The sequence below is a fragment of the Gossypium hirsutum genome, chromosome A03, assembly GCF_007990345.1.
Source record: "Gossypium hirsutum isolate 1008001.06 chromosome A03, Gossypium_hirsutum_v2.1, whole genome shotgun sequence".
In the NCBI taxonomy this organism is placed as follows: domain Eukaryota; kingdom Viridiplantae; phylum Streptophyta; class Magnoliopsida; order Malvales; family Malvaceae; genus Gossypium; species Gossypium hirsutum.
Genome location: NC_053426.1, coordinates 105,650,789 through 105,763,999, shown reverse-complemented (window position 1 = coordinate 105,763,999; position 113,211 = coordinate 105,650,789). Strand labels below are relative to the sequence as shown.

The window sequence follows — 113,211 nt, the reverse complement described above, 5'->3', positions numbered from 1 at the left end:
ATATATATATATATGATATAACTCAAACCTAAAATATCAAACTCATTAAGTCCTTTATTTTAACCATTTCAATGAACGTCTTATTATTATATTATATATATTTTAAATTTTTATTTTTTACTAACACTGAATAAGCAATAATATAATGATTGATAAAGATATTTTTTTTCACTTTTCAAGTACTACCTACTGTCACAGGTAGTAGATTAAAGTTTATGGCTAATGCACAAAGAGCGGATTATAGGTGGATCAAATCTGATCCGATCCAATTTTTCATTTCAAAATATAATCTCAAAATATTTTTAAAGAAAATTAGAAACATACTAATTATGAAACTGATTGATACATTACCCATATAATATAAAAGTATATATGAAAACTTGATGTAGCTGAATGGTTGAATATACCTCAAAAAAAAAACGTTGAAGCTCCTTACCAATTTAAAATTTACTCATTATATTCAATATCAATGATCAAAATCAATGTTGAGATAGAATCTTTTCACCATCCTTAAAAAAAAATAGAAATAAAATAAGTTAATCAAATAAATCATAATTAATCATGAATTAAAATTAATGTAGATAGAAAATAATCTAAAAAAATTTCCTACAAATCCCTGCACTTAGCATCTTGCATCTTTAAGATCTCAAAAAATAGACCTAATCTACAATTCTCAAATGAATAAATCTAATCAGATATAAATAGTGTTTTATAAAATCTTTATGTATAAGGCATCAAGAGTTGAAGTAGTCATGTGGTATAAGGCTTTATAAATAAGGGTTTTAGTTGGATAATATTTATAAAAGAAATCAAAATGAAAGAATGTGTTGGTAAACTTTTTTAAAATGGTAAAATTTCAGTTAAGTTGTTATGCGATTAATTTATGACATAATTTTTAAATAAATATTTTATAATATAGTTGGATAAAGAAAAAATCAAAAATTCATCTGATTGTGGTGTTTTGAACTGTTCTTTTTGTTATAAGTTAAAGAAATTGTGGTTATCTAAATTAAATTTAATTATATCTTTTATTTAAATTATAAATATTCAATATTTTATGATGAAGAAAATAAATATTTTGTGTTTGAATTAGAAAGAGCGACCTAAAAGTACTATATATTATTTAGAAACATTATATAAAGTTATTAATTATTTTTACTTAAAAATTAATTAATTATAAAGAAAATAGTTTGGAAACCAAGTTTATTTTATCCCAATAAAATCTAAAATCTAAAATTAGGATAAAAAATGAAAACTATCGAAATCAAATTATGTTTAGAATAGAGAATAAAAGCTTTTTCTTTTGCATTTGAAAAACGTGGAAGGGCAATTTCGTAATAGAAATTACATAAGGTAAATTTTGGCGGCACGTGGTCGTTGATTTTTTGGCGATAGGTAGATGAATTCAAAGTAAAACTCAATGATTGGAAGGCACGTGTATGGTCCAAATCAGACCATGCCATCAACACGTTATTTCCATGGGAAAAGTTCTCCAATATGTTGACATTCGAAAGTTATGGTTAGATGTGTTCAACGGTTAATTGAATAGTTAATTGGATTGAATTAATATTTATTAAGTTAATCGAATTTTTATTTTTTTAATTGTTAATTGAATTAATTTTTTTAAAAATTAACTGAATCGAAATATTTCAGTTAATTTACTTGGTTAACTGAATTAATTAAAATTTATATGTTTTTATTTTTGTTAAAACAAGTATAAAACATATAAAAAATAAATTGATAATTTTTATTTGACTAAATTAACCAAATTAAAATTACATATAATTTGTATTATTAATTATTAAGTTTGGTTAATTACCTAATTTTGAATTTAATTAACTGATAACTAAACTTCTAAAAAATCATCAACTGACTTCCGACCGAATTAGATCGATTAACCTACCGATTAATCGAATTAAATTAGTTCAATCAATTACTTCAATTTTAATCAAAATTGAACACCCATATTTTCTCCACAGTTACCTACAAATATCCTTATTTTTATTTCTCGATGTCGAAACCATTTTAATGAAAAACGGGGTCGACTTTATTTGGACATGAAAAAAAAAAGTCACCACCAATCCTTCTTGAGTAGGTGTGATCGGATCACCTCGTAAAAGTGGTTGTTTTTAATAAAAATTTTGATTTATTTAAACAACGATTTTGGTCCGCGAAATTCAAAAAAATGGGTTCGGGAGTCAGTTACGTACGACGAAGGATTAGCACCCTCGATACGCCTAAAATTGGTACCTAATTGATTAATTAGTGTCTTAGTGTCGAAGATTTGAAAACTTGAAAGAATTTAAAATACGATCTCTTTTTATATTAATGCTAATTTAAAACTGATCGAATAAATTGAAACGGATATTAAAGACCTTCTCATCTCGAAGTAATAAAATGTCACACCCAGTAAGTTAGGACACGACATCTCGAGCCTTCAAGAATGAGCTTGCCTTTTATTTAAAATTCATGTATTTTAACCTCATTTTTAAAAGGATATTCGGTTACTTAGGGTAAACGAGAAAAATCGAAACCCAGTAAGTTAGGGCACGATATCTCGAACTTCCAAATACCAGATATTGCCTTTGTTTACCAAAATCTTATCTCGAGGTAATAAGCTGTCATACCTAGTAAGTTGGGGCACAACACTTCATATCTCCGAGAGTAAACCTTTTTATTCAAAAACCCGTAGGTTTGGCGTGGCTCTACCTAAGGTGGGCTCCTAGGTCTCTCTACATGTGGTCCGATTCTAAGGAAGGGTACCTGAACTAGCAGATTCCTCCTCAATCTTCACCCATTATAGGTTCCTATAGACTGAGTTCGATTCAGGGGAATACATTTCCCTATGGCTATGCAGAGATGAAAATCTCACGAAGACATAGGTACAGATGTATCCCGGAAGCAGTCTACTAGCTTATGTGGAGGTGAAAACCTCACGAAGGCATAGCTTCTCACTCCCACTTAAAATGGTAAGATCGACCGATCATGCAATGCAATATACAGAAAAATGCCTAAACTCAAACTAACATAACGATTATAAACCGCAATGATAAGGATCGTAACAATGACAAATAAAAATGCAACGAAAGGATCTCTTACAATAGAAATAAAATGTGATCAAAGCAAAATCCAACGCATCAACACAAAATGAAAACAGAATAGAGCACCTATCCGGGTGACAACTAGGATTTGGCGTGCCTCTACTTAGGGTGAGCTTCTAGGGCTCTCTATATGCGGCTCGGTTCTAAAGCAAAAGGTACCCGAACCTGCAGATTCCTCGATCCTCACCCATCATAAGCTCATATAGACCGAGTTCAGTTCAGGGGAATTGTAACGGCCTAATTTTCAGTGGTGTCGGAAATGGTGATTTGAGATCACTAAATTCGACAAATAAGATTGAACAAGATAGTAATTTAATATTTATGAGTCAAGTAAGAATTTAGAAGAATTTGTGAAATGGTGAAATTAGTGAATTAAAAGAATTTATTAGGTCAAACGGGTCAAAAATGAGGTATCGAGACCTCAAAGTTGAAAATCGAGCTATAAATATTTTTATAAATATTTATGGAGTGTCATTGAGTTAGTAGTAAAGTTTCGTTAGAAAATTTTAACGTTTGGATGGCTAATTAATTAAAAAGGACTAAATTGAAAATAGCGCAAAATTTATTAAATTGTGAGTAAATAGCTTAAGTATTTAAAAAGATGGATTTAAAGAGCAATTAGACCCAAAGGTTAATGGCTGGACGGTTTGGGTATGAAATAAGCAAGAAAACAATGTGAACAAGGGGCAAAATTGGAAATAGCATAAAAGTTAATAGTTAAATAATGATGTAATTGAAAAATCTAGACATTTCTTCATATTTTCTCAGCAAAAACGCCATAGAAGGTCTGGAGAAATCTGGTTTTTCATATTTTTACATCATGTGAGTTTAATTCTTACTTTTCTTGATAATTTTTATGTTTTTATGACTTTTACAATTAGGTCCACTTGTAGAATTCATTAGTTTTTGATTTTATGGGTGAAATTGGAAGTTAACCTGGATGGATAAGGGAATTTTATGATTAATTATCATGAAATTTAAGTTCTAATTTCATATTAAGGTGGTTTTATTAAGTGATTTTGATAGGAAATGATATTTAGGACCTAATTGTGAAAAAGTTGTGAATTGAAGGTTTCTGTTGAAATTAAGAATATAAAAGGTTTTTAAATAGTTTATAATGATAAAATAAAGTGTTAATTGAGAAAAATTAGTTCAATTGATGGGTGAATTGAGTAGGGACTAAATTGTGAAAACTATAAATTTTGGGGTAAAAGTGCAATTTCGAAATTTGAACAGCATAAATTGTGAAGTGAAATAGAATTGAAATGGATGCTAATGAAGGAATGATTTTATAATTATAGATCAAGAAAACGAACTGAATCGTGGAAAGGAGAAAATTCAAGAATAGTCCCTGAATTTCTACGACTTTTGCAAATTAGTCCAGGTAAGTTCATATGGCAAAGTTCAATGTTTTGATATGAAAATCTTATGATTGTTAAAGTATTTTATTGTTGATGAATACTATCAATTTGCATTAACTAATGAATAATGTGTAACTAAAAGTACAAATTAGTAGGAACAATGGATTTGAGTGCTTCTATTCTGTGACCCTGATGAATTGACGAAAAATATGTGATAAGTGTGCCCGTTTAAGACCATAGCTGGGCTATGGCATCGGTGCAATGTGATAATGTGACTCCGTATAAGACCATAGCTGGGCTATGGCATCGGTATAATGTGATAATGTGATTCCGTATAAGACCATGTCTGGGATATGGCTTCGGTATGATATGTGAACCGTGTAAGACCATGGCAAGGCTATGGCTTCGGTGTGTGATGCGTAACAATGTGAAAGTCCATAGTTTACTATGGCAATGTGATAATGAAGCACTCAATTCCCTTATTGTTCCCTAATTTGACAATGAAGTAAATGAGAAATGGGCCTAAGGGAGTTAAATTGTGAGTAGCCATATGGAAATTATTCCAATGAGTTATTAATGAAATTGTGATTTGGAGGATGAAATAGTTAAACTAATAGATATATGATTGTGTACGATATTTGATATGATTCGTGTTTATATGCCTATGAGCTTACTAAGCTTCAATAAGGTTACTTGTGTGTGTTTAATATTTTTATGTAGATTGGCTTGAAGTGGAGTGGGTAGATCGGATCAACACAACAGGGCACACTATTCAGATCAATTCTGGTAGTTTTTGTTTTATGTTTAAAGATTTATATGGCATGTATAGAGTTTGAATGAATTGAAGTAAAGATGTTATGAACTAGTTAACAATATTTGTACTAAAACAGTTTTTGGTAAGTAGCAGTAGTTTGACTTTGAAAATTCACCATAAATTGTGGAAATTGAGTTAAGGGCTGGAAAAAAAAATGAGATTAAAGCCTAATGAGTCTAGTTTCATATAGAGGAAACGGTGCATGCAATTGGATTTATGTTATGAGATATTTAAATTGTGGTGAGACAGAGTCTGAATGACTTCGAGTTCCCCTGTTCTGATTTTAAAAAATCATTAAAAATTTCACAAAAATAATTATGAGTCATACTGTATATGCATGGATTCCAAATACTGGATATTACCTTTGTTTACCAAAATCTTATCTCGAGGTAATAAGCTGTCATACCTGGTAAGTTGGGGCACAACACTTCATACCTCTGAGAGTAAACCTTTTTATTCAAAAACCCGTATTGCGGTTTAAAAGAATATTCCGTTATTTAGGCTAAACGAGAAAAATCGAAACCCAGTAAGTTAGGGCACGATTTTCTCAAATTTCTAAATACGAAATATCACCTTTATGAAAGAATTAATATTGGGTTGGATAAAATATAAATTCGTAATGAAACGAGATAATAAAGAATGCATAAACAAATACAAATTTCGGTATTGACAGATATGACAGAATGAATATAAACGTGAATGTGAACGATAGCGATAAAAGTAAAAATATAATAAGACGGACGAGCTAAAAGAAATAAGAGAGAAATAATAAATAAGTTAAAAGTATTTGAAAATAAAAAAACTGGTAGTAAATAAATAAATATTATGTAAAACTATTTAAAAAATGATAGTAATACTAGTGATAATAATAATAGTATGAAAAATATAGCAATAGTAAAATAATGATATTAATACATAAATATAAATAGAGATATAATACCTAAAATATAACAATATCAAAGATACAAGTAGGCAAGAAAAATAAATAGATAAATGAAAACTAAATAATAAGAAAACAAATATAGGTGAAAGTATAATAATAGGAATAGTACAATAGTAATAACAATAATAAACAGGATAATAATAATATATTAAATAATAAAAGAAATAATAGTAACAGTAATTAAAAATAATAATAATAATAATAATAGAAAATAAGGAATAATAATAATAACAACCATATTATAAATAATAAATAAAAAACAATAATCATAATAATAAAATATAAGTAATAGTAATGATAATGGTAACAACGATAATAAATAATAGTAGTAGATAATGAAAATAACAATAGTAATAATAATAATGAAAATAGTGAAAATAATAATAGTAATATAATAGTAATAATAGTAATGATAATACATATAAGTAACAGTAAAATAATAATAATAATAATAAGAAATAATAATATATTAAATTAATTAATTTAATTACAATATTGAAAATAACAACAAAAAGGGATTAAATTGAACTTAAAGTGGAAGTTCAGGGTCAATTTGAAAATAAATGAAGAAGGAAAGGACCAAATCGAACACGCAAACAACAAGGAGGGACCAAAGCGGGCAATAAACCCTCCCTCTAAAACACGCAGCACCACGAAGGACCCAATTGAAATCCAAGCGCAAGTTCGGGGCAAAATTAAAAACAAAAAAGAACTTGATTGCAAAGTAATAAAAAAGCGGAAGGGCTAAAATTACAATTAGCCCTTCCGTTAAAAAACTCGCGGATCCTGAGGCGGGTCGGATCGGATCGGGTCGGACCAAGGGATAAAACGACGTCGTTTTGGGTGTTTAAGGCCAATCCCAAAATAACGTCGTTTTGAGGGCCTATAAAAGACAGATTTTCTTTTAAAAAATCATTTTCACTTGTTTAAAAAAAAACTTCATTTTTCCCTTTTTTCTTCTCTACAATTATTCTTGGTCCGGTTAGATCTCCGGGGAACTGTCGCCATCCTCCGCCGCCGGCCACCGCGCACGGTGGCTGGAATTTTCAAAAAAAGGTATTTTGTTTTTTATTTTTATTTTTATATTCTACTGGTTTTTTAAGGAAAAACGGAGAAAATATTGATATGTGTTTATGAATAGCTTGGGAAAGAAAAAGGAAAATAAAATGAAAAGAAAAAAAAGAAGCAACGTTTTCCCTTGTAGATCTTGCTTTTTCTCCGAATCTGTTTTGGAGATTTCAGTTTGATATTTGAATCTCTACTTTTTCTTTGTATTCAATGCTTACTATAATTTTTTGTATTTCAAAAAAATCCTCCCTTTCGTTTACAAGAGATCGGCTTTTATAGCCGATTTACAGTACATTTTCTTTTTCTTTTCTATTCTGCACTGGTACTGTCCTCTTGTTGCTGTTGTTTGCAGGTAACGGTAAGGGTGATGGGACTGTGGCTTGCTGCAGGCGTGGCCAGTGGAGCAGGTGGTTAGAAGGCCCTAAGTGCGGCACACCTAAGGTTTGAGAAATCTGATTTTTTTCTTTGTTGTTTTTTTTTGTTTGGGCTACATTGTTTTGGGCTAGAGTTTTAATGGGCCCGGGCAAAAATAGGCTTGTACAGCTGCCCTTCTTTACTCGTTTTCGTGTAACGAGAACAGAGCAAAGACTTTTAAGAAAGACCAATTTTGCCCGGTCTCGCGGAGTCTTAACTTCTTTGGTGCTCCTCTTCTTTATGTCGCCTCATTCCAGTCCACTACATCTTGTTGCTTCGATCCAATCCATTGCAATAAGACTTGTAACTTCGAACTGCCCCACTGTAACTTCAGAGGGATAAGGTTTGCTAAGATCTGCTCTACTGCAACTTCAGAGAGATAAGATCTATTTATTTGTAGCTTCAATCTGTTCCACTGTAACTTTAGGGAAATAAGATTTGCTATCTTCAGCCTGCTCCACTGCAACTTCAGAGAGATAAGACTTGTGACTTCAATCTACTCCGCTCAAACTTTAAAGAGATCTGCTATGGCTTTGAGCCTCTCCAATGCCATTTCAAGGGGAAGAGATTTGTAGCTTCAGCTTGCTACCATAATGTTTAGGTAAATTCAGCCTGTTACCCTACTGCTTAGGGGTTTAAGGCCTATCGCTTTCGACCGTTTCCCTACTGCTTAGGGTGATAAGATCTGTAAATTCAGTCTGTTACCCTACTACTTAGGGGTTTAAGGCCTATCGCCTTCGATCTGTTTCCTTGCTGCTTAGGGTGATAAGATCTGTAAATTCAGCCTGTTACCCTACTACTTAGGGGTTTAAGGCCCATCGCCTTCGATCTGTTTCCCTACTGCTTAGGGTGATAAGATCTGTAAATTCAGCCTGTTACCCTACTACTTAGGGTGATAAGATCTGTAAATTCAGCCTGTTACCCTACTGTTTAGGGGTTTAAGGCCTATCGCGTTCGATCTGTGTCCCTTCTGCTTAGGGTGATAAAATCTATAAATTCAGCCTGTTACCCTACTGCTTAGGGGTTTAAGGCCCATCGCCTTCGATCTGTTTCCCTACTGCTTAGGGTGATAAGATCTGTAAATTCAGCCTGTTACTCTACGGCTTAGGGGTTTAAGGCCCATCGCCTTCAATCTGTTTCCCTACTGCTTAGGGTGATAAGATCTGTAAATTCAGCCTGTTACCCTACTGCTTAGGGGTTTAAGGCCCATCGCCTTCGATCTGTTTCCCTACTGCTTAGGGTGATAAGATCTGTAAATTCAGCCTGTTACCCTACTACTTAAGGGTTTAAGGCCCATCGCCTTCGATCTGTTACCCTACTGCTTAGGGGTTTAAGGCCCATCGCCTTCAATCTGTTTCCCTACTACTAAGGGTGATAAGATCTGTAAATTCAGCCTGTTACCCTATTGCTTAGAGGTTTAAGGCCTATCGCCTTCGATCTGTTTCCCTACTCTTAGGGTGATAAGATTTGTAAATTCATCCTGTTAGGGTTTAAGGCCCATCACCTTCGATCTGTTCCCCTACTGTTTAGGGTGATAAGATCTGTAAATTCAGCCTGTTAACCCTACTGCTTAGGGGTTTAAGGCCCATCGCCTTCGATCCGTTTCCTTATTGCTTAGGGTGATAAGATCTGTAAATTCAGCCTATTAACCTACTGCTTAGAGGTTTAAGGCCTATCGCCTTCGATCTGTTTCCCTACTGCTTAGGGTGATAAGATCTGTAAATTCATCCTGTTAGGGTTTAATGCCCATCACCTTCGATCTGTTCCTCTACTGTTTAGGGTGATAAGATCTGTAAATTCAGCCTGTTAACCCTACTGCTTAGGAGTTTAAGGCCCATCGCCTTCGATCTGTTTCCTTACTGCTTAGGGTGATAAGATCTGTAAATTCAGACGTTGCTACACCATCCTCTAGGGGTATGATATGTAGAATCGGTTTCAAGTACCTATGCTTATGCCAAATGATTAGGATGCTATGATCGAAATGAATTAAATGCTCCTAACTAGATGTGTTATAAATGAATGCAAAAATGAGAATAATCCCTTTCAAAATGTTTAAGGTATCATCACTCGTTGTTCATCAGGGCATTATCACTGATATATTACGCTGCCATCTTGTTCGGCTGGTATTCTTGACAGAAAAGTCAAAGAAACAATCACATTTTGCTCAGCAAGCCTGCCCCGCTGTAATTTTAAAGTCCCTTCCGCTGTACCTTCTGGAACATAAAGTTTGTACCTCCCACCGCAACTTCAGGGGAGTAACATTTGGTTTCTTTCATCCATCCAACTGCAACTTAAAGGTATAGGATTTGTATCATCTTCAATCGATTTAATCTGTTACACCATTCCCTAGTGTAACGACCAGATGTATATGCCTGATATTTGCATGAATGTAGAGTATTATTTTTCTTTTCCCGAGAGTGACCCTTTTTTACACTTGGGTTGACATTGCTCGTTATTCATCGAGGTTGCGTCACTGGCGCGGTATTTTATTTTTTCGTGCAACTGATATCTTTTAATAAAAAATCTAGAGAGATAGCCACAATTTTAAACTCGTCTCTCTTAAATATTTCTAACCCTTAGACTTGGTGAGTTCTAAATTATGGTCATGTTTCAGGTTCCTATATTATTTAGAAGCTTCCAGAGTAATATGCAAAACTTCTTTTGTGAAAGTGTTATTGGTCCACTAATCTTTATTTTGAATGCAAAATGCTTGAAAAAGATCATAACAATGGACCAGCAGGAAATTAATTAAGAGCATAGCTCGAAGCAAGTGAGTTAATCAAGGATAGCAAATGCAATTAAGAAGAAAATTTATTGGGACGTATCTTGAAAAGAATAAGTTAATCAAAGATAAAAAAATTCAAAATTGGTAAAATGGAAGATTAGGTGCCCCAGATATCGCAGCTTGAGTTTCTCTGTACCAACTTCTTGAGGAACTTTCTTAGCTCAATATGTATTTAAGGGATCCGGAGTACTTTGTCAATACCCCAACACGTAGCATACATCTTTATTGTTAATTCAGGCATAGCAAGACTGCTGTATGCCCCACTTTGATCCAAATTTGAGCCGCCCTTTTCGGGTTTTCAACTCGAGTCCTCTTTGGTCCTAAGGCGCCCTTTGTGAGTTTTCACCATTGGCCCCTCCTTTTTCTTTTTCTCTATTTTTTCTTTAGGATTTTTTTGGATTTTTTAATTTTTGTTTTTGTTTTCAACGTACCCTTTGTGGGTTTTCACATTGGCCTCTCCCCTTTTAGGTAGAATACCCATTGACTGGATTTGCCATCCGTCCTGGTCAATATCAATGCTTTTCCAGAACAGGCCTTCTTTACTACATAAGGTCCCTCCTAGTTTGACGTCCACTTCCTTCTGAAGTCCTTTTATATAAAAGGATTTTTTTCATCATCAAGTTTCCCTCGTGGAATTCTCTAGTACGAACCTCTTTATCGTAAGCTTGCATCATTCGTTTTTGGTACGTTTGACCATGACGGGTAACTTTCAACCTCTTTTCTTAAGTTCATTGGATCCATTCTGCTTCATCCAATTTTAGCTTTGACAAGACTCGAAGAAAAGTAATCTCATCTTCAATGGGCGAAAGCGCTTCTATTCCATAAACCAATGAGCAATATGTTGCCCCGGCTAAGGTTCTGGCCGACGTTCGATAAACATAGTGGATAAATAGTGACTTCTTATGCCAATCTTTACAAGTCTCGGTCATCTTCCCCATGATCCTTAGTTTTTTTTTGCTGCTTTTGCTGCATTACAATATGGCACCTAATCTTTGAACAAACTGCAAACTTGTGACATTGTGCAGTTGTGTTAGCCATAATCTTTTCTGGCATTCTTTGTTGACGCCTCTTTTTCTTTTCTTTTCTTTTTTTTTTTAGTTTGATGGCTATCGACTTAGTAACATTAGCATTTGAAGCAACTTTTACTCTCTTGGCGAAGCAATTAATGCTTGCTAGAAGCTTTCAGCGAGATCCGTCCACAACCTCTATACCCCTCATAGAGAAAGTCTATGAATAAATGAAGGGGCACATGAATCTTGTCTCCATGAATTTGGCATTTACGGCATAACTAATGCAATTCCCTTCTACGTTGGACCAGTAGAATCCGAATCTCATGATTAGCCTGGCCACTAGTATGTGTCCTTCTGACACGCTTAGGGACCTCTTTTAATAGCATCCACAGGTCCTAGTAGCCTAGGCGTATCTTGATTCAATCATGCGAAAACATCTTTGAATTGGGAATAACTCAATGATGTCTCGCTTGTCTTTATGGTGAGCTAGGCTTTGATTTTCACTTCTTTCCAAGGCTCGCAATGCCACTAACCCTTTGTAGAGTAGGACCTGTTTTTCATCTTGTTCTACCATCCTTGAAAAATCAGGAGATCGGCTACAATCTCTATCATCTTCAAGGTTCTGAGATCCCTCTAGACACAATCTTGCTCAAAAAGAGACTCAAAGTCAGTGACAGCGTCGCTCACGTCATTAATATCTGGAGACCTGTTGTAGGTAGAAAGGCAGATTCCAAAGAATAAATGATTCTGAGGATAATTATTTGTATGATATGATCATGAATAAAGAATAAACGAATTTCTAAGAACAATTATTTGTACAGTATGAAATGAAATAAAAGAATATTTGCTCAAAAAAGATACATTTTATTGAAATAAAGACTTAGCACACAAGCCTATTTCACAAAAAACAACAAGCGTGTTTTGAATATTACTTTAGATTAGCTCTAAAAATAAATGGATCTCTTCCATAGTCCATTGTTCAAAACACTTCCAAGTATGTAATTGCAGATGCTCAAAAAATTCCATTCCCATGTTCGCTCTTCTGACACATCGTTAATATTCAGATTCCACAATATCAGGTCTTGCATTAGAGTCCTGAGCTCGATATACCCTTAGATCTCATGCCCCTATCCATCATGGAACTCATAATGTTTACCCATTTAACAGAAAGGTTGGGTAATAGATTTTCTACACCAGAGGGATCATCGAATTTCACGATGCCCCATTTGGTAAATCTTTTGATTAACTTTTTAAAAGAGGTACAGTTCTCGATGGAATGCCCCGTGATTTCCGCATGACATTCACATTGGCCGCTTGTATCGTACCATGTAAGGTATGGAGGCTGTATTGGTTCTATGTAAAAAAGGGATACAACATGTGCGTCAAACAAAATTTGGTATAACTCCTTATACATGATTAGGATAGGTGCAAACCGGGGCTTTTCTGAATTCGATCTTGGATTGGGTTTTTGTCTTGGGGAAACCTGATGGCTGGTAGTTACCGTCCTTGGCTGGTTTACGGTAATCAGCTTCGAATGGCCCTTGTTATACATACTCGTGCTATTCGTTTCCTTTTCCTTCTTTTTTGGGGTCTTTAGAGTCCATTCTCCCATTTTCTTTGTTTCTGCCAGAACAACTAATTTGGCTCGATCATCTTTCGGGTTAAAACCTGAACCCATCGGGAAGTTCAATAATACCGAGGTGTCTGGTTGGGGTAGAACTTGGGGAATAGACGATGTCCTCATTATCATCTTCACTATTGACCACTGGGCCACTCATTTTTTCAAATTCTCCGGGTAGTAACTAGGTTAACTGGCCCATCATATTTCTTTGGAGTTCTATCATTTGTTCCCGCGTATCTTGTTGAATTTTTATCAATTGCTCTTGCATCTGTATCTGCATTTGCTCTATTCTCTCCAACCTTTGGTCCATATCCTTTGTTGGTTCTGAAATAATTTTACCTAATTAGGTCCTTTTGGGAAAATCTAATGTATATACTAAAAATGCAATGCAAATGCATGAAATGCATGCAAAAAGAAAGAGAGGCGTTGATTTTGAATTCAATTCCATTAGAACAACTTTTCTAGAAAATAAATTCCTTTACATAAAACGTATTATATATACGACCTTTCTCTCATATTCTAAGCAAAGACACCTATCTTCCTCTTCATTTTCGGATGTTATGGTCGAGTCTAGCGATTTTTTTAAAAGATGTCCCCATTAACTCATTTTTGCTTGATCCAGGCTGTGACTCATTGCTCACTTATCCCCACGATACTCGTTAGCTTCTTTAAGACATGACGACTCTCGAATAATCTTTATTGGCTTGAATCCTCAGGCGATGAAGCAAAATCGTGTATTCCTTCATGAACTATCAGCCTTCTCTTGTTGTTTACTTGGACCATATTCAGACAACCGTATTATAATCCACTTTATCAAAAAAAAATCCATTTTGTCATGACAAGCATTTCTATTTAGCAATCGAATATGAATCAACACCTCCTTTCTATGATGATGTAATGCAATGAAATCACAGAGAAAACAAAACAAAATATATCAGTGCAGAAAAAATAAACAATAAAAAATAGAACACCTATCGGGGTGATCACTAGTGTAACGCCCCTAACCTGTATCCGCTGCCAGAATAGGGTTTCAGAGCATTACTACCACTTGCAAATCACTAAAAAAAATTCACTTAAATACTTATCAATTCAATGCATCAATAAATATATTACCATTCAATCAATGGCTTGGCACTTGCCTAAGCATCAACAACAACACTTGTTAGTGTACTTACACATATTTCATATAAATTATTATTTTCTCAATATGTCATATTTGAATTTAATATTCGTCTTAACTTACATATTTTCCTTATGTTAACATAAAAAAAAATCTCATATGTACATGTCATGATACATATCATTCTCTTACCGTTTCTTTAATAACATATATCATTCATTTCATTATATCAACATTTCATGCACCATCATTTCCTTATATCTTAGGTATATTTATTTCGGTAATGGTTCGTATTAAACTTAACATAATTTAAATTCCATGTACCTATACTTATTTCATTTATCTATCTTATAAATTATTTCATACAACTATTTTGTACATTTATTTCCATATGACCAATTCCTGTAAATATTTCACATTACCATTTTGTATAACCAATTCATTTAACCATTTGTTATATTACCTGAATATTAGTTGTTCAACAGATATCTTGGCGTTTCTCTTCCACGATCTTATTTATCTTCGACATGATGTCATAGTGTCTTTCAACTATGGTCTTACTCATTTTCTGTCATGTTGCCATGGTATCATTCAACCATGGTCTTATTCATTTCCCCGTCACGTTGCCATGGTATCTTTCAACCATGGTCTTACACATTTCATGTCACGTTGTCATGGTATCTTTCAACCATGGTCTTACACATTTCATATCAGGTTGCCATGGTATCTTTCAACCATGGTCTTACACATTTTCTATCATAGAGCACACTCCCGCGAACCTCATTCTTACAGTGGGATTACCAGTCCAGGCTAAATCCCCTGTAATATAAACTCATAGAGTATTGTCGGGATTACCAGTCCAGGCTAAATCCCCTGCAACGACAATTACTCTAATGAGCTTGGATCTGAATTACCAGTCCAGGCTAAATTCAGACCCTAATTCGGATTACCCGTCCGAGCTAAATCCATTTTACACATATTCTTCGGGAGGGCTATATCAGGTTAGGATCACCCGTCCGGGCTAGATCCTTTTTACCGTCAATTCCTTTTCAGAGATCCATCGAATTTTCCTTTCATTCAACCGGGATTTCTTCCCATTTTATCAAATATATCAATGTTTCATCAATTTTCATATAATGAACATTCAAATCATATTCATATCAAAAACATGCATTTCAAGCATTTAAGAATATAATTCAAGTTACACGAACTTACCTCATTGATTGTTCGTGTTTATGATTTCATTATTCTGATATATTTTCTTTTCCATGATCAAGTCTCGTATTTGTGTCGTCTGGATCTTTATAAATAAATTTGATCATCATTTTCATTTATTTCATATTCTAATGTATTTAATTAATGCTCCAGGCAAAAATTACCATTTTGCCCCTAAACTTTTAATTAATGACGATTTCATCCTTAGGTTCAAGAAAATAAAATTCTCGCAATTTAATCCTTATTTCCAGCTATTATTATCATACATATCAATAACAGTCCATGAATTCTATAAAATATCAAATTTTTTCACAATTTCAACACTTTTCAATTTAATCCCTAAAACATGTTTTCCCCCGATCTTGAACTGAATTGATAATTTCATTAAATTTTGTAATTTAAATAATAAAATAATCTATTTCATGCAATTTGGTCATTTCTGACATGTTTACAAAATTACCCATAAAGTTTTACTTTTATTCAATTTAGTCCCTGAGCCTAAAATATGCAAATTAGCCATGCTAGATGAATATTTATACATATTTTCCTCCTCCTCCTCTCCATTCCACATCCTTAATTTATATAACATGCAACAAGTAACATTATCAATAATTTCACTATTTACTTATATGTACATTCAAAACTGTCCATTTGCGTCATAGTCACTAAATTATTTATATATTAAGCTACAGAACTTGAAATTAAGATCCGTTAATTTTTCCTGAAACTAGACTCACGTGTCTTCTTACCATAAAATTTTCAGAATTTTTGGTTTAGCCAATTAGTACAGTTTATTCATTAAAGTCTCCCCTATTTTGCTATTTGGCAGTTCTGACCACTCTTCACTAAAGTTTAATTATCTCTTTAAACAGAATTCAAATGATGTTATAATTTGTTTCTTATAAAAATAGACTCATTAAGGAATTTAAAAATATAAAGTATGTAACAAAATTATTTTTTTATAATTTTTAGTGATTTTTCCAAGTCAGAACAAGGGATCTTGAAATCATTCTGAACCAGTCTCACAAAAATATAAATATCTTAGAATACAGAATTACTTTACTCTCTCTATTTATTTTATATAAAAATAGACTCAATAAGCTTTAATTCCATATCACCCTTAGCTTATAATTCAATTTCTATCATTTTTGGTGATTTTTCAAAGTTAGCCTATTACTACTGTCTAAAACTACTTTAGTGCAACATATTGATTACCAAGTTTATAACACTCCTATTTCCATTTTCTACCATATTTCCCATTATTTTCTCTCATTTCCCTTCACTAATATATCAAAAACATGGAACCATATAAAAGAAAACTCTACATTAACATCAATTCCATGCTTTTCAACAATATTAGACTTAAAAATATATTGAAATCTTAATGTTCTTACCTTTTCTTATTAACTTCAATCTTTAACTTGATTTTTCTCTCTCCTCCAGCTTCTATTTCTTGAATCCAACTTGATATTCTTGCTCCCCATCACCTCCTTGCTATCTTTCTCTCTTGATGGCTATGGAAATTCTTTCAATTTTTAGGTGAGAATAATGAATTTTTGGTGAAAGGGCTAAATTGTAAAGAAAGAAAACTTCTTTTCTTCTTACTCTTTCTCACGTTGGTTTGCATGGAAAGGAAAGATGATGAAAATTCTTCATCTTTCTTTCCTTATATACTAAATAAATAATATTAAAATAATATTAAATATCTCATAAAATATTAATAAAATAATATTTATCTAATTAATTAATTTAAAATATCAACATAATCATTACATTCTAGAATTCTCTCTCTTACTAATTGACCATTTTGCCCTTCATGATCTTTTAGAATTCCATCCTTGAGTCATCATTTAATTTGGTAAAATTGCAATTTAGTCCCTCATAGTTCTTCACTTATTCAATTTGGTCCTAATTTATCCATTTTCCTTAGTTTCTAGATCATTCTACCCTTAAAATATTTACACTATTGGTCCTTCAACTTTTCATATTTACACTTTAACCCCTTAAGTCTTGAGTATTTACTCTTAGGCAACAAAACTTTTCTAACTTTTACAATTTAGTCCTTTCCTGAATCAAAATATCATAATTTACTTCCCAATGTTGCCATAACTCAAAACTTCCCTTTTTATCACTTTATTTTCTTATTTTATTATATCAAGGATAATATATTACTGTAAAGATTTTCGGGGTATTACAACTAGAGTTTGGCGTGGCTCTACCTAAGGTGGGCTCCTAGGTCTCTCTACATGTGGTTTGATTCTAAGGAAGGGTACCTGAACCAACAGATTCCTCAATCTTCACCCATTATAGGCTCTTATAGACTGAGTTCGATTCAGGGGAATACACTTCCCTATGGCTATGCGGAGATGAAAATCTCACGAAGACATAGGTACGAATGCATCTCAGAAGCAGTCTATTAGCTTATGCGGAGATGAAAACCTTACGAAGGCATAGCTTCTCACTCCCACTTAAAAGGGTAAGATCAACCGATCATGCAATGCAATATACAGAAAGACGCCTAAACTCAAACTAACACAACGATTATAAACCTCAATGATAAGAATCGTAACAATGACAAATAAAAATGCAACGAAAGGATCTCTTACGATGGAAATGCAATGTGATCAAAGCAAAATCCAATGCATCAACATAAAATGAAAACAGAATAGAGCACCAATCGGGGTGACAACTAGGATTTTGCGTGCCTCTACTTAGGGTGAGCTTTTAGGGCTCTCTATATACGGCTCGATTCTAAAGCAAAAGGTACCCGAACCAGTAGATTCCTCGATCCTCACCCATCATAGGCTCATATAGACCGAGTTCAGTTCAGGGGAATACATTTTCCTATGGCTGCACGGAGATGAAAATCTCACGAAGACATAGGTATAGATGTATCCCGAAAGCGATCCACTATCTTACACGGAGGTGAAGACCTCATGAAGGAATAGTTTCTCACTCCCACTTAAAAGGGTGTAACCGCGCGGTCATACAATGCGATGTGCAGGGATATACAAAAAGCTCGAAGCAAATAAAGACAATATGAATAAAATGATGAAGATCGTAACACCAACGGATGAAAACAGATGAAATGTAATTAAAGGATCGTATATCAAAACCAAATTTTCAATTTTCGACAAAAAGACAAAAGTTAATCAACTTGTGGCTTGACTCTCTTATTTGGGTCCCTAACGGAGTCGCCAAACTGTCGAAACCATTTTACTGAAAAACGGGGTCGACTTTATTTGGACATGAAAAAAAAAACAGGGGTCGCCACCAATCCTTTTTGAGAAGGTGTGATCGGATCACCTCGTAAAAGTGGTTATTTTTAATAAATATTTTGATTTATTTAAACAACGATTTTGGTCCGCGAAATTCAAAAAAATGGGTTCGGGAGTCGGTTACGCACGAGGAAGGATTAGCACCCTTGATACGCCCAAAATTGGTACCTAGTTGATTAATTAGTGTCTTAGTGTCGAAGATTTGAAAACTTGAAAGAATTTAAAATACGATCCCTTTTTGTATTAATGCTAATTTAAAAATGATCAAATAAATTGAAACGAATGTTAAAGACCTTCTCATCTCGAAGTAATAAAATGTCACACCCAGTAAGTTAGGACACAACATCTCGAGCCTTCAAGAATGAGCTTGCCTTTTATTTAAAATTCATGTATTTTAACCCATTTTTAAAAGGATATTCAGTTATTTAGGGTAAACGAGAAAAATCGAAACCCAGTAAGTTAGGGCACGATATCTCAAACTTCCAAATACCGGATATTGCCTTTGTTTACCAAAATCTTATCTCGAGGTAATAAGCTGTCATACCCGGTAAGTTGGGGCACAACACTTCATACCTCCGAGAGTAAACCTTTTTATTCAAAAACCCGTATTGCGGTTTAAAAGAATATTCCGTTATTTAGGCTAAACGAGAAAAATCGAAACCCAGTAAGTTAGGGCACGATTTTCTCGAATTTCTAAATACGAAATATCACCTTTATGAAAGAATTAATATTGGGTTGGATAAAATATAAATTCGTAATGAAACGAGATAATAAAGAATGCATAAACAAATACAAATTTCAGTATTGACAGATATGACAGAATGAATATAAACGCGAATGTGAACGATAGCGATAAAAGCAAAAATATAATAAGACGGACGAGATAAAGGAAATAAGAGAGAAATAATAAATAAGTTAAAAGTATTTGAAAATAAAGAAACTGGTAGTAAATAAATAAATATTATGTAAAACTATTTAAAAAATGATAGTAATACTAGTGACAATAATAATAGTATGAAAAATATAGCAATAGTAAAATAATGATATTAATACATAAATATAAATAGAGATATAATACCTAAAATATAACAATATCAAAGATACAAGTAGGCAAGAAAAATAAATAGATAAATGAAAACTAAATAATAAGAAAACAAATATAGGTGAAAGTATAAAAATAGTAATAGTACAATAGTAATAACAATAATAAACAGGATAATAATAATATATTAAATAATAAAAGAAATAATAGTAACAGTAATTAAAAATAATAATAATAATAACAACCATATTATAAATAATAAATAAAAAACAATAATCATAATAATAAAATATAAGTAATAGTAATGATAATGGTAATAACGATAATAATAATGAAAATAATAATAGTAATAATAATAATGAAGATAGTGAAAATAATAATAGTAAAATAATAGTAATAATAGTAATGATAATAAATATAAGTAACAGTAAAATAATAAGAAGAAGAAGAAATAATAATAATAATATATTAAATTAATTAATTTAATTACAATATTGAAAACAACAACAAAAAGGGACTAAATTGAACTTAAAGTGGAAGTTCAGGGTCAATTTGAAAATAAATGAAGAAGGAAAGGACCAAATTGAACACGCAAACAACAAGGAGGGACCAAAGCAGGCAATAAACCCTCCCTCTAAAACACGCAGCACCACGAAGGACCCAATTGAAATCCAAGCGCAAGTTCGGGGCAAAATTAAAAACAAAAAAAACTTGATTGCGAAGTAATAAAAAAGCGGAAGGGCTAAAACTGCAATTAGCCCTTCCGTTAAAAAACTCACAGATCCTGAGGCGGGTCGGGTCGGACCAAGGGATAAAACGACGTCGTTTTGGGTGTTTAAGGCCAATCCAAAAACGACATCGTTTTGAGAGCTTATAAAAGACAGATTTTCTTTTTAAAAAATCATGTTCACTTGTTTAAAAAAAAACTTCCTTTTTCCCTTTTTTCTTTTCTGCAGGTGTTCTTGGTTCGGTTAAATCCTCCCTTTCGTTTACAAGAGATCGACTTTTATAGCCGATTTGCAATACATTTTCTTTTTCTTTTCTATTCTGCACTGGTACGGTCGTCTTGTTGCTATTGTTTGCAGGTAGTGGTAAGGGTGATGGGACGGTAGCTTGCTGCAGGCGTGGCCAGTGGAGCAGGTGGTCAGAAGGCCCTAGGTGTGGCACACCTAGGGTTTGAGAAATCTGATTTTTTTCTTTGTTGTTTTTTTTTTGTGTGGGCTACATTGTTTTGGGCTAGGGTTTTAATGGGCCCGGGCAAAAATAGACTTGTACACTCGAACACAAAAAAAAAACAATTTAAAATATGTATATATATACACATTAATAAACTATCTATTATTTTTTAAAGAAAAAAAAATTAAAACGTATTGCCAGGGGTGAATTTCTAGTGATCAAATTCTGCGGTTAGGTTTGCATTTTATATAAATTCTAAAATGCTAACATTTTAAAAATCTCAAAAAAATTAAACTTCTCCATCTAAACATATTCTAAAACTGTGATTAGATAAGGGATATGAAGGAAGAAATTTATTTTTATGAAGGTTTTTAAAATAAAAAAAATCTGAAAAATGAATTACTTTTTTTAAAAAAATTATATTATTACTTTAAATTCAGAAATAAAAGTGACTAAAAATACCCCTTTCGTGACATTTTTTGTTTACAAAATAGACAAGCTTTTCCTGAACCTTCTCTGACATTTTTTGCTTTTTATAACTTGTACATTGTCATAAAAAAATCACTTTTTCTAACATTTTCAATATCTCATAAAAACATTTAATTACGATTCATGTGTGACGTTTTTCTATATTTCACCAAAAAAAAACCACGAAACTGTGTGAGAGAGAAAAAGAAGGGTTTTAATTTAAGTTAATGTATATTAAGGGTAAAATAGTAATTTAATACGAAATATATATTTTAAATAAAAAATCTATTAGACTCGCAAACTGCTCAAATCACTTATCAAGGTACTCAAACTTTTCTTGATTAATAGCTCAAGCTCTTGAGCTTTACATAACAATAACCATATCAAATTCAATTTTTTTTTTCGAATTAAACTCGAGTAGCTTACAAATATAAATGTCTCATTTACGCCCATAATTGTAATGTGACGGAAGAGGCTTGGACTGACAATGATGAAGATACAAAATGTGTCAAATATTTGTAGCCAAGTATCTCTAAAACTTATAGTATGACCATGTTCTCACTACCAGCCTACCACCATAGATGAAGAAAAGGAAGAAGAGAACATTGAGACAGGAAAAAAAGGGAAAATAAAGAAAGAAAAATAAAATGAAGTATTAAAAGAAAATAAAAAGATTTTATTTGAAAAATATATAAGGATTAGTTGTACAGTCTAACCTAAACCCTAAAACCATATAAGTGAAGCTAACCTTCCACATCATATTGTTGTCACACTATTAATCATATTAATCGCTCCATAATTATAACTTAAGAAATAGATCTTGTTAACTAGCGAGGTGAAAAAAAAGAAGTAGATAAATGTTTGGTGAAAAATGAAGGAACGAAGGTTGGGAGAAAGTCCCAATTCTCTTTGGAGAGAAGGAGATTTGGTAGGTTATCTACTTGAGCTTGTGATCTATTTGCATTGCACTTTTATAGTAGAGGATAATTTTGGCCACGTGATTTAAAATTGTTGACGTAGAAATCTGATTGATACCTTTGGTAGTGACATGATGTGATGTATTAGGATGGAACATGTTAGGGTATTAAGGTATAAAAGTGTGGTTTAGCTAAAATTGTATAAATGTGATGCTCAGTCCTCTTAAATTATTAGAGCTTATGAAATAAAATAAGTAGATTCTTTCCTCCTTTTCTCTGTTTTTTTTTTGTTTTCTGTGTGCATTCAAACATAAGGCGACTAACAATTAATTACTTTGAGTTTCCTCGTGACCTTCATATAGTTTTAGCGTTAATAGAAATATATAATTCGTCAAATTGAGGTTTGCAAACTAAATTATTGATAAACTGTAAGGTCTATTATACAGACATAACAAATATAATCACCCCATTAGTAACTATACAATAATTTTTAAAACTTCAATAACTAAATATAATTTTTTAACAGATCTAAGGCACTAAACTTATAATTTACCTAAATTATAACTGTCATCGTTGGGGGTTGAAATGAGCAATAATGAAAGCAAAGAAATCGTGAGAATTGAAGCCGACAGAGAAAAACAAAATCATGCCGACAAACTGGGTCGGGACGAAGACAACTAAAAAAACACAAGTAGCTGTGATGTTGGGATTTACTCGTTCTCTGCTGTATGCATTATGTAATTTTTGTGGACAATAATTTAAGCTGCGGTTTAATCATCATCATCATCATTCATGGATGGATTGAATGTTTTGGTGTGATTTTATTATTGACGAATAAAAACTAACCGTTTCAATCATGATTTTAGTCTTCATCCTCATCTGTTAAAAACTTCTTTTTTTTTTCTTTCCATTTGTTGAAAATCTATATCAATTATTTTTGGTTGGCATAGCTTGTAGTATTTGCATTGCCAGAATCATTGTACTATAAAATTAATGATGTGCTTTCTTTTCCTTACATTATTACATACAGCAGCATGTGAGGGTGGAGGCTTGTTGGGTATCGCCAAAGCAACCAGTAATGTTGCTTTTCCTTATTTTACTCCATAGTTTTCTCCAAATGGAAATTGATTTTTATACACTACAGGTGAGTGAATTAAAATATTTTATATTAAAAATATTTTAATAAATAATTATTACTGAAGTAGCGAGAGTTTTTTTTAATAAAAAAATTGTTAATCTTGTATTGAAGTTTTAAATAATATTTTTTTCAATTGTTTTATTTGAAGATTATATAAAGTAAGAGTATTTTAGTAATTTCATAATTAAATTTATGTTGAGTTGAGCCATAAGTTAGTGTCTAATTGACTTGTGATTCATGTTCAATCAAATGCTTAATATACACTATGGTAAGATAAATGAAATACAATAATTAAGATTTAATATTTTTCTTTATTTAGTCAGAAAGAATGAATTATTTTTTGAGAATTTGATGGACAATTATAACATAGAATCAAACTATTACAAAACATACATCGCAATTATAAATAATAAGATTCGAACATTATTATTCAAGAACCTATAATCTTCGCTTTAACCAACAATACTAATATATCATTAACGGAAAAGAACAATTTATTATTTGAAAGGAAAATTTTTAATTAAATTTAATATCATACTTAATTATATTTATATTAATAATTTATAACCTACAAAAGTTGATAAATATTGTTTTTGCTTCTTTTGATATTCTATCATGTTATGTGGGGTGATGAGTAGAGGAAAGGTGGAGATTGTATTTGAGTGGGAAGCTGAAGCAAAATTATTGTCTGGTTTGTACATCAGATGCCACTAGTAAGAAGAGGGAGTAAAACCACGTACACCAACATAGCTTTCAAGTCAGAATATATTGGGTGTGATGTGAGAAACATTATCGAATATAAATACCCTTTCTTATGACCTAATTAACCTCAACACTACCATTTACTTTTGCAAATGAAAAATGCATGGCGTCACTTAGCTTCCTTTCCCCATTGTGGATGAATGAATGGTTTGTGGAATACTACTTGCCCATATGTTTATAATATTCACAAACCCTTCAACTTTATAAACATCATTTCAACCTTTCATTTAATTTTTTTAATTTTTAGAATTATATTATTTATTAAATAATTCTAAAATAAATAAAAATATTATTGACTACTCACTGTGCTGATACGATAATAATTAATTTTTAAAACTTTTTAAATTCAAAAAAGTTATAAAAATTATTTAAAATTTAAAATTTACTAAATTATTTAACAATTATAAAAATATTTAAAAATATTTTTAAAATTTAAAAAATAATTAATTATTAACATAATATATATGTGGACTGTTATGTGAATACTACATAATCAAAGTCAATGGATGTAAAAAAAATTTATTGATTTTAAATAATTTAACAAATAATACAATATATTCGTTTAATATCTGAAAAAAAAAAGTATTATATATTTTATTATATATTTAGTATTTGGAAACTTACGCCACCACATTCTTGAACATCAAAAGACGTGAAATCTTGAAAACAAATAAATTATAATCATGCCAGATACAAAATTATAATCGTGGGATAAAGACAAGTTTTACCTCTGCTTTTTGATAAAATTATCAATGTGGTATTTATAGTTTTAATTTATTATTTTAGTTCCAGTACTTATATTTTGTACCCTACCCTGATGGTATTAAAGTTTGATTTTGACACGTGGCACTCTAGATGAGCAAAACATGGCATTGCTATTTAGAGAACAGATGAAATTGAGCCGAATATAATAAAGGTGAATAAAATTTGATTTGATTCGAAAAATTCGATAAAAAATTAAATTTTAAATTAAATAGTTTGAGTTATTTGAGTTAATCAAGTTATTCGGATCAACTTTAATAAAAAGTTAAATTTTTCGGTATAATTCGAATATGAATTACACAATTTGGGTTATCTGAAAATCAGAATAAGAAAATGCAAAACTATTTCGTTTTGATAAATGTTTACTTTTCTAACGTTAAAAGTCAAAGTCATTAAGTTAAAAGGTAAAATTATATTATTTTGATAAATGCTCACTCATTAAGTTAAAAAAGCAAAATTATTATATAACTTATGTAGTTAAATAATCTTGTATTTCGTCTACAAATTAAATAATCGGTCCATGTAAACGCAATATTGAGTACAAATAATAAGATTCGTTAACTCGACTCGACTTGACTCAATTCAATTCAGAAAAAAAATCAAATTGAGTTCTATTGCTAAAATAAGATTTATCAACTCGACTAACTAAAAAAATTTTTTACTCAATTCAACTTGACTCAATCGAATAGTTATTCCCAGGAACTGACTTGTGAAAAATTTTCCCATTCATATTTCTAGGGTTCAAAAAAAAAAAAGTTAAAAATTATTTTGCCTTCCTTTCTATTCGCAGATCATTTTTCCATCTCTCTATCACTGCTTTGACCTCCATGCTTCCATACCTCAACAGAACAAGAAATTAGTGCTTTGACATCATTGCCTTGTAGTAAATCTGATTCATCCAAAGCCAAATAAATAAATAAATAAAAGAAAGGCAAGACAAAAGAAGAAGAAACCGATCTTGGCCTTGTCTGGTTCTGTTGCTTGAACTTTAATACCAAAAAAACAGTGATGTACTTTTCTTTTAAAAACACCACTGATTTTTCACCTCCAAACTCTAACTTGAGAATTAACATGAAACCCAACCATTGAAAAAAGAGCAGAAGACAAAAGAGGAAGAGGAAGAGAAAGAAGAAAGAAAAAGACGGATCCAGGCCATGCAAGATTCACCCAAATATAAGTAACACAGTTAGCAAATATACTTTGTTTGGGTGCTTACAACATTCTTCTGTCAATCATTTGTTTAGTTTCGGCTACGACAGCTGATATGGGGTTGCGCGCGGACCAAGATCGAGTTGCCAAGTCACGAGAAACTCCTACGAAAACCCTAAACAATTAGATCTGAAACGAAACAGAAAATTAAAAGATTAGATTTTTGAATTTTCAGATCTGAAATAAAATCCCCAAATCAGTAAAGAATCAAATTGAGAATAGAAATAAGTGTTAGGGTTCTTGAAACCCTCAAGGAGATTGTGATTCTGCCCAATTGAACACCAAGATAGTTTTCCCCAAATTTCGACAATCTAATTTCACCCAAAAAGAGCATGGAAAAACCCTAGAAATTGGGGATTTTTGAGCTGATTCCTTAAGATAGAAAAAGGCTGAAAACACAATAAGAACAGAAAATAGATTAGATAATGATTCAGCACAAGTAGAAATAAAGAAAGAATTGACAGAATTGACAGTAAGAAATTAAAAGATAAGTCCTAAGAAGCCTTGAAATCTCGAAAGATCTCACAACTCCCTTCAAACGGCTCTAATCTCCCCTCCAAAGAATATCAATGGCAAGAAGAAGGTTGAAGATGGCCCCCACAATCAAAAAGTTTGTTAAAACAACTTCTAAAGAAAACTCAAGAGAAAATCCTTGAAGAACTCAAAGAGAATTTTCACTCAAATCAAATTTGAAATTTTCAATGTAATTGTAATGTAATGTAGGGTGGCTGGCCAAGCCATATAAATAGGCCTTTCAAATGTTTTCCTAATTTAATTAGAACACTAAAACTAAAACTAAAAAAAACTCCTAATTATTTTAATATGGAAATTCGGCCAAGGGTCTTTTATTTGGGACTCTTGGACTGAATATAAAAATTTAAACTAAGTAAAATAAATAAATAAATAAATAAAAATAAAACTTTACAACTTGGGCCACTTTGACAATTTGGCCTGATTTTCAACTAAGTATGGATGGATTTCTTGATTGGGCTGGGAATTTGCTTATTGGGCCTCGCCTTCAAGAATTTGGGCTTTTGTGACTCGTATCATTCCCCCCTTCCTCAAAAAGATTCGTCCTCGAATCTGAAAAATCAAATGAACTCGACTTTCCTCTATCGAACGGGACTAATGGCAATTGAGTCCACTGAGAAGAATAGCCATGAGATAGTAAATAGCAACGGAAATAAGCTTGTAGTCCAATCATAAGCATAATAGAACAGGTATAACGCATGTGAATGGACAGATTCAGATTACCATGCAAACAATCTAACTTACTCACCACTGCCTCGTCAAATATTTGAAACAAAGATGGACATGTTTTAAGGCATTTAGTCGTCTCACATTGTTCCCACAAACCATGAATAAATTGCGAGTAATAAATCAAATGGTAAACATAATCGTCACAAGTAGGTATTTGAAAAGATTCACATGGTTCACAGAGTTGCATAATCATACCATGCATTAATCGACGGTCTATAGATTACTCACACATGCATTATCAAAAACAAGAATCTTTTTATCAACCATCAAAACAGATAGATCATCAATAAATAAAATAGGACAGTCAAGCACGTTTCGATCTAAGTGTTCATCAACACAATCTTTATCACTATCCGAGGAGTACTAAAGTGTTTCAAAGGTTTCAAGCATCTTACCTCGATAAGCAGAAGAATAAGGGTCGATTTTACCTTTTCATTTAAAACAAACCTTCGCTCATCGGGGGCATAGTGTAGTCGAATCTCCGTTGTTTAGTTAACCTTTGTCAAATGGAACTCAAACTTCATGTACAACCACATAAACTGTTTAAGGCATGAATATAAATTGAAAACAAATTTGGAAAATTTCGTTACCTTATTCTCCAAAACAGATTTGGACAAATTCGAGGATTTTACACAAGGTAAATCAAGAGAATAACAAATCACGCTTCTTTTCGTAATGACTTTATCAACCACAATCGAAGAGTAACAATTAATCGGATCAAAATGAGGGGATCTTTTAAGAACTAAGTCACCAAAAGTTTTATCAATAATTTTCAAATCTGCAATGGACTCGGTTTCTAAAATTTCCTTACCTCGCTTACCTTCGGGATCATGTAGTGTGATTTCATCTTTGCCTAAGTTGATCGTATGAAAGCGTCTTTCATTTGAGAGGTATTGAAGTTGAAAGTTATCTTTCGATCTTTCAGGAACCTGAAAAGTAGCAACACAAGAAAAATTCATATCTTGGTTAGTGGAAACATTCCTCACTAGCCTTTCCTCGTCTTTTTCTTTTGTTTCTTTTTCTAACTCATTTTCTCTTCTTTCTTCAACTTCTTTTTCAAATTTCTTTTCTGTTTCACATTCCTTTTCACTCGCAATCTCTTTTTGCTCTTTTTCATTCTCTTTTTCTTTTTCCTCACTTGTTTTAACAGAATTTCTCAGTTTGATTTGGTTCTCATGGACTTGTTCCGGAGTGAGCGGCACTAAGGTAAGTTTCTTTCCTTGATGCTTGAAAGAATACCTATTGGTACGACCATCGTGAGTGACTTTTCGATCCAGTTGCCATGGTTCTCCTAGCAATAAATGGCAGGCTTGAATAGGTACTACGTCGCACACGACTTCGTCTTGATATTTACCGATAGAAAAGGCGATGCGCACTTGTTGAGTGACCTTAAATTGGCTTTCGTTGCTAAGCCCTTGTAGTTGATAAGGTCGTGGATGCTTGGTAGTGGTTAAGCAAAGCTTTTCCACCATCGTCGTGCTGGCTACGTTCGAGCAACTTTCACCATCAATAATAACTCTACAAAGCTTACCTTGTACATGGCAGCGAGTATGAAAGAGATGTTCTCGTTGCTGCTCGCTCTTTGGTTTTGCCAAAGAGGGTTGTCCACGATCATGAAGATCATAATCAGTTCTAGGGACACGCCGAGGAGCGCGCCTATGAGCAGGAGGCTGGTTATCCACATCGTCTTTAATTTGATCTCGATATTGAGGCTCTTGATTCAACCGCACCTCATTGATAGTAGCAGTCAACGCTCGAAGTGCAGCAGCCTGTTCGTCCAACTGTTGTTGGAATTTTTTAAATATGTCACTAGTATTATCACCTGTAGACATTTTTTTTTAAAACCTGCAAAACACTCAACACTCAAAAATAAAAGTTATCAAACCTCACCGTTAATCACTCAAAAGAAAAAATCAAATTCTCAATGAGGTCGAATTCAATCTTGTGAGTTCTTTATCAGAGTTTATATCAACCAATTAGAGAGTGTGAACCAAACTACCAAAGAATCCTAATTTGCACTAGGATGCCAAAAACTGACGAGACACCAAGTGATTCGTGTTGCACCGAGGAAGGATTGTGCACACGTTTAAATCCTACTAACACAAGAAACAAGAAGGTGTTAGATATTTTAAAAGGATAATAAAAAGCAAACAAATGAAAACCTACAGCTAAGAATCAATAAAAATTACTGAAAACAGAAAACCCGAAAAACTGTGGAGTAACTTGACAACTTCGTTCGAGGTGTTCCTGATCTCAAAAAATCACAAAATTAAATCTCGAATGTCCTTAAATATTTAATTTTTGATCTGGAAAGTTTGGGCACCAAACTCAACCCGCTGAATTTTTTTTAAATTTTTATTGGATTTCGTATTTTTTTCGATTTTTTTGACTTTTTGACTGATTTTTTTGCGGGAATAATTTTTTATATTCAATCACAGTGCCAAACACATGTATGTAAAATTTCAGATCAATCGGACAACGTTTACCCACTCAAATGAATTTTTTTGAACAATTTTTCTGGGTAAAACTGCTGTTTATGCTTTAAAAAATAGAGATCAGTTAGAAATCAACCAAGAACACCCAAAACGCCCAAAATCTGATACCAAATGATACGGGGTTGCGCGCGGACCAAGATCGAGTTGCCAAATCACGGGAAACTCCTACGAAAACCCTAAACAATTAGATCTGAAACGAAACAGAAAATTAAAAGATTAGATTTTTGAATTTTCAGATCTGAAATAAAATCCCCAAATCAGCAAAGAATCAAATTGAGAATAGAAATAAGTGTTAGGGTTCTTGAAACCCTCAAGGAGATTGTGATTCTGCCCAATTGAACACCAAGATAGTTTTCCCCAAATTTCGACAATCTAATTTCACCCAAAAAGAGCATGGAAAAACCCTAGAAATTGGGGATTTTTGGGCTGATTCCTTAAGATAGAAAAAGGCTGAAAACACAATAAGAACAGAAAATAGATTAGATAATGATTCAGCACAAGTAGAAATAAAGAAAGAATTGACAGTAAGAAATTAAAAGATAAGTCCTAAGAAGCCTTGAAATCTCGAAAGATCTCACAACTCCCTTCAAACGGCTCTAATCTCCCCTCCAAAGAATATCAATGGCAAGAAGAAGGTTGAAGATGGCTCCCACAATCACAAGATTGTTAAAACAACTTCTAAAGAAAACTCAAGAGAAAAATCTTGGAGAAAACTCAAAGAAAATTCTGCTCTCAACAAATCTGAAATTTTAATAATAATGATAAGTGTTTAACAAGGTGGACAGCCATGCCTTTAAATAGGCCTTATAACTAGTCCTAATCTAATTAGAAAACTAAAATAAAAAAAACTCCTAATTATTTTAATATGGAAATTCGGCCAAGGGTCTTTTATTTGGAACTCTTGGACTGAATATAAAAATTTAAACTAAGTAAAATAAATAAATAAAAATAAAACTTTACAACTTGGGCCACTTTGACAATTTGGCCTGATTTTCAATTAAGTATGGATGGATTTCTTGATTGGGCTGGGAATTTGCTTATTGGGCCTCGCCTTCAAGAATTTGGGCTTTTGTGACTCGTATCAACAGCCCATTCAACTCAACACTAGTTTATGCATTTCTGACTTACGACTTAATATGAAATTTTGTGAAGGCAACCATTATCATCAAGGTGGATTTCCCAGTTCCATAATGTATAGTGATTATGTGTGGATTTTAATTAGTCCAATTTAATTAGTTTAGTTTATTGATTTTTAGTCTCCATTATATTTAGCTTTTAGTATATTATATTTGTAATTATTTGATTCTATTTTATGATTATTCTAAAATAGTTTATGTTTTAATAATTTAATACTTATGGTGACTTGAACATGTACTTATAATATTTTTATAAAAAAATATAAGGATAATTGTTAACCCAAGCCCTGTTAAATATTGACCCAGTCATCCAATAAATAGAAGTTTTGGTAACCCCTACAAGCCCAAACCGGAACCGACCACACATCCTTTAACACAATTTGGGCATTCCAAACATAGAAGTGAAATCCTTTTAAGTTTTAACCTAGATTAGTTTGTTTCTCTAAGTCACTTTACTTTTTTTTTTTCAGAAATTTATTTTTCAGATTTAAAAATATAAATTCAATTATTAATATTGTTAAAATTTTTTCTATTAAATTCATATTATCACATCATCTTATTGTTACATGGCTATCAAGAGAATTTTTTTATTTAAAAATGACAATTGGATCTAAATTTTAAGATTCAAATAGTAGAGGGATTAAATTTATAAAAATAAAATAGAGACTAATTCTAAATACAAACAAAAATAAGGGTTTGAATAATATTTTAACTTTTTTTTTATACAAAGTGGGTATAAACTAATTTGTTGAAATTAAATATTTCGCAGTTCTGGGCACAGCAATTTGAAAGTTCTTATTACACACAACTTGAGACTTTCCAAAATTTTAGTGCCTTTTTATTGTTATTATTAATATTTGGAGGACCTTGGTAAGAGAATAAACAGGGGGCTGTGAATTTCTTGATTGACTTGAGAATTTTTCTTTTAACTCATAATTGTTTTAATTAGTATATTATTATAATGATATTTTATTTTATTATTAGAAAAATAATATAATTACTTCTACTTATAACATTTTTCTAATTTTTTAAGCATGCACAAACACACCTACTCTTGATTGCTGGAATTACAACGATGTATAATATTTAATTGGTAAAAAATATTTTATTAAAATCGAAATTAAATTTTATATCAATATTAAATTGTAATTTCAAAATGATTTAATTTATTTACTTATGAGTTACATATTTCTGAAATTAGAATAATGTTTTTTTACTATAAAATTTTGAATATTAAGAAAACTAATTTTATTAAAACTAATACATTTTTTTGTATTTATGTTAAATTAAAATTTTAAATTAATTTAAATTATTTGATTTACTTGTTGAAGACAGTATAATTACTTTTTGACAAAGTAAAGTTCATCATAATGATCAATTATTTGTGAGAGATTTTTTTAATATAAAATTCAAATATTCTGATTTGCTTTTTGACAAAGAACACATGATTTGTCAACATTCTACTTTAAATGACATCAAGAACATTGCTTTAAAAGTTTAAATAGTTTTTTTTTCCTCCAACTTAAAAAAATTTATTTCAGCTTCTCATTTTATTTTTTTAATTTTTAAATTAATTTTTTTTATCATATCACCTTAAAATAAATAAAAAGATTAATATTTATTAATTTTACTAGCGTGTTATGTGCGTAGATTGTGATATAAATAATATATTAACATTTAATTAATTTTTTAAAATTTTAAAAATATATATCTTTTAAAATTTTTAATAATTTTAGCCATTCTTAATTTTTAAAAATTAGGTTTTACAATTTTTATTGAAATTTTTAAAATTTTAAATATTAATTAAAGATTGATGTGCCATTCACTTGTATGTAATAAAGTTAAAAAAGCATTAATTTTTTCATTCATTTTAGGGTGATTTGACAAATATCGCAAGTTTAAAGGCTAAAAATAATATAAAAATAGAGGTTAATATGACTCTTTTTTTTTGTAAAGTTAGAGACTCAGATAAATCATTATGCCTTTAAACTACTATGATTTTCGATCCAAGTTGGCATCGGGTTAATTGTTATTTAGAGCTTAATTATAAGCTAAATTTAAAAACTAAAATATGTTCTTTATCTGCTTAATATATTGGAATTTAGTTCATTTACTTTTTTGAAATTAAAAATTTAGGTCTAGTTGTTACCGCTATTAAAATTCTTCTATTAAATTCACCTGTGCGATATTTTGAAATTAATTTTTTTTAATTTAGTAGTGAAAAAATAACATTAAAAATGTTGATATGGATTTTTTTTCCTTAAAAAACATTCATCATGATAACATAATTTTTTGTTAGAATAATACTCTTGAGAAAAATTAATATCAACATTTTAATTGAAATAATTAAAAATATTAATTATTTAGACTAAAAAATTATATTATAAAAGTATATAAGATTACATTAGAAAGTAAAGAATATAGATTAAATATCAAGTTTTAATAAATTGTAAGGACCAGAACTAAAATTTAGCTATTATCTTATAATGCAAAAAATAAGACAAACCTAAAAGAATTAAAAAACCATATATCAAATCTCTAATATCTAAACTATTTAAATTATTTCTAACTACTTAATATTTTAATAAAAAATTATTAATTATTTAAATTAACTAATAACATTATAAACATATAAAAATTAAATTACATTATAAATTAAATATAAAAATTAAACCATAGATAAAAATAAAATTTCAATATTTATTTATAATGTTAAAGAAAAATACCAAATGTATTGGTGCACCCACGGGTCGATGGAGACAGGCCCTGTTGCATTTCTATGATCACGTTAGAGTTTAGACATTGTAAAAAAATATCAATAATTTGTAAGATAAAGTGATGTTCAAAATTCACTCACTAAATCATCTTGTGTATGATTGGAGGGATGGGAAGAAAATTAACAAAACAGAAACAAAAATAAATTAAAATAAAGTGACATAAATGAAAAATACAAAAAATTAATGTAAAAAATGAGAATAGGAACAAAATAGAGGACTAAATGTGAAATAAATAAGAAAATGAAAGTCAGGGAAAGGATCATACTCATCCTTATCTAATTGCAACAAACAATAAACGTTTCTCCACTCTCTCTGTCTACCTATAAATTAAAAAAAAAAAACTTTCAAAAGAAAATTCCTTGCCTTGCAGACAAGCTCATTAAAGCGAAAACCATAATCTCTCTTCCATTTATTTAAAAATTTGTTTTTGTTTTTTTGTTATCTCTTCCAGAAATAGAAATAGAGAGAGAAAAGTAATTCTACTGTTCGGATCTGTGTTTTTGGAGGAAATGGCATCTGGATCATCGGGTCGGGGAAACACGGGTAATTCCAAAGGGTTTGATTTTGGGTCCGATGATATTCTTTGCTCCTATGAGGATTACGGCAACCAGGAATCGTCCAATGGCAACCACACCGAACCCAACAGCTCCAATAAGGTATAACTGCAATTTCATTTCTAGGGTTTTCTTTTTTTTCTTTTTTTGTTGTTGTTGGGGGTAGAATATTTCATATGATTTGGGTTTAATCGAGCATTGTTTTGTGATGAATTTTGGATTTCTTTTCCCTTTAATTCTATCAACATGATAGACTGTTTGACCTTAAATTAGTAAAGATTAGCACTTTTCTTGTTCTTTTTTTTTTAATTGTAAATATTTGTAATGAATTTCGACATTCTAGGTTCTTTTTTCCCCTTTTATTGCTTTTTTTTTCTTTTTTGGAATGATTGTTGGGCTTTTCGTTTGTTTTTAGAAACGTAAAATATATATTTGAGAATTTTCTCGCTTTGATTACGAATCTCATATTAGTGGCTGAAGTCCATGGCAAGTTATCTTTGGTAGAACATATTGCAAGTTATGTCACAACTTTTGGTTTGGTAGAACATATTTTGATCCAATATAGAGTTATCTTTCATCTTTCGATGAAATAAGTCCTCGCATCTTAAGAACACACTAGGGTTATTGAATAATCAGCTACAGATGTGTGGTTTGACATCTGTCGTTGGAGAGGGAGGTCAAGGTCCACTGTTTTTTAGGTTTTTTTTTACTCATATTTGTGTGTGTGTGTATTTATTAGAGCATTCAATTCTTGATCCTAAGCCTTTTTCTTTGTTGTTTCATATGTAAAGGGTGACCAAGAACAGGTAACATGCAGTTCCATCAAAGTTCCACAAACTGTAATTTAGGCCTCGAAAGTTGTCATACTTCATGCTATTCAGTTTATTCAATCCTCGCATGATATTGGATTGAGCCTATGATGAATTCCTTTGTGATATTATAGAATCGAGACATATTGTCTTTAGGGGTGCATTGTATTTCAATCTATTATGGGGAAAAATCATCCACACTTTCCTTTTTCCATTCTGCCCATTGTGTTTCTGAGCTAGTGGCATAGTGGCCCTTTTGCTTAAGAGTAAATAATTAATCTTGTCGTCGTACCAACTCTGCAGGAGTTTCACAAAGGAAGAGTAGCACGTTCAATGTTTCCACCTAGTGGATACAGTCAGCCGGAAGACTCTTTCTCCTCAGATGTGGCTGCTACTGTTGAAAAAACCATGAAAAGATACACAGATAATCTCATGCGCTTTCTTGAAGGAATAAGTTCTCGATTATCACAGTTGGAGCTATATTGCTACAATCTTGATAGATCAATTGGAGATATGCGAGCTGATTTAGTTCATGGGAATGGAGATGCAGATTCAAAGCTTAAATCTATTGAGAAACATCTACAAGAGGTGAGTTCCCTAGAACATCCTATATTTTCGGATAAGGTGGCTTAATCTATTAATTGGCTATAAGATGCGCCACATCTATACACTCAACCCTGATAATCAATCGGGTGTGCTTTCTCTCCCTTTGTAGCAGTGAGATGGTTATATGATCCTTATTTTTCTTTAAAGCAAACATGTATTTGTCTTTGCTCACAAAGGTACCGATCTATCGACTAAATTGGAGCTAGCATAAAGGAGAAGTTTTGATAATATGATTGGAAAAAGAACTATATTTTATATTGAGTCCCAGCTATTATTATAATTTTAAATTTCAGTTTCTTCAATTGTTGACATTATATTATTCTTCATAAAAATGTTTTTCGGGACAATGATTAATTTAGGCTCAGGTTAGGTTCATTCTACATAGATCTGCGTGGAGAGAAGATACTCATAGTACGATATCATGCATGTGTTGAGTTCCATTTCACTCAAGCTATTTACTCCTCAAGTATCAATGCACATTGTAGGTCCACAGGTCTGTGCAGATCCTAAGAGATAAGCAGGAGCTTGCGGAGACTCAGAAGGAGTTGGCTAAGCTACAACTTGCACAGAAGGAATCTTCTTCCAGCCATTCACAATCGACTGAGGAGAGAGTATCACCACCTGCCTCTGATCCTAAAAAGACTGACCACACATCTGAGATGCAAAACCAACAATTAGCTCTTTCCCTACCTCATCAAGTAGCATCACAACAACAGCCTGTGGTGGCACACTCTCAAGCCCCACCTCAAAATTTGACCCAACAATCCTACTACATGCCTTCAAATCAATTATCCAACCCTCAAGCTCCAGCTGCAGCTCCTTCTCCAGCCCCCGCCCCTAACCCTCCCCCTGCCCCAGCACAAAATCAGCACCCCCAGAGTCAATATGTGACTTCTGATCCTCAATACCGACCGCCTCAGATACAAGACATCTCTAGGATGCCAACACAGCCTACACAATCCCAAGGTAATCAGGTCCAATCATTCCCTCAGTATCAGCAGCAATGGCCTCAACAATTATCACAGCAAGTGCAACCGCAGCAGCAGTCCTCTATGCAACCACAGATGAGGGCCCCATCAACACCGGCTTACTCTCCCTACCCTCCAACTCAATCAACAAATCAATCTCAACCAGAGGCGTTGCCCAACAGCATGGCCATGCAGGTCTCATATTCTGGACTTCCTCAACCCGTGTCTAGCCGTGCTGATACCATTACTTATGGGTACGGAGTACCCGGCAGAACAGCTCCCCAACAACCTCCTCAACAAATCAAAGGCACTTTTGGAGCACAACCGACTGATAGGTACACAGGACCTGTCTCCAATCCCCCCTTTCCTCCAGGAAGTGCTTACATGGTATATGATAGTGAAGGGGGTAGAACACATCACCCGTCCCAGCAGCCTAACTTCTCACAGGGTGGATATCCCCCAGCAGCAAATGTCTCTCTTCAGACTCAACCAGGTACTGGCCCTAATGTTATGGTTAGAAACACCAACCATCCGCAGTTTGTTCGCAATCATCCCTACAGTGAGCTGATTGAAAAGTTGGTGAGCATGGGTTTCAGAGGTGATCATGTTGCCAGTGTGATTCAGAGGATGGAAGAGAGCGGGCAGCCTCCGGATTTCAATGCTGTGCTTGATAGATTAAATGCACATTCCTCTGGTGGTTCTCAAAGAGGAGGATGGTAAAGGGCAATCGCATACCTGAGTTGGGCTTTGGATATTATTCGAATAAAGGGTGGTAGAGTTCTCGTTTATATGTTGGGAGGGATATGAATATTTGTATGTTACCTCCTAATTAAAACTTCTACTGGGAAATGTTTTCTTTTATTTGGGTTAATTTCAGTTTTATTATCTAATGCAATAACCCCCCCTGCTGCTTATCTTAAGTGCCTGCTGTGATGGTGTGTTGGGTTTGGTTATTTAATAATTGAATACAAGTGGTAACAATTTCAGTGTAAATTTTGGAAGATTGTTCTTCAAACTTGAGTGACAATCAAATCCTGAAACGAATATATAAAAACATACAATCAAACCTTGAATCAAAGATATGAAATGCTATTAGTCTTTATACGAATTTAGTCTTTGTATATTAATTTGATCATTTTTAATATATGTATTTTTTAAATTTTTAAATTTTAATTTTCACCAAACAATATCTATTAAATTCATTAAGTTATATTATTTTCAAATATTAATGGGACAAACGAGTTATCATATGTTCAATATCATGTTAGCTTATTATTTCCAGATATTACTCACTAAGAATCATGTTAATAGGTTAACTATTATTATTTGTGTCAAGATTGAAATTTTAAAATTCAAAAAGTATAGAGATTTAAAATGATTCAATTGGAGAATATGAACTAAATGTCCAATTATACGCATAGTACAGGACTAGTAATTGAACTTAATCAGATGGATTTAACTGATACTGCTTGGATCAAGACTAAAATTTCAAAATTCTAAAAGTATAGGGACTAAAATCAACCAATTTTCAAAAAAGTACAGGGACAAATGCTCGTCCATCTCTCAATGCCCAAAGTTCCACTTTTACACTAGTTGGATTAATGATGTGATAGAAAGAACCAATCAACCAGTGCCCTAGTGATTACGAATAATTGCGCGCACTTGCTTTACTCGGATTCCAAAAAGATGATCCATCATAAATTAATTTGAAAGATCCCATTGGAGGAGTTTCCATGGCACTAGAACAAATTCTAGAAAGTTAAGATTCTTCACAGGGGAATGAGCAGAAAATTCCCCCGCACCAAGGATTATTCGTTGCACAAAACCTCGTAGAAGTTTAAATTTTGAAAAAAACTAATGCATTACAACTCAAGCAAATTTTCCATTGGGCAAAAACAAAGACAATGAACCAATGAATTGATGGATGATAGACCCACTCTTTTGAGGTGACATTACCTTGAATCCATTCCTCCCAATTTCTTTGTTGAAGAGGCCCAAATAGTGAGAATAAACAAAATTCCATAGCTACTAGACAACATGACATTCTCGAAATAGATGGATAATGGGTTCTTGTTCACTTGAGTAACAATGGCAAAGATCTACTATATTCATTCCTCGGCGAAGCATAAAAGATCGGGTTGGGAGAGCTATCCATCCATATTTCCAAAGGAACAACTTAGCTTTGGAGGGAGACGAGCTTTCTAGATTAAATTCCAAAGAGTTATATTGCAATCAGAAGAGGTGACATGGGAATGGGCACTATATGCCTGGATGAAAGATTATGTACTTGCAAGAGTAAAAGATCCAAATTTCGAAAGACCCCAACAAACATATCCAAGCCTAACTCATGAGGTGAAATAGGGGTGCTTGTGCTCATTAAGATCCCAGTTATTGCGGACTTGTTTGAAAGACCAAGTCTCCTCAAAAGAAGTTAGAAGTTCTTGTACTAGATGATGGAGGGGGCCTTTCCTCGACCAATTATCACTCCAAAATTTCACAAATCTACTCCTTAATAACCCATCTTATCCCTGATTCAAGAAAGTGGCTAATCTTTCTCAAGAAAGACCAGATCGGAGATGTTGTCCTTAATAGGTGCGGATTTCTAAGGTTAATGAGATATTTTTATATAAGGATTTTGTCCTAAATGCTATCTTTTTCCTGAATGAGCCTCCTATCAAGTTTAACTAACAAAGCCTGATTTTTTTTCTTTTGGGATACCCAAACCTCTATAAGCTTCAGATTGTGAGATTAAGTCCTATTTGATAAGGTTGTCATGATTCGTTAGAGCATCGCTTCTCCAAAGCAAATTTTTTGTTGATTTGATCCAGGTGACTATGAATACTATTAGGGAGCATGCAACATTGCATGTAATAATTCGAAACAAAAACCAATATCGAATGGATGGGAATCAACTGTTGGCTTTCTAAGCATTAAGTTTATTCCGAACTTTATCAACAATAAATTCGTAGTTGAAGTTTAGAAGCTCTCTTCATGTGCATAGGAAATCCAAGATGTAATACTTTAATACATGTAATATTTTTCAAAATTCACTATTCATCCATAATTTACTAATAATCCTTATCATGTACTTCTTATACCACTTTTATATATTTTGTAATTTAGTCATCAGCACAATATTTCATGTAGCAATATAATTTACTTTTAATAATACACATAACATTCATCATCGACATGTATTTATTCATACTTTTATGAATTCTGATTCATTCTAATCAAATATGTACTCATATACCTGAGTATCGTTTTTAGCATTATCAGAATTATCTTGGGTTAGAAAGCATCTCATTTTATAAGTAAAACAAATCTCATCAGAGTCGGGAGATATCATACTATCACATATTATAATGACATGTGTTTGTAGACTTCACATATACTACGTTTAGTCTTAGAACCGACTAAACCGTAGCTCTGATACCACTAAATGTAACACCCCTAACCCGTATCGGCTGCTAGAACAGGGTTTTGGAGCATTACTACCATTTGTAGATCACTTAAAAAAATTAAAATACTTACCGATTCAATGCATCATATAAAATAAATATACTACCATTCAATCAACAGTTTGGCACTTGTATAAGCATCAAACAACAACATTGTTAGTATACTTGCACATATCTCATATAAATTCAACATTGATATATCTATTTTCTCGACATGTCGCACTTGAGTTTAATAATAGTCTCAATTACATAATTTCCTTGTATCAACATATCAAAGATAATCATATATGTACATGTCATGAAACATATCATGCTCTTACCGTTTCTTCACAAGCATATATCATTCATTTCATTATATCAATATTTTATGCTTCATCATTTCCATATATTTTATGTATATTTATTCTGGTAATAGCTTATATCAAACTTAACATAAATTATATTCCATGTACTTATACTTATTTCGTTTATCCATTTTCATAATTATTTCATACAACGCTTTTGTACATATATTTTCATATGACCAGTTCTTGTAAACATTTCACACAACCATTTCATATAACCATTCGTCATCTAATACATTTTACCTGAATATCAATTATTCAACAGATGTTATAGCGTCTCCCATCCACGGTCTTATTTATCTTTGACGTGATGCCATAGTGTCTTTCAACTATGGTCTTACTCATTTTCTGTCATGTTGCCATGGTATCTTTCAACCATGGTCTTATTCTTTTCATGTCACGTTGTCATGGTATCTTTCAACCATGGTCTTACACATTTCATATCAGGTTGCCATGGTATCTTTCAACCATGGTCTTACACACATGTTGCCATGGTATCTTTCAACCATGGTCTTACACATTTCATATCAGGTTGCCATGGTATATTTCAACCATGGTCTTACACACAGGTTGCCATGGTATCTTTCAACCATGGTCTTACACACAGGTTGCCATGGTATCTTTCAACCATGGTCTTACACACAGGTTGCCATGGTATCTTTCAACCATGGTCTTACACATTTCATATCAGAGAGCACACTTCCGCGAACCTCATCCTTACAGTGGGATTACCAATCCAGGCTAAATCCCCTGTAATATAAACTCATAGAGTATTGTCTAAATTACTCTAATGAGAGAGCACACTCCCTGCAACGACAATTACTCTAATGAGCTTGGATCTGAATTACCAGTCCAGGCTAAATTCACACCCTAATTTAGACTACCCGTCCGGGCTAAATCCGTTTTACACATATTCTTCGGGAGGGCTATATCAGGATAGGATCACTCGTCCGGGCTAGATCCTTTTTATCGTCAATTCCTTTTCAGAGATCCATCGAATTTTCCTTTCATTCAACCGGGATTTCTTCTCCTTTTATCAAATTTATCAATGTTTCATAAATTTTCATACAATGAACATTCAAATCATATTCACATAAATAACATACAATCTCAAGCATTTAAGAATATAATTCAAGTTACACGAACTTACCTCATTGCTTGTTTGTGTTTATAATTTCATTAATCTGATATCTTTTCTTTTCCACGATCAAGTCTCATATTTGAGTCGTCCGGATCTTTATAAATAAATTTGATCATCATTTTCATTCATTTCATATTCTAATGCATTTAATTAATGCTCTAAGAAAATTTACCATTTTGCCCCTAAACTTTTAATTAATGACGATTTCATCCTTAGAGTCAGGAAAATAAAATTCTTGCAATTTAATCCTTATTTCCAGCTATTATTCTCATATATATTGATAACAATCCATGAATTCTATAAAATATCAGAATTTTTCATAATTTCAACATTTTTCAATTTAATCCCTAAAACATGTTTTCCCTCGATCTTGAACTAAATTAATAATTTCATTCAATTTTGTAATTTAAATAATAAAATAATCCATTTCATGCAATTTGGTCATTTCTGACATGTTTACGAAATTGCCCATAAAGTTTTACTTTTATTCAATTTAGTCCCTGAGCCTAAAATATGCAAATTAGCCATGCTAGATGAATATTCATACATATTTTTCCTCCTCCTCTCCATTCCACATCCTTAATGTAGATAACACACTTGTAAGTAACATTATCCATAATTTTTATTATTTACTTTTATGAATATTCAAGCTGTCTATCTGCATCATAGTCACTAAATTATTTATATCTGGATCTATAGAACTCCAAATTAATATCTGATAATTTTCCCTAAATCTAGACTCATATATATTCTTACCATAAAAATTTTAGAATTTTTGGTTTAGCCAATAAGTACAGTTTATTCTTTAAAGTTGCCCCTGTTCTGCTGTCTGACAGTTCTGACCCATCTTCACCAAAAATTAATTATCTCCTCATACAGGATTCAAATGATGTTCTTGTTTGTTTCTCTTAAAAATAGACTCATTCAGGATTTTAGAAATATAAATTTAAGCCCCTAATTATTTTTATTCAATTTTTTATGATTTTTCAAAGTCAGAACAGGGGAATCGGAATTCATTCTGACCTTGTCTCACAAAATTCATTATATCTCAAAATTTACAAATCCATTGCTTACACTATTTCTTCTATGAGAAACTATACTCAATAAGTTTTAATTACATATTTTTTTCATCTTCTAATTCGATTTCTACAACTTATGGTGATTTTTCAAAGTTAGTCTACTGCTGCTGTCCAAACTGTTTTTGTGCAAGCTATTAATTACCATGTTATAACACCTTTATTTTCTTTTTCTACACCATTTCTCATCACTTTCTCTTATTTTCTCTTTACTAACATATCAAAAACATAGGACCTTATGTAAGAAAACTCTACTATAACATTATTTCCATGCTTTGTCAATAATAACAAACTTAAAAACATATTGAAATCTTGATATACTTACCTTGTTCTATTGATACTAATCTTTAACTTGATTTTCTCTCTCCTCCAGCTTCTATTTCTTGAATCCAACTTGATATTCTAACTCCCCATGCTCTCCTTAACATTTTTGTCTCTTGGTAGCTATAGAAATTCATTTGATTTTTGGGTGAAAATGGTGAATTTTTGGTAAAAGGACCAAATTGTAAAGAAAGCAAAACTTTCTTTCTTCCTCTCTTTCTCTCACGTTAGTGCATGGGAAAATATGGATGAGAATTTCTCATCTTTCTTTCTTTATATACTAATAAAATAATAATAAAATATCTTATTAAAGTATTAATAAAATAATATTTATCTAATTAAATAATTATAAAATATCAAAATATCTCTAGCATCATTATTACTTTCTAGATTTCTCTCTCTTCCAATTGACCATTTTGCCCTTCATTATCTTTTAAAATTCCATCCTTGAGTCATCATTTAATTTGGTAAAATTGCAATTTAGTCCCTCATAGTTCTTCATCTGTTCAATTTGGTCCTAATTCATCCATTTTCCTTAGTTTCTAGATCATTCCACTCTTAAATTATTTACACTATTGGTCCTTCAACTTTTTCATATTTACACTTTAACCCCTCAAATTATGAATATTTACTCTTGTGCAACAAAACTTTTCTCACTTTTACAATTTAGTCCTTTCTTGAATTACTATATCATAATATACTTCTCAATATTGACATAACTCAAAATTTCCCTTTTTGTCACTTTATTTCCTTATTTTACTATATCAAGGATAATATCTTACTGTAAAAATTTTCAGGGTATTACACAAGATATTTCCCCAAATCCAGAGTTTCTCCTATACCTAAAGCAATCGATATACTTTCCTTTCTAGAGTTGGCGTACTTGGGAGAAAAAAGTACAGTGATTTTTCAAAATTAATGGTTTTGTAGCGGCCTAATTTTAGTGAAATCGGAATAGTGGTTTCGTAACCAAAAATCCGAGCTAAAAAGAAATTTTTTTTTCATATTATGGCATGATATATATTATGATAGGAATGCTGCATGAAAATTTTGATAAGAAAATTTTATTGATTATATGGTTAATTGATTAAAAATGACTAAATTAAAAAAAATGCATTCTCGAGACTCCGTTCCGGTAAATCGGATTCATAAATATTTTTAATAAATATTTAAGAAGTTATTTGTGTAGTTAATTAGATTTTAGTTAAGTGAATTTCTTTGAATTAAAAATAATTAGGTAAAGGGATTAAATTGCAACAGAGGTAAAAGTTTAATTATAGATTAAAGAAAGTTAAAAGGACCAGATAGGGAAATATTCCATTGTTATAATTTGAGGTGGTTTAACATTGAAATATTTGAGATATTTTAGTTGAAATATATATTATATATATATTTACTTAATAAATAAGTATTATATTAATTATTATATTGTTTTATATTATATATATAACGTAAAATAAATAAAAGAAAGGAAATAAAAGAAACAAAGCCAAACGAAACAGAGAAGAACATGGGGCGAAAGAAAGAGAAAGAAAAAGAAAAAAGAAAATTAGGGTTTTTAGGGTTCCAAGCTCGATTGGTAAGTCAATTTAGTCTATTTTCTTGTAATTTTCAAGTTTTTATGATCCTAGAATAAAATATTACTTAGTATATGTTGAAAATTTGAAAGTTAGTAGATTTTTGGACATGATGTATGTTGAATTAATTGATGAATTAGGGGTTGAATTGATAGAAGTTCAAGTTAGAATTGGGTAAAGGATTAAATTGAAGAATTAGTTAAAAGTTTTGTGTAATACAGACTAAATTGTAAACTTGTGAAATTCAAAGAAATTTTAAATTTTGTGAAACATAGGTGCTATAAATGATATATGGAAATTTCGACTAGGCTCGGAACGAGGATTAGATTGCATGAATTTTATTTTTTGAACCTAGGGACGAAATTGGAATTAATAAAAGTTTAGGGGCAAAATGGAAATTTTACCCAATGTGTAGATTGAACACAATAGAATATAAATTGAATGAAATTGATAATTAAATTCATTTATATAGATCCGGACGACTCAAATACGAGGTTAGATCAAGGCAAGGAAAAATTCTCAGATTAGTAGACTTTATTAACAAATGAACATCGAGGTAAGTTTGTGTAACTTAACATTGAATCTTAAAATGCTTGAAATGCATGTTATATGATATGAATGTTAATTGTATGTTCAATGTATGGAATATGATAAAATGTTTGATATTACTGATGAAAAGGAAAAATAATCTCGGTTGAATAAAAGGAATTCGATGGATGGCTGAAAAAGGATGTTACATGGGAAAGTAAAAGGATTTAGTCAGGACGGGTAATCCTAATATAGCCATCCCAAAATATATGTATCATTGAATGGATTTAGTCATGACGGGTAATCCAAATCGAACTTATAGAGTATTTGTCACTAGAAGGATTTAGCCTGGACTAGTAATCCTGATAAATACTCTTTGAGCATATGTTACGGGGATTTAGCCTGGACTGGTAATCCCACTGTGTGAAATGAGACTCAGGAGTATGCTCTCTGAAAAGAATAAATATGAATTGATGGACTTGAAATTGTACGCTATAAGTGTATACTGGAAATCCATCAAAATTCTGAGAAATTCAACGGGATAAATATAGAAAATGGCAAGTACATGGAATCATAGAACTAATGAGCTCATCATTCATCTATGTATTGAAATTATATGATGTTATCTGACTAATTCATGGGATGAGTTTGTATGTGATAGGCAAATGTTCTATTGTTATGGATATGTGCATGTTTGATTTAAATTTTCATGAAAATATATGGTAAGTTAGATTCTCGTTACATGAACTTACCAAGCACTAAGTGCTTACCCCGTTTCATTTTTCCCTGTTTTATAGTGTTCGAAAGCTCGAGAGGTCGGAGATAAGTCAGAGCCACATCACATTATCAACCACCACATTTTGGTAAATAAAAATGTTTCATTTTGAGTTAATGGCATGTATAGGCTACTAATACCAACGTTAATGATGAATTGGATGAATGTAATCTAGCCATTAATAACTTGATTTTGATACGCCTATAAAGTAAATTATGATTATATATGTATGCTTAATACATTTTGGGTTAATTAGATTTAAAAATGTATTTTATGGAAAGGTAAGGTATGAGTTAAGGTTGTAAGCATACATATCATGTTAAATGTTTGAAATTGGCTTGAAAATCATGCTTGAATTGGTTGGTTGGTATTGGGAAAGTTTTATGCAGGTTTTGTATGAAATAGGTGAAAATAGGGCTTGGAAAATAGCCTTATTTTTCACATGGGTGTGTGACTCCTACAAGTGAGAAAAATTTTAGAAGTTTGTGAAAAATTCCTCGAAATCTCGATTTAATCCTGAATTGATTCTAATGCATGTTTTGGGCCTCGAGGGTCCATTTGAGGGATACTATAATTAAATTAGAAAGTGAATAGTATTTGACCTGGTTTATTTGAAAATGTTATATAGAACTCCGGTAATGCCTTGTTTCAGTGACGGATTCGGATTAAGGTGTTACAGGTTTGGCTAGATTCAGCCATGAATTACTGAAGAATCTGTCAAATAAAGGATATCATATTGTCATCAGTTTTTTCTACTAATATGACATCATCTGCAAATGATAGATGAGAAAGCCAGGGTACACTTCTAGAGGCTCGAATGGGAGACCAATCTTAAAGACCCATTGCTCTTAGGATCATCAAGCTAAGGAACTCATACAATGGATAAATAAGTAGAGGGATAGAGACCACCCTGACAAATTCCTCTATAGACTATTTGAAACTATTAAATTTTGACTCGTTTGAAAGCATCAAAGTGTATGTCGTCAAAATACAGTTCATCATTAACTTTACCCAACTGGGTGAGAACCTAAAGTAAGTAAGGACCTTTTGAATAAAGCTCCATTCAAGTTTGTTATAGTCTTTTTCTAAATCAACTTAATAATCATCATTCCTTTCTACCCCTTACATTGTGGAAGAGAAAGGAAAAATTCGTGCACTATCATTGCATTATTCAAAGACTGGCGCCTGGGGAGAAAACTGCCTTAAAATGGAGATACAATTTTATTAAGCATAGGTCGGAGACGCATAACAAGAATCTTCTTAATAATCTTATAAGAAGTATTGCATAAACTAATAAGTCTAAACTGAGAGATCGATGCAACATCTCTAGATTTAGGAATAATCGCAAATTGAAGTCTCATTTAGCTTGTCAAGGATTAAAGAGGTTTGAAACACCTCCAAAACTAATTTAATCATTTTATATCGAACCGTTTGCCAACAACATTGATAAAAGGATGGGTGTAAATCATCTAGTCTAAGAGCTTTAATAAGCTTAAATGACCAAACCGCCTTAACTATCTCAACCTCAGAAACCTCCTCACATAAATGCAGTTTATGTAACACCCCTAACCCGAATCTGTCACTAAAACAGGGTTACAGAGCATTATTGAAATTTATAGATTAAATAAACAGATATTTCAAATAGTCAAAAAATGCAAACATTTCATATTATATAGCATTCATGTCAAAAACCAATCAAAATCATACATATTGTCCCTTATATGAGCCCTCTAGGCCCAAAATACACATTAGAAACAAGTCAGGACTAAATCGGATACAGAAAGAATTTTTCAAAAATATTAAAAATTTTCAAAGCTACAGAGGTTACACGGCCGTGTGGTCAGGCCGCGTGACTCACACGGCCAAGAGACACGCTCGTGTCCTAGGCCATGTGGACATTCAAAATAGGGATACACAGTCGTGTCCCAGCCCGCGTCCGTGCCTGTGTAACTTCCTGACTTAGGTCACACGGCCAAGCCACATGCCTATGTGCTAGGCCATGTGAGCATACTGACTTGCACCCTTAAGAAGATATAGGGGACACACGGCTATGTCACATGGCTGTGTGTCACACACGCCCGTACCTCTGCCTGTGTGGACGAAAATAGGTCATTTTTCAAGCTACATTTCTCACATAATTCGATACCAACCTAAACACAACAATTTGCATTTAACCAAGCCATAAATAGACATTCAAAACAAGTCAAAATCAAGTCTTAAACATGAAATATCACCACATACAACCTATATGCCCTTAGGCACCTCAAATTACAACTTAAAAACATATCAACCAACTATCCAAACTTACCTAAATGACCAAATACATATATGCATATTCAAACCACATTTTACTCTTTTTCATTCTACCGTATCAACACACATCAAATATGATAAGGCCATACATATATATACATCAAAATATACCAAACACAAGTCATATAAGTGGTTAGCCTCAATAAAACATTTATATGCCAACAATGACCAAATTAACCTATACATGTCATTATAACTGGAATTAATTAACCAAAAGTACCAAAAGAGCCGATTGATAGTGTGAAATAGCTCCGACAAGCTTCCAACCCGAACGAGCTTCTGAATTACTATAAAACATGAAAAATAACACAGGGTAAGCATTTAAGCTTAGTAAGTTCATATAACAAAGAAATTAACTTACCATTCAATCACATTTAAGGTAAGCATACAAAACATATTCAAACCAATTTGGCCAAAAGCCTAAACACATATCCTCAACATGTTAGCCTTATAAAACACATATAATAGCCAATAAACATGGATGAACATAATCACTAAGCAAGTTTCATATACATGTATCATCCATTTCATGTTTCAATATATCATGTAATATCATTTCCATGTATTTCATGTATTTACCTGTAATAATTCGTATCAAACTCATATTGTCTTAAAATAGAACATCGCCCGTTGAACCATTTGGAATATCCTTGGATACTCGAGTAGCACACACGAGGTGTACTGAACTGAAATGTATCAATTCATGTACATGTATGCTTATAAGAGCTATGACAAGCTGTGAATCGGTAAGCTCATACGAGCTGAGAATCGGTAAGCTCTCATGAGCTGCAAATCGGTAAGCTTATACGAGGTGTGGTGTGTCCACAACTCATGCAAGACCTCAACCAAATCGGTAACTCTAATGACATGTCATTTGTATCCTATGAATTCCTAAGGTTCAATCGGGACTCGGTAATCATTTGATATGCGGTCGGTATTTATACATGGCAATTATACAAATTACATACATATAATTCAATTTAAAACATATAAATATATATAATTTAATTACACGAACTTATCTCTATAAGTGTACGTAGATACAGAGGCAACTAATACGATATTTTCTCTTTGCCTCAACCTAACTCTGCACGAGGTCTGACAGGATCTATACGAATGAATTTAACTCATTTCAATATAATTTCCATTCAATTTAATCCAGTATGGAATTTTGACAAAATTATCATTTTGCCCTATACTTTTAATTCCTTTGTACTTTAGTCCCTAGGCTAACAAATTAAATTTCATGCAATTTAATCCTTACTCAAGCCTAGCCAATTTTTGTACATATTAATAGCAGCCCATATGTTTCAAAAACTTCACAAATTTTACCATAAATTTATCACATTTTCAATTTAGCCACTAGTTGATGTTTTCATCAAAATTCTCTTTATAAAAGTTGTTTATCTAACAACAACCATTCATTTTCTATCATTAAACTTCAGAACTCAAGTATGTTCATCAATAGAAAAACCCTAATACTTTAACAGTTTTGCAAATTAATCCTCGGGCTAGCTAGATTAAGCTACAACGATACCGGAAACATATAAATCATCAAAAACGGGATAAAAATCATACCTAATTGAGCAAAATAAGCTTGCCTAAATTTCAAGCTTCCATGGCTAGGTTTTTTTTTTTATTTTGATGGAAGATGATAATAATAGGTTATTTTATTTTATTTATTATAACTTTAATCACTAATTTCTAAAATTAACCTTAATAATGCATTCAATTTCCAATGATGACTACTCATGCTTATCCACTAACAACTTTATGGCTAACTACTATCTAAGGACCTCCAATTTAAAATTCTATAGCTATTTAATACCTTTAGCTATTAGAACACAACATTTGTACTTTATGTAATTTAGTCATTTTTTCAAATTAAGCATGTAAACTGTAAAATTTCTTAATGAAATTTTTATAAGGTATTTCTATCATACTGTAGGCCATAAAATAATAATAAAATAAATTTTCTGACTTTGGATTTGTGGTCCCGAAATCACTATTCTGATTTCACTGTAAATAGGTTGTTACAGTTTATCTGAGTTAGGGATTTGCGACTAAACAATATCTTCGCTACTGATTTGACTGGAAGAAGCAATGTTAGAGGTAGTGAACAGCTTAGAGTAGTTCATGACAAGAGATTCCAACCTAGGCCTATCAGTAACCTATCTACGAATGGAGTCATTCAATCCTACAATTTTATTAGAATTCCTTTAAACTAAAATAAATAGATGGAAAAATCTAGTATTTTGTTCCCCATCAATAATCCAATTGACTCAGGATTTCAAAGCCCAAAGGAATTCTTTTTCTTTAAGAACATAACCCAATTCCTCAAGCAGAGAATTATGGAGATCTATAAGAAAATTTGAGGGGGCTTTAGCTAAAGCTTTCTTAGCCCCTAATAAGTCGGCCAAGAGTAGGCTCTTCTTCCTAAAAACGTTACCAAACATAGATCTATTTCACTAAGCTAAATAATTCATGAAAGGGGAAATAGTGTCTAATGGAGAACAATCTGAGTTAGACAAAAAACCATCAAGAGTGTGGCTAAATTTAGGATGATCAAACCACATTAATTAGAAACGGAAAGGCCGATTTCATTTTTTCCAAGTATGATTGTTAAGACAAATAAGCAAAGGACAATGATCTGAGCGAACCTAAGGGAGATGCGTAACCTCTAGTTAGGATTCACAAAAGCGTATAATCGATTCTTTCTTGGATAAGATCAGAAAGATTACGGAGATTTGACCAAATGAATCTCAGGCCTTCATAATACTAACTTCCTCAATAATGTGTTCAACAATTTGGGGTGTATTGGCATCAACTTCCTCATCCATTTCTTTCAAACTATCCGAAAGGAATTGTTGATAATCACCAAACTCACTCCCAATGAGTGTTTGTTTATAAGAAACGATACGGCAAGGATTTGAGATCCCATGGTCTAGAACCTCAACTTTCTTGGTGCTTTAGAAGAGTTACTCCTTTTCCTCAGTTGATAAATCAGCAGCAGGTGCAATGGAAGAATGAACGGCCGTCATGTTATCTTATCTTACTACCAAACTATTAACTGCGCCTGAATTAACTTCTTACTAATTTTAAATCCTAACAAAAGACACTGCTGCATGTTTGTGTGTGTGAAGTAGATAGGCTCATAATTAGGGGTGAGCAAAATTCGATTCGACTCGAAAAAATAAAAAAAAACCTCGAATTTCGAGTTAAACGAATCGAGTTATTCGAGTCAACTCGAATTTTTTTCGAATTTCGAGTTCGAATCGAGTTGAGTTTTTGAATTCGAATAACTCGAATAATTCGAATAATTCGAATATCAAACTATAATATTTTACATTTTTACCCTAAACTCTCAAACCTTTTGACTTTTCTCTCAAAACTTTTACTCATTCCCACTTTCCCCCCAAAATTTTTACTCCCCTTCTATCCCAACCCCCCAATCTACCCAAAATTCATTTCTCACCAAAATTTTACTCTCCCATTTACTTTTTCTCAAAATTTTACTCCCAAAAACTTTTTGTTTTTCCCCAAAATTTTTACTCCCTCCCACTTTCCCCCTAAAACTTTTAATCCCTTCCCATCCCACCTCCCATCTACCCCAAACCCATCACCCCGCCAAATTTTTTTAATATTTTTTCTCCAAAATTTTACCCCCCATTTACTTTCCCTCAAACTTTTATTCCCCAAAACTTTTTATTTTTCTCCTAGACTTTTACTTCTCACTCTTTACTCTCAAATAAAAAATCAAAATTATCCAAAAAATATCACTAAACATAAATAGTAATCATTTTATTTATATATACTATTTATATTATTAAATTAAATTTCACATTTTAAATTATTTATATTGTTGACTTGTTTAGTCATATTGAATATTTATATTAAAATTGGATTATTAATTATGCCATAAAATATTCGTGCTAAAATTTTATATTGTTATCAATTTCACATTTTAATTTAAAATAACTTTTATTAAAAAATCACATTTTTACATTTAATATATTTTTTAATTCTAAAATACATAGTGACAAGAATCTGAAGATAATTGAAACAATTAAGCAAGCAAAGAAGCTAACCCGTATATAAAAAATTAATAAATAAATTATGAGGTGATGAAAGTTAAAAAATTTGATTAAGGTGGACAAATTTTATTATGATAGGTGACAGTGGTTACAAGGAGCCAAAATTATTTTTTAAAATTTAACTCGAACAAATATATTCGATTCGATTCGATTCGTTTCGAATTCCATCTCATTTGAATCGATTCGAGAAAATTTCAAATCAAATTAGGATGATAAAATATGATTTATCAACTCAATTAACTCGAAATTTTTTCATTCGATTCGATTCGATCGAACGCTCACCCCTACTCATAATACAATTATCCCCAATAGGTAACACCTAACCTTCTTCAACTTTAGGTAATTGGTGGCATGTATTAATAGGATTTTAATTAACTAATTATTGTGGCATTAGGTTGGTAACCCTTGACCCTGTATGGGTTTTCAAATTTCAATATAGTCAAACCCATCCTACCTACCCACCCATTTCATACAATCATCATGAAGAAGTGAATAACAAAGAAAATGGAAAAAATTAAAGTCGTTAGATGACACGATACCATACCCCTTCTCTTTTCCCTCAGCCTTTGTCAAAATTTTATACAAAAATGTGATCCCATCCCATCCCATCCCATGATAATAATTTAATCAAAATTGGCCAACCCACCCCCATGGATCTAATTGAATGCGGCATGGAATGGAACTTCACGTGCTAATCCTGCCTGGACCTCTTTCTCAACACATGCTCATGCTGCTTCTTTCTTCTCAATTCATAATGCTGTCGAATTTTATGCTGTTGAAGGAGAAATCTAAGGAAGGGTCCTGTTTATTTTCTTTAAAAATAAACTAGTTTCTAGAAACAATTTTTTTAATTTAATAATATTTGTATATTAATACAAGTTTTTGAAAAAAAAATTATCAAATAATATCTTAAAATTAAAAATTATAAACATTTTCGATGTTTTGCTTTTTAAAAAAATTGTATTTACACAAAAAATAATTTTGCTTTGAATTCTGCTCTTAAAGATCAATTCCAGATATGAATATATTATGTTCAACTTGTAAACAAATGGGATTGCTGGGTTCTTCTTAAACTTGGGATCTGAGATTGATTTAGGGATATTTTCACTTCTTGTCTTCTATTTCTATGCCTTGTGTTCTCATTCCCTATTTTTTCCTCCATGAGCTAACTAATCACATTTTACCAAAAAAAAAAAAATTCAGTGTATGCACTTTTGTGCTTTGATTTAATGCAATACATTTTTTAAAAATTTACAAATACAAATATAATGTAATTTTTAATATAAATATATGTTGAAACATTTATAAAATAAAATTATATCATTATATCGCATAAATTTTTTTTTACCTTTAACAATGATATCAATGCCTACAATTGTATATATAAAATGAAGTTTTACCCGAGATATTTTAAAAAGGAACATCAAAATTTAGGGAAAAAAACTTAGCAAAAATAAAATCATTTAAAATTATATATGTTTTTAAAATTAATTTTTTTCTAAAAAACTCTTATATTAAAATTAAAATATAATGGCTTTTTTTTTTAGTAATCACATCCCATCAAATTGAACAACGAACATATATTATGAATGGAAATTTGGATACTGAAATAGTCTAAATTACATGAAGCACCTTAAAATAATTCATAGATTTGAGAGGCTACTACCCCCAAAATAAAGCCATCCTTTTAACACCTTGGAACTTCGATTCTGTCTCTATATGAAAGACATGTGAGCCCCAATTTCCATTCATTTTCTCTTTTTTAGGGGTTTAACCACAACTATTATACAGGATTCCTAAATATTGCTTCAAAGTTTAAAGCATATAATCAGAGGCAAAATAAAAAAAAAATTTTGAGGGAGATAATAAAAATATAATTTTATTATTTTAATAATTTATATTTTTATAATTTTTAAAATATTAAATTAAAATTTTATCACACTTTGAAAAAACTTAAATATAATTTTATTATTACAAATTTAAAAATATAATAATCTTAAAGGAGAAATTTTTATTTTAAGGAGCTAAACCGTTGCCGACCCCTTAATTCATCATTGCATATAATCACATAATGAGATGAGTGTATTATAAATGAAAACAAATAAAATCAAATTTAAAAAATTAAAATTAAATATAAAATGATTATCTAATACATAAATATTTCTCCATATTACAAAAAAAAAGAAAGAAAGTTAAAAAGCATTTGTTCTGTGTGTCTCCCATTCATTTCTTTTTATCAATTTAAAATTTCTATAAATAATATATCTTCTCAATCAATAAATTGTAGTGTCGAATCAAGAGAGTGCAAATCCTCCCTTTTTGACCTTATGAAAGCGGAATCTCTAAACAATATTCTTTCTAGAACTAAAGTTTTATGGGCGATAAACCATATATGTTTTTAACCTAATTTTCAAAAGAAGTTTTTTATACCTTATTTTTAATCCTTTATTTCTATATACTATAAGACAACTCTTATGCAAATGTGATCTAGATAATATTTTTTTAATAATATAAAAAAAGTAGTGGATCTTTCTAAGTTTTCTTTGTACCCATCAGTGAAAAGAAAATTATATTTAATATTTCACTTTAATTCCTTCTTAAATCCTTGTACTTTTTAGACTTTTAAAATTTAATCCCTCTATTCTTAAATTTAAGAATTTAGTCACTTTATTTATTTAATTTTTATCAATTGATAACATTATTAACGGGTTCTACTTAAATTTAGTTATGCTTCATTTTAATTATGTTGTTTAAATTAAATCGACTCAGAGATAGATAAAAAAATCGATTTACTAATGAATCAATATGAACCAATTGAATTAAATTAAAAATTTATATTATATATTTTGAAAAAATTTGATATAAAAACTATAGACATAAATAGATTTTTTTTTCTTTTTAAAGTGTATGATTTACATTTTTGGAATCGTGGTTGCTTATAAATGAATTCAGCGCGTAAAATTGATGTGCGATATGGAAACTACTTTGGAGTAGAAGAGAGCAAATCGTCAAATTTTGTTTGTTATCTTTTGAAAATGTCCTCGTAATTCGTACACTTGTGGCTTCTGCATTAAGAATGGGCAGGCAGGCGGACAAAGTCTTGGGGGAATTTCGAAAAGCTCTGCCCCAAGAAAAATGTATTTACTGTTTGGTATACAATTTCAGATAATCATAAATTTGAATTTGTAAGAAAAAGAAGAAGTTCAAATGTACTTTTATAATTCAACTAAACAATTAACAGGAAAATTCTGTGCCATTTAACGGGAAAGATATACGTGCAACAAATTTTAACTATATGTTTATTAATACAATTTCTATTCTTAATTTTAAAATGTGTATTATATTGAATCTCATGTGATGGCCTATGGTTAGGGGTGTTCATTGTCTTAGATATAGTCTGGGTTTGAGTCGACGTTAGTTATTCAGATTTTCTTTATTATTGTAATTCACCAAAAAATAAATTGTATATTGTACTCTGTAATTTTTCAACAGAATTCTCTAATTTTTCACTTACAATTTCACGTATTTTAAGAATAAATATTTTAATTATATAGATAAAAAAATATTTATATTTAAATTTTCAAGTTGATATTTTTTTGATAAATAAAAAGTAAGTGGACAAATTGGATTAAAAACATATTGTAGCTTTAATTGAATTATTGTGAAGTCATCTTCAAATCTACCTATTCACCTATTCCTTTTAACTAATTTAAAACACAATTTAAATAATAAGAGTATTAAAAATAATTTTAAACATAGATTAATTGCATCAAATATCTTTAAATTATGGTCTAAATTTTAAAATATTATAATTATATCATTAAAGGATTAATATTACATTTAATGTCAACTTAAATCTAGTGTGAGCTTATTACTTAAATTACTTCGATTTGACGTATTAAAAAAATACTCTTTTAACTTTTAATAATACATTTTGCTTTTTTAACATTTCAATCTAATCATATAATAGGTATATACATATTTACAATTTAAATTAAATTTTTTTGAAAATGTTAAATTTAAATTTTAAAATTTAAACTGATGTGTAATGCCTAAACAAATGGTTAGACTAATGAAAGATACTTACTCAAATTATTTTAAAAATTGGATGATAGCTTAAGGTGGTGGGGGCAGTTCAAACTTGTGTGCTTAAACCCCAAAAGCGCTCCGCTCAATCTCCCAACCTTCGATGAGATAAGTTGCCCTGTTAAAAGAAGGTGTTTGACCTCAGTCACTATTTGCTCTTTTTTGTTTAATAAAAACTGCATAGTAAATGAATGCATGATTTTTTTGGGTAACTTTATTGAATTTTCCAAAGCATGGTGTTTATTTAAACAAAGAAAAACAATCCCGATTAAATTTATAAAACTTGTAGTGTACATAACATTAAAGAAGATTTTGAAAGCAATATAAATACTAGAAAACGATATATAGGTGTAAACATGAGATTATTAATACCCCATTATTACTCGTTTTGTGGTTACTCATTTTGGAGTCTAATTAGGTGAGTTTCTAATCTAATATTGGTCGAATTTAGTAATATATCAATCCATTTTTTTTCAAAAATACTAATATAATAAATCCATCTTATAAGCTTAATTTTTTTTTATTTAGGATAAGAATGGGTTATAATTTGATAGTGAACAAAAATAACTTTTCATTTTAATAAGCTTTTAAGTCATTTTTTTTGGAAAAATATTAGTAGTTTGATTTTTATATAAAAATAAATTTAAATAATACTAAATATTATTATATTAATAAAATATATTTTTAAGTTTTAAAAATATTAAATATTAAAATCAAACATTATAATTTTTAATATTATTAAAGATATACATTAATTACTATTAAATATATATTTTTAATAAAAAAAGTATTAATCGTATAATAAATTAATATTTTATAGTATAAAATATTGAATATTCATGTTAATATTTTAATAATAAACGTATATATTCATATTAAACATTTTTATAATATAAAATATTAATATTTTAATAATATAAATATAAATATTTGTTTAAATCATATTTATTTTCATTTATCTATTTTAATTTTAATGTTTCATTATCTATTCTCATATATGAATATATAAATTAAAATTAAAATTTAATTATATATTAATTATTATTAAATTTATATAACATACTATTTATTATAAAATATTATCTTATTATCAAATAAATTTTCGTTCCCAATATTTTTTTAGAAAATATCATCTTATTCTAATTTCCCAATATTTCTAAAACTATTAGACTCTGGAAATATAGGAAAACGCCAAAAGAACAAAAAAAGAAGATATCGGTTAAAGCTTCAAAATGTTCACTTTACCAAAAATAAAATAATAAAACATTAAAAAAAGTTAAACGCGTAATAAACCCGCCCAATCCCGCTTTCTCGGTTTATTTCCGCTTTCTCTTTTCAAAGAAAAAAAAAAACTCTAACCGGCTACAACATCTTTCAAAGTTCAAACTCCCTTATTCTTTTTTTTTTTAATGCAATGACTCTCCGTTACCGTCCCGGCAACCAGTCGGGCCCAACACGAACGGCGCGTGAAGATGAACCTTACAACATAATCCCCGTCCACAACCTACTTGCCGACCACCCTTCCCTCCGTTTCCCAGAAGTACGCGCCGCTGCCGCCGCTCTACGCGCCGTTGGAGATCTGCGCAGGCCTCCTTATGCTCAATGGCAACCTTCCATGGACCTCCTGGATTGGCTTGCTCTCTTCTTCGGTTTCCAACACGACAACGTCAGGAACCAGAGGGAACACCTTGTGCTCCACTTGGCTAACGCTCAGATGCGCCTGACTCCTCCGCCGGACAACATCGACACCCTCGACCCTAGCGTCCTCCGTAGGTTTCGCCGTAAGCTTCTAAAAAACTATACTAGCTGGTGCTCTTATTTAGGCAAAAAGTCCAACATATGGATCTCTGACAGCAGCCGCTCTAACTCTGACCACCGGCGGGAGTTACTGTACGTGGGGCTATATTTGTTGATTTGGGGCGAATCTGCTAATCTTCGTTTCATGCCTGAATGCATCTGCTACATCTTCCACCACATGGCCATGGAGTTAAACAAGATTCTCGAAGATTACATCGACGAAAATACTGGTCAGCCTGTTATGCCGTCGATATCCGGAGAAAACGCGTTTCTGAACTGTGTGGTGAAACCCATATACGAGACTGTAAAGGCTGAAGTGGAGAGCAGCAAGAACGGAACAGCTCCGCATACTGCTTGGAGGAATTATGATGATTTGAATGAGTATTTTTGGAGTAAGAGGTGTTTTCAGAAACTCAAGTGGCCGATTGATGTGGGCAGTAATTTTTTCGTTACTTCCAGTAAGAGTAAACATATCGGGAAAACTGGGTTCGTTGAGCAAAGGTCGTTTTGGAATCTTTACAGGAGTTTTGATAGGCTTTGGGTGATGCTGTTTTTGTTTCTTCAGGCGGCTATTATTGTGGCTTGGGAAGAGAAGGAGTATCCGTGGCAAGCATTATCAATTAGAAATTGTCGGGTTAAGATTTTGACATTGTTTATTACTTGGAGTGGGATGAGGTTTTTGCAGGCTTTATTAGATGCAGGGATGCAGTATAGCCGTGTGACGAGAGAAACCTTCGGTCTCGGCATTAGGATGGTGTTAAAGGTGGTGATTGCTGCTGCATGGATAGTGATTTTTGCAGTTTGTTATGGAAGGATCTGGCAGAATAACCATGGTAGAAATTGGACAGCTGAGGCTGATAGGAGGGTGCGCCTCTTTTTACAAATAGCCTTTGCTTATGTGTTACCTGAGTTATTGGCATTGGCTTTGTTTGTGATTCCTTGGATTAGGAACTTTATTGAGCAGACAAATTGGAAGATCTTTTACCTGTTGTCTTGGTGGTTTCAGAGTAAGAGCTTTGTTGGTCGGGGATTGAGGGAAGGGCTAGTTGATAATGTTAAATATACTCTGTTCTGGGCACTGGTTTTGGCTACAAAATTTGCATTTAGTTATTTCTTACAGATCAAACCAATGATTAGACCTACGAAACTAATGTTGGATCTTAAGGATGTGCCCTATGAATGGCATGAGATTTTCGGTGGAAGTAACAGATTTGCTGTCGGTTTGTTGTGGCTGCCTGTGGTGTTCATTTACTTGATGGATATTCAGATTTGGTATTCAATCTATTCTGCCTTTGTGGGAGCAGGAGTGGGGTTATTCCTGCACTTGGGAGAGATTAGGAACATTCAACAGTTGAAGCTGAGGTTTCAGTTCTTTGCCAGTGCAATTCAATTCAATCTGATGCCTGAAGAGCAGTTATTGAATGCCAGAGGAACATTTAGGAGCAAGTTTAATGATGCTATTCACCGGTTGAAGCTGAGATATGGGCTTGGGCGTCCTTTTAGGAAGCTTGAATCAAACCAGGTTGAGGCTCACAAGTTTGCTCTGATATGGAATGAGATAATTACCATTTTCAGGGAAGAAGATATCATCTCTGATCGAGAAGTTGAGCTGCTAGAGTTGCCCCAGAATTCTTGGAATGTGAGGGTTATTCGCTGGCCATGTTTGTTGCTATGTAATGAGCTGTTGCTTGCTCTCAGCCAGGCAAAAGAGTTGGTTGATGCTCCTGATAAGTGGCTTTGGTATAAAATATGCAAGAGTGAGTATAGACGTTGTGCCGTGATTGAAGCATATGACAGTATCAAGCACATGATGCTTGAAATTCTCAATGTCCAGTCTGAAGAGCATTCCATTCTCACTGTTCTGTTTCAAGAAATTGATCATTCTATCGAGATCGAGAGATTCACCAAGACATTCAGAATGACTGCACTACCCCAGCTTCATATGAAGTTGATAAAACTTGTTGATATTTTGACTAAGCCCAAGAAGGATGTGAATCAGGTGGTTAATACTTTGCAGGCCCTTTATGAGATTGCTGTCCGTGATTTTTTCAAAGACAAAAGGAACATTGAACAGCTGAGGGAGGATGGACTGGCTCCTCGTGACCCTGCTGCCATGGCTGGATTGCTGTTTGAAAATGCTGTTAAGTTGCCTGACCCCAGTGATGAGAAGTTCTATAGGCAAGTTAGGCGCTTGCATACAATTCTTACCTCCAGGGATTCTATGCAGAATATTCCTGTTAATCTTGAGGCTAGACGAAGAATTGCATTCTTTAGCAACTCGCTCTTTATGAATATGCCTCATGCACCCCAAGTTGAGAAGATGATGGCTTTTAGTGTCCTTACACCTTACTACAACGAAGAAGTGCTCTATAGCAGAGAACAACTCCGAACTGAGAATGAAGATGGGATTTCGATCCTATATTACTTGCAGACCATATATGATGATGAGTGGAAAAATTTCATGCAAAGAATGCGACGAGAGGGAATGGTAAAGGATGATGAGATATGGACAACCAAGATGAGAGATTTGAGGCTCTGGGCATCATACAGAGGCCAGACACTTTCACGCACTGTCAGAGGAATGATGTACTATTATAGAGCTCTGAAGATGCTGGCTTTCCTTGATTCTGCATCAGAGATGGATATTAGAGAAGGGGCACGAGAACTTGGTTCTATGCGGAGAGATGGTGGTTTGGACAGTTTCAACTCTGAAAGGTCGCCTTCTTCCAGAAGTTTAGACAGAGCAAATAGTTCTCTGGGTCTGCTATTCAAAGGCCACGAGCAAGGCACGTGTATGATGAAATACACATATGTGGTTGCTTGCCAGATTTATGGGGCTCAGAAGGCCAAAAAGGATCCGCATGCTGAGGAAATCCTGTATCTGATGAAACAGCATGAAGCTCTTCGAGTAGCCTATGTTGATGAGGTTTCAACTGGGAGGGATGAGAAGGAGTATTACTCTGTTCTTGTGAAGTATGATCAGCAATTACAGAAGGAGGTGGAGATCTATCGTGTCAAATTGCCTGGTCCGTTGAAGCTTGGAGAGGGCAAGCCAGAAAATCAAAATCATGCTCTTATCTTCACCCGTGGTGATGCTGTTCAAACTATTGACATGAACCAAGACAACTATTTTGAAGAGGCATTGAAAATGCGCAATCTCTTGGAGGAATACAAACAGTACTATGGTATACGAAAGCCAACTATCTTAGGAGTCAGGGAACACATTTTTACTGGTTCTGTTTCATCACTTGCTTGGTTTATGTCAGCTCAAGAAACAAGTTTTGTTACTTTGGGACAACGTGTCTTGGCAAATCCTTTGAAAATTCGAATGCATTATGGCCATCCAGATGTCTTTGACAGGTTTTGGTTTCTGAGTAGGGGTGGGATCAGTAAAGCTTCCAGAGTGATTAATATTAGCGAGGATATTTTTGCTGGCTTTAATTGTACTTTGCGAGGAGGCAATGTCACACATCATGAATACATCCAGGTTGGCAAAGGAAGGGATGTTGGGTTGAATCAAATATCTATGTTTGAAGCCAAGGTTGCTAGTGGGAATGGCGAGCAAGTTCTCAGCAGAGATGTCTATCGGCTGGGTCATAGACTGGACTTCTTCAGGATGTTGTCGTTCTTTTATACGACTGTGGGGTTCTTTTTCAATACGATGATGGTCATTCTTACTGTATATGCTTTTCTTTGGGGCAGACTTTACCTGGCTCTTAGTGGTGTTGAGAATGCTGCGCTGTCTAGCAGCAGTGACAACAACAGAGCACTTGGTGCCATCTTAAATCAGCAGTTCGTCATCCAACTTGGTCTCTTCACTGCTCTTCCAATGATAGTGGAGAATTCCCTTGAGCATGGATTCCTTCAAGCTATCTGGGATTTCATAACAATGCAGCTTCAGCTTTCATCTGTTTTCTACACCTTCTCCATGGGAACCCGAACTCACTACTTTGGCCGGACTGTCCTTCATGGTGGTGCAAAGTATCGGGCGACTGGCCGTGGTTTTGTTGTTCAGCACAAGAGTTTTGCAGAAAATTATAGACTGTATGCACGTAGCCATTTTGTAAAGGCTATTGAGCTTGGTCTCATACTTACAGTTTATGCATCTCACAGCCCTGTAGCTAAGGACACATTTGTTTACATAGCTTTGACTATCTCAAGTTGGTTTCTGGTCCTATCATGGATTATGGCCCCTTTTGTATTCAATCCTTCTGGTTTTGATTGGTTGAAGACTGTTTATGACTTTGATGAATTTATGAACTGGATTTGGTACCATGGTGGTGTGTTTGCAAAGGCTGAGCAAAGCTGGGAAAGGTGGTGGTATGAGGAGCAGGATCATCTAAGGACAACTGGCCTCTGGGGAAAGCTACTGGAGATAATTTTAGACCTTCGGTTTTTCTTTTTCCAGTATGGGATTGTGTACCAGTTGGGTATTGCTAATGGCAGTACCAGTATTGCTGTATACTTGCTTTCTTGGATCTACATTTTTGTGGCATTTGGAATTTATCTGGTAATCTCATATGCTCGGGACAAATATGCAGCTAAGGAGCATATATATTTCCGGATGGTTCAGTTCCTGGTCACAATTCTTGGAATACTAGTTATTATTGCACTGCTTGAGTTTACAGCCTTTAATTTTGTTGACATTTTCACCAGTTTATTGGCTTTTATTCCCACTGGCTGGGGACTTATATCAATCGCTCAAGTACTTAGACCATTCCTGCAGTCTACCAGGCTTTGGGAATCTGTGGTTTCTGTAGCTCGGCTGTATGATATAATGTTTGGAGTCCTTGTTATGGTCCCTCTGGCATTTTTGTCGTGGATGCCTGGATTTCAGTCAATGCAGACAAGGATCTTATTTAATGAAGCATTCAGCAGGGGCCTGCGTATTTTCCAGATTGTTACTGGGAAAAAATCGAGTGACTCATAGTTTGAGGTAATTCACCAGCAATTTTCTGTTTTATAGTTTCTTTTGCCAGAGATATTTCAGAATGATCTGGTGGCTGATTATTTATTTATTTAGTAGTTAAATGCTAATGGGCAATTTGGCTAGCAAGTATAGTTATACTTTAGCATAATGCTGTTTGGTTAGGTTCACTAACGTTTCGCTTTTCTTTCTTGAGTTTTTATTGTTCATTTCATAAATGAGAAAAGGCTGCGGTTTTTTTTCTCTTCATATTTGTGGCTTCTTTGTTTATAAACGTCTTTAAAACTCTGAATTCCATTCAATTGTCTCTTTCTGCTTTGGTGCTAATTTTCTGTATTATAATGATACTAGATGCAATGGGTTTTATTCTTTTCTTTTTTCCAGCAAATTAATTCTGTTTGTGGACTATGAACTTTTTATACTTTTGCTATTGCATAGGTCATCCCTTTTTTTTTTTTTCCACTTTCTTTCTTCTTTCCATGTTTGGTCTTAGTGATTCCTATTCATCTCTTAGTTTCTTTTATTGGAATAAGTTGGGGCTAGGTTGGTTCATGCTGCATCCTAAGCTCTGTTGCGTTTTGTTTTGAATTTGACTTATATTGTAGTAGGCTGCAGATAATGGTTATACTTCATTAGGTCATGGAAACGGAGGGTGAGAGGTTTATGGAGTTTTTGTCTCTTTCTTGCCATGAATGCAAAATTTTTATAGTGTTTTGCTGTTAAAACCTTTGCTGTCTACTGGAAATATTTATCTTTTGTTTAATCATGGTTCATGGCCATGCATCGCCTTTCCATAAGGCCCCTCAAGACTGAAATCTCAATAATATGCCTTGCCTTTAGGTTTGTCCTGTTTAGGGTCCACTATCTTCTATTCAGGGTGTTACTTGATGGCTACCTGAGAACTAATCTGTGTCAACTCCAAGATTGTCCATATGCCCTGAATAATTTCAATCCAAAAATTGAAGTAGCATTTATCTATAATACATTTGTATGCTGCAGTTGTGGTATGCATTCCATTTTGATAGGTACATTTTGTCCTTAAAGGCTTTGTTTTGGCAGTCAGTCAATCCATGTTTATATCTATCTGTTAAGTTCAGAGTTTAAAACCCGTGACAAGCTTGAGATGTAATGATCCTCCTCCAATCATTCTCAAGTCAGTGTAACTGGAAACATACATAAAACCGCGTGCAACCTGTCCTGTATGTTGTCTTATCATATTAAGTTTCTACTCTGTTATCACAATTGAAAAGTAGCTATCAGGCGAATGGTACTTGGTAAAGTTCTTGCTGTTTTTCCAGTTCATTAATGAATTTACCCTTGAAACCTAATTTCTAGGCAACTTGTCCTAGAATGTGGAATTACCATTGTTAAACTTTAAATCATGCAATAGAAAAGTCTAAAAACCAGACAAACTGTTTATCATTGGTTTCCTTTCAGGCCCTGATGTAGAATGTCGTCTACTATCTTCCAAGTTTCTTGGGACATGGCTGATTCATGGCATGATGGTTGACCTGCTAAAAAAAAGTAGCTTTAGAAGAAATTTGTATGACTTGGTAATCGGGGCCTTTGGGGTTTTGGCATGCAACTTGGGTGCTTGCTGACGCTGTCACCATGCTGTGTCCTTTATAGACATGCAAGCCTGCAGCAAACTAGGCCATTTGTTCAAACTTCGAAATGCTTGTTAATGATTTTCTTGGAACATTTTAACTAAACAGAGAATACCAAGTGATGTCATGGATTGCTCATAGTTTCTTGGCATTATCTTTTGCAGGTTGGTATTATTCATCATGAGAGACTATCTGGACAAGAGTTGATTAGGTAGATTAAAGTGCTTGGTTCTATGGAGATTCTTGTAAGACAGAAGATGTAGCTGCCATGGCATTAGTTTGATTTTGGACTTAGCGGCTGGGGAGGATATTGCCTTCATGTTTTGATCTATTGTTCATAATGGCTAGCTTCAGCTTTGTTTACTGTTTACTGTAATTAAGCTATGTTTACTTAAATTACGTGCTTCTTTTTTTTTTTTTTTCAACTTTCCCAGGTTTCCAGAGTTACTGATGCTCTTTATGCAGTGTTGTTGATAGCGAGTATAGCTTTGTATTCTATAGATTGTTGAGAGATGGTAGTGTATTTGTTATTCTTTTGTCTGAAATACATCATTTGTTCACTCACTTCCTGTCTTTAATTCTTATTTTTTTTAACAAAATGATAAAAAGAGTATGTCATTTGGTCCTTGAAACTATTTTAGCCCGCATTTCAGCAGTTAAGCTGCCTCCTCCGCATGATGTCGATGACTTTTCCTAGGACCAACACTATAAATTCTCCACAAAATCTGCATATGAAGCTATTGATGATTACCAGGTTGATGAAGGTGATAGGAGATGACAGTGGATATGGTGATTTCGTCTCCCTCAAGGCTCAGAGAATCTGAAATTTTCTATGGCGTGTTTCTAAACACACTGCTTACTAATGAAGAGCGTTGTGGAATCCGAGTTGGCTGATATGTGGGGATGCAATTGAATTGAGGGCATCAACCATGTGCTTCGCAGTTGATTTATCTGGATGAGGACTATTAAAGCTGACAAGTTGGTGGAATTTATAAGGTTGGAGGTCAAAGAATGGTTCCTTGCAAATCTTGCTAATGAAAGTGAGATTGGGATATACGTTTTGGAATAATAATGAGATTTTTTTTTGTGTGTGTGTGTGTGTGTGTGTACTCATTTTATTAAGACAAGATTTTGATGGGGAAGGATGGTGAGGGACACTGGCTACTGGTCGGCTGACTCCAACCAACGCTGATTGCACCAAGATCAACACTGATGGTGCTCATGACCAAGATCACTATGGTTATTGATGCGGAATTGTGGGGGTGCTCATCGTAGGCTCCATTTAGCTTGATCACTTGGTATACGACATGTTATTCTTGAAATGGATAGCTTCATGACTATTAGTATCTTATGCAATAAATAGGATGGTCTATCGCCCAGTTCTATGGTCTGATCAATTTAGGAAATGCTCCAAAGAGGATGAAAAGTACGTATTTTGCATACGTGTATCGAGAAGGGAATAGATATGCTGCTCTAATGCCTGCTATTTTACCCAAATCACCTAAAAAATAATTAATTATGTAAATAATTCGGATTAAAAAATAATTAGCTAAATAACATATATTTTTTGACCCATTATCATATTAGTATAGGTTTATACCTGTATTTGAAATTTTTTTGGGTGCTGACACAGTAATGGTCGACACCCTTGTATCAAATTAAAAAAATTTCTTTTAGGTGTTGGGACATTGATGGCCTACACACTTATATTAGATTAAAAAAATTTTGGGGTGCTGAGACATTGATGATTAACACCCAAGTACCAAATTTTAAAAAAAAAATTGGGTGTCGGGACACTGATGGCCTGTACTCTTGTACCAAATTTAAAAAATTAATTTTTGGATGCTAGGACATTGATGGCCGGCACCCCAGTACCAGATTAAAAAGAATTGGGTTCTAGAACAATTATGAATGACACCCTTCTACTAGATTTAAAAAAAAATTAGGATATTGGGACACTAATGGCCGACATCCCTTTACCAAATTTTTAAAAAAATTGGGGTGATGGGACACTAATTGCCGGCACCCTAGTACCAGATTTAAAAAAAAAAGTGTTAGGACACTAATGACCAACACCCTTATAGCAAATTTAAAAAAAAAAAGTTTGGGTGTTGGGACACTGATGGTCGGCACCCCTTAGTCTATATATATAGAAACTCTTTGGGTAATGGTATTATAATTGGATGAGAAAAAAAAGGTTGGGATTACCATCAAAGAAGAGTGTTTGGGTGTGTACCATCAAATGAGAATATCATATTTGAGAATATATCATCAAATAGGTGTAATGTAGTGGATTGCATATGTTAGTGTATAACCAAATTTCAGAGTTGAACTATATACTGTCATGTTTTAACAGAGCTGAATTATATACTGTCACGTGAACCGTAAAAGTTATGCCGTCAAGGGTTTGATGACTTCCTCTGTCGTAGATGGTGAACTGTGTAGACCAGTTACAGTTAAAGAATATGGCCATTCATCAGTGTTCCAGTACCCCAAAAATATTATTATTTTTTAAAATTTGGTACAAGGGTGCCGACAATCAGTGCCCTAACACTGGGGTGCAAGCCATCAATGTTTCAGCACCTAAAATTTTTTTAAATCTCGTACAAGAGTGCTGGCCATTAGTGCCCCAACAACTAAAATTTTTTTAAATCTGGTACAACGGTGTCAGCCATCAGTATTTCAGCACTCAATTTTTTTTTTAAAATTTGGTACTAAGGTGCCGATCATCAGTGTCTCAACACCCCAATTTTTTTTAATCTAGTACAAGGGTGCAGGTCATCAGTGTCACAGCACCTAATTTTTTATTATAAATTTTAAATGGTGTCAGGCATTGGTGTACCAACACAAAAAAAAACTGATAAAGAAGTGTCGGGTCATCAATATGCTAGCACTTAAATTTTTTTCGAATACTAGTATAAACGTACACCTATATAATACAAGGTCAAAAAATATAAAAGTGTCGGTCATCTAATCCCAGCACTCAAAAAATTATTTTTTAACCACCTGACAAAATTATTAGACAATGATTGCTTCAAAAATTTATCTAAAGTCCATCATTTGGTAAGTTATTTTAATTTTTTTGGTCATTTGGATAAAATAACCTGCTAATCCCACCGTTTCCAAAAATATTGGGGTTTCATTCGTTCAATGTTCCACCGAGACAAGTGCAGCAGATAGTCCATGAAGATTTGTTCTGGTGTAACTAGTTTATGTTTTCCTCCACTACAAAAATAGAAGTTAAAATCTACCATAAGTCTCTGTACTCAATAAATTTTAAATTTAATCTCTATACATTTATTTGTAAAAATGTCATAATTTATTTTTCAAATTTAAAAATTTAATTTCAATTGTTAAAAATATTAAAAAAATATTTACTTGATAATTATGTAATTAAAAAATAATATTATAATAAATTTAATTTTAATAAAATAATCTTAACAATACAATAATTAAACTTAAATTTTTAAATCTGTAAAATAAAAAAATTATTTAAAAATTACAATATTGAATACACGGATAGATGATGACATGTCGGCAAAATTTGGATTTTTTTAGCAAAAAAGTCAAAATATTAATTAAGATAAAATAAAATGAAATAAAAGAACGAACAGATCGGTCAGGTCACGTCCTGCCAACCTCCTCCTGTCAACATTGATGTGCAAATGGACTAATGCGCAGGCTACAACTCACTATAATGTAGAAAACGGTATGTGATCCTCATCCATTTACACCTTTAAGGATAAAAGCCAAAGGGAAAGTAGATATTGACAGTCTACTTGTCTGCATCTTCGAGCCCTTGAGTTAAAAGAAAAAGGAAATCAAAGATTCAAATGGTATCGACGTATATCCAAAGGCCACGTTCCTTTCACTGTAACGAACGTTCTCCTTGCTGACAACATTGTTTTTTTTTTTAATTTCAACTCCTCAAAGTCCAAAAGAGAAGAGATCCAATCTCTCTCTGTTCATAATCAAAGCTTCTCCTCCATTGTTTGTGATTGAAGGAAAAGAAAATGAATAAGCCTTTGCTGTTTGGAGAAACTAGTAATGGCGGTGGAAGGCGAGATCGTTTATATCGTCGCTCTGAAGCTATTACGTATGGCTCCCCTTACCAAAGAGCAGCTGCCCTCGTCGATCTGGTCACCTTCTATTTTCCTTTTTTATTCTCAATTTAACTTTTCTATCTGCTGTTCCGAGATTTGTCTTTTTTTTTTCTTAAGCTTGTTTAAAAATGATTGATTATTCTTCCTTTTAACAGATCTTGTTTTCTTTTTCTAGTTATGTTTCTAGATTTAGTAGCTTCAGGATAATGTCTTTGAAAATTATTTATTTATCTATAGCATGGAGAGATCTCTTTAGTATATGTGAAATATGAATAGAAATGCTCCGAAAAGAAAATTGAATAGTGATAGTTTAGTTTCGGATGTTACTTATTTGAGATTTTAAGATTTCTTTTTTTTTTTCCCAGTTTGTAATCAAATGTAACAATACTATCGGTATCGATTCATCACTTACTGAAAATTTGGCATTTTGATTTAGCATTCGAAATCATTGAATCTCAATTCTTTTTTGGTAAAATAGTACGGTAGGATTTTATTAATTTGCTCTTTTTATCTGTATTTATTTATCATTCCGCCGTTTCAACGTTATAGTTATCCTATCCTCTCTTTGACGAATACTTAAAAGTTAAAACAGTACCTGAAATAAGTAATTCTTAACACAATAACACTACAATTAATTAGTAACAAAATTCTAGATTTACCCTTTTATTCAAATAATTGACAAAAAAAAAAGAAAAAAGAGAGAACTTATTTGGTTGGCGTGATTTTTGCAGGCTGAGGATGGTGTTGGTCTGCCCGAACAAATTCTTGATAAATCAAGCTTTGGAAGTGCTGCAAAGTTCTACTTCATGTTCATTAAATTTGATATTATTTGGACCCTTAATTATTTTGCATTGGTTGTCCTAAACTTTCTTGAGGTTTGCTTAACTTTTTTTATTTTTGGCTATCATTTACATTATATTTCAATGAGGTCGTACAAGGTCTTTTGGTAAATCAGGATGGAAAGAAGAAAAACCATGGAAGAACAAAAAGAAATGCTCTAGAAATTTTATGAAGATGATTATCTAATTCTGAACTTGATTGACTCTTTGCAGAAGCCATTGTGGTGTTTGAGTAGTTCATATTCTTGCAGTGATAGGGACTACTTTTTTCTTGGGCAGTTGCCTTATTTGAATGCTACAGAGTCTCTTATATATGAGGTAAGGTAATATAGGTAGATATAATTTCTGTAAAATTCTCCGGTTTTTCACGCCACACAAAAAAAGTGGCTGTTATGCTTGTGTGATCTTATCCATCCGATCACTCCGAGTTGTGATATATAGCTCAATACAAACATCTTGTACCTAAAAGAAGGGAGTAAGACAAAGCAGTGAAAATTTGCTCAGTTTTGACACTATGCATGCTTATAAGTTAATTGCTAGTTAGTTTGCTTTTGTGGGGATATATATATAATGCATATCTTTGCTGGCTTTGGTCTTGTGTAAGAGTACCCTGAGAGCATGTGCTTTCTATAAGGTTATACTGAAGTGACTGAACCGCTGTTTGCTATATGCTATTTGCTATCTGGTGTAAAAGAGTAGTGGCTTCCAGGAATTATCAATTTAATGCGTGTTCTATCATATTAGAATTCACTAATAACCCTTTGGTTTTCCATTTTTATGCAGGTCGTGACTCTCATTCTCCTTGCTATACATACTATTTTCCCAATTTCCTATGAAGGGTCCAGTATCTATTGGAAGCGTCCTCTTAATCAGATAAAGGTACTTGCATTTTATTCTATTTTGGATAACTACATATCCCTAATCTCTCTCTCGTAGTATTCAGATAGAACTCTCTTATGGATGGATTTCTTGAATGTAAGGGAAAAAAAAAAAGTTAGGAGACAGAAAGAATGACAAGAATACCATTCCAAAACTATACTCTTCAATGTACGTTTTATACCCATGTTAGACCTGTTTGGGACTTCTCAATTGCACTTGCATATTCTGAGATGATACTCTATATGGTGTTAGACATGTATACTGTCTGAAAATGCCAAATCCAAAATAGTGTTTATGCTTTGTGCAACAGTCACCTATTTCCGTAGGCAATCATAGTATATACATTAGTAGCCTTTCAAGCTATATGGACTCTAAGTAGAACTTATTTCTTTGAAGCTAAACAATGGAGTTGAAGTCTTATTGTTTCAATAAAAGATGGACTTTGTGGTCTTCTATTTTTTTTTACCTCCATAAACCACCAACGTGCAAGGAACAGTGGTTAAAAAAAAAGGTGCAAGGAACTGCTTCTTGTAGATGATGTTTGTCATTGGTCATTGCTTATGATTTGATATTGGCTTTTGCATGTTGTATTTTGATTTTTTATTATTGTCTTTCAGAGGCGTTAAAATTGCATCTTTTGCTTATGGAATCCTATGAATAGAATTAACTATCTTGATTCCCCCCTGATACTAGCCACATGGTTCTCTTCAGAATTTAGTTTGCTTTGCCCTTCTGTAATTTTTATGATGTAGCCTAACAATGCATGTTTTGGTTCTACTTCCAGGTCATCTGCCTCTTAATTTTGGTTGCAGATTTACTGGTTTATACTCTCTATTTGTCTCCAGTGGCAGTGAGTTCTCTTCCGTTCAGGGTTGCACCTTATGTCAGAGTTATTCTTTTCATCCTGAGCATTAGGTAGTGACTGTTTCTGTAGAAAATTTTTATGTGTATATGTTTGTATTTTATATGTCCGACAGGAATCTATCTGTTGATGTGCATGTCCAGAATTAAGCTTTAAGTCTGCCGAAAATGTGTATGCTTGTGGTTTGTAGATGTACGTGTGAAATTATGCATCACAAAAGATAACTTGGAACTACTGAGCATATTTTTCCATTCATTACTTGACCTGATCTGAGTATCATATAGATCCATAAGATTATCATAGAGAGAGCTTGGGGATAATTTAAGTAGTGAATTTTCTATGGTGTTTTTTGTTCCGCTAAGGTTCACAACAAATAAAAATGTAACTAGTTTTAAACGAGTAGTTGATCTCCTTTTACCTAACCTCATTGGTTCTTGGGCTAAGGCTAATTTGGTCTGCTTTGGGGTGCATAAATTGACCATTTATAGATTGTCATGCCCGTAATTTAACTTGATTCTTCAATATTTTCAGAGTTTTTTTGCTTTTTGAGAACCTATTTAACTTTGGTCTCTAAATCTTGATTGCAAATCACGTTTTCATTGTAAAGGTTGCATATTTTACCGACCATTTTTTAATATTCATGTTTGAAGGAAGTTGTACTCTTTTATTCTCCATGATTTCAGTTGATGTTCATTTAATCTTTTTCCCTGCTTTGTTTGCTTAGGGAACTACGAAATAGCATCGTCATTTTGGCTGGAATGATTGGAACGTACTTGAATGTCTTGGTTTGTATACTCTCTTAGCACCATACCAGTACACATGCCTGCTGTATTTTAGTTTTAAACAATATGTATTTGCCTTCTGATCTGGCCCAAATTATTGGTCATAAGTAAATATTGCTTATGTTTTCTCTGAGAACACAGTCACTGTCTCATCTGCTTCCATTGCAGGCTCTGTGGCTGTTATTTCTTCTGTTTGCTAGTTGGGTAGCATATGTTATGTTTGAAGATACACAACAGGGCAAATTGGTATTTACCTCATATGGTACCACGTTGTATCAGATGTTTGTTTTATTCACCACGTCCAACAACCCAGATGTATGGATACCTGCTTATAAGTAAGTTTAGAGTTAAATGGTGATTTTTATTGATTTATTATAATATATTTGGTTGGAGTTATTTTTCTTTAATGTAAACAAATTGGTTGGATGGTGGTTCTTTCCCCCATAGAGACAAATTTTTACATTTATAAACATTTCAAGAAACATTGCAATCTTATATATTTCTTAAGTGCCTGCTTGTTCCACTCGTTTGTTTTGCAGTGTATAAAATATTAGTTGCTTTTTTTTCCTCTGTAATGATCATTTTATGCCATGTCCTATCATTTTTCTTTCACTGGTGATTACAGTAAACTCATTCAGAGTTCAGCTTTATTTATACTCTTTTTTTTTTGGAATTATAATAAGTAAAATCTGCATTTCTTAAGAAAGGCAGGGTGTTTATCTTCTGTTGTATGCTTGGATCATGTTACAGCCTAAATTCTTTTTGATAATTCCTTTGATTTTTTTTTCTATCTTTCAATCTTTTGGCTACAGGGCCTCTCGTTGGTACTGCCTCTTTTTTGTTCTATTTGTCCTGATTGGGGTCTACTTTGTCACAAATTTGATCCTTGCTGTTGTATATGATAGCTTCAAAAGCGAGGTTGGTTGCAAATTCTCTTTACTTTTACTCTGATGAAGACTGGAGAAAGATGCCAATTTAATATGCAATATTCCTTTTATTCTTTTGTTGTTGTTGTATGATCAGTTATTATTTGAATATTGCTAATGATGACTGTCACTTAATAGAAAAAAAAGATTAAACATATGTGCTTAAATCTTCTTTTCTTGTAGCTTGCAAAACAAGTCTCTGAGATGGACCGAAATAGGAGAAGTATATTGTGTAAAGCCTTCAACCTTATTGATGATTATGTAAGTACTGTTGCGGAAGCGACGATAATATTAATAACAATATTATCAGAAATATTTAGATAATTATTATGCCAACAATTATACTAAGAAAATTCCCAGTTAAATTGGAGGGGTCACAAATGGTCCCGCTTAAAACCCAACAACTAGACAGAACTCACTTAGATATTTATAGCAATAATAACTAAATAAATATAACCAACATAAAGCTATTAAATATAAGCAAACAAATAAGAAATAAAATACCAGAGATTTAACGAGGTTCGGCCAATTTAGCTTACGTCCTCGGACACTACCAAATCAATATTTCTTCTAGAAATATTACAAAGGAGAAGATTTTGGGATGATACAACCAAAGGGGGAGGGGTTCTATATATAACAAACCAAACCCCCTCCATTTCTATCTTTTCCTAATGTGGGATATTGCCAATATTCAACAAATCTCCACCTTGGCGATATTCCACATCTTCGAACATCTTCTCATAACACAAACTTCAATAGTGTCTTCAAATTTGCAACCAATCGCCTTCTTCCCTTTTGGTAGTTGTGCCAGCTTCCACGTCTTGTTTTTCTCTAGAGATTGCATTTCCTCTTCCATTGCACCTAACCATCTATTATTCTCTAAACTCTGAATGGCTTCGGTGTAAGTGGATGGAATATTATCAACAACTGGAAGTGCATAAGCTACCATGTCAGTGAAACGAGCAGGTTTTTGAATTTCTCGTCTCTGCCTTCTGACTGCAATTGGCTCTGATTGCTGTTGAGGTTCTTGGGTAGAAACCTCTTCCTCATCTGACTCTGCATCTGCCAATGAAGAATCACTAGTGGTACCTTCTGCTGGAATTACCACACTCTGCTCAAACTCCACCTGCTGCGGAGTACACTCCACCTGCTGCGAAGTACTACTCACTCCTTCTGGATTTACCTTATTCAACATGGCAGATTCATGAAAGGTAACATCCCTACTGATTATCGTCTTCTTTGCCTCTAGACACCACAAACGATATCCCTTAACACCAGCATTGAAGCCCATGAATAGAGCCTTCTTTGCTCTTGGATCTAACTTTGATTCTTTCACATGATAATATGCAATAGAACCAAAAATGCGCAAGGTGTCATAATCAGTAGCAGGTTTTCCATACCATTTCTCCAAAGGAGTCTTGCCATTTATAGCAGATGATGGCAAATGATTGATGAGATGTTGAGCGTACGTCACAGCCTCAGTCCAAAACTTTCTATCTAATCTAGCATTAGATAACATACATCGAACTTTCTCCACAAGCGTTCGATTCATACGCTCTGCCACCCCATTCTGTTGCGGTGTTCCACCTACGGTGAAGTGCCTTACTATGCCACAATCTTGGCATATCTTCAGGAAAGGATCGCTTTTATATTCTCCACCGTTGTCTGATCGGAGAACCTTAATCTTCCTTCCTGTCTGATTTTCAACTTTAGTTTTCCACTTAAGGAAAACTTCAAGCACCTCATCTTTGTTCTTCATAGGAAACACCCAAACTCGTCTGGAAAAATCATCAATAAAGGTGACAAAATAACGTCTTCCTCCAAGTGATGGAGTCTTGGACGGTCCCCATACATCAGAATGCACATAATCCAGAATACCTTTAGTATTGTGAATCCCAGTGCCAAATTTCACCCTTCGTTGTTTTCCCAGAACACAATGCTCGCAAAATTCAAGTTTGCAAGTCTTTGTACCTTTCAATAATCCTTGCTTGGCTAGAGTTTGCAAGGATTTTTCACCAGCATGGCCCAAACGCATATGCCACAGCTGTGTTGCCTCAGCGTCCTTCTTGGTACTCGTAATTGCTGCTGCTGTTGTCCCGACCACTGTACTACCTTGGTAGTAATACAGATTGTTCTTTCTTATGCCTTTCAACATCACCAATGCTCCTGAAGTTGCTTTAAGAACTCCATCTCGTATTGTCACAACTAGGCCTTTAGATTCTAACGACCCCAAAGAGATGAGATTCTTCTTCAACTTTGGGACATATCGTACATCCCGCAAAATTCTAGTAGATCCATCATGACTCCTCAGTTTAATTGAACCTATCCCGGCTATTTTACATGTGTTATCATTACCCATGTAAACAACCCCTTCATCTAGTTTTTGAAATTCAAAGAACCATTCCCGAATGGGACACATATGATAGGAACAACCAGAATCCATGATCCACTCATCTGCATATAATGTTGAAGATGTCATACTAAGAGAAAAGTCTGACTCTGCTTCACTATTGCATTCTGCAACATTTGCATCTTGCGGAGTCTTCCCTTTTTTCTTCAATTTTGGACAATCTTTCTTCCAATGTCCTTTTTCTTTGCAAAAAGAACATTCATCTTTGGCAACAGCTCGACCTTTGGACTTTCTTCTCTTCCCCTTAGACTGACTTTGCTGACGACCTCTTGTTACCAATGCTTCCACTGCTGCTTCACCTGAACCTTTCAACTTATCCTTTCGGCGTAGTTCATAGCTATACAATGCAGCAGTTACTTCATTGAAAGTTACTTCCGATTTTCCATGAAGTAGAGTAGTTTCAAGGTACTCAAACTCCTCAGGAAGCGATCCCAACAACATTAACGCCAAGTCTTCGTCTTCAAAAGTCACATCCAAATTCAACAAATCAGCCACCAGCTGATTAAAATTGGTAATGTGCTCGTTCATCGTGGTACCAGGAACATAACTGAAACGAAACAATCTTTTCTTCATATGTAACTTATTTTGACTGTTCTTCTTCAGAAATTTCTCCTCCAATGCTTTCCACAATTTACTTGCAGAAGTCTCTTTACTGAATGTATACTTCTGCTCTCTGGAAAGACATGATCGAATTGTACCACATGCCAATCGGTTGATGGTCTTCCATTCTTTATCATCAACCCCTTCTGGTTTTTCTTCCTCAATGGCAATATCTAGACCCTGTTGAAAGAGGGCATCTAGAAGCTCACTTTGCCACATGCCGAAATGACCTGTTCCATCAAAAATTTCCACTACAAATCTCGTATTTGCAGTTCCAATCCTCGGCAAAATGTACGAAGTGGAAGTTGTTGATATGGATGGTTTTTCTTCTGTCATTTTTGCCATAGCTTCTACTTAATAGCCACCAAATGCAGAATACCCACAAGCTTTAGGAAATGTTTCTGATGTGTAAGATCAGACTAAGCTGCAAACACAGAGCATACTACAAAACCTTGGCTCGGATACCAATTGTTGCGGAAGCGACGATAATATTAATAACAATATTATCAGAAATATTTAGATAATTATTATGCCAACAATTATACTAAGAAAATTCCCAGTTAAATTGGAGGGGTCACAAATGGTCCCGCTTAAAACCCAACAACTAGACAGAACTCACTTAGATATTTATAGCAATAATAACTAAATAAATATAACCAACATAAAGCTATTAAATATAAGCAAACAAATAAGAAATAAAATACCAGAGATTTAACGAGGTTCGGCCAATTTAGCTTACGTCCTCGGACACTACCAAATCAATATTTCTTCTAGAAATATTACAAAGGAGAAGATTTTGGGATGATACAACCAAAGGGGGAGGGGTTCTATATATAACAAACCAAACCCCCTCCATTTCTATCTTTTCCTAATGTGGGATATTGCCAATATTCAACAAGTACTTTATTCACTTATTGGCCAAATATCCCTTTTACATTCTAAATTGCTCCGTGTGAATACTGCTGTCTTTATTTACAATATATGGTTGCTAGAAATCTTTGTATGTCAAAGTCGTGCAGAACTTCATCTCTGCAGTCTTTTCACATTGTGATCTGGATGTGGAGATTTTGCAATGTCAAGTATATAGGATTCGTTCACTATATCTTTTTTCAAAAGTCCTTCTATAGTACCTAATTAGAAATGTATCGGAAAGATAAGATGAATAAAGAGACTTATGATATTGTCTAAACATCTAATTAGAAAGAGAATGGATGGATAAAGTAAGACCAGGAAAGATAGCTTGGGGACACTTCTGGTGATTGAGCATCTCAAAGGTATAATTAGATTACTACCATCAATCTATCATGCTTTCAGATGTTTGAATTATTATGTAAAGTTGATAAAGAGAGAATTTTTATGTCCTCGAGTTTGGTGGTTGGATTATTTGTTTCATGTTTATATCTGGAGAGAGACTTTGCAACAGAGACCACTTGTCCTAATTATTTGTTTGACTTGATTTATTAATAATTTATTCAACTTCAAATATTTTATTTATGAATAGGTTGACTTATCCATGAATTGGAAGATCCCACCATTCGATTTATCCTATAAATTTTGCCACATTAGGTGGATAAAAAGTAGGGACAAAAATGTTTGACAAGTAGCATTACTCCTTCACAATACAAATTTTTTTATTCGAGTTGTGAAAGGAGTATTATTATCCTTCCTTTTATGCAGCCGCAGTCAACTTATATTTAACTTGTTTGTCTGTCATCATGATTTTTGAAAAAAAAACCTTATTGCTACTTTATTGATGTAGCCAACCCTACATTTCAGGAAAAGGGTAGTATGTGGTTATGTTTTTGTTTAAGTTTTCTGAATGTTATATCAGGGCTCCTATTCTAAATGCAGAATGTTGGGTTCCTAAACAAAGAGCAATGCATTCATCTGTTTGAAGAACTGAATAAGTACAGGTATTAATTACGTCACCATATTTAATGTGTTGTTGAAGTAAAATGCCTTCTTATCTCTTGCATTGATACATATTTCTCCAGTTTCTAGTAGGATTTATGGAAATTGTGCTGGTTCTGTTGGGCTTAAGTCATTTAAGGTTTGCATTTCTGGGGTAAAAGAAAGTGAATTATGTTAAAAATGAACGAAGAAAAGATGAAGGAAGGATTTTTTTTTTTTTTAAATTTTAAGATGCAGGAAAGATTTACTGTCTCAAATAAGGGGATATATGTGTAAGCATTATTAACAAGTTGTCTCTCTTGTTAAGTCTGTTTAGTGCATTGTTAAATCTTAATTAGGATCAAAGCATTTTGAACCAGAAGGAATTCAATCTCTTGTTTGATTGTCAAAGATTAGCTAGTTTTCTCTTTGTATCTTTTATCTTAAATCTTAAAGATTTTATTTAATTAGTGAAAGCAAATTTATGTAGATGCATTTAATTCATCAGGTTGTAGTTCATATTTCTTGAGTTTGTTGTAAGTCGCTTAATGTATGAAGGTTCCTGATTTTATTGACTTCTCGACCTCTTTTCATTTTTTAGTTCTTCTGATATTGTGCATGCTAAAGTATGCCGTCAAAAATCCTATTCAGGTCTTTGCCAAAAATAACAAGGGAAGAATTTGAGTTAATATTTGATGAGCTGGATGATAGTCATGACTTCAAGGTATACTTATTACTTCACCATTTTGGTTTTATTTAAATTGGGCATTTTTTTCCTTTTTGTATATCAGTCAGTATATGCTGTTAACTTCAACGATACATGAGAAGAGATTGTAGTTGTTGAGATCAAATACCAGCATAACCAAAATTTTCTAATCTCTAATGAGAAAAGTGGGGGCAAAAAAGTTTGATGTTTTCTAATTTGAGAAAATAGATCGGTTTGGTTACTGTTTCTTTTATTGAAAAAATAGAATTTATTTTCCATCTTTGGCAGGATAACCTTACGGAGAAATCTGGAAGTTTGTGTCGTTAACCAATTGTAAAATTTCTACATATTAATATGGAATGAATAGTTTTCTTTAGAAGGGTATAAAAAGAGCCTTGTGTAAGTCATACATAAGAGGTCACTAGAATGGGAGAGAATGAGCTAATATTCTCTCTAGGTTTGGTGCTCTCTTTTTTTTGTTGGTCAGAAGTCAACTTCAGTTTTACTCGGTGTAGGAGTTCTATCAGGATGCGCATCAAATTGCCTGAGTTTATCTTGGTGATGAACAGTGTTGGGATCTTCTACAATTGTGTTCCCTGAGTTTGTGGGACTGAATTTGTACAGGGAAATAAACTATATGCTGGGGTTCATCTATAAATAAATGTTAAACCTTCTGCACAGATGGAAAGAGAAATATCTTAGGATGTGAACATGGCTACTGCTGTTTATGTTAAGTGAAGGTGGTTCATTTGGAAGGTAAAGAGCCTGACATATGGTTGATGGCTAACAAAGATAATATCTGGATAGGTTCACTCATTACCATCTCACACTTTCCAGAGCCCTTTCAGATATTCGTAAGAATCTAGTTCTAATCTGGATTTGTAAACTAAAGCTGTATCTTGAAGCCTAGGAAAATGCAAGTTAGTTGGGGCATCGAAGGATCTTGAAGGACCAGCTGTAATATTTAATTGTTGTTTATTACAAGGCTCTGATTCCTTTCAGATGAACGAAATCGATTGTAAGGGAAACTTTGGAGGAGCTTTCAATATATTTCTTCAGATCATTAAGCAACGGAGACTATAATGCTATTTTATTGTTTTAAACATTATTTGTTCTTTTCCATATCTTCTTGTATGCGAGCTCTGTTTCATATATCTTTTTTGCTCAGTGGATTGCCTGTTTGTACAATATCATTACTCTTTATTCTTCATTTAATGTAATTGTTTCTGAGTTTGATCTTTTTTCCACCTTTAGATCAACTTGGATGAATTTACTGATCTTTGCAATGCCATTGGTCTAAGATTTCAAAAGGAGGATGTTGTAAGTCCAATTTTCTATTAACCTTTTCAAAAACATGTTCATACAGATAAGATATTTATGACAGCAGAATCTTTTTATGATGTGCAGCCATCTTTGTTTGAAAGATTTCAAATCTATCGTTCGCCTTTCTCTGAAAATTTGAAAGCCTTTGTTCGGGGTCCCAAATTTGGATACATAATATCCTTCATTCTCATATTGAATCTGTTTGCAGTTATCATTGAGACAACGGTATGCCTCTTAATGCATTTCATCTAATGAATATATAATATGTAATTTTGTTTAGCAATTAAGGTGCTTTTATATCCTTGTTTCGTGCAACTAGTTTTACAATTTGATAGAATAAACAACTTGCATTTATCTGATGGTGATGTTGTCAGTTGTCCACTTTCATAAAAGGGACTCACACATTGGAGTAAAACTCTTTTTTGTCTCAATTTTAAGAGTTTGGAAACTACTTAGAACTCTTGCCTCTGGCGTGTGCTGATTTCCATCTTGCCTTATATCATGTCCACAGTTGGGGGCTCTGATGAATTGTTTTGAAGCACATAATAAGATAGGGTTATAAATAAAAAAAATATCTCAATCAGTACCCCATGAGTAATTGCTTAAAGTTTTCTGTTTTCTTTCTATATGATTAAATCTTGTCCCTTAATTATTCCATTTTTCAAGAGGTACGCCATCCATTTGAGTAATACAAACTTCTAGGTTTTCTAGACATGCATCTAAATTACATGTAATTTCCCTTATATGTATATTCTAATTTTCTGACTGAATTAAGGCAAAAAAAATAATTTGCTGACCGAAGAAAAATATGTCAATTTAATTCCGAGAATGTTGTGAATGCATCAAATTCACAGACTAACAAAGTGAAATATGAATGACCTGCAGAAGCTTTCTATTGCTTTACTACTACCATAGCTAGAGTCCAGCAATGTGATTCCCAACTTTAACACAGTTTCTTGCTCTTTTCAACATGGGCTCATGTTTGCCACCTAAACCTGATTTGGAACTAAAATTATAAGATAGCTTAAAATTAAACAAGAAGCTTTTCAAGCTTATGCAATGGTCTGAAGATCTGATGCCTATGGAGGGGGGTACGGAAGTGGCGCCACTGACACTGAGGAACAGGAGAGAAAAATGCCTATGCATTATTCTGATAAATCAACAGAAGACCTTCCTGGTCTGCTTTTACCATTATTTTTTCGTTGTTGGATGGATTGCTGAACGAAGTGAACCCATTTTCCTTATTTTTGCTTCAGATCATTTGATTTCTAGGATACATATCGCCAAATTTAATTTCTGGGTTACAGTCTAATTTCCCTGATATAAATTGGCCCGCAGCTTGATATTGCAAACAACTCTGGTCAGAAGGTGTGGCAGGAGGTTGAGTTTGTCTTTGGTACGTACCTTTCTAGTGCATGTCAAGATTTTTGAGCTTGTTGATTAACTCCCTGATTTTACTTAATTTTAAATTCATAAATTTGCATGATTCATTTAGCTTGTTGTATGTTATTACTTACTATCTCATGGTGCTTAATGCATTGCTTATTATTTGACAGGCTGGATATATGTACTGGAAATGGCACTGAAAGTATATTCATTTGGCTTTGAAAATTATTGGAGGGATGGTCAGAATCGCTTCGATTTTCTTATCACATGGATAATAGGTAATTAATCAAGTTAAATCTTTGGTATTTTACTTAGATCTACTAAAGCAACCAATTTTATTTTCAATTTTTTTTTGAAATTCTAATAATAATACTAGTAATACAAATCAAATAGCACAATGAGCTTTCAAAAGGAAAATTTCAGAAATTATTTTGTTTAATGATCTAATATTGGATGACACCTTAATTTAGTTACTGGTTAAACCAAATGTGAAAACTTGGTTGTCATTTGTGTCAACTGCCAATACTTGTAGAAATTAAACAGAATGCATTAATTAAATCCTTTCATTTTTCCTATTCTAGAGTTTCCTAGGTGACCGATAATAGAGGAGGGCATGGTTGGGAAATGACTTTTGTTGATGTTATTCCAATTTTTAAATATCGACTGTTATAAAATTTTTAGGTAACCTGTAAAAATTGAAGATATGAAATGATTTTATTATGATCAAAATATTATTGAACATGCTGCTGCGTTATGTGGTTTTCCACTGAAGTGAACTGCTGTATACATTTACAAACAGATAGGTACAAGTTGGGGAATAACCATGCTGTTAAGAGACTATCAAGCAATAATGCGCAAAGCTTATTATTATATTTTGGAAATGTTTGCACATAGGGATAGAGCAAATGGCGTGTGCACTTCTGCATGTTTTACATAAGCAATATTTGTCCGTTCAATTTTGAAACATAAGCTTTTATTTTCTCTTTGGGTTAATATGTCTCTTTTACGTGTAAAAGAAAATGCTTCATTTGTCAATAGGCTGCTGAATTTCATTTTATTTAATTTGTGCTTGCAGTTATAGGAGAAACTGTAACTTTTGCATCTCCTGATGAATTTTACTTTTTCTCAAATGGAGAATGGTAAGGACAAAATATTCAAAGTTTGCATATTAGATGCATCATTTTCTTTTCCTCTTATCATTCATCACTTATCCTTAAACATATGCTTTCTGCTTGTTAGAAATAAATTCTAGTTAATATTGTTAGTTTTGGATTTCCCCTTTTCCTCCTTTAGTAGCTTTTACATATCCCATTTGCTCCCATTCTTGTCTACAGGATTCGCTACCTTCTTCTTGCCAGACTGCTAAGATTGATAAGGCTTCTCATGCATGTCCGAAGTTATAGAGCTTTCGTTGCCACATTCTTAACCCTAATACCAAGTTTAATGCCATATCTTGGGACCATATTTTGTGTCCTATGCATCTATTGCTCAATTGGTGTACAGGTACTATGGATATTTTACTTCCATCTTCATCTGCCTGCCTACCTGGATTTTCAGATGCAACATTCTATTGAAGTTACCTCAATATATCAAAATCTGGAGTAGTCATGAATTTTTTATCCTAAAAGAAAATGGTTTCAGATTCCTAGATCTCTAGATTTCATAGTGGATTACTATTCAGTCCAATCAATGTTCTGATTTGTTACTAATGGAAATTATCACCATTTTTCTAGATCTTTGGTGGGATCGTCAATGCTGGGAATCCTGCTCTAGAAGCAACAGAACTCACTGATGATGAGTATCCTTTTTTTTCATTTCTGTATACCCTTCTTATCTTCACTTAGTATATTTTTTAATCAAACAGAATGCTTTGACAATCAAGGCAATTTACAGAATTCGTAAATTTTGCATTTAGTTTTAGAGGTATATTAAGTTTTAACAGCAATTGAATTGTTAAACTGTATTAACATTCAGCGACTTTCCTTGACTATATCAGCTATTTGCTCTTCAATTTTAATGATTATCCAAATGGAATGGTAACACTTTTTAACTTGCTGGTGATGGGAAATTGGCAAGTGTGGATGCAGGTATTGCTTTTTTGCATGAATTTCTTCATTTTGTTGGTTCTTTCAACATGTTGCTACAGTGTAGGACATGTAGAGGGACATCCTTGTTATATATGATCTTGATGTATGCTTCATTGGTCAATTACAATAGAATTATGCTATTTCACTTACTGGATATATTTCTCACTTCTTCATATATTTCTCACTTCTTCTTACTGCCTCTACTAACTCGCGGAATAAAAGAATATTTTCTAAATTAGAGCTGGCAATGGGTTAGTTTAAAAGTTATGGGAACCTATTCAAATTATAGCAAATTTATCTCTTTGAACTTCTAAGCATCTAAGTAAATTCAAATTATTATTCAGGATATTGTTTGATTGATAAGCTATGTTCACATTAACATAAAATGGGGCACAGATTCGATATGCATGGTCCATGCTGATGTGGGCAGTTCTAAAAATAGATGCATACAAAGCTAGGTCACAGAGACTTATTTTGTATTTTATTTTTTTGTTCTCTTTGTAACAAAAAACAAAAACCTTTTGCACCAATTCTTACACCAAAAAATTGTATATGCAGTTTTACACTTACAAAACAAAGTGTAATTCTAACAAAAGGAGATAACTGTATAGAGGATCGCATAATAAATGCTTTTCACTTTTTGTTTGCTCTTAAAATGCTCTACTTATATTGAGTAAATAAATATATTTGAGGAAAATTACAAATCAGCACCATTTTTTTTCTCCAGAGAAGAGACTGAGGGATAAATTGTCTGGACTCTGTGTGGATTGGTTTGTTGCGTCTGACTTGAATACTCTTTCTCAACAAATATCGCTTAAACTCTATGTAGTATATTTCAAGTTTTTGCTTCCCTCTATTACATTGAGGAATGAAGTACTTTCTGGTCAAAAGTAAAAATGACCTTTAGCTTGGTCATTTGTAGCCATTCTTTTATGCAGGTTCTATAGAATTTTGCTTGCTCATGCATGTTCTTTTCTTTTTTTCTCATCTTGCTCTACTCAAATGGTATAATCATTCCCAGAGGCATTGATTTTTCATTCTCCTTCTGAATTGCTGTTACAGAGCTACAAAGAATTAACTGGAACTTCTTGGAGCCTTGTATATTTTATCAGCTTCTACCTAGTTACTGTTCTGTTACTTCTGAATTTGGTAAGTTACGAAATATTTGACCTTCTCACTTCTTTTTAACATTGTAAATACTTCTGTATACTTCAATGCTTTCCGGACTATTTTTAATTGTCATGCTGTCATCCAGTATGCTTTGCATATATGTTTATATGATGTTTATTTGTTTGTATTGACATGTACAAAAGCAATTGGATGCTTCTCACTCACATATGGTCTCTATATATTTGCAGTTTAGTCTTTTTTCTTGCATTTTGTGACTTGACAGTTTTAAAACTGCTTCAACATAAAGGACTAATAGGAAAGAGAAAAGAGTGAAGAAGGGAGTAAGAAGAGCAAGTTGATTGGCCCTGTGTTTTTTAATAGTTCCACAAGTTAAATATAGCATCCCTAAATATAGTTCTTTTTTAGATTAATTTATTTGAACATACCCAACAAGGAATATTAATTTAGTAATAAGATTAATATAAGTCTGTTCATTAATCAGCAATCTTTAGTTTTCTCCCTTAATAATAGATACTATATATTAAGTTTCAGTGTGACTACCCTGAATATGTCTATTTGCTTGATCATCATTCATCTAGATTTGAGTTAGATTTACTGATATATGATTGTTTCCCTGTTCTCTAGATCATGCCTTTATAATTCATGTTTTCAAGGTACGTTCAAGACGTTTATAAAAAGAACAAGAAAAAACTTAGTTTTCTTCCTTTTGTAAATTCAGGTCGTAGCTTTTGTCTTGGAGGCATTCTTTGCTGAAATGGATCTTGAGGCATCAGGGAATAGTGAAGAAGATGACAAGGTTGGTACATTTTATAAACTCGTCATTAAATCTATACAAATTTATTGCAGAAGTTGGGAGTATTCCAGGGGAGTTTTCAGGTTGGGATTGTAGCAACCTTTGCATTTTTGTTATTCATGAGTCTTCTTCAGCGTCATAAAGTTTGAGGTTAGCATTAGTGTCCGCTTAACCATGGTTTATTAAGTCAAGTTAATCTATTTAGAAGAGTAAAAGGTCACTTCTAAGTAACAATGTATGCCTATGGGCAAATTGTCATTCCCATTATCATGGCCGTTATTCAACAAATTAGTGTTAACATATCCATCTAAATGATGTAAATCTGATTGCTGATTTCATATTCCCAGGATGCTGGATCAGGAAAAGGTCGAAAAAGACTTGCTGGGTTTGTATTTTCTGTCCCGATATTTCTATAATTTTTTTTTCACTTTCACTCCATTTGTTTGATGTTGAAGTTGCATTTTGATTTTCTTTTATCCTGGTATGATGCACAGCACAAAGACTCGTAGTCAAAGAGTTGATATCCTTCTACATCACATGTTGAGTGCGGAGCTGGATAAAAGCCACTCCTCAGCCTCCTCCGATGCCTAACTTGATTCCATTTCTTCTTCTGGTAAGCAAATTCTTTCTAAGCAATAAGCTCGAGTGAAGTTCATGAAGCCATATTCATTTGGGCTTGTTGAACTTTTAGGTGCATCACTTGTTTCAAGTGTTCAACTTGGCCGATGTACACCCAAGTCTGCTTGCAAAGACTTATCTTTTAGATCGAAACCAAGGTTGTGTATTAAGCTCTGAGATTGTGATAGTGATATAAATATTATTATATGATTGATAAATAAAATTGTTCCTTCTTCCATAGCTTTAGATTATTCTCCCCATAAGAATTAAAGAGATCATTTTGAAAGAGTAATTATTTATCCGTGCGCACGCTAGCAAGCTAATGGAGGGGTAGTAGACTGGTGCAAAAGCCAAAAGCAACGCAATGATGTCAAGATTATTCGTCCATGTTTGTATGTAAGGTGGTGTTTAATGGTTGTATCTAACATCTATATATGATAGTGGTATTCAAGTTTTAACATCCCTGATGGTAATGATATTCAAATTGTAACATCCATAATAAAACAGAGATAAAACAAACAGTGACAAAACATACCAACAGTCACGTGATGATAGATTTAACAATATCTGCTTCTGCTACGCTTCATTACAGTTTGAACCTTAAAATCTATCAAATGCCATCCTTTAAAAGTACACATATGAACAGGCTAAATTAAGTACAATAGATTCAACCGAAGTATGCTAGAGTTTAGCAGCACATGTTGACTGAAATGATAAAGTATGCTAGAGTTTAGCAGCACATTTTGACTGAAATGATAAAAATAATAACAGTTAAGGCTAAAATTGAACCACTGTGGACGTTCTTTCAGTCAACCAGAGCCGTTCCACTATATATATATAATAAAATCTACCGGGGAATCCCGAGATTATATATACCGTAAGAAGTAGTAATAATGTAACCAAGTTCACCAAAATTGCGTTCACCAAATCATTCATACTAAACGGCACTACATTAGCTTCTATAATGGCTTAACACATCCCATCCTACACTTTAGATCTAACCAACTCTTCTTAACCGTTATCAGCTTCTGCAACTCTGAAACTGCTCACAGTTCGTTGACCCGTTTTTCACAAATTCTTTAGCCACCGCATTGATCATCTTTGGAATCGTTCCTTTAAATTCCTCAGAGCTACCCTTTACAATTTTGTTAGCATCCGGAACACCATCTTTAACCGCAACAGAGCCTACTATAGCACCCTCTTTATATGTTTGACATGCCACAAGGATGTCTTGTGCACGGTTGCGAAAATGACCAGTAACAAAGTCCTCAAAATGCTGTATACAGAAAACATGACTGATTCGTAAAACTTAAAGAATACTGAGCATAGACGACAAGAACAAAAAGAATAGTAAAATGATCCTATTTAACAAGCATGCTTGACCAAACGCCGAGGCCATATACAACGGGTCAATTATTTAGTAATGAAAGATTATAGGAAATGGGAGGGTATTCGGACTTGTCAATGCATGTATACAAATTCCAGGAAAAAGAATTACATAATAACAGATAGACACAAAAAGAAATTATTGTGGCAATCATATTTTTCGGCATCTTACCAACAAAAACACACTTCATAAAATAGAAAAAGACAGAAGAGAATTCGTGGATATACTAGATAAGCAAGGATACCTTTGGCGGTCTTCTTAGTGTGTAAATCATTGTCTTTAATGATAGAATAAATACTTCCTCATTGTACTTCCTGGACCTCCTGTCACCTTCAGCCCCAACATACGAAGTTTCATACCCAGGTTCATTAAAGAAAGGTCTAGCATTCAGAATAAGAGCTTGTATGGAAACCAATACTTGTAGCATGGTCGATTGCCCCGGAACCCACATCTCATTCTGATGCCCTTGCCAGGTGCCCAAAAGGCTTAGACACACTTTACCACAGTTGTATAAATTTGGATTTAACCGGAGGCCACCAGAATAATAATAAACCATCTGCCAAGAAATTACCATATATCCATTAAGCTCCGTAAAAATAAGTTTTAATACAACAGACAGTCCAATATGAGAATTTTTTGGGGAAGCACGCAGATTTGCATACACACTGAAGACTGCACATACCGGTGGCTCTTTGGGATATTTTGGAGGGAAGAAACAATCAAAAACAAAAAGGCCATCATGGTATGGAGTACCAGCAGGTCCTATAATAACAGCCCTTAAAAGATCCATCCTTGCTTCATAAACTCTCACATATATAGTTTCTGTGTAAGAACAGAGAGAGAAAGAGAGAGAACATGAGTCATTCAAACAAAATCATGCCAGGGTATGAGAAGAAAAAAAAAACGTAGTGATATTCATATTTTAGAAGTCATGGGATGCATTTAGAAGGGAACCGGAAAAAAAGAAGCTACAAAATTTAGAAATAACTGCACTTGTCCTTTAAAGTTTGAAATGCATGACTCTAAAGATGTTATTCAGCTTGCAAATGTAGCAGAATTTCAGTCAGGGGAGTAGTTAACGCTTGGTAAAAGTAATTTAATATGTCATAATTCCTTACAGTTAGCATGACAATGACACCATGTTTCAGAAAACATATTCATAAATCGAACTCACCTGGTAAGTCCTTTTCCAGAATCTTCCACTCCTCTTGTATTTGCTTGGCCCACTCCTTTGGTTGCTATCAATGGAAAGTGCAAATTTCATATTTATATAAATACTTACAAATTTACCATGACAGCCAAACAAGATGTATACTCACCTCTCCTGATGAATTCAAATTGCTGTAATGATGATCTGAGAAATCATCCACAATATCAAAATGTTTGAAACTGAGAGAATTTTGCACAACTCCATTTTCTTCATTTCCTTCTTTCCGATCAGACCCTGACTCTCTTAAGACCATTGAAGTATTGATAGAAACCGACTTCAGTTCGCTATCAGCCAAATTTGATGTTGTCGCTTTCTTGCTTTCAGCCAGACATGGGGTTGTTGAGAGTGAGACACCCAGGGCAGGAGGTAGATTTCCAAGTGGAGCAGAGTCTTTCAGCCAAGGAATTGAAGCCTCTACCCCAGGAGGAAGATCCACATTATCAAAATGGGATTGCATAATTGCATAATCATCTTCATATAAAAAATCATCATTGTCACCATAATCAGAAATATCATCAGCATAGTCATCATAATCCTCATCATCATCAGGACATGACAAATCAGAGTTAGAACTATTGATATTATTCAAATTGATTGATGCAGAAGTAGAACTCTTGAAGGGATTGTTACTATCCTCAGACCCTGCTATACTGACAGAAATACCCTGATCACTGGCTGAAGCATCCTGGAAAAAAAAAGGAAAGTTAATTAAAAGCCATTGGTGATAAAATAATAAAAAGATGTGCCACGGAAACATGCAGTTTCGATTTAAAAATATAATGAATATACCTTCACATGGTCTTCCCACTTCTTGTCACAGCATATTTTAGTCTTCCCCTTGGTGTCCATACCAGCTTTCTCAGAATCAACCAAAACAGTTGTTGGATCTTCAACTTGTTCAATATCCATTGCATCACAAAGAAGAATCTAAACAACAAGATTGTTTCTTCAACATATAGTTCAAGCAAAATAATTAAGTGAAAACTTAAAAAAGTTGCATATCAAAAAGCTTCAACGACAATGATAAAAAATTGGGAAAATTGACAGTGACAAGAATATGCTTTTCATACATGCATTGAAGTTTCAAGATGCTCTAGTTTTTTTATGCTTGTAGCTGCAAATTGAATATTAGGGCGAAGTTTATTATGTTAACAGGTTACGGATCAAGTAACCAGGCAATTCATGAGAAAACCTGATTTGATAGATGGCCTTACCCTTGTTGCGGTTCCTATCTCGTGGAAAACCTATGATTAATAATAGGTATGGAACTCGTCTAGGGGAGCTCCCAACCTCGGGACTTGTGGAAGGGAGCTACTAATCTTAGACTGATTAGGGGAGAGAGTCTTAACTTATTACCAAGAATCGTCCCCTAGAATAGAAGTTACATAGGGAATTAAGAAAATATAATTAAGGACTTTTATTGAAATAAACTATTTGCTAAATGCAATTATTATGATTAGGAATATTTCTAAAATAAAGTTGTTTGCCTGTCGTCTTTCCATCACGCCTTTGATTTATTGTCTTGCCCACAAAGGCATCCGTAGCAGAGTACCAAACAGAACACTTGAGAGTAATATTAAGATTCAATTGACAGATAGGTACTCATAACAGTAAACCAAATATTCACTCAAAGTATTCAACTGATCAATGAGGCAAAGGTTAAACAGGAAAAAAGGCTATGCTACTTACTTAAAGCATAATCTACAAAACTGTTTTTAAGTCAAATTACTTAAATTTGTACCAAGAAGGCAAGAAAACGTTAATATTCCAAGAAACCAAATTAGGATATCCTACTAACTCTTCAAAAAGGTTCACTTCAAACTATTATGGGCTAATTTTTTTTCTAAGTCAGAAGTCCTAAACTTCCATTAAAAAAGAAAAATCCTCCAATCCCATCATTAAAAAATAATAATTGCATAAATAATACTTGCATGCAAGCCAAAAATATTACATGGATGCTTTGGACCAAAGACAACACGCTAAACAAATTGGCGAATCGAAACAAACCAAAATTAACCAAAGGCTGTGCTTGGCCACAGAGAAACATAGGAGGAAAGCCAAAGAACAATATAAACCCTTTTGGTGATCCTTATAGTTTGTTTTAACTTCTCTCTCTGAAACAGGCAGTAAGACCTCGACTTTCTCCGTGGACAGAATTTTCCAAGCAACCAAACATAGAACTTAAGAAGAAAATTTATATTATAAAAAAAAATAGTCAAAGAATTACATACAAAGCTCATTTAGTAAACGAGATAGAGAGAGAGGGGCGAGGGAACAGAATTCCGATCAAATACCGTAAATCAAATCAAAAGATCATTCGTCAAGAAACAACAAAAACCAAATTCCATCCACTTCTACAGTTAATCAAAGGATAAAGCACGCACATAATTCGGTTTAATGGAAAAGACATATATATATATTGAAGAAAAAAGAAAAACCTGGGTTGGTTTGAGTCGCTTGGAGATCGAAGCGTCGTCTACACGAAGATCCATAAAAAAGACGGATTTTTCCACCAACTCATAAAAAGAAAGCCTAATTTTCTACAGAGAGAAAAACCTAATTGAAAAGGTCGAGTGAGAAAACCGTACGTGATTCCATTTAGAATGATACCATTTCTTTCCTTTTAAATATTAGTAATCATAACACTATCAAGTTCACCAAAAAATCAATATTTAAAATAAAATATTTTCCGTTAATTAATGAGATCCATTATTTCAAGCTTCAAATTTCTTCAACAGTTTGTCGTTAAGAGTAGGTGACGCGCGTGGAAAGAAGGAAGTGTGGTTTTATTTTATTTAACATTTTTTTAATTATTAAAAATAATAATGACCAAATAAATTTATTTAATGGCCACGTAGGCATTGAATTAGCTGAGTAATTAGTATTAAATAAGTAGAGGTCAGAATGAGAAAATAACAGTTTAATATTGGATAAGACAAAGAGAGAGCACCTAATTAGTAATTAGGTAAAGCACCCAAAGTTGCATGAAGTGAAGGGAAGCATCACACATTGCTCTTCTTTTTTGCTTTCTATTTAATTTATTATTTGATGAATTTGTATATATAAAAATATTTTTTAAATTATTTCATATTCAGAAAAAGTCATACAATATTTATCAACTACTCTAAATAAACAATATTGCTTCTTATAAATTTAGAAAAAAAATTAAAAATACCATAAACTTATATTACCTCACTATCTATTAACATAACCTTCCATCACAATTTTTTTTACATCAATTTTTTAAACTAATAATTATTAATTTAATTTATTTACAATTATCACAATTTTTTTATATTTTATACTTAAAATTCTATCCAAGTGATAATTTTATTTTGAAAATAGCACTATTTTTTTAAATAATAATTCTAAATCAAATTATAATTTTTTTTAAAGTTAATTTAGTAATATGATTGAAAATGAATGATATTCTCCTTAAATCAAAAGTTTTTCTAAACTTATACTTTTATATATATTATAGAAATTTTACGTATTTAATATTTAAATATTTTTTTAAAATATTGTATTTTTATTTCATTAATAATCAATAAATTGAATATAATAATTTATAAATTATATGTAGCAAAAAATTTTTTAAAAAATTCCTTAACTTTTACTTCAATTATAATTATTTCAACTAAACTTTTTAAGTAATAATTGTAAATTAAATTATAATTGTTCTTAAATGTGCAATGATCACAATTTTTATTAAATTATATTTATTTTTAAATGAATAATTATGGCATTAAATATTATAATTATTTTTAAATGTCAATTTAATAATATGATGAAAAATAAAAAGTAATTTCGTCAACTTACAATTTTTTCTAAACTCGTACTTATATATATTATAGATTCAAAATAATTTTCATAGTAATAGTTGAATTACGATGGAGTCAGATTAATTTCCATAATAATAATTGAATTATTTTAAAGTTGTAAATTACTTAAAAAATTATAAAATAATAATTAATTATAATTATTGTTTTTAAAGTATTAAAATATATGTAATTCAAACACAAACAAGTACAATTCTTATGAGATTAATATAAAAAAATATCATTAAGATTAGATAATGTAATAACAAAGTTTTTATCAAAATCATTTTTAAGGAATTCAGTCTCATTGTTGGAGAGATCTCCCTACAATGTTAATGACATATGTAGCATTTTAAATTTAAAAATTTATATAAAATTAATATTATAAAAACTAAAAATATAAATTTATAAAGAATTAGAAAATTATATAAATTAAAATTGAAAATCTAGATGTTTAAAGTAAAAAAGATTAACTACCTATCATTAATAATGATATTTTTTTCTCTTTTTATCCATCATACTTTTGTTTTATTTTTTTTATTTTTTTGATTAAGAAGAGTTGGTTTGACATTAATAACCACGTAAAAAATATCTAGTAAAAAACACAACACAAAGTAAACAACAGAATATTATAAATTATACAAAGTAGAAAATATAAATTGATACCAATTTGCTCTTTTAGATAATCAAAAGGTATAAGAAGTCAATGACAATTAATATTTATTATGAACACTATTATTCTCATCATAAGTATTTTTTACTACACCATTTGTAATAATTTAAGTTTTTCTAATGCAGTATAAGTTTTTTTCTTATGAAAAATATCTTTGAATTTTGTCACCTGAATTTTAATTTCCTAAAATAATTTAACTCAATAAAAATTTAACAAACATAAAATCAATAAAAAAGAAAAAGAAAAAGAAAATTTGAGCTTTCTCGTGGTGAGAACCATATTTATCTCGAAATGTTCAAAAAAACCTTGGAATGTTTGGAATATTAAAATTAAGAAAAATTAAAATATTAAATAGAAATCATAAAAGATAGTTTATATTACCTCATCATCTGGTGCTATTGTTATTTGTCGATATTGTATTTTCGAAAAATTATTGCTTAAAAACTTAATTCTAATTTATTAATTATGTCAAGCTACTTGATACTATTTATAGAGCTAATTTTAAATTTTAATTAATTTTTTATTCTAATATTTATCTATATTAGGTTTAGAATTCTATTCAAATTAACATTTTGCTTTATAATTATTAAATTTAAAATGAATTATTAAAAAAATATGAATTACTTAAAAAAAGCCTTCAAGTTTTGTTTTTACTAATTTATTTTATGTTAATGTGGTTATTTATAATTAAATAATGACGTGATTAACTAGTGGCAAAATAAGGCTTGTAGGTCATTTTTTTAATTAATTAGGATTTTAGATCGGTTTTAAAATTAATTAGGAAAATAGATCGTTCAGCTAGGCGAGCTTTCTGTACAGGTGTTAGGAAAGCGCCCTGAAGACCCTGAAGATTGAAAGTGGTCAGCAATTAATGAACTGGTTGAAGAATAATTTCAATGAGCTCCATGAAGACCTTGAAGATCGAACAGAGAAGGTCATAGAACAATACGTCGAGCATGCATCATGAGGTTAATAAATGGCATTTTAATGTCAGATAAATCTCGAAATAAGGTGCATGTAAGGTGGTTACTACATCTAGTGGACTTCAATGAATGCGGGAAACTAAGTTAGGAATCTGTCATATTTTACATGTTATACCGGAAGATATGTCGGGCCACAATACCGAGTGCGACGTCGATCTGTGGTTGTAATGTAACAGCCCATTTTTCAGTGAAATCGAAACAGTGGTTTCGGGACCACAAATCCGATCCGAAAATAAAATTTATTTTTATTTTATTACATGGTCCGTAATATGTTAGAAATGTCATATGAAAACTCCAATAAGAAAATTTTATCGATTATGTGCTTAATCACGAGAAGGACTAAATCGCATAAAATGTAAAAGTTGAATCCTAGTAGCTAGAAGGATTAAATAGCTATGGAATTCAAAACTTGAGGTCCTTATATGGTAATTAGACCATTAAAGAAAAGTATGCAGATATTTTAGTGACTCATCCATGGAAATTTAGAAAAAATGGCAAGGACTAAATTGGAAATTGACTTAAATTAATTAATTAAAAGATGATAAAAGAATTATCATCTTCCCCAAAAATATATGGAAACCCTAGGAGAGAGAGAATAAACTTTCATGGCTTAATTGGATCCGGACAATACAAATTTGAGGTTAGATCGAGGAAAAGGAAAGATTTCGGATTAGTAGATTATTTACGCGAACAAGTGTCGAGGTAAGTTCGTGTAACTTAATCGAGCATGTAAATATGTTAACTTGAATGTTATGATTGTATGCAATATGAAATACATTTATGTAAATGTTATAAATGTGTGAAAGGATTATATGTTCGGGAATGTTGGAAAAAGGGTAAAGTCTCGTTTGAATATTGAATTTCGATGGATAAACGTGATTGCCTTATAAAATGAAGTCCTGCATTTGTTGCTGACTGGATTTAGCTTGGACGAGGAATCCTATTGATCTCATTATAGAAAGGATTTAGCCCAGACGGGTAATCCTGATATAATCCCTCTCGAGCATATGTTACAATTAGAATTTAGCCTGGACTGGTAATTCTAATTGAGTTCTTTTGAGCATACGTTATATAAAGGATTTAGCCTGGACTAGTAATTCTAAGTGACCTCTTTTGAGCATACGTTATGTATGGCCCAAATTTTGCCCGGGGCCTAATAAACCAAATAAATAAATACTAAACCTAAACCTAATACCTAACCCTAGCCCAATTAGCCCAATACCCAAAACAAAAAACAAAAAAAAAGAAAAGAAAAAAGAAAAAGAAACCCTAAATCACCTAATCCCACTACTTTAGTTGCATTGATAAGTGCAAATAGCACTTCTCCACCACTCCATACCTGCAAAAGAAGACAAAAAAAGGGCAACAAAGAAAAACAATAGAAAATGAAATTCTTTGTATTTTTTTTCTTTGGATTTTAGGCTATAAAAGAGCCCTATGTTCATTGTAACAAAGGAGAAGGGGGGATTGGAGAGAGGAATCTATTGTATTTTGGAGAGAAGAGATTTTTTTTTGAGATTCAAGAAGAGATTTTTTTTTGAGATTCAAGAGGGGACTTTTCTTTTTTTTTTTTAGATTCAAGAACAAAAAATCAGTATATCAATAGCAATCAAAAAGGTTCAAAGGGTTTCATTATATTCACTCCAATCGTAGTAAGAAATAAGGGATAGAATCAAAGCTGCGCGTTTTGGGTGAAAGGGCTATTGTCCGTTTTAGTCCTTCCCGGTTATTTACGTGTGCGAATTAATCCCCTCTTCTTTTATTTATTACGGATTTGCCCCAAAATATTGCTCTCAGATTCGATTATGTCCTTCCTATTATTTTTTTATTGTTTCTGTTTACCTTATTTATATTATTATGTTTGCATTTATCTCTTATTTCATTCTAATACTAATATTATTAGCACTTCTATTGTTTTTACTATTAATTAATGTATGTTTATTATATATGTACGTATGTACATTTCTATATATAAGTATTATTTTTATTACGTCATTTTAATATTACTATTATATCATATTTACTTTCTGCATTTTAATATTATTATTATTATTATTATATGGTAGTGTGTATTTGCATTATATGTATATATATATTGATATATAGTATTATTTTTGTTTACTTTACTTTAATATTATTATTACCTTCATTCCATTATTATTATTACTATTATTATATTTTACTATCATTATTTTTCATACGTATATATGCTACTGTTTATATTATTATTACTATAACTACTATATTTTTTTACTACTCTATTATGTATTACTAATATATTATTACTATTATTGTTACTGTTATTATTATCACTTGTTATTCTCATCACTATTATTATAATTTATCATTGTTACTTATTATTTTACTATTATTATCTAATATATCATCATTATCATTATTTTCATTATAACTTAATAGATTATTATTATTATTATTATTATTAGCACTACTTTTATTACTATTATTTAATATATTATTTTTACTATTATCGTCATATTGTTACTATTACTATTATATTATTAGGTTATTATATCTTTTACTATTATTATTGTTGTATTTTTCTATTATTGTTATTATATTTTCCTTTATTTTTGTATTTACTTATACGTTATTATTTTATATTAACTAATTTGATAACTGTATATATTTTAGCATATTTATTTTATTTACATACCATTACTTTTATTATTATTTCATCATCTATTCTATTTATAGTTTTTTTTAAATAATTTCAAACATTTAGCTTATTCATTATTTCCCTTTCTTATTATTTATTCGACCCATTTATCTTACCTTCGTATTTATCGTTAGTATTCATATTTGTGTTTATGTTTATCCTGTTATAGTTATCAATTTTTATTTGTTATGCATTTTTTATTATCTCGTTTCATTACGAATTTAGGTTTTATCCAACCCGATAGTGATTCTTTCACTGAAGTAAATATTTCGTATTTGGTAATCCGAGACAATCGTGCCCTAACTTACTGGATTTCGATTTTTTTTTCTCTCACGTTTAACCTAAATAACGGCATATTCTTTTAAATCATAATACGAGTGTTAAATAAAATACTTACTCTCTGATATTTGAGGTGTTGTGCCCTAACTCACTGGATATGACATCTTATTACCTCGAGATAAGATTTTTTTTTACAAATAAGGCGATGCTTGGTGTTTGGAAATTTCGAGAAAGTAGTGCCCTAACTTATTGGGTTGCCACTTTTCTCGTTGAATTCGAATAATTAAGCACCCTTCTAAGTTTTTTAAAGGTTTTCTAAATGCAAGCCAGTATCTTGGAATTTCAAAGCAATATGTCCTAACTTATTGGATATAGCGTTTTGTTGTTTCGGGATAGGAATTTCAAAAAAGGTTAACTTAATGTCAATACTTTGACGCGAGTGAATCCCAATTTTCAAAGTTAAAATATTTTAAAGGGGACTACATCTTAAATTTTTTTTCTTTTTTAAATTTCCGTCATTAAAGACATTGGATAATCAATTAGGTACCAATTTTTTGGGCGTTACGAGGGTGCTAATCCTTCCTCGTACGTAACCGACTCCCGAACTCGTTCTTTTATTTCGTGGACCAAAACTAATTATTTTAGAATAAAATGTTTTAAAGGTGATCCAATCACACCTAAAAAGATTGGTGGCGACTCCCGTTTTCGTTTTTTAAAATCAGTTCCCATTTTTTCAAAACTCGATTTGAAAATGGTTTCGACAGCTTGGCGACTCCACTGGGGATTAATAAGAGAGTCAGGCCATGTAATTGATTATCTCTTGTCTTAATGTCGGAAATTAAAAATTTTAAAATTTAATCCTCTTTGCATTACATGTGTTTGTATTATTACATGCTATATTTTGATCGTATTGCATTTGCATGACCGTTGTGGTCACACCCTTAAGTGGGAGTGAAAAGCTACGCCTTCGTGAGGTTTTCGCCTCCGTGCAGGATAGTGGATCACTTTCGGGATACATCCGTACCTATGGTTTCGTGAGATTTTCATCTCCGTGTAGCCATAGGGAAATGTATTCCCCTGAACTGAACTCGATTCAAATAAGCCTATAATGGGTGAGGATCGAGGAATCTACTGGTTCGGGTACCTCAAACTTTGGAACCAACCCCATGTCGAAGAACCGTATGAGCCCAACTTAGATATTACCCTTATAAGTTATCGTTGAAATTTATTGATATCATGTGATACTGACTATCTCTTTTCTTTTGCTTGCATGTCATTTTGCATTTACAAAGATATCGGTTCATGGTCAGTTTCTAAGTTAGGAAGTTTTATTATGGAGAACGGACTTCTTGATAAAGTGGAAGGCAACGTTAATGTCCACAGATGGTCCAAGCAAACTCAACTAGAAAAGGGAGACAGTATAGCTATAGGATATGTGTCGGAGCTGCCAGATTATACTCGTATAAGTGTCACACAGAATAATCTCCAAGAGCTTAAGGAAATTTGGGATCAGTGGGGCAAAGAGACTAAGCAATTATTCTACGGTAACTATGGAGACTTACCTTACTTGCTTGATGTTCAGATAGACGAGCACTTATTTAGAGCCCTTGCTCAGTTTTGGAACCCGGCATACAGTTGCTTCACTTTTGGGGAAGTAGACATGGTACCTACGGTAGAAGAGTACATTACTTTACTTCGTTGTCCCCGATTTCAGAATGATAGGATCTATTCCTAAGCTCCTTGTGTCCCTACCTTTTGGAAGAAATTGATGATTATTACGGGGATGAGCGAGTAGTGGGCCACGGCCCGAATTAAAGAAAAGGGTGAGTGCAAGTGCATTTCGTGGGATGCTTTGAAAGATTTGATTCTGACACACCCTGATGAGAAAAAGAAGATAGATGTTTTTGCCCTAAGTTTATATGGATTGATGGTCTTCCCTAGGGCTTTGGGATATGTGGATGAGGCAACCACGGATCTTTTTCATCGACTTAGTAAAAAGGTCACTTCTGTCCCTGCAATTTTGGCGGAAACATTTAGGACTTTAGGTGCATGTAGGAGGGCTTGTGCTGGCAGGTTTATAGGGTGTGCTCAGTTGCTTTTGGCTTGGTTCTACAGTCATTTCCGGTTGATAGATAGGGTGGTTTGTCGGGTTTACTTTGAGGATTATTCACCGTTGAAAGATATAGTAGCTTCAACCAGGAGAGTTGATGTTCCGGAAGAGAATTGGATAGCGTTACTTCAGAGCCTTCAATCGAAAGATGTCGAGTGGAGGGCTCCGTGGATGATGCATGGTGAGGTTCTTTACCGATGCGGTAGTTTTGATTGGGTACCCTTATTGGGGATTTGGGGTGCCATTGGCTATGCCCTTTTGCTCATACTGAGGCAGTATGGATTGAGACAATTCATACCAGCGACTCAAGGGTTGGCTCAAAGTGAGTTTGTATATAGAGGAGCCGATTACAAGAGGAGGGTTAGTGAAGTTTCTAGTGCTTGGAAGAAGACTTGTCGATTGAGAGGAAAAGCTATTAGCCCCGCTACGACACCGGAATACATAGAATGGAGAGGTAGAAGAGTTAATGATAATATCCCTAAGCCAAGTATGGAAGGAGCTCGACCAATGGAGGAATATTTGCAAGTAAGGCCCTCAGAGTTAGAAATTATGAAACAGGAGTTAGAGAGACAAAGCTTGGAGTTCGAGAGGAGGATAGCAAAGCTCGAAGAAGAAAAGATGCACTTGAGTTTGGACGTTGATGTTCAAAAGATGGAAGTCGAGAAAGAGAGGAAAGAAAAAAGAAAGATTGAGGAAGATCGAGATGATCTAAGAGAGCATTACAAAATGGCACAAATAGCCTTGAGGAGGGCGAGAGTAGGAGGATCTTCGAATCAGTGGCAGAAGGAGGTTCAAGAAGAAAAGGATAGAGCCGAGCACTGGGAGAGGAAATTCCAAGAAATGCAGGGGTAGAATTTCGCATTAGAGGAAGAGAATAAAGGATTGAAGACCAAGGTAATGGAACTTGGAAAATCCCTACGTTGGCACCAAAACCATAATTCTACGGTCGAGTTAAAGAAGCTAAGAAGCAAGTTGAAGATTTGGAGGTGGCATTGCATGACGGTGAACTCCGGGTTGAGCAGCTCAATGCGCAAGAGGATTATCTGAGGGGAGAGCTACATCAGGCTAAAGAACAGGTCAGAAAAAAGGGATCATGTCATTGGTGAAACCATAGCTCAGATTCGAGAGGTTGCTGAGTATGTGTAAGACTTGGCAATTCGAGCTGACGTATTGAGTCTGATGTATTCATCATCGTCGGATGTAGGACGAAAGTTAGCCTTTTTATTAGATAGAGTTAAAGCTTTGGGCCTTAGGGCGAAATCGTATTTGTAATCCTCTTATATGTAAAGATATTCTTTTTCTAAATAAAATTTTTTAAATGAAGTTGAACCAGAATCGATATTCTTTTTGCATTCATGCATTTGCATCTCATAACATTTCATCACATCATTTGCATTCAAAATTATAGAAAGACTCTGATTAGTTAAAGTTTACTTTCCAGAGAGGTAGAAAAGAGAGAGGTAGAAAAGAAAATCTGGAAATCACACATCCTTACGGCACTCGTACTAAAACTAAGAACATGGATCAAAGGTTTGAGTAATTACAAAAAAGATATGCAAGATCAAATGCAAGAGCAGTTGACCAAAATACAGAATGAAATGAGGGAGCAGATGCTAGAGGCTTAGAGAAACATAATGGCTGAAATGGCTCAGCTACTGAGAGTTACTGATAAAGGAAAAGCTATCATGGTGATCACTGAAGAGGATAATGAAGGTCCTCCTTCGGGTTTTACTCCGCCTCATGTGCCCCTGCAAACCCATCTGTCATAGTAAGGCCTCAATATGGGCCAGTGGATGCTAGGATCCCCATAAATTTCCCATTTGGGTTGGGAAATAATTTGGGTGATAGCTCGATCAACCTTATTACTCCTGATCTGGATTTAATAGAGAATAAAAGAATAGCCACTGAATCCTCAAAATAATTAGAAGATCGTTGCAGGTGGTTAGAGGAGAAGTTTAGGGTTTTAGAAGGCCCTGGCAATCATCATGGGATTGATGCCAAAGACTTAAGTTTGGTTCCAGATTTGGTGCTTCCTCATAAATTTAAGATGCCAGAGTTTGAAAAATACAACGGGACTACTTGCCCAGAAGCACACATAACAATGTTTTGTAGAAGAATGACTGGTTCAACTATTGATCCATTGTTTTCAAGACAGCCTAGTGGGAGCGGCGGCTAGGTGGTACAATTAGTTGAGCCGTGCAAGAATCAGTTCATGGAGGCAATGCAAGTACAACCACCATTGTTAGAAAAGGAAATCACCATGTTATTTATTAATACTTTGAAGGCGCCATTCATCACACATATGATTGGAAGTACCACAAAAAGTTTCGCGGATATAGTTATGGCGGGTGGGATGATTGAGAATGCCGTGAGAGGCGGTAAAATCGAGGGGGAAGTGGCTAAAAGATCGGCCCCAAGGAGAAAGGACAATGAGGTGAATAGTCTCAACTCGAGGGTAATCACAGTTGGTCAACCCAAAGCAGCTATGGTCGAACAACAAAATACCCAAATACAGGAATCGAGCATAAGACAGAATTCGGAAAGAATGCAATTTACGCCTATCCCTGTGACGTATCGTGAGCTTTATCAAAGCTTGTATGATGCACATGCCATTGCTCCATTTCACTTGAAACCACTACAGCCACCGTACCCTAGATGGTATGATGCAAATGCTAAGTGCGAATATCATGCGGGAATACCGGGGCACTCGATCGAAAACTGCACAGGATTCAAGAAGGCCGTAAAGAGGCTTATCAAGATGGGGGTTGTGAAATTCGACAGTACCCCTAATGCCGAAAATCCGTTACCAGATCATGGCAATCAAGGAGTGAATGCCATTGATGAAACAAAGAAAAGAAAAATCAAGGAAGACATTGCTGAGGTGAAGACACCTATGAAGGTAATATTGGAAGAGATGGTGAAGAGAGGTATACTGACCTCTAGAAAAGAAGGAGAAGGAATAGAGAACCATTGTGAGTTCCATGGGGAAGTGGGTCATATGATCCAAAATTGTGAAGAGTTTAAGGTCATGGTACAAGGCCTTATAGTTAACAAAGAGTTGCAGGTTTCTGAAGGTAGTTCTTATGAAAGTCAAATATGTGTGCTGGAGAATGAACGACAAAGAACCAACCAACCGAGAATTATTATTTCCTTGCCAGGGAATAATGAGGAGGGGTTGCAAACTAGGCCTAAAATAGTCATCCATAAACCCAATCCTTTCCCTTATAAGGATGACAAGAGGGTGCCATAGAGCTATGACTGCAATATAATAATACCTGAGGGGGAGAGTATAGCTAGCGCATCCAGGGGAATGCAAAATGAAGGTTTTCATACACGAAGTGGGAAATGTTATGACGGGGGGAATATCATAGTAGAGCCTGCAAAGACAAAAGATGTCGAAGCTGAAAGGGAGAAGGAGACTGAAGTACTCATCAATGAGCCGGTAAAGGAGGAAGAGGCTAAGGAGTTTCTAAAATTCCTGAAACATAGTGAGTATAGCGTGGTCGAGCAGTTGCGCAAGCAGCTGGCGCGTATATCAGTGTTAGCCCTACTCTTGAATTCTGAGGTGCATCGAGATGCGTTGTTAAAGGTGCTTAACGAAACATATGTTACCCATGACATATCCGTTAACAAGCTAGACCGGTTAGTAAACAACATTAGTGCTGAGAATTTCATTTATTTTAATGATGATGAAATTCCACCTGGGGGCATAGGGTCAACCAAAGCCCTACACATCACTACTCGGTGTAAAGGATACACACTTCCAAGTGTACTCGTGGATAATGGGTCTGCTTTGAACGTCTTGCCGCTATCAACCCTGAACAGATTGCCCATTGACAGTTCGCATATGAAAACGTGTCATAATGTGGCAAGAGCCTTTGATGGAACTGAAAGAAAAGTAATGGGACGAATTGACATCCCTCTGGAGATTGGGCCGAATACATATGAAGTTGATTTCCTAGTAATGGATATCAAGCCCTTCTACAATTGTTTATTGGGGAGACTATGGATACACTCGGCAGAAGCGGTGCTCTCTTCATTGCACCAAAAATTAAAGTTAGTGACAGATGGTCGCTTAATAACCATCAATGCGGAAGAGGACATCATAGCGGCAGTTACTAGCAAGGCCCCTTATGTTGAGGCAAATGAAGAGGCTATTGAATGTTCTTTCCGCTCTTTAGAGGTCATTAATGCCACCTTCATTTTGGAAGGAAGCGAAGTGCCGGTACCCAAAATGTCTGGAGCCACAAGGATGGCCCTACGAATGATGATGGGGAAAAGAGCATTGCAGGGAAAAGGGCTAGGAAGACAGTTGCAAGGAGGGGTTCAAATCCCAAAACTGATTGAGAAGAAGGATCGCTTTGGCTTGGGCTTCAAGCCAGACCACAAGCACAAGAGGCAGGAAATAGAGAAGCGCCAAGCGAGAAGAAAGGTGCGTTTGAATGGAAGAGAAGTAGAGTGGGAACCGATGACATCCCCACCTATATCTAAATCCTTCAAATCAGGAGGACTGCTGATAAAGGAAAGACATCAAGTTAATGCTGTGCACAATGAAGGATCGGAGCAAGGAAGCCTCGAAGGCATTCATTCGCCCTTACGAACCAGGGAGCTCTCTGAATAATTGGACTGCGGAAGACCTTCCTGTAATCTTTAGGAATTTTTTAGAGTAATTCTCAAAACATGTCTGTTACTCTAGAAATAGGCTTATGTTCATCTATAATTATTTAAATAAAACATAACTTTTTATCAATTTAAATGAGTATTGTTCTATTTTTATCGACCAATATTCCTTCAAATTCTAGCAATTCTTATTCTTTTATTCATAGCACATAAACAATCATTCTTCGATTCATTCATTCTTTGTATATTCTTTCATACCCCCACAGGTCTCTAGATATCAATGATATGAGCGATGATACTACAGCTCCTAATTTCTCTAGCGAGCAAGACATGGGTTTAGAGGAACCTCAGGATTTTGAAGATGTTCAAGATTGTGACGTATCTCTCGATCTGTTAAGAATGGTTAAGCAGGAGGAGAAGCAAATCATGCCACATGAGAAAGAGGCAATAGAGAACATAGCCCTAGAGAAAGGGAAGGAGTTGAAAATCGGAACCCTAATTGGCGTGGACACAAGGCATGGCCTGATTGAGTTGCTTCGAGAGTTTAAAGATATCTTCACCTGGTCATATCAGGATCTGCCTGGATTGAGTACTGACATTGTGGTACATCATCTTCCGATAAGACAGGATTGTAAGCCAGTCCAACAGAAGTTGCGAAGAATGAGGCCAGATATCGTTTTGAAAATAAAGGACGAAGTCAAGAAGCAGTTTGATGCGGGATTCTTGCAAGAAGTAAAGTACTCCGAATGGGTAGCTAACATTGTGCCTGTTCCCAAGAAGGATGGAAAAGTACGAATATGTGTCGATTATAGAGACTTGAATAAAGCAAGCCCAAAGGATAATTTTCCTTTACCCCACATTGACACTTTAGTAGATAACACAGCGGGATATTCATTATTCTCCTTTATGGATGGTTTCTCAGGATACAACCAGATAAAGATGCATCCAGAGGACATGGATAAAACCACCTTTATAACCTTGTGGGGCACCTTTTGCTATAAAGTAATGCCATTTGGACTAAAAAACGCAGGGGCAACGTACCAAAGAGCCATGGTGAACTTGTTCCACGACATGATGCATAAGGATATTGAGGTATACGTAGATGATATGATTTCCAAGTCGCGTACGGAAAAAGAGCATATTGAGGTCTTGAGAAGATTGTTTGTAAGGTTGAGAAAATTTCAGTTGAAGCTCAATCCAGCAAAGTGTACCTTTGGAGCCAGATCCGAAAAGTTGTTAGGCTTCGTAGTCAGTGAAAAAGGAATTGAAGTCGACTCAGATAAGGTCAGAGCCATACGAGAATTACCTCCACCACGTACTCAAAAAGAAGCTCGAGGATTCCTGGGAAGGTTGAATTATATTACTCGGTTCATTTCACAACTAACCGAGAAATGTGACCCTATCTTTCACCTCCTCAGAAAGCACAATCAAGGTATTTGGGATGGGGAATGCCAGAATGCTTTTGAAAATGTCAAGCAGTATTTGTTGAATGCTCCGGTATTGTCTCCACCTAACCCAGATAAACCATTAATACTGTACTTATCAGTATTCAGTAATTCTATGGGATGTGTGCTTGGTCAGCATGATGAGTCAAGAAAAAAGAAGAAGGCAATCTATTATCTCAGTAAGAAGTTCACTGACTGTGAGATGAGATATTCACCGATTGAAAAGTTATGTTGTGCTCTGATTTGGATAACTCAGAGATTAAGACAGTACATGCTATACCATACCACTTGGCTCATCTCAAAGCTTGATCCATTGAAATACATGATGGAGTCAATGGCTCTGAATGGAAGAATGGCGAGATGACAAATTTTGCTTTCAGAATTTGATATAATCTACATAAGTCAGAAGGCTATAAAAGGAAGTGCGGTAGCAGATTTCTTGGCTAGTAGGGCTCTAGAGGATTATGAGCCATTGAACTTCGATTTTCCAAATGAGGAGTTGATGTGTATAGCAATGACTGAAAATTCTTCTTGGAGGCTCAATTTTGATGGGGCTTCTAATGCAGTCGGAAATGGAATTGGGGCAATCTTGGTATCTCCGAATGGCAATCATTATCCTTTTATGTACAAGTTAGACTTTGATTGCACAAACAATATGGCTGAATATGAAGCATGCATCATGGGACTTCAAGCAGCTATAGAGCGAGGTATAAAAACCCTAGAAGTATATGGAGATTCAGCGTTGGTTGTTTATCAGCTTAGAGGTGAATGGGAAACAAGGGACCCTAAATTGATTAATTATCGAAAGGTAGTCTTGGGGTTACTTGAGGAGTTTGATGATATCACCTTCAATTATCTCCCACGACACGAAAATTAGATGGCAAATGCTTTAGCAACCTTGGCATTAATGATTAAGGCGAATAAAGAAGAAGAGATAAAACCAATTCAAATGAGTGTCTACGAGGCTCCAGCACATTGTTGCAATATTGAGAAGGAAGAAGAGGATGATAACCCTTGGTATCAGGATATATTACGATATGTGAGGGATCGTAAATACCCTGAGCCGACCAATGAAAATGAAAAACGAACGTTGAGAAGGCTAGCTTGCGACTATGTCTTGGACGGGGATATCCTGTACAAGAGAAGGAAAGACCAGGTACTTTTGAGATGTGTTGATGCTATGGAAGCTAAGCTAATTTTAGAAGAAGTTCATGAAGGCGTATGCGGGACACATGCAAATGGGTTCACGATGGCTAGACAAATCATGAGATTTGGATATTATTGGTCTACCATGGAAGGGAATTGTATCAACTACGCTAAGAAATGTCATAAATGTTAGATTTATGGAGACAAGATACATGTACCACCTTCACCTCTACATGTTATGACTTCTCCATGGCCCTTTTCCATGTGGGGCATGAATGCCATTGGACCAATATCACCGAGAGCTTCGAATGGACATCGATTTATCTTTGTAGTAATTGACTACTTTACAAAATAGGTAGAGGCCACTTCTTACGCAAATGTTACTAAGTCGGCTGTGAGTCGATTTTTGAAGAAAGAGATCATTTGTCGGTATGAAATGCTTGAAAGGATCATATCAGACAACGCATTGAACTTGAACAACAAAATGATAGCAGAAGTTTGCGACCAGTTCAAGATTAAGCATCACAATTCTTCCCCCTATCGTCCAAAAATGAATGGGGCAGTAGAAGCTGCCAACAAGAACATTAAGAAAATAGTGTGGAAGATGACTGAGACCTATAAAGATTAGCATGAGAAGTTACCGTTTGCACTCCTGGCCTATCGAACATCTGTCAGAACCTCTACTGGGGCAACTCCATTCTCGTTAGTTTACGGGATGGAAGCAGTATTACCTATTGAAGTAGAAATACCTTCTCTTCGAATTTTGACAGAAGTAAAGTTAGATGAAGCTGAGTGGGTTCAATCCCGGTATGATCAGTTGAACTTGATTGAAGAAAAGAGGCTAAAAGCCATTCGACATGGTCAGATGTATCAGAAGCGAATGATGCGAGCTTATGACAAGAAAGTTCGACCAAGAGAATTCCATGAGGGAGACCTTGTACTGAAAAAGATCATTCCTATTCAAAAGGATTTTAGAGGAAAATGGATGCCGAATTGGGAAGGGCCGTATGTCGTGAAGAAAGCTTTCTCCGGTGGTGCATTGATCTTAGCAGAAATGGATGGGAAAAGTTTACCTAATCCAGTGAACTCGGACTCAGTTAAAAAATACTTTGTCTAAAGAAGAAGAGAATCTAAGGTGAAAACCCGCAAAGGGCGCCTTGAAAAAAAAATCAAAAATAGAGAGGCCAAGGTGAAAACCCACAAAGGGCACCTTGTGACCAAAAGGGTTTTGAATTGAAAACCTATAAGGGCAGTTCAAATTTTGAAGAGTACACAGTGATCTTGTTGCAAAGAGCGAAAAATGCTACAAACTGGGGCATCAACAGAGTACTTGGGATCTTTTAAACACATTTTGAACTTAAGAAAGACTTCATGGAGCTGGTGTATAGGTATTCAAGTGGTGATATCTGGAGGATCTAACTTCTATCTTGTTTTCCATCTTTAGATTCTATTCCTTTCTAAAGATAGGCATTCAGATTAATTTCCTTTGTATTATTTCTTCTTAATTCATTCAAATCTAATTATTCTTAAAGATTTATTCATCTCCCATGTTGCATTGAAATAATGATAGATGAACTAAATATGTTTACAAACGAAGTTTTGCGCATTACTCTGAAATTTCTAGACAATACAAGAAACTAAAACAGGACAATTGTTCGAGAAATTCACGTAAGTAAAGGATGAAGGAACGCGAGGAATTTCTTTCATCCAGTCTAAAGGGAAAATGAACAAAATCAATGATTCAATTTTAAGAAAAGATTGTTTTACAAACATCCTCAGTGGATCGTAGCATTGGAGGAAGGGTACAGGCCTACAGGTTGAGCAAGAATAATGCTTTGAAAAAATAAATAAAGGAATGAGTGGTGACGTCTAGGATTGGGGGTCATATTAGTAAAATTTGCATCATAACATGTTTAATTAGGAACATCCGACTCATTTTGATCATGGCATCCTAATTATCAGGCATAATCATTCTACAGGATGACGGGCTTTAATCCCTTAAGCAGTAGGGTAATAGGCCGCAGCATAACAGATCTGGCCTACAGATGTTATACTGAAGCAGATCCAAGATGGTTTGGCATCCTTGTGTTTACAAGGAGCAAATCAAAGATATAGCTGATTTGGCTTTCACGTGATTACGATGAAGCAAATCTAAGATGATTTGTCGTCTCTGTATTGTCAGAGAACGAATCGAAGTTTGGCATCTTCACTTTGATGGAGAGCAGACACATAGCAGATCTCGCATTCAGATGATTTCACTGAAGCAGATCCAAGATGGTTTGGCATCCTTGTGTTTACAAGGAACAAATCAAGACATAGCTGATTTGGCTTTCACGTGAAAGCAAATCTAAGATGATTTGCCGTCTCTATATTGTCAGAGAACAAATCAAAGTTCGGCATCTCCACTTCAATGGAGAGCAGAAACATAGCAGATCTGACCTTCAGATGTTTATACTGAAGCAAGATCCAAGATGATTTGGCATCCTTGTGCTTATAAGGAACAAATCGAAGACATAACTGATTTGGCTTTCACGTGATTATGATGAAGTAAATCTAAGATGATTTGTGGTCTCTGTATTGTCAGAGAGCAAATCGAAGTCTGGCATCTCCACTTCAATGGAGAGCAGATACATAGCAGATCTAACCTTCAGATGTTTATACTGAAGCAAGATCCAAGATGATTTGGCATCCTTGTGCTTACAAGGAACAAATCAAAGACATAGCAGATTTGACTTTCGGATGTTCCCACACCAAAGCAGATCCAAGATAATAGATCTGGCATCTCCATTTCGACGGAGAGCAGATACATAGAAGATCCAACCTTCAGATGATTTCACTGAAGCAGATCTAAGATGATTTGGCATCTCCGTATTGTCAGGGAACAAGTTAAAAACAGCAGATTTGGCATCCCTGTGCTTATAGGGAACAGATCGAAGATAGCAGAACTGACATTCCTGTGCTTACGGTGAAGCAGATCGAAGATTTTAGCATGGAATCCCTGTGCTTATAGGGAACAAGTTGAAGATAGCAGATTTGGCATCCCTGTGTTTATAAGGAACAAGTTGAAGACAGCAGATTTGGCATCCCTGTGTTTATGGGGAACAGATCGAAGAAGCAGATCAAGAACTCAAGACTCGGCGAGCCCGGGCAAAATTGGTCCTTTTATAGTCTTTGCTCTATTCTTGTTACACAACAACAAGTAAAGAAGGACAGCTGTATGGCCCAAATTTTGCCCGGGGCCCAATAAACCAAATAAATAAATACTAAACCCAAACCTAATACCTAACCCTAGCCCAATTAGCCCAATACCCAAAACAAAAAACAAAAAGAAAAGAAAAAGAAATCCTAAATCACCTAATCCCACTACTTTAGTTGCATTGATAAGTGCAAATAGCACTTCTCCACCACTCCATACCTGCAAAAGAAAACAAAAAAAGGGCAACAAAGAAAAACAATAGAAAATGAAATTCTTTGTATTTTTTTTCTTTGGATTTTGGGCTATAAAAGAGCCCTATGTTCATTGTAACAAAGGAGAGTGGGGGATTGGAGAGAGGAATCTATTGTATTTTGGAGAGAAGAGATTTTTTTTTGAGATTCAAGAAGAGATTTTTTTTTTGAGATTCAAGAGGGGATTTTTCTTTTTCTTTTTTGAGATTCAAGAACAAAAAATCAGTATATCAATAGCAATCAAAAAGGTTCAAAGGGTTTCATTATATTCACTCCAATCGTAGTAAGAAATAAATGAAAGAATCAAAGCTGCGCGTTTTGGGTCAAAGGGCTATTGTCCGTTTTAGTCCTTCTCGGTTATTTGCGTGTGCGAATTAATCCCCTCTTCTTTTATTTATTACGGATTTGCCCCAAAATATTGCTCTCAGATTCGATTATGTCCTTCCTATTATTTTTTTTATTGTTTCTGTTTACCTTATTTATATTATTATGTTTGCATTTATCTCTTATTTCATTCTAATACTAGTATTATTAGCACTTCTATTGTTTTTACTATTAATTAATGTATGTTTATTATATATGTACGTATGTACATTTCTATATATAAGTATTATTTTTATTACGTCATTTTAATATTACTATTATATCATATTTACTCTCTGCATTTTAATATTATTAATATTATTATATATTAGTGTATATTTTTATGTACATATATGTATGTATATACTTTTATATATAGTATTGTTTTTTTAAATTTAATATTTTTATTTGCTCTTTGTATTTCTATATTATTATTATTATTATTATTATTATTATTATTATAATAATATGGTAGTGTGTATTTGCATTATATGTATATATATATTGATATATAGTATTATTTTTGTTTACTTTACTTTAATATTATTATTACCTTCATTCCATTATTATTATTACTATTATTATATTTTACTATCATTATTTTTCATACGTATATATGCTACTGTTTATATTATTATTACTATAACTACTATATTTTTTTTACTACTCTATTATGTATTACTAATATATTATTACTATTATTGTTACTGTTATTATCATCACTTGTTATTCTCATCACTATTATTATAATTTATCATTGTTACTTATTATTTTACTATTATTATCTAATATATCATCATTATCATTATTTTCATTATAACTTAATAGATTATTATTATTATTAGCACTACTTTTATTACTATTATTTAATATATTATTTTTACTATTATCGTCATATTGTTACTATTACTATTATATTATTAGGTTATTATATCTTTTACTATTATTATTGTTGTATTTTTCTATTATTGTTATTATATTTTCCTTTATTTTTGTATTTACTTATACGTTATTATTTTATATTAACTAATTTGATAACTGTATATTTTTTAGCATATTTATTTTATTTACATACCATTACTTTTATTATTATTTCATCATCTATTCTATTTATAGTTTTTTTTAAAATAATTTCAAACATTTAGCTTATTCATTATTTCCCTTTCTTATTATTTATTCGACCCATTTATCTTACCTTCGTATTTATCGTTAGTATTCATATTTGTGTTTATGTTTATCCTGTTATAGTTATCAATTTTTATTTGTTATGCATTTTTTATTATCTCGTTTCATTACGAATTTAGGTTTTATCCAACCCGATAGTGATTCTTTCACTGAAGTAAATATTTCGTATTTGGTAATCCGAGACAATCGTGCCCTAACTTACTGGATTTCGATTTTTTTCTCTCACGTTTAACCTAAATAACGGCATATTCTTTTAAATCATAATACGAGTGTTAAATAAAATACTTACTCTCTGATATTTGAGGTGTTGTGTCCTAACTCACTGGATATGACATCTTATTACCTCGAGATAAGATTTTTTTTTTGCAAATAAGGCGATGCTTGGTGTTTGGAAATTTCGAGAAAGTAATGCCCTAACTTATTGGGTTGCCACTTTTCTCGTTGAATTCGAATAATTAAGCACCCTTCTAATTTTTTTAAAGGTTTTCTAAATGCAAGCCAGTATCTTGGAATTTCAAAGCAATATGTCCTAACTTATTGGATATAGCGTTTTGCTGTTTCGAGATAGGAATTTCAAAAAAGGTTAACTTAATTTCAATACTTTGACGCGAGTGAATCCCAATTTTCAAAGTTAAAATATTTTAAAGGGGACTACATCTTAAATTTTTTTTCTTTTTTAAATTTCCGTCATTAAAGACATTGGATAATCAATTAGGTACCAATTTTTTGGGCGTTACGAGGGTGCTAATTCTTCCTCGTACGTAACCGACTCCCGAACCCGTTCTTTTATTTCGTGGACCAAAACTAATTATTTTAGAATAAAATGTTTTAAAGGTGATCCAATCACACCTAAAAAGATTGGTGGCGACTCCCGTTTTCGTTTTCTAAAATTAGTTCCCATTTTTTCAAAACTTGATTTGAAAATGGTTTCGACACGTTATATAAAGGATTTAGCTTGGACTGGTAATCCTGAAATGCGATATGTGGCTCGAAAGTGTGTCCTTTGATTAAATGCCCTATTGAGCACTCTTGAATAAGAATTGACGGGTTATTGAATTGTACACCTTGAGTGTACTACTCGAGTATCCATCAAAATTTCAATGGTTCAATGACAAAACTCTTGGCATGATGAGAGAATTATGAGTAGAGGTGTGCATGGGTCGGGCTACCAGGCCCGGCCCGAAGGCCCACCCGAAAAATGGGAGGGTTTGGGTAAAAATATAGGCCCGAAATATGGGTTTGGGCAAAAAAACGAGGCCCGTTTAGAAAATAGGCCGGGCTCGGGTAAAACTTTTTTGGCCCAGGCCCGGCCCAAATTATATACTAAATATATATATTTTTATTTTTAATCATATTTACATTTTATTTTCAATTTTAATATAATCACTTTTTATTATATTTTCAATTTGTGTATTATTTTAGTATCAATTTTTATTTGTCTCTGTTTTAATATTTGTTTTAAATGTATTTGATTTATTATATTTTAAAAAAAATTATTTAATGAAATAAACTAAAAATAATAATATGGGCCGGGTCGGGCTCGGGCTTAACAATTTTATTTTGGACCGGGCTTGGACAAATTTTTAGGCCCATATTTTGGGTCGGGCCGGGCCCGGGCCTAGAAAACGGGTTTAAAATTTTGTCTGGGCTCGACCCAAACGCGGCCCGACCCGGCCC

General features: G+C 33.2%; 4 protein-coding genes and 1 non-coding gene across 10 annotated transcripts; 4 read left to right on the top strand and 1 right to left on the bottom strand.

Annotated features, from left to right (window-relative positions):
- Positions 1–34,138: 34,138 nt before the first annotated feature.
- Positions 34,139–37,729, top strand: LOC107886773 (extensin). Its single transcript, XM_016810828.2, has 3 exons — positions 34,139–34,528; positions 35,539–35,823; positions 36,327–37,729. Exons 1-3 carry the CDS (start codon positions 34,382–34,384, stop codon positions 37,527–37,529), a joined length of 1,635 nt encoding a protein of 544 aa, XP_016666317.2. The 5' UTR covers positions 34,139–34,381; the 3' UTR covers positions 37,530–37,729.
- A 20,091-nt stretch (positions 37,730–57,820) lies between these two features.
- LOC107886774 (callose synthase 12) lies at positions 57,821–65,420 on the top strand. Of its 2 annotated transcripts, none has more exons than XM_016810829.2 (2): positions 57,821–63,258; positions 65,021–65,420. In XM_016810829.2, the coding sequence occupies exon 1, from the start codon at positions 57,940–57,942 to the stop codon at positions 63,250–63,252; it is 5,313 nt and encodes a 1,770-aa protein (XP_016666318.2). In that variant the 5' UTR covers positions 57,821–57,939; the 3' UTR covers positions 63,253–63,258; positions 65,021–65,420. The 2 variants fall into 2 exon arrangements, with proteins under 2 accessions (XP_016666318.2, XP_016666319.2); XM_016810830.2 differs by having other exon boundaries at positions 64,687–65,420.
- LOC121225464 (small nucleolar RNA J33) lies at positions 60,893–60,973 on the top strand. Its single transcript, XR_005923339.1, has one exon. It is a non-coding gene; the product is annotated as a small nucleolar RNA J33 (small nucleolar RNA).
- Positions 65,421–68,473: 3,053 nt separating the features above from the next.
- Positions 68,474–86,651, top strand: LOC107886775 (two pore calcium channel protein 1). 4 transcript variants are annotated; one of them, XM_016810831.2, is made up of 25 exons: positions 68,474–68,729; positions 68,861–68,995; positions 69,691–69,834; positions 70,012–70,116; positions 70,582–70,677; positions 71,462–71,592; positions 72,264–72,324; positions 72,490–72,656; positions 73,134–73,239; positions 73,431–73,508; positions 78,109–78,170; positions 78,799–78,871; positions 80,108–80,173; positions 80,261–80,401; positions 81,515–81,572; positions 81,733–81,840; positions 82,638–82,701; positions 82,897–83,065; positions 83,296–83,360; positions 83,559–83,649; positions 84,712–84,798; positions 85,499–85,576; positions 85,921–85,958; positions 86,068–86,186; positions 86,265–86,651. In XM_016810831.2, exons 2-24 carry the CDS (start codon positions 68,870–68,872, stop codon positions 86,162–86,164), a joined length of 2,211 nt encoding a protein of 736 aa, XP_016666320.2. In that variant the 5' UTR covers positions 68,474–68,729; positions 68,861–68,869; the 3' UTR covers positions 86,165–86,186; positions 86,265–86,651. The 4 variants fall into 4 exon arrangements, with proteins under 4 accessions (XP_016666320.2, XP_040956705.1, XP_016666321.2 ...); XM_016810832.2 differs by having other exon boundaries at positions 68,587–68,729; positions 68,834–68,995; XM_041100771.1 differs by lacking the exon at positions 73,431–73,508.
- A 206-nt stretch (positions 86,652–86,857) lies between these two features.
- On the bottom strand, positions 86,858–91,550 carry LOC107886776 (putative ubiquitin-conjugating enzyme E2 38). 2 transcript variants are annotated; one of them, XM_016810834.2, is made up of 7 exons: positions 91,227–91,550; positions 89,578–89,715; positions 88,898–89,473; positions 88,753–88,816; positions 88,261–88,400; positions 87,823–88,134; positions 86,858–87,467 (listed from the first exon to the last, which is right to left on the bottom strand). In XM_016810834.2, the coding sequence occupies exons 1-7, from the start codon at positions 91,278–91,280 to the stop codon at positions 87,213–87,215; spliced, it is 1,539 nt and encodes a 512-aa protein (XP_016666323.2). In that variant the 5' UTR covers positions 91,281–91,550; the 3' UTR covers positions 86,858–87,212. The 2 variants fall into 2 exon arrangements, with proteins under 2 accessions (XP_016666323.2, XP_016666324.2); XM_016810835.2 differs by lacking the exon at positions 91,227–91,550 and adding an exon at positions 91,083–91,189.
- Between the last annotated feature and the right edge of the window lie 21,661 nt (positions 91,551–113,211).

Excerpts from the sequence above, each read along its gene's own strand:
- LOC107886776 (XM_016810834.2), bottom strand. The coding sequence starts at position 91,280 with ATGGATCTTCGTGTAGACGACGCTTCGATCTCCAAGCGACTCAAACCA. Across the intron at positions 88,135-88,260 it reads AATATCCCAAAGAGCCACCG|ATGGTTTATTATTATTCTGG; the intron begins GTATGTGCAGTC and ends ATTTCTTGGCAG. Across the intron at positions 87,468-87,822 it reads CACTAAGAAGACCGCCAAAG|CATTTTGAGGACTTTGTTAC; the intron begins GTATCCTTGCTT and ends TTCTGTATACAG.
- LOC107886773 (XM_016810828.2), top strand. The coding sequence starts at position 34,382 with ATGGCATCTGGATCATCGGGTCGGGGAAACACGGGTAATTCCAAAGGG. Across the intron at positions 34,529-35,538 it reads AACCCAACAGCTCCAATAAG|GAGTTTCACAAAGGAAGAGT; the intron begins GTATAACTGCAA and ends CCAACTCTGCAG. Across the intron at positions 35,824-36,326 it reads TTGAGAAACATCTACAAGAG|GTCCACAGGTCTGTGCAGAT; the intron begins GTGAGTTCCCTA and ends TGCACATTGTAG.
- LOC107886774 (XM_016810829.2), top strand. The coding sequence starts at position 57,940 with ATGACTCTCCGTTACCGTCCCGGCAACCAGTCGGGCCCAACACGAACG.
- LOC107886775 (XM_016810831.2), top strand. The coding sequence starts at position 68,870 with ATGAATAAGCCTTTGCTGTTTGGAGAAACTAGTAATGGCGGTGGAAGG. Across the intron at positions 72,657-73,133 it reads GTATGGATACCTGCTTATAA|GGCCTCTCGTTGGTACTGCC; the intron begins GTAAGTTTAGAG and ends TTTTGGCTACAG. Across the intron at positions 82,702-82,896 it reads TTTTTCTCAAATGGAGAATG|GATTCGCTACCTTCTTCTTG; the intron begins GTAAGGACAAAA and ends TCTTGTCTACAG.